At 45.2% G+C, this 144,179-nt stretch overlaps 1 long non-coding RNA gene across 2 annotated transcripts; it reads left to right on the top strand.

Annotated features, from left to right (window-relative positions):
- The first annotated feature begins 42,056 nt into the window (after positions 1-42,056).
- LOC136631456 (uncharacterized) lies at positions 42,057-123,365 on the top strand. Of its 2 annotated transcripts, XR_010793020.1 has the most exons (5): positions 42,057-42,155; positions 71,522-71,631; positions 113,577-113,643; positions 119,612-119,743; positions 123,271-123,365. It is a non-coding gene; the product is annotated as an uncharacterized lncRNA (long non-coding RNA). The 2 variants fall into 2 exon arrangements; XR_010793019.1 differs by lacking the exon at positions 123,271-123,365 and having other exon boundaries at positions 119,612-119,938.
- Positions 123,366-144,179: the final 20,814 nt, after the last annotated feature.

Below are 144,179 nucleotides of genomic sequence, written 5' to 3'. Positions count from 1 at the left end.
CCTCCAGCAAGAACCAAGTTAGAGCCTCACTGAGCCAAGTCTAGTCAAGCTGCACAGAGCATTTCAGGAGAAAAGTTTGTTGCTCTTTTGAGGGGTTACATCTCATTCCTGCGTTCTCTGCAGTTCAGCATCTCCTGCCTTCTTCTCCGTCTTTCAGAATTCGCTGGTAGAAAACTTTGTAATTATAAGAGAATAATTAGGTTAAAAAGAAGAAAACAGAAAACTGGTAATTATATTTGCAACGTGTGAAGTTTCTCCTGATCTCTCGTTATTTGTGATGCGCTGAACCATACATTCCTCTAAATTGCATCCGCTCGCAGCGGCTATCTTACGTAAGTTAATTGAAGTCACTTGTGTATTCTGAGATAATTAATGTCTAATTATAAACTTGATTATAAACAATGATGCTTTGATATCCATGACAGCCATTTTATACAGCGCAAAAGGATGGCCGCCATTTTATGGATGTCACTAATAATCTGCTTATCTTGTGACTGGGAATGAGGTTTGGCATTAGATACACCAATTAGGGGGCTAAAAGACCTCCCTGGCCTATTCACAGCAGGATCCTCTAATACAAGAGGAGTAAGGTCTCTTTCACACGGCTGTGTGCGTTTTCACGCTCAGCTGTTAGCGGCTAAAAAGCACATGAATGAAGAATAGCCGCGACGTAGCCCCAATCTTAATTAGCGTATCGGCGAAAAAATACGCCGCAGAGCAGAAATCCCTCAGTCGGCAGAAATCCTAGGAATGACTGCTAATGCTTAAATAGGGGCAGCTGACTTCCTGGTGTTGGACACAGCTAAACTCCCTCCCACTCCCTATGTTTTCAGCTCCCATAGAAGTCTATGGGAGCTGTCAGTGTATCTCAGCTAAAGACAGGGCAAGGCCTATCTTTTGATTTGTGTTCACATTAGTGTTCTGGGTTCCGTTTCCCCTTCCCGAAAAAGCAATCTACTGGCCAAAGCGATACATTTTATGATGTTTGGCTGTCCAGGATTTTACAATAGTGCAGCATGCAGAGATACTTAGTTCTGCGTTGTGATGGAATTAAGTGACCGGCTTTGAACAGAATCTCAGTCGCTGTTGTGCATAAAGCCTTGGAATACGAACATCCCTCCGTGATGACCAACTTGAGATGGTTTCTCCCTAAGAAGAAGAATATTTTTTGTCTTTGCGCAAAATAGAAGCAAACTGAACAAAATCAGGCCACCAAGTTGCAGCTCATGGAGCTATGATTCTTATTATATGTCCTTAGTACTTACAAAACATAATGGTATTCTGCTTGAAATAGATTTATATCCCTAAGGCCATGTGATAATGAGCTGAAAAGTGAATCAAGAGCTTGCATACTTGCTGACAGTTTCCAAATCCTGTGGTTGATATTGCACATCCTACGACAGTATGCATGGTTCTGCTGTCTGTGTCTCTTCCTAATAATGCTCAGCCCTGTAGTGCCTCCTAGTCATGTTTCAAAGTATAAAGGACCTTTTACTTGCTATGATTATCGTTTAAACAACTGCACAACTGAACGAATTGTGAATGGACAACATTTTGGAATAAAATAACTCATACCTAATAATCTGTATGTTCCGTCATTAGCTTATGTAAACTCAGTAGGGTAGCAGTTGGGCATGTGTTTGTGTGAATGTTATCTGGCCAGCAGAGCCCATTGTCTTTCTCCCTTGCATACACAATGAGTACCTTGTCCTCTCTTGGCATGAGTAAACACTGCACTCATTGTGTATGCAAAGCAAATAAAACCATTGTTAAGTCTCTGAAATGACTAAATGAACTGCATTTAAGTAGAATTAATTCTCAGTGGCTTCATGACTGTCCATGTATAATATGTAACGATCGCTCACTATTAGCCATTTGAACAAATTTTGAGCGATATTCATTGGGTGTAAAAGGGCCTTAAGACTCCGCTGCTATATTGTGTCAGGTGCCGCCATTTTTAGTGCCAATTGTTTTTCCTCCATTTTTTTTTTTGTTGAGTCTATGTCAATGTTAAGATGGGAGAGAGAAGGGCCCCAGAGACTGGGAAACTCGGGTGACGGGCAGCACTTAGATCAGCCAGGGGTGTACTATATGGCACCAAAAATCCTGGAGTTGTTGTCTTCTGTTTTTGAAAAGCCCATTTAATTCTGGTATGTGCTTCTTTGATGGATGGGTACTGACGTCATTACAGCTCTAACGTCACTGGATATACAGTGACGTTGGAGCAGGGATGTGTCACTATATAAACCAGGTAGATGAGTTTTACAGTTTTTCAGGGCAGATTGGTCCCAGGTGTGTTCCCCTCTGTTCTCATTCCCTGTCAGTTCCTACAGTCCTGGCTCTGCTGTGTGGACTCTTACCTCGACATGCCTTCCTGTCTCTCTCCATGTCTGGCTGCACCTCCATTGTGCAAAGTTTCGGCTCCTCCGAGAACAATTAATTTTCTCTTTCATTTGGATTTCTGCTACTCAGAAAAAAAAATATTTCATCTTATTCTGCACAATAGTCCCTACAGCCCCCAGCCAGACCCCCAATACACCTCCTGCACTACAGGGATGAATGCAGTAAAGTCCAAAAGTCCGTCAGCTGATGGTCCAGAAATCCTAATAATCCAAAATAGGACTAAAGTACCAGTGACACCAGTTATTAGTAGCTCATGCCAATCCCCAGTGACAAAATGCCCACAATTCTGAAACCTTCCATAGATTCATGGGGATAAAATCTGTAATTGGAGAGTTACTAGTGCCTGGGGCTACATAGGACTGCAGTTATGTCATACACAGAGGTGCTGCTAGCATTGTGGTGCGGACAGCTGCCCGGTCAGTGACTACTGCTCTTGTATTTGCCTCCTTGTTGTCGCCACACAGTGAAAATAGTGGTTCATTTAAATGTATGTAATGCTGCCAACCTCTAATCCTTCATTTCTATGCATGTGGTGTCACTGTGACTGAGGACCTTGTTGTCACAACTGTGCGGCTTATCACCTAAACCTGCTCAATAATATTTGTCAACAGTTTGTCTACAGTCCCCAGTGACACATTTAGGGGGATGGATTTAATCTGGATTTATATGGGGTGGGGGAATTAATTACAAATTACAATTTTTGAGCATTTAAACACTGTTTGTTCTTCTACTTTGTCTTTATTGATGTCTTGGATACTTGGGATGAGAAGTTGGTGAAGGGACTAGCAGTAAACAAGTTCATAAAGTGAACATCCAGCTTTTAGCATCAGGTCATTCTTAGGTCCAAAGTGCTGCACTGATCAATTCCATAAAATAGCTGTATAGCAGGTAGCGCTCCAAATCTAAAGGAAGATGGTCTTGCATGATAACAGTCTGCTGCCTGCAGTCACCACTAGGAGGAGCTTGCTGCATACTCTAGATACAATGAATTCTATAATAAGACAGTATGCCGGAAGCTCCTAAGCTCCCCCTAGCGGTGGCTGCACGTTACTGAACTTTGCTACGTAATATGTCTATGATATATTAAACTTATTTAGATGTTTAAAAAAACGTGTTCAAGGGTGGATATTGTTAGGCACTAGTGATGAGTGAATGTTTGAAATAATTAAGTGCGGCCAGTTCTACAGATTTTAGCAAAAAGTTTGATCTGGTCCAAACCAAAGTGAAACTTCACCAATATCCCTAAAACTAGAGTACAACACTAAGAACCATAAAAGTTCTCCCCCTTAGGACTTATTCACAGGAGCGTATATCAGCCGCTGTTTTCACGGCCGGCAGATATACGCTACCATCTAATGCATTGGATTCCAATGCATCAGATCACATAGGTGCGTAAAAGCACCCGATCGGCAAATATAGCGCCGGGTGCTTTTACACCGGGCAGGAAAGATAGTCCCAGAACTATCTTCTTGGCCGGAATACATAGGCTGCTGCATAGACGCCTATGACAGCGGCCGGAGAAGGGACGTGGGAGGGAGTTTAGCAGCAAAACTGCTAAACTCCCTGCGGCTTCTCTTATCCTCTCTCCTCCCCTCCAACTGTTTGCAATGGGAGGGTAGCGGGATGTGGGCAGATCTTATCGCACGTAAAAACGCCTATGGCCGTGTAAATAAGCTCTTAACCGCATTGTAGCCTTGCAGCACTAGAATTCTAAATTCTAGACAATCTCTGTTTCCTCCATAATTGTATGTTCCATATAAATAAAGGTGACTATCATGAGGAATAAACCCACACAAACACAAGGAGAACATACAAACTCCATGCAGATGTTGTTCTTGATCAGATTTAAACCTAGAACCCCAGGATTGCAAAGTAACAGTGCTAACCACTGAGCCACCAACTGATGCACATAGTCTGGGGCAGGGGTGTCTATAAGGGGGAGGAGCCTAAGGTGCGGAGAAAGTGTTAACGTTGTTTCCTAATATTTCAGATGTAAGAAGTGAACAGGATTTTTCATGCACTAAAATGTCACAAGGCAGAATGTTCTATAAAATATGTAGATTATCCTGTAAGAGCCCGCGGCCTGCGATATGTGTAATATCCTCCTAATGCCCATAATCACATAGGATACAGCGGATTATGGGAGGCTGATAACAGGTAACAAACTCACGGTGGCGGGGGAGAATCAGAAGCCGCTTGTCACCTCTAGAAACTTTCTCGTCATATTATTAAAATGTTTTTAATAGGGTTGCAACTGAATATGTATTGGAAGCCGCCACAGCCGCACTTAACACGCTTATCGGATGGGTCCTCGCTGCTTACAAGACTCATTTGTAAACATGATTTATTCAAATGCGTTTGGAGGTTGGAAGAAATGTGTTGTGAATCATTCACTGTGTGCTCAATGCTTCGGAGCAAGAGCTGCCCTCGGGGGAAGGATTTACTGCTGCACGCAAACCTAATGTCAATGCTGAGAGTGCTGGACACGTTTCATTTGCAACCTAGGTGTCATTAAGGGTCCCGGGGCCCATATTTACAAAGGAGGAAACCTCAGGTCTCAGCGCAGGAGCTATTGGATACTGGACTCCGGTAGTTGTAAATTGACAACTCCCAGCATGCTACAGCAGCTGCAGTGGTTGGAGACTACTGCTGGGATCCCTATGCCACAGAAAAGGCAATAAATGTCATGTGACAGCTCAAAGGTCCTATCAGAGATACCGCACCGAGGCCCACAGCTCTGTTAGGTTGTGTCACTGTTTTATTGCACAGCTTCCCTATTAAGCATCATTTATAGCTTACATATATATTCCTGAATAGCTATATACATCCTTTGTTTTTCTGTAACTACAGTACTTCAGATTTTATACTCCAGTCACATCCAAAGCTGCATTCACAATTCAGTTACTTAAAGGGGTCGTTCATTAAAATGATTGCTTATAGTTATAGGGAACTTGTCAACTTGAACATGCTGTCCAAACCTTCTGCATCATGCTATAGAGCAGGAGGAGCCGAGCTGATTCTATATAGTTTTATCTGGAAAGAGTCAGTATAACTAGTATTTTATGCATTTATATCTCTGCTCATTCTGAGCTGAACAGTCCAACAATAATCGTTCCTGTGCTTCTACACTGTAACGATCATCATTAGTGCGTGGAGGTGGAGCGGGCTGGGGAACATTAAGGCCCCCCTCCATTCACAGTAAACAGGTAGTCATTCATAGATGAGCGACTGCCTGTTTACATGGACCGATCATCGTTCAGTTTTACGTATGCAGAAACTGAATGATGGACGAGAAGCGAACAAATTCTCATTCCTCATTCAATGGTTCAGATTCCTGCTGGATGTGGAAATCTGAATGATTTATCGGCCCATGTAAAACGGCCCTTGCTTGTTTTCCATCCAGCCCAGACTGCCACGGCGCCTTCCAGTTACAACTTGTCTCTGATGAGTTTTCTGCACCAACATCTTTGACTCCAGCACATTCCTACAGTACCTGCTATACAAGCATAATTTTCCCATCCTACAGCCCCCTTCAATATTCCTATGCTACTGTTATCCCTAATATTGTCACCAATGATGCCATTGACCCCAGTAGTGTACCTGATGTGCTGCCTAGCGTACCGGAATACTACACTGCAGACAGGAATAGCATTGGCGCGCTGCCTAACCTCAATCCAGTACCTGAATAGTGCAGACAGTGTCCACAAAAATAGTGCTACATCCTCAGTGCCTGCTAAATAGTAACACATGTAGTGACGGGGATGTAAGTCGGGGATGTTGAGCTGATGAGGTCTTCTGCGGTGATTACGCAGCGGAGGCGATACGACCCCTGATGTCTGACCAGGTCCGCAGGCAGCAGGCGAACACGAGTCGGTCGCTCTGGTAAGGTTGCATTTGTGTTGGATAATTGGATAAATATTTTTCGTGCTGCTGTGCTGCGGACGCCACTGATTGAACCTGCGAATGAGGTAAAATGTCGACTGTTTGCTCAGCTACCTGATCCCGCAAGCTAGAGCAGCCAGAAAGCAACGTAAGGAAAGCTCCAGGACTTGTTAATGAGGGGAGAACATGTCAGCTCATACATCACCCCGGCCGATGGTGACGGGCTGAGACGTTACGCAATACTCTGCAGCATTCACACAGGATCGGTAGGTGATACCTGAGCCGCTCGCTGAACGCGCTGCAGTATTCTCCCGTGTGACCAGCCGCACCTCAACCTTTTGTTGTTGCAACGGGAAAAAAAGTAAATATAAACTCCGAAGTTCTAACACTTATGTTCTGCTGCTGCTCAGGTAGCTTTGTCTCACTAGCAGATAACTGATCCAAGAGGGCTCTCACCAGCTTTCCACAGACCCTGCATTGCTATAACAGTCGGTAGTAATATATATGATACTTTCTGGTCCCTTTTATCTACTGCTCTGCCTGTGTCAGTCATCACTGCAGGAATAGTATTATATTCATGACTCAAAAGCCATAGGATGAAAAGAGCTATGGTATTTTCTGCACCTCAGAGCACAGAAGAGGGTAAGATGACTCCATAATGTGTGAGCTCATGGGCTTGTGGCAAAATAGAACATGCTGCAGGTTTTTTGTGTGATCGCAAATCACGCAATTCCAACACGCTAATGTGATCGGAACTGCGTAAGCCAATGTAATTGATTGCCTGCCAGTTACAGCAAATCACACGGGCACAGAGAGCCTGCGTAATATGTGGTAAACATACGCCTGTGTGATTTTGGCCCTAATTATAATATATTCATATTAACATGTTGCTCTTCATCTGAGTCCTAATGATGAGATTAATGAATGGTGTATCTAATTTAAAGCAACAGAACATAATAGAATGAAATCTTACAATTGTTGTGGCCGGAGGTACAGCGATGCACGTTTCAGGATACAATGCAGCAGATGGAGTAACCAAAGTGCACAAGATTTATTTGTGAACACAAATCTAAAAGTGAACAAGGGAGTAAGAAATTAAACTTTCCTTTTCAACTCTCTAGACACGCTGTAATATTAAGTATAACATAACCTTCAAGACAATTCTAATAACACTCTTAATATATTGCTACTGTCTTACAGACCTACAGATTATGGAATGTAATATACAGTTTTCCTCTAAGGATTAACCTTCCTTCACCTCAAGGTCGTTTTCTATTTCCCCTTAGTATCTCAGTCTATAAATAAGGAATTCCAACACTGCTCAACATCTCTCATAGTTTTCAAAGTCGTCTCCTTAGTACAATCACTGTGTAAGGCTGCAGGCCTGCTGAGTAATTAGGATTGTCCCTATCGGTGTCCACACTTATTATCTGTACTGAGGTCGGCCTCACTTATGGTTTGCCATGCAGAAGTTGCAGCTTTTACCGACCTGTTTTTTTCCATAGCGTTGTCTGGGGTCAAGAGCACTACTCTTTGCTTCTCTCAGCCTCCTTCCCCTCGTGGATGAGCCGTCTTAGGTCCTGGGTCCTTGCGGCTCCTCTCACCCCTCCACCTCCTGACCTTGTGGATAGCAGTTCTCTTAGTCTTTCCTCTGGCACCAGCACAGCTTACTGTGCAGGTAAAAGTCCCCTTTTTATATCAGGGCATCATCCATGGCAATTGTGGCACAATTTTTGGCACATCTCTCTAGTCCATTTTTATAGCAGCATTAACCCCTTAGGCTTTATTCGCACGAGCGTCTTTATGTGGCTAATTTAGCCTTGATAAAAAAACACAACCAGCTGAAGCGTTGCTTATCAATGTGTTCATTCAGATGGCCGATTTTTAGCCGTGTAAAAATCGTTGCATTCGAAAAGCGACCAAATATGGTGGACGATTTTATATTCAGCTTGAAAAGATAGGTCTTGCCCTATTTTTCGGCCGATATACACTGGTGGCTCCCTTAGACTACTATGGGAGCTGCTAAAAAAGGGAGTGGGAGGGAGCTTAGCAGTGGCCAGTGCTGCTAAAACATGACAGGTGCCTGTATTCAAGCCTTAGAAATAATTGCAAGGATTTATGCTGATCAAAGGAATTCTGGGCTGCGGCGTATATATATGCCACACCCGGCCGTGTGAATGGATGAGAAAATGCTAATTTTTACGCAACTCGATTGCGGCTTTTTTCCGTTCTTGTGATTTTCAGCCGTGATGTGACCAGTGAAAAAAAGTGCATCACCTGTATGAAAGATGCCTTAGGGTGAGTTCCTTACATGATGTCATGAAGATGAACTGTCACTTTCTGGACTCACAGATCTTATTACATGTAGGAAACCCGTCCTGTCCCTGGCTCTATCAGTGATGTGGCAAGAAGAAGCAGCAGCAGAGGATTGTGTGGTTTAGGCTGGATGCACACGGGTGTATGCGTTTTTACGTTCGCCCGTCGGTGACGTAAAAATGCGTGAATGGGTGCACAAACCTAACGTTTGTGCGCCTGTTCAGATGGCCCTGGCCCAACGTATGTACGCCGAGGCCGCAATGTCGTTCGGCGGGGGGAGTTAGTTTAGCTCTGCTAAACTGTCTCCCCCTTCCCTCCCCCTCGCCGTCTCTCAGCAAGTGGAGGAGGCGGGGCGAGAGCTAGTGTGCTAAACTCCTGCCCCTCTCCGCCCCTTGTCACAGCCAGCAATGGGAGGGGCACAGCTTAGCCACGCCCCTCCCATTGCAAACAGCGGCAAGGGGCAAAGAGGAGCATGAAAGGGGGTGGGAGTTTAGCAGTCACGCTGCTAAACTCCCTCCCACCTCCCTTCTCCGGCAGCTATCATAGGCTCCTATAGGAATCTATGCAGCCGCCAGCGGTGTAAAAACGCCCTGACGCACTAACTTGGCCGGCCGGGCACTTTTATGCTGCGGAAATATGCCTATGTGCACTAATGAATTGCAAACCAATGCATCAGAGGAGCAGCATACATTGGCCGGCGTGAAAACCTGGCCGATATACGCCCCTGTGAATCCAGCCGTATATACAGAGCAGCTATTGTGGAATCGCGAAACAGATGCAGAATCTGAAGTTGAAGACAAATAGCGTCTTATATTATAAAGTTAAAACTGAATTCTAATAAATTAACCACCCCATTTATGTTCCTCTACTGAGGTCCACTTTATAGAGTATTTCACAATGTAAATCCATTGTTTAACTTCTCTAATATCTCGTCTTATACTCCAGTAACATCCAGAGCTGCAGTCACAATTCTGCTATTACATTATATTTTATCATATCCAGAGTTGTATTCATAATTCTGCTCTGGCGGAGCTGCATTTATCTCCTGTTCATTTACAGGGTGCAGGACCTCATCTCTCCTTATCACCCATTGTTGCTTGAATCCATGCACAGAGCTTGCTCTCCAGTGCTGCACGGTGGTAGATGTAGTGTTTTCATTAGTATTATCATTAATGCCATTTCCATGTAGGTCGCTGCAGCTCCAGCTGGGAGCCTCTTTCTTGCTATTCTGTGTATATAATGAATATTTTATCTCCATTGTGTACACAAATTAAAACAAATATTTGTCACATTGTATCAGTGAGCTTTCTCTGGGAGATCTAATGACCCTGAAGATAATTAATGTTCCTGTAAATAGCACGGGATGCCAGGGACATGGATCTATGCCAATCACTCACCTCTGTACATTCATCATAGCGCGCACAAGGCTGTGATTATAATAATAACTGTACGGATAGAAGAATAAAGCAGATCCAGCGCTGCCACCTGGACCACAGCAAATACAGATAAGACAGCGTAAAGCGGTCAATTTATGAAAACAATAATAACACCAGGGTCACAATTATAAACTGCAAACAGAACATGGGAGGGGACTAAAACTTTCGTCAATCTGCCGGCAAATCTGATGGCTAATGTGCTGGGGGCGGTGCAGAGCTAAGAACTATCCAGCGCTAAGTGGGTTAACTAAACCAATCAGCGTTATAACAATAATATTTATATAGCGCAAACATATTCCACAGTACTTAACATGTTGTACGTATGTATAAAGCGTTATATGGAATTTTAGGAAGCATTTATGACCTGTGAAGAAGAGCATGCATCTTCCATCTAAGGTGAAGTCACGCCTGTGATATGAATGACCAAAACCTGTGGTGTGGGGGTGGGCTTGAAAAGGTTCTGTCATTGCATCTCACACTATATTATATATGACTTCAAGAATGATGTTTGCCTTACACCAATAAAAGTTTTATTTACATCGATATACCTTTGAGCGCTGTGGATTTCTCTTATATGGATATCAATGTGGATGTGGAATCCTTCCAACAAGCACTATTTTGTAACTATAGTGCTGATCTTAGTGCTTCTTCTAATTATATGAATATATACTATACCCTAATGGACAATAAATCATATTCCTACGTAAAAGAAAATCTGCTATAAAATTACCAACTTCGTACACTAAACGAATATAACTACTCTAATACTGCCTCCTACGTACTAGAAGATAACTACTCTAATACTGCCTCCTAAATACAAGAATATATCTACTATAATACTGCTCCCTATGTACAAGAATATAACTACTATAATACTGTCCCCTGTGTACAAGAATATATCTACTATAATACTGCCTCCTATGTACAAGAATATAACTACTATAATACTGCTCCTATGTACAAGAAAACAACTACTATAATACTGCTCCCCTATGTACAAAAATTTAACTACTATAATAGTACAACCTATGTACAGGAATATAACTACTATAATACTGCTCCCCTATGTACAAGAATATAACTACTATAATACTGCCTCCTATGTACAAGAATATAACTACTATAATACAGCCCCCCTATGTACAAGAATATAACTACTATAATACTGCCCCTATGTACAAGAATATAACTACTATAATACTGCCCCCTGTACTAGAATATAACTACTATAATACTGCTCCTATGTACAAGAATACAACTACTATAATACTGCCCCCTATCTACAAGAATATAACTCGTATAATACTGTCTCCTATCTACAAGAATATAACTGTTATAATGCTAATCCTATTTACTAGAATATAACTACTATAATACTGCCCCCTATATACAAGAATATAAATACTATAATACTGCTCCCTATGTACAAGAATATAACTACTATAATACTAACCCTATGTACAGGAATATAACTACTATACTACAGCCCCATGTGTACAAGAATATAACTACTATAATACTGACCCCTATGTACAAGAATATAACTACTATAATACTGCCCCTATGTAAAAGAATATAATTACTATAATACTGCCCCATATGTACAAAAATATAACTATGATACTGCCTCCTATCTACAAGAATATAACTACTATAATACTGCCTCCTATGTACAAGAATATAACTACTATAATACTGACTCCTATGTAGAAGAATATAACTACTATAATACTGCCCCCTATGTACAAGAATATAACTACTATAATACTGCCTCCTATGTACAAGAATATAACTACTATAATACTGCCTCCTATGTACAAGAATATAACTACTATAATACTGCCCCCTATGTACAAGAATATAACTACTATAATACTGACTCCTATGTACAAGAATATAACTACTCTAATACTGCCCCCTATGTAAAAGAATAGAACTACTGTTAAACTGTCTGTATGTACAAGAATCTAACTTCTATAATACTGCTCCTAAGAATATAACTACTATAATACTGCCCCATATGTACAAAAATATAACTACTATAATACTGCCCTCTATGTACAAAAAGATAACTACTATAATACTGCTCCCTATGTACAAGAATATAACTACTATAATACTGCCTCCTATGTGCAAGAAGATAACTACTATAATACTGCTCCTATGTACAAGAATATAACTACTATAAAACTGCCCTCTATGTACAAGAAGATAACTACTATAATACTGCTCCCTATGTACAAGAATATACCTACTATAATACTGTCTCCTATGTACGATAATATTACTACTATAATACTGCTGCCTATTCTAGCGGTGCAGTGCACAGGGGGGCCTGTAGAGGGCCAGAGACAGGACTCCTGGTGCAAGGGTTAACCTAGGGGTGGAGCAGTAACCAGATAAAAGCCGGTTCCTGCCAAACAGAAGAGGGGGAGAGGACCAGCGCAGCATAGAAAGGTGCTGCAGGCTGGTGGCCTGAAAAGGCAAGAGTCCGACAGGGGACGCTCCTGGACTCCCACCCAAGTTGGGGTGCTTACTGACGTGATGTGCTGTGCTGTGACGTGCTGTGCTGTAAAATGAATGCTGGCAAGAACCAGACAAAGAGATACGCTATCCCTGAGCCGTGTTTACCCGTGTGGTGCGCCATTTCTGGTATGAGAGGTCAGCGATCCTGAAGCAAGAGTACCCCCCTTGCTACACTATGTACAAGAATATACCTACTATAATACTGTCTCCTATGTACAATACTATTACTACTATAAGGGCTCAGTCACACAGGTATTTTGACGTCCGATTATTTAGTCGTTATAAAAGATCGTACTATATAGAACTAATGATTTCTAATGGCAGCGGTCACATGTGCAGATTTTACATGTGCATAAAATTCGAATGAACAAAAGATAGAACATATGGGTGGCAATAGACTTGGTCACGTGTTTTTTTTAATGCACAGAGTGCAAACTTTTTTTTACGCGCGAATAAACATGCGTACAAATCGCCCATGTGACTGAGCCCTAATACTGTCCACTGTACAAGAATAAAACTACCAGAATACTGCTTATGTGTACAAGAATAGAACTACTATAATACTGCCACTATGTACAAGAATATAACTGCCATAATACTGCTTCCTGTGTACCAGAATATAACTACTCTAATACTGTCACCTATGTATAAGAATATAACTACTATAATACTGCCTCCAATGTACAAGGATATAACTGGTGTAATACTGCCAACCATGTACAAGAATATAACTACTATAATACTGCCCCTATGTACAAGAATATAACTACTATAATACTGCCTCCTATGTACAAAAATATAACTACTATAATACTGCCTCCTATGTACAAGAATATAACTACTATAATACTGCCCCCTATGTACAAGAATATAACTACTATAATACTGCCCCCTATGTACAAGAATATAACTACTATAATACTGCCCCCTATGTACAAGAATATAATTACTATAATACTGCCCCTGTGTACCAGAATATAACTACTCTAATACTGTCACCTATGTATAAGAATATAACTACTATAATACTGCCTCCAATGTACAAGCATATAACTGGTGTAATACTGCCAACCATGTACAAGAATATAACTACTATAATACTGCCCCTATGTACAAGAATATAACTACTATAATACTGCTCCTATGTACAAGAATATTACTACTATAATACTGCTCCCCTATGCACAAGAATATAACTACTATAATACTGCTGCTATGTACAAGAATATAACTACTATAATAGTGCCCCTATGTACATGAATATAACTACTATAGTACTGCCCCCTATGTACAAGAATATAACTACAATAATACTGCCTTTTATGTACTAGAATATAACTACTATAATTCTATGTCCTATTTACAAGCATATAAGTACTGTAATACCTCTCTCTATGCACAAGAATATAACTGCTATAATACTGTCCCCCTATGTACAAGAATATAACTACTATAATACTGCCCCCTATGTAGAACAGTATAACTACTATAATACTGCCTATGTACAAGAATTTAACTATTATAATACTGCCCCCTATGTACAAGAATATAACTACAATAATACTGCCTCCTATGTACAAGTATATAACCACTAAAACACTGCCCCCTCTGCACAAGAATATAACTACTATAATACTGTCCCCCTATGCACAAGAATATAACTACTATAATACTGTCCCCCTATGCACAAGAATATAACTACTATAATACTGCTCCCTATGTACAAGAATATAACTACTATAATACTGCCTCCTATGTACAAGTATATAACCACTAAAACACTGCCCCATCTGCACAAGAATATAACTACTATAATACTGCCTATGTACAAGAATATAACTACTATAATACTGCCCCCATGTACAAGAATATAACTACTATAATACTGCCCCCCTATGTACAAGAATATAACTACTATAATATTGCCCCCCTATGTATAAGAATATAACTACTATAATACTGCCCCCTATGTACAAGAATATAACTACTATAATACTGCTCCTATGTACAAGGATATAACTACTATAATACTGCCTCCTATAAACAAGAATATAACTACTATAATACTGCTCCTATGTTCAAGAATATAACTACTATAATACTGCCTCCTATGTACAAGAATATAACTACTATAATACTGCCCCTATGTACAAGAATATAACTACTATAATACTGCCCCTTATGTACAAGAAGATAACTACTATAATACTGCCTCCTGTGTACAAGAATATAACTACTATAATACTGCTGCCTATGTACAAGTATATAACTACTCTAGTACTGCCCCTTATGTACAAGAATATAACTACTATAATACTGCCTACTATGTACAAGAATATAACTACTATAATACTGCCCCCTATGCACAAGAATATAACTACTATAATACTGCCTCCTTGTATAGTAATATAATGATTGTAATACTGCCTTCTATGCATGATATACTACTGCCTTGGCTTTTTGACATTTATATCTCGCTGACTCTTCTGAGATGTACTGACTTATGATCTCTGTCTATAGCAATAGTGCTTGAAGTGCAACCATGCAGTTTATTTTGTGAGACCGTCATAGCCAAGAGTTAGAGGAAATAATATTGTTTTCATGCACGGTTAGCGTTCGCCATCCACCTGATGTTATATATGCAATCCAGAGGATATCATTAAATGTTGCTCGTACTCGCGTGGATTTCATGGCTGCCTACACCATGGCTAATTAGCAGCGACATCCTGCTGAGCCATCAATTGAAGCCAAATTAATACCTAATGAGTTTGTCCTGACATATGCAGAATGTGAGCTGAGCGCGCCCGCCTCATGACAGGAGCTCGCTGGCACTCAATATGTGATCAATAATTATAATTTATCTGATATGAGGCGTTGCGAGCTCCTGTATCGATCACTTGCTGCCAGCTTTGATCTCCCTTCAAAGACCTGGCAGCTGATAGATTGCCAGACACAAAGCCAAGAAATGAAGGAGTCAGGTGCAGAATCAGATATATAGCCCCCATGAAACGCGTTATCACGTCACATGAAATTCCGTATGGAGGAGTGTAAAGAGATAATTGCCTTGCGTTGAACATGTGAGAGGATATGTATTACTGTTAGTGGACTGCGGTGGTCCTGGAGATGCAAAAAGGACTGTTCATGCTGATCACTGTTATGTTTTGTTGCACTGGTTGCCACATTAAATGCTAACCATATTTATTTGCAGGCGCTTTGGTATTCAAAGAGTTAACTGCCGGTTATGTTATGATGCATATTATTTTTTGGGTCATGAGTGCAGATGCTGGAATGGGGTGTTGTATGGGCTTTCTAAAAGGCAGAGTCTGAGTCCCAATGTCCACGGGCAAATTTGAATTGCAGAATCTGGGGGAGGGGGGTTCATGCGTGCGGCCGAAAAAACAATGGGCGTCCGCGGCTGAATTAAAGCATGCAGATTTGTTTTGTGGACCTTCTGGTCCAGAAAACAAATTGCAGCATGCTCCATTTCAGTGCAGTTCCCGCATGGACAGCTTCCATTGAGTCCGATCCGCGGCCCGTCCGCAATTGAATTGCAGGAGATTTTAAAAGATATACTGTATATCTACTGCGTATCTGCACCGGCGGGTCGGCCGACACTTCCGCACACAGCCGCAGTGAAGACCCAGACAGGTAAGCAGTGTCTTCAGCTGTGGGCATGGTGGGATTCTGCGGCGGGCTCCCACATGCGGAATCCGACCCGCCCGTGGACATGAGGCCTTATTGTGAATGGTGATGCAGTAGTAGGGTGGGGTTAAACGTGTGTCAATGGTATCTGTCATGGCTATCTGTAAGAAGATTGACGATGATGCAATGCCTACAGTGTGAGTGGTTGTCTTATCGGTGTCCTGCACAGGTGTTATTTGCTCCTCCATTTGGTAGTCAGCTACCTGCATGGTGAGAGGAGGGTGCATCTATATGCACTCCTCACTCAGTAAGTAACGGCCATTTTCTGTGATTGTTTTTAATTTTTTTTTTTCCCCTTCTGTGATGCATTTATATTAGTGTAGGGACCCACTACAACGCAGCCCCACACATGCAGTGTGGCTTTAAGACTCCAGGGGGAGCCCAGGGTGGCAGTACCAATGTGGTTCACTGATGGAAATGCAGGGCAACCCGCCGAATTATCATGGCGTCATTAATATGTTGCTGGTCTGCATGGTGAACTACATATATCAGAATGGTCTGGCACCCTGTATCCACTATGTGTGGGAGTGTACACCAAGCATCCACCCCCCCTCATTATCAGGAGGCAGTGTGAGTGGGTGTCTCATCGGTGCCCTCACAGGTGTTATTGGCTCCTCCATTTGGTAGTCAGCTACCTGCATGGTAAGAGGAGGATGCATCTATATGCACTCCTCAGTCAGAAAGTAACGGCCGTTTTCTGTGAGTGTTTTTAATTTTTTATTTCCCCTTCTGTGATGCATTTCTGACACTGTGTTTACAAGTGCCTTTAAATGTGTTATATATTTGTATGGATGTCTAGACTTGAAGATGGCTGGTTTGATAGAGTACAGCAGTGATGGCGAACCGTTTAGAGACTGAGTGCCCAAATTGCAACCCAAAACCCACTGATTTATCACAAAATGCCAACACGTCAGGGGCGGGGCTTATCACAACGTATGATTTTTACATCTGTCGTTCTTAAAAGGACAAGGCTGTTTCAAAATAGACCGGGTGCAGATTTTGACTGCTTTTGGATGCGGAAATGCTGTGGAATTTGCCATGTAAATTTCCGCTGAGTACATTCTGCAGCATTTCCACCCTGTGTAAACATATCCCAGCAGTGATATTGCCCCCCCCCCCCCCCCACAGTGGCCTCAGCGGTAATAATGACCCCCCCCACAGCGGCTTCAGCGGTAATAATGACCCCCCCCCCCACAGCGGCTTCAGCGGTAATAATGACCCCCCCCACAGTGGTTTCAGCGGTAATAGTGACATCCCACAGTGGCCCCCCAGTGGTAATAGTGATATCCCACAGCGGCTCCCCAGTAGTAATAGAGACATCCCGCAGCGGCCCCCCAGTAGTAATAGGGACATCCCACAGTGGCTCCCCAGTAGTTATAGAGACATCCCACAGCGGCCCCCCAGTAGTAATAGTGCCCCCCTCCCTGAGACCCATATACTTACCCCCTCCTCCTCTGCCCGGCACTGCCAACTACACTGATCCCAGGTGTACACTGTGACATCAGTATGTGCTACTGGATGCCTCCTCCCCCTGCTCTCGCGGAACCAAGTAGGTGACGTCAGGGGAGTGGGAGGAGGATCCCGGCTGCACACCGATGTCACAGTGTGCGCCGGGATCAGCGCAGCTAGCAGCGCTGCTGAGTGAATGCTGGCAGGGGAGCCTCAGCTCCTGCCGGTATTCACTAACATGGTGAGCAGAAGACGGCGGCGAGTGCCAGCAGGGAGGGCTCTGCGTGCCGCCTCTGGCACGCGTGCCATAGGTTCGCCACCAGTGGAGTACAGTATAGAGAAGGACAGAACAGTTCAGTGACTCAGCTCCCTACAAAGCAGCCAATCAGCACTGAGCAGTGGGTGGGGCAGAATTTATAAAAGTTCTTTGAACCTTCTAGAAAGTTCAGAAGAAGAGAGTATAGTGTCAAGAGGTTATGATGGATCTTAGAGGACCATGCCTCACAACATGGTCATCCTTGGATCTAGTTCCTGCAGGAAAAATGGTGTATTGGAAAAGCTGCAGACTCCAGAGCATGGTGTGAAACCCACATCAGCAGTAGACAGCAGAAAAGACAGCACTTTCTTAAGCCACCATCCTCAGGATTGGACTCTGAAATTAGATTACAAAATTGTGTGCCTTCATCAATTAGTAGTTGAACAGTTGTGCACCTGGATCAACTGAAAGTGAGTTGCATTGTTATCCTCACCCTGACTCTCTGGATCCTTCTTTCTACAGGGATCTTGCTCTACACTGTGCCAGACCTTCTTCTATCAACTTCCCTCCTCATTTAATTGTGAGCATTGTGTGGGGAGTGACTTGCACTCTAAAGGCTACTGTGAACAAAAGCAGAGAGGTGTGAAAAAAGACACTCACCTCTCTGCTGTCCCCCTCTCTGCAATCTATGCGATCACTATAATGGCTGTAACTGTTGCGTGATCGCTCAACCTGGAGGTCAGTGTGGGATAAGTGTGCTGCAAACAGCAGAGGCCAGGAGCAGGAGGAGAGACAGAGGTGAGTATATATATGTTTATTTTAACGTGTGTGTAGCAGATATTGTTAAAAAGGGGCAATAAGGGCCATTATGATTACTAAAAGGGGGCCAGGAGGGGCATTGTTATTATTAAAAGGGGGCTAGGAGAGGACAACTATTACTAAACAGAGGCCGTGAGGGGACTTGGTATTGTTAAAAAGGGGCAATGAGGGGCATTAAGATTACTACAAGAGAACAGCAGAGGAATTACTATTACTAAATCGAGGCCATGAGGGGTATTATGACTAATGGGAGCTATGGAGGTCTTTATTACTGAATGGGGGCCACAAGGAACATTATTACTGTTTGGGGGTTCAGTAAAAGTGTCATACTGTGTGGGGAATACAGGGAGCATAAAAAGGAAATACTGTTATTATGTAGGACACATAGCAATATTACTGTCTGCTCCTCCAATCTGGAAATTGGAATAATCCCTGGATCAACAACCCCTCTGAGTCATCAGTGACTATATATAATATGTAATATTATACCCGAGAAAGGCATCCAGACCCCTCTTCAATTCTTTCAGTGAGTTCACCATCACCACACCCTCAGGCAGAGAGTTCCATAGTCTCACTTCTCTTACAATAAAGAACCCCTTCTATGTTGATGAAGAGATCTTCTAGATTCAGAGCACATGTATCAAATTCAAGGCCTGTGGGCCGAATGTGGCCCTCCTTTATGTGGCCTGCAAGATCTAGGTGCAGAAGAGCCTCTTCTAGATCAGAGGGTTCTGAGTTGTGCCAGGAAGACCCTCTAGCACATGATGGACTCATTTGCAGCCTGCTGCTGGGTACCATGAGCATGGTTGCCATCTTGGCCCTACACTGTGATGTCAGTTGCATGCAGACTAACTGCTGTAGCTGTTGCCACAGCCCACTGTGCCTTTGGCATGCATTTCCATATGTGGTTCCTCCACTGAGCCTGTCCTGCAGTCCATTGCTGCTTGCTGGGGATCAGACTGTGAAGTGACTTGTACATCCCAGTGGGTCCTCACTACCATCCTGCTGAGGATAATCTGTCCTAGCCTGCCTGTCTATATCCTGTGAGCCTGCTGCATGGATTAGAGGAGGTTCTGTAATACTACTGCTAATTCAGTAAAAAAGGGCTCTGCCCTAAGGAATTTTTGGGAACATTCACCAGGTTCTGCTGACACCCATATTTTTTCCTTTTCTCTGACTACCTGGCAGTGTATAGTTAAGTGGCTGTGTTGGGAGACTTGCATCCAAATTTTTCTGGACCTGAACTTTGTTCTGGTCTATCTGTTCTTCCTTCTTTTTAATATATCCTTTAAAATACAGTCTTACATTTACAAACAGCCATTTGAAGGCGACCATAATGCTAATGTGGCCCTTGATTAGAATGACGAAATATAGTACGCGGGTTCAACCTGACAGTTGGACACAGAAGCCCAGCAGCTCTCCCGATACACCATTGGCATTGTAGGAGCAACAGAGCGATCACTTATGTGATTTAGATAAGCCTACTTGGACATGGAGGTGTTAATGGAGCTCCTACACAGGGGTTTTCACAGCGGGTGAGTCCTCTGCTTTCTATCAGTGACCAGTTACTTACCCCCTTACACACATTTTCACCCAGACCAAGCATTCTCATTTTATATACCAAACTTTTATGCAGCACAGTATCAAACACTTTGGAAAACTCCAGATACACCAGATCCAATGACTCTCCCCGGTCAAGTCTAGAACGTACCTCCTCATAGAAGCTGATCAGATTGCTTTGACAGTTGCAACCCCTCATAAACCTATTCTGGTATGGAGTTATACAGCTACCATACTTTCATTGAGGTACTCCAGGATAGCATCTCTTACAAACCCATCTTTATTTTACTTACAATACAAGTTAGGCTTACCAGCATGTAGTTTCTAAGTTCACTTTTTGACCCCCTTTTGAAGATTGGTACCACACTGGCGATGCACCAATCCAGTGGAACTGACTCTATTACTGTCCTTAAATATAAAAAATAATGCTCTATCTATCACATTACTTAATTCCCTTACTTCCATGGATAGGAAGATTATGTACAGGTTTGAAAAACAAAGGCAGATTGCTTGAAAATTGCGGAATCAAAGATGCTTGTGTGTCAAATTCGGCAGAGACACGTTGTGACTGGGAGAAGTCATCATAGGAGTCTGGGCTGGGAAGAGAAGAAAAGGCAAAGTAAATGACCCAAGTCAGAAGAAAGATCACCTATGGTCACTAGTGGTAACTGTATTGTAATCACTTATACAGTCTGTAGCGCTGGTGTAGAACAAGTATGTACCACTATATGATAGATGAATCAGAGTAATATTGATCTTTGTATACTGTGTTTTTTTCAGTAACAGTGTTATGTTATTATGTGGTCACGCCCTGGGGATATAATTTGGCCCTATTTATATAGTGATATTATTGGTATTATTGGTTCAGTAACAATATGATGGTATTGCCATCACTATGTGGTGGTAATACATGATTATGGCAGAATTTATCTTATATAGTGCTGTTATTGCTAATGTTGGTCTATATATAGTGGCTTTTGTTCAGTGACAGTATGGAGGCACTTATATGGGCCATGATGTTTAATTTCACTTTCACAAAATAAAACAAGAAATGGTTTTATTTTTTTAACTGTGTGCGATTGGTGGCTTTTATAATGCGTTGGTATACTCAGCATAGTTGAGGGGGGTGGGGGCTTTTTCGATGTTTGCCCTATTGGCCAAATTCCCTGGTCCTAGGTCACTGATGTGGACTCTGAGCATAACAACTCATGGGCTCTGTCAAGGGCAGAGTCTATAATTTGGGCAGCTTCATACACTTCATGGTTGTTGTGATGTAGTGAAGAGAAAGTGCATCAGTGTCAGTGAGCTTAAGGCTACGTGCACACTTACGTTAAAACAATTGTCCATGTTACGGCCCCCAAAGACGGACGATTTTACATCCACGTGTAGTTCCGTGTAGCCTAAGTATTCAGTTTTGTCCAATTTTTTTTCTATCTCCATAGACTTGAATGGGCGAGTCTTGTCAGTAAAGCAGACCAGAATAGTGTACGTTGAGTTTTTCTTCATGCAGTCTGTGTGTGCGTGGAGAACGCTGTGGTGTGGTTTGCCACATTAAATAATACGGGTCCATAATATGCTGTCCCTGGGAAGTGGGTTTTTAAATCAAGCTGCACATGGACAAAATAGACGCTAGTGCGCTGAAGGCCTAAGATCACCTGGAGTCCAAGATTCATAGTGCGTTCCAGTGAGACTGGAGTTCAGTCCTGACCGCGTACAGCCAAACCAAAGACCCTGAGACCCTGTGGGTGTTGACCCACTGCTTTGTCCTCCTGGACTGTGTGCTGTGGCCTTGCGTGGAGCTGTGGTCAGGACAGAGCCTCCTTCAGAGACAGATTAGTTTTACCCCAAACTTTCTATAACTTTTCTTTCTTTCCCAGACGATTCTCCATAAACCAGAGATTCATCAGCGTTGTTATAACTCGGATAATGTTACTCCTCGACCTGCGCTGGGATTTATTATGTCATACAGGAAATGAGGATTTTCTGGAAATATCATTTAGGCAATTATTGGAATTGGAGTGATTATTATACTCTTGTTTGTAGATAAACTTGGCAAAAACTTCCAGATTTCGTTGGCTTTGAGATCGATATTGGAAGAGAATTGAAAGGGATTATGGCAAAGAGGAAGATCGTAATGCTATGTTACATATACAGGGTTAGTGAAATTAATACTTCCCTAAATCAGAGGCCTCTGGAGGGCGTTCTGATGCTCCAAATGAGACTAAATTCAGACAATGGCCACTTCAGACAATGCGCTCATTTAGTTAAAAAGTCAACAATAGGTGTTGCTGCAGTGGACCAGGTGTACTGGGACAGACCTGCACCGCTGTCAGATCCGAAGGACAGCATTCGTCACCATGTTGTAGCGATTAAAACTGCCTCACTGCTTTCACTGGTGGGAAACATGGTTTTGTATATGGAGAGCATTGTTGAAACCGAAGGGGGACTTATTGAACATTTGTAGCATGATTTGCATAGCTACAGCGCCACCTATTGGTGACATTTTTTACAATTTTTTTTTCACAAATGGCAAGCGCATTGTGTGAACAGGCTGTTGTCCAAATTCCATCTCATTTGGAACTCAATAATTCTGCAGCTGTTCCCCGGTGTATATAAGTAAGCTAGTATTATCCTGGTTAGGATGGTTTGACACCTGCATTTGGAGTCCTTTTAAACGTGATAAGTTTTTAACTGATTGTGGACTGATTACAAACTGAACCAGAACTGATGTATGCATGCAAATACCTTTTGGCAATAGAGTAAAGCCCCTTTTACATGCAACGATTATCGCTCAAAATTCATTCAAACGGCTGAAAATGAGTGATAATTGTTACATGTAAACGCGGGCAGTCGTGCATTATTCATTCAATTTTCGTTTTTTAGGCTGGTATAAAATGCATTGTTTGATTGCTGGAAATTTTTTCAGTTTGAATGCAGTTAGTTCAGTGTTTCCAACAGTGAATGATGGCTTTGTTTTGCTTTGCATACTAATGAGTGTAATGCTTACTCTGCCTGGAGGAAAATAATGGATCATGCCCGCCAGATGTTTGCTCCACTGGGCGAAGTGTTTATGCAATAACAATTGCCTAAACACACGCCCGGCTGAGCAAACAATTTGTGGAGGAAAACACAGGAGATGAAGGCCAACTACACACAACTGGGTCGAATTTCAGATGCAGGATCCCGCAGCAGAATCCAACCCTGTGCTCAGCCAGTGACCCCCGTACCTGTCCTCTTTTCCTCTTATCTGTGCTGCGTATGTTCCGGACATCTTACCGTCAGACATGTGCAGTATAGATTTTCCTACAGTATCGCTAGGCGATGATGCAGAATCCACGACCTGTCCGCAACATTAATTGCAGACAGGCCACAGGTCGGACGGTTTCCATTGACTTCAATGGAAGCCATCTGTGCAGACACCACACTAAAATAGAGCATGCTGCGATTTTTTTCCTCCGTAAACGGAAAATTGCAATTGATTTCCGCTCATGTGCAGGAAAAAGCGCTTTTCGATAGCATTCTATTGAAAGTTTTTGCTGTGGAAGCCAGAGGCGGACGCCCGCTCCGGATTCTGCAATGCAAATATGCCTGTGTGCAGCCGGCTTAAAGTCATTAAATGCACGTGTTATTTTATGCAAAAATATCAGCAGTTCATTCAGTCATTCTGCTGTTTAAGCGATTATCTTTGCATGTAAAAGGGCCTTAACTGATTATTGGATATGCAGGTCATTGCACACTCCATAAGTTTCACTCAGGATGGTCTGCCACAGCTCTTCCTCCAAACCAGCACAATGCATACAATACATAGTCCTGTCTTGTGGGTGGTGGCTGGGCTTCACCCCCCTCCTCTTCCCAGGGTTTTTCTTCTCTTCCCTCCCCCTCCCTCTGAGGTCACCTGTTGTTTAGCTTTGCAGTGTACTGATATAAAGGATCTATATCATGTCTGAGAGGTAGCCCCTCCCCTGTAATAGGACATTATTATAGTATATATTAGTGTTGTCTTCATGCCTTTGAGCATTGAACTAGTTTGAGTACATATATCCTTGTTCCCTCATTGTTGCTATCTGTGAGAATGAAGTAAAACTTGTTTTTTTCTCATGTTTTTTATGACTTTTATCAATTCCGACTTCGTAATGACTCAGAACCCAACATGTTGGATAACGAGTTGTCAAATTGAAGGAATTTATCTGGAACATTGAAGTTTGGGCTGCTTCCAGTTGTTTGGTTATGAATCAGCTTTTGGCCCGCACGCCATCGTGGTGAATGTTATGACCGTGTTATTTTGTGTTATTCCTGCCTTTCTACAATCACATCCCCTAAGCATCACCCCAGTTGTGCTCCAGATGTGAGGAACAATTCTGGGCCTGGAGCCAGGATAACAGCCGCCCGTGTCCTCTTTAGTGCCGGGGGACGGGCTTATGGCGTGAGAGTTGGACAGTAGTTCACTATCTGACTGCAGGACTCATTATTTAATTGGTAGACTTAATCATATCTTTCCCATGTAACAAAAAAATGTGTGGACAAAAAACGTTCCCTTCCCCTCAATACACAAAAATCATCAGTTGCTCAATATGTCATTTAGTTAGTTCTATCTGTTCCTGGTAAAGCTGGGTGACAATATGAGGGTGCATCACAAGGCAAGAAAATCATGCAAATTTTGTGCATTGTGAGAGGCAGAAAACTCGCACGAAAATACCACCATATTTTTTGCAATAGGTTTTTCTCTCACAGCGATGCTTTGAGATGGAAAAATCACAGCATGCTCTATTTTCATGTGATTGTCGCACAAGAATAGAACATGCATATGTGCGGTCTCCCGCACATTGCATGGCACACGGATGGAGTGTCCATGTGCTATATGATGCATATCGTGCCAAAGAAAGTCAGGCGCTACTCGTCCTTGCTCATGTGAATACATCCTTAGCACGATAACTGTTTTCACAGTATAAGTAATCCTACTTTCCTAGTCTCCTGAAAGCATATATGCATCCCTGTTGGCACTGGAGTCTGAAGGGGCATAAATGGTGATCTGCTCCCTTTCAGGAGGCCTCATCCAACTTTTCCAGTGGCACACATGGATTCGCCAAGCTTTTACCTCATCTGCAGTTTACTCAGGTTGAGGTAATGAGCATACTGTTACAGTCTTTCACAGAGAGCACAAACTTGATAGTTACATGTATGTAAGGTGTAGGTCGGCGCTGAGAAGACTGGAGGCAATCATGGCAGTTAAAGAGAAACTGTCAACAGGTTCATGCTGTCCGAACAGTGGGCAACAGGAACTTGGGATAGGTATATACATTACTTGTATGTATATTTTTATATTCTGAAATGCTACAAAGCTTGAAAGAGTTATGGGGGAGGGGCATCGCCAGCCACTTTCCATGAGGATCATGAAGACTGACAGCTTCCCTCCCTGTTTGTGTATAGGGTAAGACATCAATCTATGTGGGTGGGGAGGGACTGGTGAGGCCTCACCCCTGTGACTCCTAAAGCAGTTGTGAGCTGATTTTCCAAGTATCTTTCTCTAAAACGCTGCAGCATTTCAAAATAAAACATGTATGTTCTTGTCCCGTGTTCATGCTGTCCATTGTTTTTCTGAACATAGCTCCTCAGCCAATTGCTTCTCAGCACACAGCTTCTCTGCTCACAACTTCCTTGCACACAGCTTCTCCACACAGAGCTTCCCTGTGACATGACTTGCAGACTGCTGTACACCAACACAGCCCATCTAACATGAAGGAGCTGGAGCAGTTTTACTTGTAAGAACAGGCTAAAAGGACTTGCATCTGCAACTCCAACAAATGGTAGCTCCACAAAGTATTGACTTTCGGGGGTAAATACTTATGCACATTGATGTTCTCAGGTTTTTTTCCTTATTGTTTGCGTCACATTAAAAAATATTTTGCACCTCCAAAGTGGTCATCATGTAGTATAAATGAAGTGGTACAAACTTCATTTTCATCCATTTTAATTCCAGGTCATAATGCAACAAACAGGAAAAACACCAAGGGGGATGAATACTTTAGCTCCAGTGCTCTACGCTGCTTCTTTTCCCAGGCTCAACTCAGTGAGGATCCAGCCAGCCCGGGTTTAAGGAACGGTCTGAATCTGGCTAACCTCACTCAGGAGAGCTATGACCTGACTGTGTGCACCAGCAGAAAGATTCCAGCAGGGCAGTGTCTGAACAGTCAATGATCCATAAGTCGAGCATGATGGGATGATGCTGGGCGCTGCCTCACTGATGCCATATATGGGGGCATGGCAACAGACAAGGGAGGATCTGTGGCACCAGCCAGGAAATTCAGTAGACCGACTGGGACAATGGGATCTGGGACGGTTGGGTGTTTGTATCAGTGTGCCAACATTACACACAATATCGTGTCACAGAGCTTAGCAGTTATCGATAGTAATAGAATAGCCTCTATATATAATTTGTAATGTAGCTCCAGGGAGTGGTTGTCAACAGTAAAAAAGGACAGTTTCTATTACTCCACAGATAGTTGTAACTAGTAATAAGGCAGTCTCTATTCTTGGTACGTAGTGCAGCTCACAGTTGCATGGATTAATGGGCTCACTGGGTCACAGTCTCCAGTCACCAGATAAATGCAGGGTATCTGGTTTGGGCCTATCTACATCATAGTCCAGAAGTAGTCCATAAAACTTAGATATCCAAGGTTATCTCCACTCAGCTCTCTCCAACAGGCCGAGCCATTGACAGCAGTCCAAAGCAGGTCAATAGCGTAGACAGCAGGCTGAACCTGGCGTGCCAGTTCTCAGGATGCAGGCTCAGGTCCAAAGACGGATCCTCCTTGCTATTTAACTCACAGCGGGAGTGTCTTAGCTCAGTAGCAGTGCTTGGCAAACCGAAACAGTGGAATCCTGTTTTGGGTAGAACGCTACTAAAAGTTTCCCTTGGTTCTCTGAACACTGGTGTATAACACTGTCTAAGAGCCATAAAAGCCGTGCATAACTTTCAGAGGGCTTTTATGGATCTTAAACAGTTTTCTACACTAGTTTTAGGGGGTTTGGAGAACTTCCAGCTCGATTCGAACTAATTTGGACCAAACCAAACTTGTTGCAAAAGTTCAGTGAAATGGCCAAAACGAACTTTTCAAGAGTTCACTTATCACTACTCAATAGCATCCTGCTTTTGCAATAACTAACCACAAGGTGCTCTAAGCTTCTCTTAGTTATACTAGCAATCTGGCCCCTTCTAGAACACAACCTGAGCAACAGAAAGCTACAATGTCTGCACATGACCTCTGACCTCAGCCAACCTTTGTGCCCACTGTTACAGAGTATTATCACCTAAGAGGCACAATGTCCTCTTCATGTCACCCCTGTGCATGCAGGTCCTGTCACTGCGCCTGTAGAACGTTACGATGGTTGCCCAGGTGACTCCTGTAATTGGAGAGCGTGTCATGGGAAATGAATCATAGTTACAGTCTGCGTGTAACACATGAAGAGTGCCAGGAGAATGCAACGAGTGCAGGTAGAGTTACAGGATAATTGGAAGGGAATGCAGCGGTGACAACCAGCCGGCGCCGACTCTTTCCTCCAGGAAGGTTCTTCATGGAAACGTTCATCACTCAGCTCTGATAACATCTGACTCAACACCTGTTCCTGGAGATACACCTGACACTCTGCTGCCAGGGAGAAGCAGAGATCAGCAAGCAAACCTTCCCTCGTATACTCAGTGTGTCTTATAACTCCGCATGTGACTCCTTTTCTAAATTTTATACAGTGTTAATTCTTCATTATGTTCAATATGTTTGCTTGCAGTCATGACTGTGAACATTTATCATTTACAGCTATTTATGACCTGGACCTGTTCTCACAGGTGAGGCTTTGTTACAATGTACAGTATCAGTGCAGATAAAACGTGTCAGTGTTTCCAATTAATAGAGCAGTTTAAATCTCAAGGCCCAAGAGATCTGATTATTGCCTTATACAGGCAATGGAAGTAATTTTTTTCTGTTTTATTGAAAAAAAGAATTAACTAATTTAGAAATTAATGGCATCAACACATATAAAAGTTTGGACAGGGTTAGCAAAAGGCTGGAAAATCAAGTGGCACTAATACAAAAAAGCTGGAAGGTAAATTTCCTATTAATTCACATGCCTGTGTATAACAAGAGCGTGCTAGAGAGGCAGAGTCTCTCAGAAGCTAAGATGATCAAAAGGTCACAAACATGTGTAAAATTGCATTTAAAAATTGTGGAACAATTTCAGAAAAATGTACATTAAAGGGGTGGTCTCGCGAAACCAAGTGGGGTTATACACTTCCGTATGGCCATATTAATGCACTTTGTAATGTACATTGTGCATTAAATATGAGCCATACAGAAGTTATTCCACTTACCTGCTCCGTTGCTAGCGTCCCCGTCTCCATGGTTCCGTCTAAATTCGCTGGCAGCTTGCTTTTTTAGACGCGCTTGCGCAGTCCGGTCTTCTCTATTCAGCACGAGCCGCTTCAGTGTGCTCCCCGCTACAGCTCTTCTGCGCATGCGCAGACGAGCTGTCACTGCTCGGGAGCGCGCTGCAGCGGCCATTCTGCACCTTCCTCTGTTAGAGGAAGGTGCAGAAACTGGAGCTGCCCAGCGGAGAAGCCCAGCCCAGCAGCCCCGAGAAGCGTCCCAGGTAAGTGATGGGTCGGGGGGGAACTAGCGCTGCGCCGGGGGAACTAGCGCTGCGCCAGGGGGGGGGTCTGTCGCTGCGATGGGGGAACTAGCGCTAGGCCGGGGGGGCTGTCGCTGCGATGGGGGGGCTGCCGCTGCGCCGGGCTGCGCCGGGGGGGGGCTGTCGCTGTGCCGGGGGGGGGGCTGCCGCTGTGATGGGGGAACTAGCGCTAGGCCGGGGGGGCTGTCGCTAGGCCGGGGGGGGGGGTGCCGCTGCGATGGGGGGGGCTGTCGCTAGGCCGGGGGGGGCTGCCGCTGTGATGGGGGAACTAGCGCTAGGCCGGGGGGGCTGCCGCTAGGCCGGGGGGGCTGTCGCTAGGCCGGGGGGGGCTGTCGCTAGGCCGGGGGAACTAGCGCTGGGCTCCGGAACCTAGCGCTGGGCTCCGGGGCCTTCACCTGGGCTGAGGGTCTAGCGCTGGGGAGCCGGGGGCTAGCGCCTTACCTGCTGCCTGGCGGTGGGCGTCTGGTCGGCGGCTGCGGGGCGTCTGGTCGGCGGCTGCGATGCGTCCGGTTGCCATGGAGACACAGCTGGCGGCGTCTCGGGAGCGCGCACGTCGGGCTGCAGCGAGCGACGGGGAAAGAGCCGGCGGCCATCTTGAGAAAACTTTATAAGTTGCTGAAACGCTGGAACGGTAAGTACAAACCAGCTAGAAATGTCATTTACAGGGGGGCTTAGTAATGTGTACTTAATGGGGGGGACTGGGCAAAAAAAAAATTTAACTGCTTCCTCGAGACATCTCCTTTAATGTAAAATGGATAAGACTTTGAATATTCCACCACCTAGCATACATAATATCAACAAAAAATCCAGAGAATCTATAGAAATACATGTGCAGAAGGGTCAAGGCCAACGGTCAATATCGGACGCTCGAGATCTACGGAGCCTCAGGTGGCACTGCATTAACAACGGGCATGATTCTGTACTACAAACCCCTGCATGGACTCAGGAAAACTTCCAGAAATCATTGTCAAATTCAAGTTAAGGCTGGATTCACATGAACGTATATCGGCTCGGTTTTCACGTTGAGCCAATATACGTCATCCTCATCTGCAGGGGGGGGGGGGGTGGAAGAGCCAGGAGCAGGAACTGAGGTCCCGCCCCCTCTCTGCCTCCTCTCCGCCCCTCTGCGCTATTTGCAATGGGGAGAGGCGGGGCGGGCTAATTCTCGGAACTTAGCCCCGCCCTGCCTCCTTTCATTGCAAATAGTGCAGAGGGGCAGAGAGGGGGTGGGAGCTCAGTTCCTGCTCCTGGCTCTTCCATCCCCCCCCCCCCCCCTGCAGATGAGGACGACGTATATCGGCTCGGCGTGAAAACCGAGCCGATATACGTTCATGTGAATGCACCCTACAGCTGTATCATACAAATAAGAAGCCATATATGAACATAATACAGAAACGCTGGGGTCTTCTCTGGGCCAAAGGTCACTTAAAAAAGACTGAGGCAAAATAGAAAAAGTTTCAATGGTCAGATGGATAAAAATGTGAAATTCTTTTTGGAAAACATGGCTGCCTTGTCCTCTGGGCTCATGAGGAGAGGGATCATCCAGCTTGTTATCAGTGCACAGTTCAAAACCCTGCATCTTTGATGGTATGGAGTTGCCTTAGTGCCTATGACATGGGCAGCCTACACATCTTGAAAGGCACAATCAATACTGAGCAGTATATAGAGGATTTAGAATAACATATGCTCCCACCCAGAAAATGTCTCTTTCACAAAAAGCCTTGCATATTTCAGCAAGATAATGCCAAACCACATACTGCATCCATCACAATAGCATGGCTTCACAGAAGGAGAGTCTGGGGGCTGAACTGGTGTTCCTGCAGTCCAGGCCTGTCACCAACAGAAAACATTTGGTGCATCAGGAAAGAAAAAATCCGGAATGATGACCCAGGACTGATGAGCAGCTAGAAACCTACATCAGACAAGAATGGGGCAACATTCCTCTCCCAAAACTCCAGTAACTGGTCTCCTCACTTCCCAGATATCTACAGACTAATATAAAGAAGACTGTTGTAGGAAGAAGAGCTGCACAATGGTAGACATGGCCCTGGCCCAACTTTTTTGAGATGTGTTGCTGCCATCAATTTCTAAGTGAGTTAATTTAGAAAATGAAGTGTAAAAAGGTCTCACTGTCACCTCCTGATATGTGTGCTATGGTCTATTGGGAATAAAATATGGTATTATGAGATTACAAATCATGGCATTCTTTTTTAGATTCATTTACATTTTACACAGTGTCCATCTTTTTTGGAATTGGTGTTGTAAATGCTGCTTTCTCATATTGGATTTTTGGCATATAATCTGGGCTGTTCTTGGATTCACTCCTTTTGGTAAGAGGTAATCACATTTGTATCTGATGAGCTACAAGTATCAGTACCTCTTTCTCTAATTATGTGTTATTTGGCACAATTGTTACATTACTTCAGGGTTTTTTTGTTTTTTTTAAGAAAAGTGTTATTTGTGGAACAAACAAAAATAGCAACGATGGATGATCAGAGACCTCCTACAACTTCCAAATGGGAATATTTGGTTACAGTATGTTCACACATACTGGAAATTATGCAGATTTTCCACAGCAGAAAATCCGCAACAAAATCTGCATAATTTCTGCATCAACAACCTAAAAATCCTCCATTGGTGTGCTGCGGATGAACACCGAAGTCTACAACAAAATCTGCACCACATCAGCTATGTATGGATGCACCCTTAAGGCTGGGTTCCCATGGGACGGAAATCTCACGGAATGTTTGCAGCACACGGAAATTCTGAAAGATTTCCGCAGCAGAAAGGCTACTTCAAAACCTGCACCATTTCGCACGGGTTTGAAGTAGCTTTTTCTCCTGTAATCCGCTTCAGAAATCTCTCTCCATAGAGAGAAGAGAGCCTGCAGTGGAAACGGCAATACAATTGACATGTCACGGATTTGAATTCTGCGCCGCATGTCAGTTTCCATGTGGCTTGTCCGCAGTGCGTGAACGAGACTTTTGCAAATTTTGTCCACTTTGCTGCTTAGCCTCAGGTTTAAAAATTCAGGCGGAATTTCCGTGCGAAATTCTGCACTAAAATTCCGCCCCATGTGAACCCAGCCTAAAGATATTTTTCGGGACTAAGATTTTGATGACTTATCCTCAGGATAGATCATTAATATAAGATCAGTGGGAGTCTGCCACTCAAAAACCCTGCCAACCAGCGTTGTAGGAGGCGGCGACACTTAAGTGAGTGCTGCAGCTTCTTCTCAGGCCTGTAACACCATGTTCGTTGGTTACATGAACAGCTCAGTCCCATGCACTGCCACTATGACATGCCCGGCGCTGTGCCTGGTATGCAGTGGCTGTGTTGCTCACCAGAGCGCCACTACCATATCAAACAGCTGATCAGCAGGAGTCCCAAGAAGCAAATGCCCACCGATCTGAAACTGATAACCTATCCTAAAAAAAAACCTTTAGTAAAGAACTGCCATATGACCACATTGTGTACAAGGATGGGTGTGTGTGGAAAATTGGCCAAAATTTGTGGCACATTGTGTAATTCACCACTCATGTAATATACACCAATGTAGGGACTTAGGATTCTTCCTGGATTTGTACATACCTAAACATTCTCCCAACATGCTGGAGAACACACCTGTAGATCTGTAATATTTGGTATTTAATAAGATTCTGCTGTGTTATGCCGCTGTTGTACTTGCTCTCTTTTCTTCGGAAATAGATAATCTCTATTGGCTTCTATTGATGATGAATCATGTTCTTGAAGGCTTCCTGGATTTGATCTCTGCACATACTCAGTAGGGGTGCGGACTGATCTGGTCATACATGACTCTGGTTTCATCCCTCACAGAGGCCACATTTCTTATCATCCCTATTTTATTGACAGTTTCATGTTCTAAAATCCTCTGTACTTAATTTAGGATTAAAAAGAAAAATAAGTCTCTTAACTTCGTTTCAGCCCTGAAGAGGATGAAGCCGCCGCTAATCACTTTCATGTTTATTTCTTATCTCTTGTGTTTTATAGCATTTAAAGCTGCCATTTCTAGCTGTTTTGATTCAGCAAGCAGGCAGCTCTATACATCACACGGTGGTCTAGGTTGGTACTACAGGCTAAAGGGTACTTTACATTGGGCAAATTATTGCACGAATTGGAAACAGCAAATTTGGGCAATAATCGTCATATGTACATGTAGCTGCCAACAGGGCACTGAGCAAGAAATTGCTCATTTGTCCCAAAACTAAAGACCAAACGACTATTGGCCCATGTAAACAGAAGCCGCTCAATGTTTGTGTAAGCACAGGAGCAATAGTCAGGCGGCAGTCAATGAGACGGCTGGTGGGCACTTTTACTCTGGACACTCATCATATGTAAAGGGATCTTAAGTCCTATTGAAGTGAATGGGACTCAGCTTGCAGTGCCAACCCAAGCCACTGTGCAGTGTACGGAGCTGTCTGCTTCCTGCAGTAAATAGTGGGACAACCCCTTTAAGTCTACAGCTTCATGACAACTTTAGTCACTTTTGAGTCAGAGCCGTTTACACGTATTCCATGGGAGATCACCCATAATGCAGCTCTGACCTAGCTCTGATCATAGCTGTTGTAATGCAGATGTCAGCTGTTTTACACAACTGGCACCCGTGGGCTCTAGAGATCTGTACCTTTTTGGCGACCAATGACATATGTACATCATTGGTTGTTAAGGGGTTAAACATCTCAGTACTAAATTCATGTACATCTGTTAATCTTTCCTCAGGGCTGAGGTTCTCCAGGCCCTTATCAGTTTTGCTTGTCTTTGTACTTTCCCCACGTCTGGGCATACTTTCTATAAACTGTTGCCCAGAAGTGAGCTGCATATTTTAGATCAAGAAGCAGCAGATGTGAAAAGAGTGAAGACGGTGGGTAAATGGCACAGCAGTAAGGCAGAGGCAAAGATGGGCAGCAAAAACAAAATATGATATTACAGTACTCTGTTTCTTCATTCCACAGGAGGGCGCCTGTACTTAAAAGGTTACTGGCAACACTCCCAATAATCACAGGCCTTATGGCCACAGTGTAACAAGTCATGGCCTTGCAGCCTTATAAGGGTCAACTATATACAAGAATACCAGGGCAGTCTCTGAGTTGGTGCCTTGTGCCAAGGGGGACCATCCTGATACAGAGGTGATAGCTGTGTAGGCTTGGGGCTTCTCTGGCTTAAAGCATTATTATGGTGCATTTACATGGACTGTGGTAGGAGGGCTTATAAGCTATTGTTTCTCTGTTATCAGCCCGAAGGCTGAAGCATATTATTATATATTGTTCTGTTTATTACAATGTATCTACCAAATGAAATGTAGCTACTGTATAGTAACTTTAGCTTTATTAACTTCCCTTCCTCTTTGTATAAACGTACATGCAGTCTGCTGAGCTATGTATCTAATCCTCTCCTGTGTGATACTGGCTGCCGAGCAATAGCTGATATAAGCTGTGTAACTGGATTCTAAGAAGATTGTAGCTATAATCACTTTTGACCCCCCCCCCCCCTCTCTGTGTCTCAGTCCCACCTTTTGTTAGGAAACTGAAAGAAAATATAGTCCCTTCTTTGTTTGATGTACAAGATAACAATCAACCAATAGTGTTAACATCTAGTGAGCCAGCCGCCTTTGTATATAATTCTGTGTAAAGGCGCATTTAGACACAACAATTATCGCTCAAAATTTGCTCAAAATTCACTCAAAATCCGACCTTTGAGTGATAATTGTTGTGTCTAAATGTGCCCATCTTTCACTGTTTGGCCGAACGACGATTTTCAGGTCTGCTTGAAAATCGTTGTTCAGCAGAACAGCTGATAAGCAGGACCGCAGGCTGTGTTCTGCCTGGGGAGAACAAAACAGCTGTTAACATTGTTACAGCCCCCTGCCAGCAGAAGAGCTGATTAGCAGGACCACAGGCTGTGTCTGCTGTCCATGGTGCTGAATTCTCCACGGGGAGCCCGTGGCTGAACAATAAAGCTAATTACAGAGCTCAGACCTCCTGCTGAGTTCTGTAGAAGCTCCGAGATGCTCATTTGCATGCAAATAAAGCTAAAAAAAAAGTACTTATAGCAATTAGTGCCTATTAGTACTTTATGCACAATGATCACTGATCTTTTAATCTTTTGAAAGATATCTGTGTGTGTAAATGGGCCCTAACCCTTCTGTACGGGGTACAGAGATTTGGATGTCCAAATGTCCCTCTGTTCTGTGTTGACACAGTAATAAAGATTCACGTGCCCTGGGTGTCGCATTAGATGTCTCATTGTACATCTGACTAGAAAATCGTGCGGGTTTTGTGCACAAAACTCACATGAAAATACAGCCCATCATTTTCTTTCACAGGTATGCTGCGAAATAGAAATGTTGCAGCATGTCCCATTTTTATGCGAGTTTCACATGAGAATAGAACATGCGGATTTGTGGTCTCCTACATATTGTGCAGCACATGGATGCCGTGTCTGTGTGCTGTGCCATGTGAATCACGCTTGAGAATGTTAAGTGCGGCTCACTGTCTCCCATGTGAATGCACCCTCAGTCAATCAGGGCATCATCCATCCTGCAATTTTGTGTCTGAAGGGGGTTGGCACACTGGATGAAGCAACATTTCCTTTGATTCAACAGCACTAACCCTGTTGCTATCCTCCACCTGTTCTCCTGCATTCTTTTCAGGAAGCCTCAACGTCTTAACGGCACCCAGACATATAAAAAAAAATTAAATTTAGCCAGTACTTCCTACAAAAAGTTAAATGGTAGATGCATGTACACTATGGCTGCAAACCGTACACACAAAGTGATCCCATGTTCCCTGAATGTATTTCAAAGCTTAAGCCCAAAGAGAGATGAGTCAATCATCTTCAAGAGGCTGTCTTGTCACTGCAGATGGGTTCACATACTTTGAAAAAAATGCATGCTAACAACCTCACACTTTTATGTGTGCAGTAAATGTATAATTTATGCAATTTTTGGTCACATATTATGTTTGTCATGTGCTGTAGCTACTTGTGTTTGCTGGCACCTGAATCTGGTCGGTAACGTTCATTTGGACATGGTATGGAGGAGGACTACCTCTATTTACATACAGCATTTTCACTGTACTGCATTGTGGCCTGTGGCAGTCTGTAACTCACTTCTCTGATGCCCTGCAACATATACTATTCAAATCCCTAACCATGTCTAAGGGGGCTACCCTATTGGGATAGGTGAAAAAGCACAACTAATTGTTATAGCCTGGCAAGTTTATAAAGGTTAAAGTAAAACTTGATGCTACAGTGCCATCTAGTTGACAGTTTGTATAACACCACCTGTGGATTGTTTCACCCTGTACGATTTTCTAATTGGTGGTCTTCAGATCACCTGGCCATAAAGGGGAGGAATGGGACTTTTAAGCTTGCTCTGAGAGCAGTGGTCAAACAGTAATTTTGGAGTAGCTCAGAAGAAGTGAGTGCAGGTCCCCCAAGCCTGCCCTGCTCTTAGAAGGATATGGCTACCTGAGCTGAGAAGAAGCTGCTAAGGGCAGAAAAAAAGAGCCTAGAATAGCACAGTGCCAGCATTTTTGACAAGATGGTTTGTGCTGCCAGAGACAAAAGAAGCAAAATGCCATACATCACTCACAGGAACCTGCAAATGCAACAGTGGATGCCTTTGGTGGTTGTTAAGCAGCTGAGCTTAAACAAGTGTAAGCAGAGACCGATCCCTAAGACAGGAGTTCAGTGTGCTCACTTAGTAATAGCAAAGATGGAAATTTTAACTTCTCAGTGGTCAACCACCATTGTTCTGAGCTTAGAACTGTTGCTGCCTTCATCCACCCTGCTGTGTACTGAAGAGAGCTCCCCAAAAAGTGTGGGGCACCCAGACTATTGAGAAAGGCTGCATTATTAGGCTAAGTATTGAGCAGGCTTGGATTTGTTCACCCTGCTAATGATGACATAAAGGACTTATCAAACAGGGCTTAAACTATCCTGGTTAAACTATGCACTGTTAAGTCGTTCTAACTACTAGGTGAGGATTCTGTTTATGATAGACCATGAAATTCAATTACCCATTGTGAAATCATCCTGTTACTTGTTATTCTGTCAAATGCATTTGTTTCAAACCCATTTAGTATTAAATCAGCAACCGTTTTTATATGGCGCATGAAAAGATAGGTCTTGCCCTATCTTTTGCTGAGATATGCTGGAAGCTCCCATAGACATCAATGGAGCTGAAAAAAGGGAGGGGGAGAGAGTTACACTGGGCACAATGCTGGGAAAAGAAGATAGCTGCCCCTATTTGAGCATTAGTAGTTATTCCAATAATTTCTGCTGACCAAGGGAATTCCGTGCTACAGAACGCTAATTAAAATTGGGACTACATCGCAACTATTCTTCATTCATTCGATTTTTAACCGTGATCGTCCGAGCGTTAAAACACATACAGTCATGTGAAAGAGGCCTCAGTTTCACTTACTTGCCAGCTGTGGGGGTCACTATTACTACTGAAACCACTGTGGGGAACACTATTACTACTGGGGCCACTGTGCGGGTCACTATTACTACTGAAACCACTGTGGGGGTCACTATTACTATTAGGGCCACTGTGGAGGTCAATATTACTGCTAAGACCACTGTGGCGGTTACTGTAACTGCTCAGACCACTGTGGGAGTCACTATTACTGCTGAGACCACTGGGGGGAACACCATTACTACAGGCGCTGCTGTGGGGGTCACTATTACTACTCGGGCTACTGTGGGGGGTCACTATTACTGCTGAGGCTGCTGTGGGGGGTCACTGTTACTACTGAGGCCACTGTGAGGGACACTATTAATACTAAGGCCACTGTGGGGGTCACTATTATTACTAGCGACAATATACTGGACTCTATTTCTACTGAGGCCACTGCGGGGGGTGAGGGGGTGTCACTATTACTACTGGGGCCAGTATAGGGGACACTGTTACTACTGAGGCCACTGCTGGAGGGTCACTATTACAACTGGGGCCACTCTGAATGTGGCAGTGTACCTTAAGCTGACTTACTGTATGTTTACACGTAGCAGAAATGCTGCAGTATGTCCACAGTAGAAATTTCCGCTACAAATTCTGCAGCATTTCTGCATCCAAAAAACTACATCCTGTACCACTAGTGCAGATTTTGACTAAAAATCAGCCGCGTACCAGCAGCTAATTTCATACTATGTGGCGCTCCCCCTCACCTCCTGCCCCTGATCACACCCCTCTGTCCCTCTTTGACCCTAAGAAAATCCGGTCACCTTAGTCACTTGGGATATCTGCTGATCAGCTGATTGAAGTGACAGCACCGCAGGCATTTCAGTCCATACATTGTATAGCAGCTCAATCCCATTCACTTGAATGGAACTCCGGTGCCCTCTGGCCATGTCACCGATGAACATGATGACACAGCAGTGAAAACCAGGATGTTGGCCCCTCATAACTTTACCTACATGAGGTCTGTGATGAGAGAAGTAAAGTATTAACTAGGAGCAGCAGGGATGAGGTTAACTCTTTCTTTAATTATATCTTGAGTAACTACACCCATATTCTGCACGATTGCCAAATCCTCGGCGATTGCAGTTCTGCTGGGCTCGGACACAGCAACCTTTAGCAGTAAATGGTTATTTTTTACACAAGTGTTTTTAACTAAGATGATTAATAGTTTCCCATATGACAGGAATCATTGCATCCATCCGTCTCTCCGGATATATAATGAGAAACATTCCCCAGATAATGTGACATAAACATCTTGTTTCTAACGAGACGGGATCCGATAAGAAGGGAGACGAGCAGCAGTGATGTCATCAGGGGTAAGCACTGAACTCCACAGACTCATTTTACCATCACTGAGGCTGTGCTCACACGTCCGATAACAACCCAAAATCTATTTCTGCAACAGATCTGAAGCCGCTCCTCGGATTTCTGCTGCGTATGTCCTTCTGTATGTAGAGCAGATCCTCATAAGGATGAGCCCTATTTCCTTTAGGGCCCGTTCACACCTTGCTGATTTACTGCATGTCTTGTTGCAGATGTTGGTGCAGATCTGCAGCTGATTTCACCCTTCCGATTGAATTCAAATTGGATGGGTGAAATCCGCTTTAGATCTGCACCAAAATCCACAACAAAATCTGGTGTGTAGGCTTCCTTAACGGACCTAATTCTCTTCATTTTCGCCTAAAATCTGAAGCTTTCTACTTATTTCTGTGGTGGATTTTTTTCAGTACCAAAAATGCACCTGAAAAGTTTCTTTTCTTGTAATCAAGGTCGCAGAAACCCCTTCCATGTGCATGGGATGCAAATAATCACTGGATTTCATTTAGATTTTGGCGTAGAATCCGCGCCAAACTCTGTGAAATTTGACATGTGTGAACAAAGCCTCACTGACCCCTGTGGATATATTTGTATATTTGTGCTGCTGATGTATTTATCATACCTCCCAACTTTACAAGCATGAAAAAGGGACAATGATGGTCTTGTGCACAGCGCGACCTTGCGTTATTTTTTGAGCTGAGCCCCACCCCCTGACTACTTCCAGTTTTGTTCCTGACCACACCGAATTCGCCTCCCACTTTAAATAACATTTAAGTAAATTCCAACTGCACATCTTTAGTCTTAAAGGGGTGGTCTCGCGAAACCAAGTGGGGTTATACACTTCCGTATGGCCATATTAATGCACTTTGTAATGTACATCGTGCATTAAATATGAGCCATACAGAAGTTATTCCACTTACCTGCTCTGTTGCTAGCGTCCTCGTCTCCATGGTTCCGTCTAAATTCGCTGGCAGCTTGCTTTTTTAGACGTGCTTGCGCAGTCCGGTCTTCTCCTTTCAGCACGAGCCGCTTCAGTGTGCTCCCCGCTACAGCTCTTCTGCGCATGCGCAGATGAGCTGTCACTGCTCGGGAGCGCGCTGGAGCGGCCATTCTGTACCATCCTCTGTTAGAGGAAGGTGCAGAGCTGCCCAGCTGTCCGGAGAAGCCGCCCAGCTGTCCTACCGTCCAGCTGTCCTGCCGTCCAGGTAAGTGATGGGCCGGGGGGGCTGCCGCTGCGCTGGGGGGGGCTGTCGTCGCTGTCGCTGGGCCGGGGGGGGGGCTGCCGCTGCGATGGGGGGGCTGTCGCTAGGCCGGGGGAACTAGCGCTAGGCCGGGGGGGGCTGTCGCTGCGATGGGGGGGCTGTCGCTAGGCCGGGGGGGCTGCCGCTGCGATGGGGGGGCTGTCGCTGGGCCGGGGGGCTGCCGCTGCGATGAGGGGGTTGTCGCTAGGCCGGGGGAACTAGCGCTAGGCCGGGGGAACTAGCGCTAGGCCGGGGGGGGCTGTCGCTAGGCCGGGGGGGCTGTCGCTAGGCCGGGGGAACTAGCGCTGGGCTCCGGGGCCTTCACCTGGGCTCCGGAAACTAGCGCTGGGCTCCGGGGCCTTCACCTGGGCTGAGGGTCTAGCGCTGGGGAGCCGGGGGCTAGCGCCTGTTACCTGCTGCCTGGCGGTGGGTGACTGGTCGGCGGCTGCGGGGCGTCTGGTCGGCGGCTGCGGGGCGTCCGGTTGCCATGGAGATTACAAGCATTTGAATTCCCCGCCTCCAGAGATGACGTCATCAACAGAATCACGTGACTGGCGTCTCGGGAGCGCGCACGTCGGGCTGAAGCAAGGGCTGTACACTTTGGGAGAAGAACCGGCGGCCATCTTTGGAAAAGTTTTTAAAAGTTGCTGAAACGCTGGAACAGTGAGTAGAAACCGGCTTTAAAAGTCATTTAAACGGGTGCTTAGTTTTGTATGCTGAATAAGGGGGACTGGGCAAAAAAAAAAACTCACTGCTTCCTCGAGACATCTCCTTTAAGGCACATCTCTCTCCGCCCCTGACTACTATTTGCAATGAGAGGGGGCGGGACGGAGCAGAACTTAGCTCCACCCTGTACCACCCCTCCCATTGCAAACAGTGGCGAGGGGCAGAGAGGGGGCAGGAGCTCAGTGCACTTTCGCAGTTAAAAACGCATGAGAATTCGCAGTAATTGACAAAATCTACATCTGTGCTGCATCATGCAGACTATTTCGTCCCGTGTAAAAGGTCCCTGTATGTTCACACGGGGCGGAAATGCTGTCGATGTTTCACGCAGAATTTCCATAAGGAAACTTTGAAGCACTTACAGTACAAGCTATGTGGATAAGAATCTCGTCCACATGGTGGGAAGCATCCTGTGGGGAATCTGCAGCAGAATTGACATATGTCATGGGCTTTAAATTTGCAACACATCAATAGTTTGAAATATGTCTGTACAGGCTTCCAACCTCTGAGTGCAAGCATTCACTGACAGCAATCAGAGATCTTGAAAATGCTGAAAAATGAAACAAGCTAAGAAAAGTTTGCCGAACTTCTCATTTTACTATGATGAAACTTTATTGGACCCTGGACGTTTAACAATGATGGAGACTGTATGGCGGTATCTGTACTGAAGATACTGATGAACGAGATGGAGCTGCGGCTGGCCGCTGTCGCTGTTTTGGTGCATTACTAGTGCAACGGTCTCAATTTTCAAATGGTAAATGCCATCTCTGCAGATACTCTCAGAGAGTCAAGTACCCGGATCATATAACCCCAACGGCAGTTGTGACTTGGGTCAGATTCTTCCTGGATGAAAGCCACATGAACAATAAGCATCAGGAAGAGACAAGGCAGCCGCTGGGACCAATCCTTAATGAGGAACATTCCTGAGGACAGTAAACACCCCCGTCTTGGTTCAGCTACCTTGGGATTTCTAGCACTTCCAATTTCCTAGAGATCGAGGAAACAACCGAGGAAACATCTCTCCGCCTGATAAGAAAATCCATTTCTGGTGCACATTGTTGTCCTCGAAGATGGAGACGATGATAAAAGTAGATGACATCAGGATAATTGAGGAACGAGGCTCGTGAAACTTGTGCCTTGTGTTGTGAAGTAGATAGTCAGGGCTGGACAAGGGTCAAGTAAAAAGGGAATGTTTCCGGTTTGGAAAAAAATATGTAGTTTGTCAGGCTGCTTAATCCTTTTCTTGTTATTCTGCATCTGAAGTTCTGAAAACTTGGTAACAACAAATTTGGCTGCTATTACTGTTCCTACTGAGGTTGTCACCCAACGTTCCTAGAATCCTGAATGGTTGGTCAGTCCATTGGGTGAGTTTGAGTTATTTTCAATTATGTCAAAACTGCCAGGTTCCCGGTGACTATGAGCATTGGGTACCTTCTTTCATGGCATCAGTCGGGGTATTTTAGGGATATATGGTTTTTCTGCACTACATTATTATACTGTGTACAATCAGGTTCCTTAGATGTACTTCTCCAGAGATGCTCTGCACAGATACTATAGGGGGCAGCAGAGAGAATAGTAATATAAAAGCGCCTCGTGTGTGAAACCGTAAGAGGTGCATAGGATAAAGTAAATGAGCTCACCTGGAAATATGTACAAGGGAGCAGAAGAATCTGTATAATGCCCAGTGGCGGCACGTCCTTATCTTGCTTCTGAGAGATAGCGGTAGAGTGCCCAAGGAAACAAAGGACAGCGCGCCAAAGCCAGGAATCCGGAGTTTGAGAGAAATGCTACTTTATTCCAGACAGCTTCACAATACAGGCAACGTGTTGAAACTGGCGGTTTTATCAGGACAAACGCATTGTGTTGTGAAAAAAAGTAGCGATTCTCTTAAACTTTGAATTATTGGCTTTGGCGCGCTCTCCTGGGTTTCCTTGGGAACCTTCCCCAACGGTAGATGTTGGGCAAACGAAGAATTGGCCAGTTGGATTTCAACATGCCTTATTCTTCTGCTTTCAAGGGAGATAAGCCACTGCCAAGTCTGGATGTGACTGGAATAGAAGACATGATGAACTTTAGGATGTTGACTATATTCAAAGGTGGAGCTCTTACTAAGGAAGGACATTCTTTACCAGGGCTTTAAAGGGTGCAGACACTAGTTTTATAACTTGCTACCGACATTAAGCGGATCACGTAAGAGCAATAAAGAGCAGGATTCAGCCCCGGTCTCCATGTTTGTTCTCACAGCTGGAGTATTCGGGGCTTTAGAGACCTGCCAGACATATGTAGCTGCTAAGACATCATAACTGAGCACAGCTTCAGCCTTTATGGAAAAATGGATTTTTTATATTTTACTAGCATATCAAAGGCCATGAGAAGAAAAGGGGGAAGAAAGAGGTGTGAGGCGCTGCTGGCAGCGGAGCCTCGTCCATTCACAAACAGAATCAGTCTGGGATCAGTGCTGCTAATCTGCACAAAGGGAAAGAGATGACAACATTCGCCAAATGGACTGGCTTACAGTAATTAGTTTGGGTTTCCATGAAATGAAACACATGGGGACCGTGAATAAAGCATTATTTATGGCCCTCATTGATCTTCACTGTACGGCTGCGCCGCGTGGATGCCACCTGTCCGGATTTACACCACGCCATGTGACACTTAGCAGGTCCTCGGCCCAGACCGGTGATATATGGCAGCACTCAATATTCCGCTCTCATTTACCTGGATGGATATGGAATAGATGAGGTGCCGCTAGATCGGAATTTTTTTTTTACCCTAAAGCGAGAAGAGCATGAAAGCAGCATAATCCTCGCCCTCCGCGTCCACACCGATAGAATGACACCAGCTTTAATCTCTCTGAATGTGAATATTTTAGCCGGATGCTCTATGGAAAGTAATGGATTTCATTCATGATTGACCATGACCAGAATCTGAAATGAAAAATCTGCAAAACTGAATCCTTGTCAAGAGAGAAAACCAAGGGAGGACGCAATTTCTTCATCACCTGCCGCTGTTAAAGGGCCAGCACCCAATCCGAGGGACAGCTTCAATTGCAACTGCAACAGGACAGCTGCAGTCATGTGACTTACGTCCAACTTATTTTATGCCTACGCCATGACTCAATGCACGCTACCATAGTCACATGACAAAACATCTGTGTAGCACGGACCTAACAGCCATGAGATCATAGCTCAACCAAATGCAAGCGTTTAGAGTTGGGTGGACACACATTAAAGGGCCGGTGAGCACTCTTGTGGAAATAAATCTTAATCATGGTGTAATGAAAAGGTGTGCAACTTAGTAATTGAGTTTTCATTCCATTTTTTTAGATATCTGCTTGCTATCAGTGAATGAGAACATCATTGTTTACATCTAAATGCTGAAAACCAGTCCAGAACCAACACTTCTCACAGCTGAAGGATTGTTACAATTGTATCTGGTTCTCTATGAGCTAGGTTTTTGCAATTTAGGATAAATAGTGTTCGATGCGCGATGCATATTGATCATGGCATATAAGGGGTTAAGAGCGGGGATTGATGTTCTCATCGATCTCTGCTGTTGCATCGGGAGGCTGGCTATCAGTCACAGCCAGGCTCCCATTGTGGGAAGTGAGCCTGTGCCATACATGGGACGTAAGTGCCCCCTAGCCCAAACATAGACTTATGTCCTGTGGCATTAATGGGTTAAAGGGGTTGTCCAGTTGTAAACTACTTATGACCTATCCTTAGGATGTGCCATCAATAGTAGATCAGCGAAGGTCTGCCACCAGGGACCATTGCTGATCAGCTGTTTGCCAGGCCAGCAGGCTAATTGCACTGAACTGATTTCTGCAGGAAGCCGACAGCTCTGTTTAAATTGCAGTGACCAAGCTTGGTACTACAGGTGAAGTTTGCATTCACTTAAGTGCCTGCAATACAAAGCCTGGCATTGGCAGTGAGAATGAAGCTGCCTGCTTCCTGCAGAAACCAGCTCAGTGCATGAACGCACTGGCCTAGAAAGCAGCTGATTAGCAGGGATCCCTCATGGCAGACCCCCGCCAATCTACTATTGATGGCCTATCCTGCACACAGGCTATCAATTGTTTCCAACTGGACAACCGCTTTAACATGCTGGATATTTGGGTGTATGGAGAAGAGCAGATAAATCCGCCATCCATGCTGTGATTTATAGAATGTCTCCGGACAGATGGAATTTCATCTTCTTATTAGAAGCAGATCTCTCGTTTCATGTGGCCAAAGTACACAAATCACAATAATGGAACCAAACACTGCAAATAACAAGTTTATTAAAAGTAGTTCATCAAAATGTAAAAGCTGGAACCGCCCCACAGGGACCCCCTGACCCTCCCAATGTACAGCACATCCAGATCCCTGGGACCCCCACAGATCCCTTCCCCCCACCCTCTGTATATGCTGCAGACTTATGAGTGTATTACTGTGCACGGTTTAATTGAATTCTCCCAAGTGTAAAATCATGAGATTACACAAATCTCTGTAATACGGAGATTTCCTGCCCAGCCTTGTGAGCTGCTGAATACTGACAGAAAGTACTGGGAAGGAAGTTCTCATTTCTGAGTTCACCAAAAAGACGCTGGGAGAGACAAACTTAAACAGGGGCCAGGGGTTCAAATAAGTATCAACACAACTCCATTGTGAGCATCAGCTTCCAGACCCATTCATTATACAATTACCCAGTTGCTTTGTTTTATTCGTCTACTGCTAGGGGGTCTGCGGAAAACAAAAAAATGTAAATTTGGGGGGAGCTCCAGGTTCTAGCATGTCTGCTCCCTCTGTAAGGCAGCGTCACATGGAGTCGCAAAGTGTTTCAGAAAGAGAAAGGAAAGGGTTCCACAGTTGCTGAAAAAAGAGATGACCCCAGTGAGGTTGGAAGAGATAGCGCCAATCCTAAATAGGTGCCCTGATAGGGAAAAGGCCGAGCCGTTCCTTAAGGGCTTTTGAGATAGGTTTCGAATCCCACCCCTGAGCATATTGTTCCATTCTCGTTAAAGAATCTGCAGTTGGCACAGAAATGTCCGGCTGTAGTAACTGAAAAACTTGAAAATGGGGTTTGCTTTGGGACGCATGGCAGGGCCATTTAAGGAGCCTCCTTTGTGGGATTTTATAATGTCGCCACTGGGGGTTGTTCCAAAGGAAGAACCAAACAAATTTCAGTTGAAAGGGCCGTCGGTGAACGATGGTATAGATCCTGAGCTTTGTTCGGGGGTGAATACCTGATTTGGCGCTGCGGTTGGATGAATGAGAAAATGTGGAAAGGGAGGGTTGTTGGCGAAGCCTTATATTAAATCGGCTTTTGGCTTATTACCAGTAGCGCCTGAAAGTATTTGGTTCCTGGGTTGTTTTTAAAATGGACATTATTTTGCGGATAGATGTCTGCTCATGGGATGTTCAATCTGATGCACATACTTCAAAGCCTTTAGTTCCTTCTTGGAATGCGTAGTAAGGAATAGCGCTGGAATACAGTTGATTATTCACCATCTTGATGATTTTCTGTTTGTTGGGCCCAGGGGATCGGCAATATGCGTGACACTGCTTTGGATACCCGCCCAGCAATTTGGGGTGCCTTTGGCTACCGATAAGACGGTGGGACCCAGGACATGTTTGAGTTTCTTAGGAATTACCATTGACACGGAAACAATGGAATTTCGGTTGCCGGAGAATAAATTGCAGGAACTAAAGAAGAAGGTGGCCAGGGCATGGAGCATGTCTAAAATCACGTTGCGAGGTCTACAGTTATTACTAGGGAAGCTCAATTTTGCTGCCGATGGGGCGTATATTCTGCAGGAGGCTAGCGTCAGCTACGGGGGAGGTGCGTTCTCCTCATCATTTTAATTGGTTAGGAAAAAGCTACAAATGTGATTTGGGGGTCTGGTTAACATTTTTGGAAAGGTATAATGGGAAATCAGTGATGCTTGAGGGAGTATGCAAAAACGTGGAATGAAAATTGTTCACCCACACTGCTGGGAGCGTGGGTTTTGGGGCATATTTTCAGGGACAATGGTGCACGGGACAGTGGCAGGTGGAATGGAAGGAGTCAGGTTTGGTTCGAAACTTAGTACTACTGGAGTTATTTCCCATAGTTGGAGCAATTGCGCTGTGGGAAGCTTATTGTAGGAACAAAAAAGTAAGGTTTCACTGCGACAACATGGGTGTACTTCAAGTCATCAATTCTTTGATGGTGTCCTCTTCCCCAGTGGTGAATTTGCTGCGCCACTTGGTGTTGGAGGCGTTGTCATGGAACATGTGGGTTATAGCAGTGCATGTTCCAGGGGTTCAGAATTCAATTGCGGATGCTATCTCTCTATTTCAGTGGGAATGGTTCAGGATGTTGGCACTAGGAGCACAAGAAGAAGGGAAGATTTGCCCGCCTCGTCTTTGGAACATGGTAAGCCAGCAGTGGGCACCTGATCGAAGGATCACTGGCTCAGGGTACAAGGGCTGCGTACTCAGCAGCATGGCGTGACTGGAAGAATGTTTGTTTCGATGTGGCGCTATTAGATCAGAGAAGGATAGAGTATGGGCGTTATTAAGTTGGTTAGATGAAGATTTAGTGGGGGGGGGGAGCAGTTGCACAGGTAAACCATCTTATGGTAGGAGTGGCTTTTGGGTGTAAGTTCAGGGGTAAGGGGGATATTAGTAAGCATTTTTTAGTAAGACAAGCATTGAAGGGTTTCAGGAGGGGGAAAGGTTCAATATATTGGAGAGGTTAGGTGTGGCGTTGGAAACAATTTGAAAGAATTTTATTTAAAGCAGCTTTTCTCTAGCCTTTTTGGGGGACGAAGTATGGGTGGGCTGGTGTCGCCTAGCAAGAAGGTGGGAGGTAGATTTCAGGTGGAAGATGTCAGAATAATAGAGAAGTGGATAGAGATTTATACCCATCGTTCAAAAACGGAACAGGTGGGGAGAGGACAGAGGATACAGTTAGGGAGTATGCAGGGGGCATTGATGTGCCCGGTGGAAGCCTGGAAAATTTTTTGCAGGATTTCAGGGGTAAAAACAGGTTATTACAACATGTGGATCGGTAGTTTTTGTCAAAAATCCAGTTTATTGTGTTTTTTAAGAGAGCTTTGGAAAAAGTTGGTTTGGACAGTTCAGGTTTTGGAACGCACTCATTTAGGATAGGTGCAGCCACAGAGGCGTTAGGTCAAGGGAAGGAAGTAGAGGCGGTTAAGAGGATAGGTAGGTGGGAGACGGGACGTTATAAATCATATATCAGACCGCAATTACTTTAAAGGGGGTTCGGTTCTGAAGGGGGGAGTGATTTATTATATGTTTTGTTTTTGTCTACAAATCATCCACCTGCATTAGTTTGGATATTGGGGCACTCTTACGTGTAATGGGGAGGTTGAGGATTAGTAGGAGCGTCGTCTGGGATTCGGTGGATTGGAGTGAGGAGAATTTCATGGTGTAAAGTTTTGCAGGAGGTGCAGAGATTGGTGAGTCTGGACAGGGTATCGGATATTTTAGTGTTGCATATAGGCAGAAATGATTTAGGTAGGAGGCCGTTCAGGGACTTGTCCAGGGACAACAGATATGATTTTCTGAGATTATTGATATCATATGGAGGCCTGATCATCGTATGGTCAGAGATAGTTCCTCATAAAATGTGGCGGCATGCCAGATCTGTTAAGGGTTTGAATAAGGCTCGGATCAAATTGAACCAGGAGGTGTCTCGTTTTGTAGAGCGGAATGGAGGTATGTCAGTGTGGCATGTGGATTTGGAGTCTGGTGAGGGTAATTGTTGGAGATCAGATGGTGTTCATTTGAACGATATTGCTATGGACTTATGGCTGCTAGCGGTTCAAGGGGGAGTTGAGTGAGCCTTAGTGTTGTGGGGTGCAACGCATGCTTGAGGGGGTCAAGCAGTGCTGGCTGTGGTGGTAAAGGGGGGTCCTTAGAGTCAGCACAAAAGTGGGGTGAAGGGGAAGGCAGGGGCTAGATAGCTACCTTCCCCTCTTTGATTGATTATTGGTGCCTGTCGCCTCTTGGCTTTGACAGGGCAGAACCCCTGAAAAGAAGTTTGTCGTGGTTAGCCTGGGGATGGCTAGAGGGCCTCGGTGTCGGGAGGAAGGTGACTAGAAGCCAGGTAGTGAGTTTTGGGCCTTCCGAGTCGGTTTCCTTGCGACAGGAGACGTAATGTGGGAAATAAGGTCTCCTGAGTCGGTTAGTGTGAGGCGGGAGGCATTACAAATATTTTCCTGGTTGCTGAGGTGGCAGAATTGTTTGGGGCTCCAAGTATCTCCCTTTCTATTGGGGTTTTAGGAATCTTATGTTATGTAATGTTATATTGCATAATAAAATGGCTGCTGTGGCCAATTAATCCAAAGTAGAAGTTGTCAGAGGTTATTAGGTTGAGTTTAAAGGGGATTGAAGAAATGGGTGGGGAAGGCTGGAGTGGATGACTCTGTTATACCCGGGTCATGTGTTATATATCAAGTTAAGGCCTAATGTCCACAGGGAAATTTGGGCCCGTACGGATTTCCTGTGCAGAATCCTGCAGCTGGTCCCTCCCGGCCCGCAGGCATGAAGCCAAGAAATAGATTATACTTGCCTATCTGGACGCTGCGGGTCTCAACTCCGTCGCGGATGGATCTTGTTTTCTCTGCTGGGCGGATGTGCTTGGCATGCCAGCAGCGTGCTGCGTGCATGCGTTGTGCACACCCTTTTTTTAAAACTCCTGCAGCACAGTACAAAGACAGCTGCGGGTGTGCCGGGGGACCGGACGGCTTCCATTGGCTTCAATGGAAGCCGCGGAAGCCGTCCATGTGGGAAAATCGCACATGCTGCGATCCGCGTGCCAGGGAAAAATGACATCCGCAGGTATTTAATTACCTGCGTGTGTCCAATGATTCCCTATGGGCAGGGATCACGTGCGCGGGAAACCCGTGCGGATTTATTAATTCTATTTTGCTCGTGGACATTGGGCCTAAAAGGAACCTCTCTCCTCCGAACTAAATTATGATTCTGTTTTGCGGTAAGCACTGCGTTTTACTGTAGTTTTACTGTAGCATCGCTGTGGCCAACCCCGGCTTTCAGCATTCTTCATCATTGATGAGGAGCGCTAAACGCCCAAAAACAGAACAGACTCCGGTCGAAAATCAAGGCGCTGGAAAGCGCTGTGATAGAGCAGCTGTCTGATTGGTCCAATTAAAAACTATGGGAGCGTTACTGCGATTAGCACAGTGCTTAAAGCACCACGCTAATGGCGGTAAAAAGCGCCATCGTGAGGGAGTCCTAACTGTTTGCTGTACACACTTTAGTGCACTGTGACATTTACAGAGGTTTCTTCCTATCCCTGGCAGTAATTATGGGGGGTCAATCTCAGTGAACATCTGCTGATAAGAGACGGATTTTTCCCTTCTTTGTATATAACATTCTTCACTGTAGAGTTTCAAAAGTGTACAAATGTAACAAAGAAGAGAAAATAAACAGAATAATAAACCCAGAATGATCCTCAGGCACATCAGATGAGAGGACGCAAAGCTGTGGCTGCCAAGCATCAACCAGAGACTAAGTAAATCAGCGTCAGGAGCCTCACATCAATCCAACTCCTCAAACATCTCTGACTCCTTATTCTTTGTTAAATCATCACATAAATATCTGTTATCAGATCAGATCTGAAGGTCTTATTACCGCTGCTACAGTATAAACGTTTCTTAAACTTACATCAACTTAGGAGGAAGGATCTGATTTTTCTAGAAACAGCGCCCCTCCTGCTCATGGCGGTGTCTGATATTCACTATAATGTAACTGCCATAACAGACACAGAGCAGACCACTGGCTGATTTCTGTGGTCATTGATGCTGCAATGATGAAAACAACCTTCATCCCCAAGGCATTCTTAGGCTGCCTGTCCACAGGCGTTGTGATTTGCCACTGTCAGCCTATCTGACAGATAGGCTCACCACGGAGAATCGCGGCAATTTGCAGCATGCTGCGATTTGCTGTCCACGAGTGGAGAGTTGCTATGCTTCTACCCTCGTAGACAGGGGGGCTGCGCTATCCACAGCTATGCTATGGAAAGCATGCACTGTGTTCCCCGCAGCCGGATTATCGCCGTGGGGAACACAATGAAAACTCGCCCGTGGACAGGCAGCCTTACGCTACACATAATAGCTTTGCAGATAGTTGGAATGAATTGTATTTCTGCTCACCCCTGGAGTGGGGCGACTCTACACACCAATCTGTATTAATATTGTTTTCTGGAGCGAAGTCCTGGAAGAAAAATTGTGCCTAATGACCAGAAATGAGCAAATCTTTACAAACTCCAGTTGTACCCTCCAACATGACATCTCCAACTCATGGCTAATCCCTCTTTGCACCCGTCTTCCAATGAGACCCCTCGGCTGAGGTTTTACACTGCCAATACAGAGAAGTCCCAGGTAATGTGGGACTTCTGAAAATTGTGTTGTGAAACACAGCAACTCATACAAAGATACATGTATGACAGGAGGGACGACCAGAAGAGCAGTCACACTATGGTTATCTTTTTTTTTTGGGGGGGGGGGGATAACTGAAAAGACACAAATCTTTATTTTAAAGGCTGTCTGTGCCAGATGCTGGACTTAACTATCACATCTTACTCTGCTATGGGGCAATTCACTTATGGGTGTTTTTCCTCTTTCTGGTATAACACGACAAGAGAATATAATGATCTGAAAGTATTCACTCTCTCCTTACAATGTCGCTATGTTACACCAAACGAGTTTGCAGTCTTTGCGTCGTATAATAAGATGCTGGAGATGAGTGTAATATCATGGGATTTTATGTTATAGCTTGTCATATGATTTCATGTAACGTTATGTCTTTAATATTACACTGCCTTCAGGAAACAAATTGTAAGTCAAATTATAGTAATTTCTCAAGCATACCTGCACATTCAAATGGCTTTTCAGAATAAGCTACTGTGTGTACATGAGGAATATCATTATTTCTGACTATTATATGATTCATATTATGTATTTTCCCCAGTTTCTCGCTCTGTAGGCATATATCTAATTGTGAGTCTTCCCTGAGCTCATAGATGGAAGCTAACTGCTATGTTGGCACCATACATTGCACATGGAGAAAACCGAAGGTTCTACTCTCTAACTTTCCGCAGCACACACAGACATACTTAACTGCATTAGATAGGCCACTAGAGAAGAACTGAGCAGAGTAGATTTGATACCAGATCCACTAGAACCGAACAGCGATGAACATACTCCATTGACTATAATAAGGTTTGTTCAGTTTCCATCTACCCACTCAGCATTTTACTAATCACCTCTTATTTTGTCCTGTTTTCAAAAGCAATCAGTGATAGAGGCTCTGAATGCTGTGATGTAAACAAGCTGTAAATTACTTACTAATAGCTGCAGCAACATCTGTGTGAATCTTGTTATTTGTATAGCGCCAACTTATTCCGCAGCGCTTTCAGGTAATTTTTTTTTTTAAATTTATTACACCCCACCAAGCTGGGTACTCATTTTACTGACCTCGGAAGGATGGAAGGCTGAGTTGACCTTGAGCCAGCTACCTGAACCATGCAAAGATTGAACTTGCAACTTTCAAGTTGTGAGCGAGAGCTTACACTCTGCGCCACACGAGGCTCTGAATCTCTCAACTTCTGTCTTCCTCCTCCTCACCCTCTGCTTTCCATAGATTTCTATGGGCAGAATGAGAAAACAACCCCCTTCTCTTTCTGTATTCAGTCTCTATTACTAAAACAGGCAGTGGGGCCCTACTGTCCAGAACTTAAGAGTGTATTTTCAGCACAAAAATGTCATTTTAGGTTAATAGAGTAATTTGCTTTTCTGCTAGTTATCGCATTGGCTATCATATTAATGCAAGCTGTCTCATACTGCGGTGACCATTTAAATATTTTGACATGAACTAGAACCAAATTTTAGGCCTCTATAGAAAAAGAGAAGTTGCGTTTTAGAAGAAGCCATTGCACCAATGCTCCACCTTCTTCCATTGCTTCTTGATGTGGCCATTGGACTATGGCCCCTCCAAGCTTGTTATTGCTGCTCTAGCCCCCCCTCCAGGTAGTACTGTATTTTGCAGGCATCTCCAGTGTTTGAGTTAAGCAGGTTGCGCTCCTGTGGCTTGCTTGTGATCCTCGACGCTGGCACTGCTGGCTGTCTGCTCCTGGGGTGACGGTCTTCTCCTTGTGATTTATCAGACACTATGACTCTGCAAACAGCAACATATCACAAGGTATCTGTTGCTTCCGCAGGATCCTGCAGCCTCTTCCAGAGATATGAAACCAGGTTTGGTACCTGGGGAACATTTATTAAAGCTGAAAGGAAAATGGTGACAGGAAGATTGTCGCTGCATTCGGATCACAGCCGCGACCTATTTATATCATTAACCCCTTCCTGCTCATCGCTGATATTACAGGGAACAGATGAAAGGTTTCTTGTCATCTTCAAATAGAAGCTCCTTGCGCAGTCACATAACTTCAGAGACTTCTAAGCTTCTCGTTGCCGTTCCCAGGAGGAGTGCGATTACTATGCAGGCAGGGTGATGATTGAACGATAAAATGGAGGCGGCCAAGGGGAAAATGTATTCCCCTAAGTAACTGATTGTTACATAAAAATCTGTTATTTCTGGAAACTTTTACCTTTGTGGAAAAGAGCCTGTAAATTATGGAGACAGCGAGCACATCCAGAGAATGATCAGCGGAGGTTTATGTGTAGAGAATAATTGCTCTAGTTACATTGTAATTCTTTACATCTAATGACCAGCTCTAATTAACTGACCCTAATGATATCTATATACCATGTCGGTGAGAGATACCATATAAACATCATTTAGGAGAGATGAGCTGCACAGTGACAATCAATACTAATACTCTATATGGGGTGAGGGTCTATAGTCACTACTATTCTGTATTGTGCTGTGATATATAGTTACCAGTCCACTATATGAAGTTGTGTCCCACAGTTACCATAACTCTATATGGAGCTGAGGTTTATAGTTACCATCGCTGTTCCCTTTAAACTGCATAGTGTCGTGGCCACACAAGTTATAAACTCCCCCTTATCAGGGAAAGTCTACCCCCTGAGCTCTCCAATTAATGAAGCTCTACCTGATCATAGAGAGAATTATGAGACCGTCCCCTCTATCCCCCATCTCTATTATCAGTATAGTGACTGGAAGGTATATTATTCTGATGGGCATAGAAAAGAGCAGTCTGTGTGGAGGGGGTGAGCAGTCAGTGTTGAGAGGGGAGCAGTCTGTGGAGGCTAAAACAGTCTATGTAATGGGCGGGGCTTGGGGAGCAGTCTGCGTGAGAGAAATGGGGGACCATGGTAGCACTTGGTGAGAGAGAGGGAGCTATGAGGAGGGATCTGACTGAGAGAGGATGCATGTGCATTCTAGTCTCAGACTTTCTGCCACAAGGATAATGCTGGAGTCTGAAGGGGTGAGTAACACACTAGACACCAGGAATGCAACATAAACCCTTTTTTGCCCTAAATCACTATTGTTACAAACATTAAACCCTTCTTCTCTCTAGGCTACCAGGAGTGCAGACATTAAAGTGATATTCCAGAACTTTTACTATTGATGACCTATCAGCTGATTGGCAGGTATCCCCAGTGGTGCAGCTCAGCAGACTGGTTGTCATCATCGATGGTAAGGCCCAGAAGTGTAATACACGATTTCACCTCCATTGAAATCAATGCGAGCAATGTCTCCTTTTACATTTTTGGCTCTGACTGCAATGAAGAGCCATATGATAAGCTGATCAGCAGTGATTAAGAGCAGCATGCCCCTGCTGATCAACGATTGATGACCTATCCAGAGGATACGTCATCAATAATAAAAGTCCTAGAATAACCCTTTAATTCCTTCTCTGCCATAGACCGCAAAGTAGTTACTATAAACCCATTAACTACCCTGGCTGATTATGCAAATTATAGGGCACTGTAATACAATATTTATTTGTTGCTGGTTTGAAGCACCCAATTTAAAATGAAGAGGGCCAAGTCCCTAACTTTCCCACTGGCTAGCTAAAACGACTTATGGGGTGGTTGGTTACGATTATTCTACAGTATATGAGGCTAGGGTCTATAGTTACCATTGCTTTAAATGGGAAAGTCTCTGTAGTTACCATTGCTCTATATGAGGCTAGGGTATATAGTTACCCTTACTCTTGGGGCAAGTCTGAAGTTACCATAACTGTATATAGGTCTAGGGTTTATACTTAATTTTACTCTATATGGGGCTGTGGTCTATAGTTGCATTACTCTATATAGGGCTAGGGATTATGGTTAAGATTAGCACAAGGTGTTATCTGTGATGTTACATGCAGGTAACACCGACTACAATGTAACCACTATTATCTGTACACATGTTGTGATCATGGTGCACAGAATGACAGACTGAGCTCTGCTGGGTCTCTACGACTGATTTCTCTGGCTCATTGCCTGCATCCTGCCAGATCTCTCTCGTATATAGTTACCTCTTCTGGGAATACGTTGTGTTATGAGCAGTGGCACAGGATGACGATTGGTTCCTCTCCAGGAGGTTTATGCTGGAAGAAGAAGAATGTTCAGTGTTGATGAACTTGTGGATAGAGATTTTGTGTCCTCCGGACGTTCCTGATATTTACTCTCATCCATCGCCCTGCTCCAGTGCTATAAATGGCTTTCTATGGGGCCATGGTTTGTAGAGTATATGAGGATGTGCAGCGGCCGCCCCCATTCATCTTCTGCCTTCTTCTGTCTACTGACAAGTCTCTTATTGGTTTTCTCACCTTTTGGATATTTCGCTACGTTCTAAGAACTGAATTTTCCATGTCGGCATTGCTGTGCTGCTAACTGCAGGATAATAACAGGAGGACACCGTTGTATAAAACTATCCAAAGCTCAGGAATTTAATGATCTATTATAGTGAATTGGTGCATATCAGAGGTGGAACCCCTATCAATCCCTAGAGCAGATGATGAAGTGACGTGTTGTCACTTTCCTCTATAGTCTTAGGACCATAAAAAAGTAGCTGGATGCCCTCCCCTACCCATCAACATGTATAGTATTTCCAATCAGTAAGGAATAGGTGACTTTCATGGGAAAAAAAACCTTTAAAATATTGCTGGTCAGCTCCACCGTCTGGAGCCCCTGATGATCACCTAATTACCAGGCTGCTGTCACCATGTACATTGTATAGTGGCCTGGTATGGTATTGCAGGCAGAGCTCCATTTGTTTCAGTGAGAGCTGTATCATGCAGGGCCATTGCACAATGTTGGCACTATCAGTTACCTGATCCGTGCAAGGTGACAGTGGTTTGGTGAACAGCTTATCAGCCCGGGTGCCAGATGGCGGACCTCCACTTATCAACTATTGTTGTCATGTCCTATGGATAGGTCATCCATTTTTAGAGCTGGAAAACCCCTTTAACTTCGTAACACTTCATGATGTACAGTTACATCAAGGGGTTATGCGGTTTGTATGGTGGGGGATCAGTGGCCAATCCCACTCCATACAATCTTTTGCTGGCTGTTTATTACAGCTGACACTTGCCCGCAACAGTCAATACTGACAATGGCATTTAAATGCTCCAATTGGAGTTCGGGGATCCCAAACAGCACCCGCGATGAGATTGTAGGGTGCCGCTCAGTTTCCATGGCTCCTAGGGCTGCCATTGCAGATTGCCTATCAGATTGGCAAATAATGTAATATTATGGCATTGCATCACACTGCTGGAGCAAGGAAATCCCAAGTTCACATCCCCTATGGGGACTAAAAAAATGTAAAAATCAGCTTTAAAAAGTTGTATTAACTATAAAAAAAAATCTAAGACAATAAAAGTATAAAAAAAACCTGCCATATTTATAATAAAGAATCTAAATAATAAAAAAAAAACATATTCATAAAAATCCAGTCTATTAAAATAACACATGATTTATCCCGCACAGCGAATGCCGTTGGTAAATAAAATATACAACAACAGAATTGTGCTTTTTTTTGGTTCACTCCGTCTCCAAGAAAATGTTTTAATAAAAAGTGATCAAAAATAGTATCAGTAGAAATACAACGTGTCCAGGAAAAAATGCCCCCGCGCACAACTAGATTAATGGAAAAATTAAAAGTTATGGTGGTCAGAAGATGGCAGCAGAAAATAATTTTATTTTTTCAAAACATATTTTATTTTTTAAAAGTAGTACAGCAAAAAAAAGCAATATAAATTTGGTATTGTAGTAATCATACTGAATTATATTGTAAAAGTATTGAATTATATTTTATGCAGTGGTGTCAAATGCTGTGTCCATAGCAAGAAATACGTATTGCAGTTTTACTAACAGGGTCCCAGATGCTTAGCATGGAGCTTTGTCATAATCGCCCTTTTGTAATGTTTTACTAAGATAGAAGTATCACACATGCTGTGGGCTTTGAATTATTGACTGTGGTGGATGCCACATTACAAAACCTCTTACACTGTTAATAAAACGGAAGAGCTTGGAAACATTAATTGAGTGTTTCTTATATGAACTCTTCTCCAATGCATCATAATAATAATAATAATTAGGTATACTTGATTCATAAGGCTACGATACCCCTTGTGTATCACCTAAATTAAGTGATTATGTTAACATTTTTGCTGCAGTATGTACACTATAGAAAGAAGGCCCCCTAAAGATGGCGGAATTGTGCTTTTTTTTTTTCATTTCACTCCACTTGGAATTTAAAAAAAAATTTCAGTACATTATATGGTACATTAAATAATATAATTGAAAAATACAATTCATCCTGCAGCAAACAAGCCCTCAGACAGCTACATTGATGGATAAGTAAAAGAGTTATGATTTTTTTTTAAAGTGGGGAGGAAAAACTGAAAAAATGGTCTCTGTCTTCAATCTTTGTGTGAGGATGGCTTCAACACATACGTTTTTGGGGCAGTTTTTCGTGCAATTTTTTAAACAGAAGTCAGAATTGGATCCCACAGGGAGAAATAGAAGTCCTTCCCTTAGGCTTACTTCACATTGAAGACAGCCATATGGGCCGTGAATCCCACCCCATATTGCGTTCCCCACCATGTGAATTCCCCGAGGATGCGAGGCGGTTTCATGTCAAAACAGCTTTGCATCACTTTGGGGAAGAAGCAATCAGAGTTTCTCCCAGTGTTCTCAATGCATTGCAACGCCTAGCACACGGAATCTGGTCCACCCGTGTTAGCCTAGCCTCACACTTGCATATTTTGGTTAGTAGTTTGAATCAGTATTTGTAAGCCAATACATTTTCCATTAGGCGAGTTTCACCCCAGCACATTACAGGTGCATTTCTGCACCTGTATCACAGATGAGTGTCCAAGCTCATCTGTGGGTCTGACACAAACCCTTAGGGCTTCTCTAGATGAGCACCTGTGCACATATGCTCACCGTTACAGAGCATATTTGTGCATGAACCAGTCAAAAGTCTTTTTTTGACAGTTCCAACTTTGCACTATTGTGCTAGCAAAAAAAAAGCAGAAAGATAAGTCCTGCCTTATCTTTTTTTCGCACGTATAAAAACTACATGCGAGAAAGATTGGGCAAGGCCTATTTTTGTTCTCGCACGTAGGACTATCAGGCTAGTGAAAACGAAACCATTGAAATCAATGGCTTCACTTTATCACATTTTGCGGACTTGATTTTCACGCCTACAAAACATTACGAAAATGCACTTGTCTTCAGGAATCATGAGTGTCATAGATTCTTATTATGCGGTAAAAACTTTACTTGGTGGCTGTTTCAGTGTCACTTAAAGGGGTATTCCAAAGATTAGGTGACATTTCCAAAATTTCCCTAAAGTTTCCATTTATTGCCAAGGTACTACTCCAAGGTAGTTTTCTCAGAAACACTACCTGCACTACAAGCCACACTGGAAAGGCAGCAGGATCCTAGGGAGGTAAACAAGTGGCTCCTGAGTTGGTGTAGGAAAAAGGGATTTGGGTTCCTGAAGGACTGGGCTGACTTTGCTGTTGGCTAGAGGCTCTACTGTAAGGACGGGCTGCATCTCAATGGAGAGGGAGCAGCTGTGCTGGGGGAGAATATGGTTAGAAGATTGGAAGAGTGTTTAAACTAGGGACTGGGGGGAGGGCAAAAAGAGAAACATAGGGGTAGAAAGTGTAGATAGTGACCTGGGACCAAGTAAGGAGAATGGGGGTCAAGCAGGGAGTAGGGTTAGTACTGACAGAACAGCCAATAGTACCATTGGTAGCACAATGAATATAAAAACCATCAATAACCATATAAATTGTATGGCAACAAATGCAAGAAGTCTGATCGGTAAAGTGGATGAGCTTGAAGTGAGAATGATTGATGAAAATGATGATATAGTGGGAATAATGGAAACATGGCTTGATGAAAAGTGCGATTGGGCAGTGAATTTACAGGGTTACAATCTCTTCAGAAGAGACTGTGGGGAACAGAAAGGGGGAGGGGTATGTCTGTGCGTTAAACCCTACTTATTGCCGAGGCTACAAGAAGATGTAGGAGTAGGAGATGAGCACGTGTAATCTCTGTGGGTAGAAATAGAGGGAGCAAAGAAAACAAAATCCTGATAGTGGTTTTCTATAAGCCACCAAAATCAACAGAAGAAACTGAAATTTTACTATTAAGGCAAATAGAAGAGGTGTCAAACTGCAATGAAGTAATTATTATGGGGGACTTTAATTATCCGGGTATAACATGGGAAAACAAAACTTGCAAATCTCACAAGGGTGATAAGTTCTTGAGAACAATTAAAGACAACTACGTTACCCAACTTATGCAGGAGCTAACTAGAGGGAGAGCCACTCTGGACTTAGTACTACTTAAAAAACTGGACAGAATCATGGGGGTGCAGGTTGATGGACACTTGGGAAATAGTGACCACAATATAAGTAATTTTCAGCTGTCATTCAATAAGAAGCCTTATCAGGGAGCAACAAAAAACTAAACTTTAGTAAAACAAAATTTGATCAGCTGAGAACTACTATCAGTAACATTAATTGGGATGACATCCTTATAAAAACAGAACTGATGACAAATGGGAGAAGTTTAAAAACATCCTAATTACCTCATGTGAGCAGTTCATACCTTTTAAAAATAAAAGAACTACAAGTAGAAGGACACCAATGTGGCTCCACAAGACTGTAAGGGGGGCAATAAACGAAAAAAAGAAAGCGTTTCAACTATTAAAATAAGAAGGCAGCGAAGAAGCGCTAAAATCATACAGGGAAAAAAACTAAATATGTAAAGATAAGATCAAAACTGCTAAGGAGGAAGCAGGGAGACTGATCGCCAAAGAGAGTAAAAAGAATCCTAAACTGTTCTTCAATTATATTAACAGCAAAAGGATTTGCACCGAGAGCACTGGCCCTTTAACAAATAATGCAGGAGAAACCTTAGAAGACGATGGGGGGGGGGGGGGGCAAATCTATTAAATGGTCTCTTTTCAAATGTATCCACGAATTAAAAGAAATGTCATACTAGATGCAGGGGAATAAAATGAACCCCCCGCTAAATATTGCATGCCTAACTCAGAAGCAAGTGCAGAGCTGGTAAAAGAGAATTAAAATTAATAAATCGCGGGGCCCATATGGAATACATCCAATGGTTCTAAAGGAACTAAGAGACGTGATAGCTAGAGCGCTATTTCTTATATTTACGGACACTATTGAGACCGGGGTTGTACCATTGGATTGGCGCATTGCCAATGTGGTTCCAATATACAAAAAGGGGTCCAAAAGAGAGCCTGGTAACTACAGGCCAGTAAGTCCCACTTCAATAATTGGAAAAATATTCGAGGGTTTCTGAGAGACACCATCCTAGATTACCTCAAGGAAAACAATGAAATAACTCCTCATCAGCATGGGTTCATGAGGGGTCGATCACGTCAGACCTATATGATCACCTTCTACAATGAAGTAAGTTCTAGGCTGGACCTGGTAGAGTCTATTGATCTTGTATATCTGGATTTCTCTAAAGCATTTGACATCGTACCGCATAATAGGTTGATATATAAAATGAGACAGCTCGGTCTGGGCGAAAACGTGCTGTTTAAGTTGTGAGGGCGAATTTAGACAAGCGTGGTTTTGTCCCCTTAGGCCGCCTGCACACGGGCAGAAATCCCGCCGCGGGATTTCCGCCACTGAAAGTTTGCATAGGAGTGCATTACAATACGCACTCCTATGCAGACGGCCGCACGAAATCTCGCACGGCAAACAAACCGCGGCATGTCCTATTTTTGTGCGGGGCTCGCACTCACCCGGCCGCCGGCTCCGGTCTGCGCATGCGCCGGCTGCGCCGCAGCCGGCACATGAAAGAGCTGGGGCCGCCAGGCGCGGGAGAGTACGCGCTCGTCCCTGCAGGCTCTCGGGTCGGGTCCCGCGGCGAGAATTCTCGCTGCCGGATCCGACCCGCTCGTCTGCAGGCGGCCTTATATAGCCGTGATAATCACAGCCGTAAAACGGGACAAAACTGAATCAATAATCTATATGGGATTTCAGTGGTTTAGTTTTCAGCACCTCTTTTCCGGTCGGATTTGTAGGGTTGGGAAAAGATAGGACCTGCCATTTCTTTCCCACACGTAGTTAAACAACATGCGGGGAGGATCGGGGGGCTCCTATCTTCCCGCTGTCATTTTCAAACTCCTGCGCTCTGGCATGGAGTTTGAACTGCCAGTGAAGAGGAAGGGATTCCCCTTATTCAGACGCAACTATGCTCTGTGCCGCTGAGCGTAGTTGTGCTTACGGCGGTCTGAATAAGCTCTAAGGGCTTCTACCCACTAGCGTTTTTTTTTAACGGTGCGTTTATTTCAATGTGACTTTCTAATGTTAAAATCGCATTGCACAAAAATTGCTGTTTGTGCGATGTGATTTTTGTGCGATGTGATTTTAACATTAGAAAGTCACATTGAAATAAACGCACCGTTAAAAAAAAACGCTAGTGGGTTAAAGCCCTAAGAGTCAAAAAATTCAAACATAATATGAAGCACAAATGAGCCCCTATAAATGGCGTGCTATTAAACAGAGTGTTTCGTGAACATCAGACAGTGCCAGGACTGCGTTTGTGTGCTTTCCATGTTATTTGCGTCCAAATATTCAGACAGCATATGGGTATACCTGTGTGAATAAAGCATAGTAGTGCCATACAATGCCCAAACAATACAACCAGCATACAACATATGATACAATATCCAGTACCACTAACTGTGTTCAGCCCCTTGTCTGTGATGTTGTAGCATTGTGGGATTGTTCTCAGTAAGAGAAACCAAGCAATCTTTTAGATATGATAACTTTTAACGGCTAACAAAAATTGGCTTAAAATGTACCGCACTTTTTTCGTTGCAGCATTAGGGACTCGTAATACTGTAACTACTGCTCTGAATAATACTTTGGGTGTCGTAGACGTTCCTACAAGGTGCAGTTGCATTGGCGGCCATATTGCTTGTCCTGTAAGCAGATATAGTCATATATACTCAAAAACTCCTTTCTATACAAATTTTGTAACAATGTATCAGAAGAGGACGGTGCAACTTACTGCATGCTTTATATAATACTCTTGCTTGGAGAAATAAGGACATCTCAATTTCAATTGCCAGCTTGCTTCACAGTCTGCATTAAAAGTAGTGGAAGTAAATAAGAAAAGATACAGAAATTTTTTTTTCTTATTGAATCTTAATTTTAGGCAATACATTTGGATGTGTCATTAGCTGTAGACATATTTACTGAGCCCCCAGTGCTCCCCAGTATTTACTTGCTCTGGAGACTCAGGCCGCACGTTGCCAATCACTCCCCTTGGCTTCTCCTTAGATCATTCCTTTATCCAGGTCAAACATTACAACACCCCGGGGTGCGTTCCTGCTGTGGGAGGACAGGAGGGAGGCGGTGCGGCCCCCGAGCATCTGTTTTCCATCACATGGCTCTGTTAGTAAGCCTAAACAGCTGAGGGGCAGAAAATGATGGAAGTAAATAAGTGAGAACTGCAGGCAGATGCGGCAAAACATCGGTGACATAATTGTCAATGTAAACATCAACCAGTCCAAGCACACGTCACGGGAAGGAGGTTCACAGCGGCCCTACGCACAACGCTAGATTTAGTACCAAACGTGATGAACAATAGCACATTTCTTGCATTAATTTTCCATTCTACTGCCCAAACAGATGAAAACACGAATGGAGCCTGAAGGGTATGGTCCAACAGAACCCCATCTGCACAAGAAGGCACCCCCCTAAACTATCAGTGGACCAGATAAATTTAGACTTCACAGAGTCTTTGACTGACATCTAAATACTCGCTTAATGTTCCACGCACAATAAAAATGCCCACTTTTATGCTCCCACTCTGTATAATGCCCCCTTATGGCCCACCCTTAATAATACTCCCCCTTATGACCCCAGCAATACTTATACTTCCCCTCATTTCTAATAATGCTGCCCCTTATGCCCTGATCAGAAATATTGCTCCTCCTATTCCACCCATCAATAATAATGCAGCCACTTATGCCCCCAGCACTATTAAACACTATTAAAGGGGTATTCTGGGCTATTTGAACTAATGACCTATCCTTTGGATAAGTCATCAGTAGTTGATGGATGGGGGTCCGCCACTTGGGATGATCGCCTGGTTTGCTGTTACTGCAGCTAGCTGGACATCATCATCAGCAGTTACTGCAGAAAGTTGGAGCGCCGGCTTTATTCTCAATGATGAAATCAATGCTGATGACAATGTCCGGCCTGCTGCAATGACAGTGGGATAAATGTTAGTTGATGAATGGGGGCCCCGCGTGGTGGAGCCTCATCCATCAACTACTGTTGACTGACCTATCCAGAGGATTGGTCATCAGTTAAAATAGCTTGAAATACCCCTTCAATGCTCCCCTTCATATTTGTAATGGCCCCATCACTAATAAGGCTTTTGCCCCAACCAGCAATAATGTCTGCTTCACTACTAATAATGCTCCCCCTTATGCCCCCATTACTATTCAGGCTCCCCCTTACACCCCTATGAGCAAAAATGCCCTTTTTGGGGTTAAATAAAAACCAATATACAAAAACAATAATATACAAATGGTGCGCTGAACTTTATGAACGTGCGTATATAAGTACACCAAGAAAAGGAGCATATGGGATGCAGCAATATAGCAATGTTAAAAAAAATATAAGAAAAAGTATCAATAAAAGTAAAAAGCAACAATGTATCAATATAAAAAACACTCACCCAGCAGCAGGTGGAGAACAAGAGCAGAAGGCAATAACCAGCAGTACAGAAAAAGCACAAGCGTGAGCTGCACCCACTCCGGCCGGTAGTGTTTGCATGCACAGACACTGCGGGCGGGGGGTTGATGTCACCTAGCCTCACTACAGAACCTTAAAAAAGCCCCAAAACTCCAATGCGTTTTAAGACCTGGCCATAACCTAAGGAAGAGACCAGCGTTCAGGTCTCAATACGTGTTGGGCCTCAGGTCAAGTAAATAGAAGCCATCTGTGCTGCAGCCATTCTGCAATCATCATTGCGGAATGGCCGCAGGAACCGTGCCATCGCTATGGCAACGGCGCCATGTCCTCTCAACTGCACATGTGCCAGCCAGCACATTTGCAGCCATAGTGACAGCGCGGCATTCCCTGTACTGCGCTTGTGCTGCCCGTCACGTTGGCAGCACAGGAGAAGATGGAGAAGACGTCGGACAGGTAAGCAGGCCTGGCATAGGGTCGAACTCTGCTGCAAGAATCCCGTATGTGGGGTCCAACCCGCCCATGAGCAGGCGGTTACGCAGGGGTCAGTGGTTGGGCACTGAGTCGAACTCCGCATGTGGGGTCCGACACGCTGTGTGCAGGAAGCCTTAGTGGTTGAGTGAGTTGTACTTGGCAAATATCAGAACAATCCAAAATAAGGTCCACTTGTGTGTATTGAGGGAAAGCCAGGTGCCACACTGCAACTTTCATTGTGCAAGCCCCAAACTTGGAACATTGCTGCGAGAAACCAAGCAAGATTATGTATGTAAAAAAGAATGTGCTCATTCTCTAAGGCCTCCTGCCCACAGCCGGGTCAGATTCCGTCTGCGAAATATTGCAGCGGAATCAGACCAGGCGCCCCCCAGAGACCCTATACTCACCTCTCCGGATCCGCCACGTGTGTCTCATTCTGCGAGCCGGTGTGCATTCGCTGTGCAGTGACGCGGATTTCCGCGATACTTCTGCATAAGAAAAAAAAATACTTCTGCGGAAGTATCACAGGATGGACGGCTTCCATTGACTGCAATGGAAGCTGTCCGTGCGATTTTCCACACAGAATAGAACATGCTGCGATTCTCCCCTGCAAGCCGAAAATCACAGCTGATTTCCACTTGTGGGCAGGGGAGAATCATTTACCACAGCATGTCTATGGACAGACATTGCTGTGGAATTCGCAGCGGGTATCTGAACGTGAATTCCGCAGCAATAATCCATCCGTGGTCATTAGTTCTAAGGGTGGTTTCACATTTGTACCCGTAGTTCCGCTTTCCTGCTCCGTCCATAAAGCAGGAAAGGGTAATCCCCATTGTCAAACAGCTCCGTCTCAGGACAGAACCGAACAGCGCCAAACGAACCCTATTGACTATAACAGAGTCCATTTGGTTTCCACTCTGCTGCCCCACATTTAGACAAGCGTGCTGCATGCAGTGCTTTTTCTTCCGGTATTTTGAGCCAGATCTGCGGTAGAACCTCCAACCGGAGGCTCCAATGCAGATGTGAAAACACCCTAACAGAAAGCAGAGGTCTTGAAAATGATGAGGAACTGAATTACAAAGTGTATTAGAAAGTTGCAGTCTAATCTATAGAAGACTTGTCTAGCGGGCATATCTGCAGCACATCTCACATACATGTTGAGTCTCTGAATTAATGTAAAAGAGTATGGCCCGGGTCTGTTAGTTCTTAACAGGGGAGAAGCTGCAGCATTGATCCACAGTAAAAGAAGTGCCATGGGCATCCAGCTCAGTGTGGGCCAAACATCTGCTCTACTGATAGGGGTGTCAGCAGGCGGTTTTCTGTAGAGCTGTATAATACCTAATCCGATTGAAATCAGGATGAATAATTAAACAGTGTAAGTATCTACAATAAATGTATTCACATCAATGAAGAGCGGAGCCTCGTCACTACAACACTTTGTATCACATCTAGTTCTGTGGAAACTTTTGTTATGCAGAAGTGAAAAGATTCAGGCAGCCTGCTATAGAAATGGGATAATATAGATTATTTATGTCCTCAGGATGCCATGCTGTAGCACAGCTCGCAGTTAGGATAATGTAATTCTTCTGCGAGTGATGGAGAGGTCACACTTAATTCCCTTTTTAAATATTCTTCACATTAATTGTGTGATCCTTGCAGAGACAGCAAAAGAGCCAGAAAATAAAGTACCAGGTTCCAAATTCTTCTCACATGACCATCCACTTCTTCACCATACCGCTCCATTATACATCTGATGGAGCAAAACTGTGGTCACACACAATATAACAGTTTAAGAACTTACTGCCATGATGAAACAACACATATTGTATATATTGGGAGTTTAAACAGTTAATTATTTTATTACATTTCATGTTCCTTTAACAATGCGAAGAGGTTGCTTGCTTCTGTGGGAAATGGACCAGAAGTAGGCAGTTTGGTGAAGACAGCAGAGTTGGTGCAGGCCCAGAACTCAGCACAAGTCTGCAATATCTGTGCTATATTGCTGGACGAGTCTTGGGCATCCTAATACCGGCTGGTAGATCGGTACAGTATGCATTGGAGCAATCAGCCTTAACACACCTTCTTAAGCATGTTGTAAAGTTTTACATTGAAACAATCACAGAAAATGGCCATATACTTACTGACTAAGGAGGGCAGATAGCTGCATCCTCTCAGCATGCAAGTAGCAGACTACCAAATGAGGGAGCTAATTACACCTGTGAGGGACACCGATGAGACAGCCACTCACACAGCCTCTTAATATAGAGAGGGGTGGCTGCTTGGTGTATACTCCCACACAGAGTAGATACAGAGTGTCAGACTTTCTGATACATGTAGTTCACCATGCAGACCAGCAACCTATTAATGACACCATAATAATTCGGCAGGTTGACTTACACCTCAAAAAGTGAACCACATTGGTACTGCCACCCTGGGCTCCCCCTGGCGTTTTAAAGCCACTCTGCATGTGAATAATAGATAATAAATGCAAGGCATTAGTTGGATTTTGGCCAAGATACATCAGCTCACTAAAGTTTTACATTGCAGTTAAATAAAGTTCTGACAGCATGTGGAAGTGGAGTGTTGTGTCCCAATGTATGCCCATAGAGGGCCTTGTAGCAGAGCATTTATCTAGCAACAAGGACCCATGGTGTTTAGCCCTATAAAGTACCTGCATTAGAGATGTCCACACCAAGGTTGCAACAAGTAGCTGTTAAGAGGTTGGCCAAGGTGCTGATTAGTCCCTATAGGGCTATTCCTATCTTCAAGGAACCGTTGGTCCCTCAAAAAGAGGTTTCTTCATATACACCTATATGTTTCTCTTTTTCTCTTGACAAACTGTATGTACCTGAGAGTGAACATCCATACTTGCTTTAAACTTCACCTATTTCTAGACTTGTTGCTCAGTTTTCATGGTCCTCGATGAGAATTCACAAAATATGGTTATATGACAGTAAAAGTCATGTACCCCTATTTTGCTTTCTTATATAATACCAATCAATCTACACCCAAAAATATTTACTTGTAAATGAAGCCCACCGTTAAACTTCAACTGTGGACATAATTTATTTGTTACACTTCCATGGGTCTCACAGCCTCCTCTATGTTGTGGTTGAATTTTTGCACAATAATGAAGTGGATGTTTACAATAACTTGTTTTTATTAATTGTCAGGTTACAAATAATTAAAAAACATGTAGAAATAATCAACTTTTATCTATGTATTTTAATAACGTTACAAAATAAAGAGCACGACTCTCGGAAATCTAGAATCGGGAGGGGTCTGGTATGCTCCACGTCCACAGCTAAAGGCTAAGGTTCCCCCGTAAGGATATTTTTACACAAACTAAATTGTTGCACAGCATACAGCAGAATTTGCCACTGTGGAAATGGACGCCAGAATCTGCATCTCTGAATGTGAATTTTGATGTTGAACTGGCGACAGAATGAAGCCATTTGCAGTTCTGCATCTAAATCAGCCCAGTATAGATGTGGATTTTGGTGCAGAATTTCCAGCAGGATGGCAAATTCTGCTACATGTTGTAAAAGAAATCCTGTAGCCGTAGAGAAGAGATACAATTACAAGGCAGACACATTTCCTAATATTCTGAGCAGCAAATTTCATAAACTATCCAGCAGAGTAGAGAGTCAGTCCTGACAGTGACATCCTCCACCATGAAGAAGCTGATTCTACAGTATGTCTTTGTGATGTATGAACTGGCGGAGGCCGGCGCCGTGTGAGATGTATCAGATCATATCCTCAGACAGCTCCATACACATGGAAGGGGAAATCTTCCCACCATGAACCAGTTAGCAGGAGAGATGCTGTCAGAAGACGGAAGCTTCATCATCTTACAGATTTGGGTCTGTTCTTCCTTAAGGTTCCTGCCAACTCTACACTGAAGATGAGAAAGTGGAAACATCTGTGGTGTTATTGTATCCCACACACTTTGTAGCGACCTCGTGTCGCAGACTAATCCACTCCAAGGAAATATTAATCTCAAATCTGGGCTTTGTCCACACATTACTTAAGGGACGGTGATGAGGGTCATTTACAGTAATTGTGTCATATGACTTAATGGATGAGACTCAGCTGTATTGTTTACATGATGACTTTTGGTAATTACTTGACAAACCCCAAATAAACACATATCAGAAGTGACATAATGAGTTCCATACAGGAGGCCAAACTGCTACAGGGACCCTGTAGAAAGATCAGCCAGCTCCTCGTCTCCTTTTATAGCAGTTGCTATGACCTGTCCATGACTCTAATGCTTCACTGCACCATTAAAGAGGTTGTCTAGTTTATAAAACCCATTTTCATACTGTATATCCTATTAGGGTATTATGTGTTAATAGAGGGGGTCCATTCTTTAGGATCCTGATCTCTTGGCCAAACTGGAGAGAGGTCACAAAGAGTATCTCACACTCTGAAGGATATGTCCTGGATCACGCTAACAACACATTGAATAAATAGACACTGTGTAATACTTCATTTCCCCTGTGGTGGCGCTGCAGGGAAATTGAACACTTATTGTCAAGTTTCACAACAGTTTAGACCTGATTGTTGGGGGGTGCCAGCACAGGGAAACTTTGGGAACAACTTTTTGCTAAGGGATCTTTCTAACAAGTAGGGATTATTCAGAATGGAGAACGCCTTTAACAAACAAGGGAGTGGGGGAAAGGACCCAGGAGTCTTTAAAGGGTGCTGGGTGGAGGGGGGGGGGGGGGGGGGGACAGCAGAAGCAATTGTCCTAAATAGTTCATGGTGTAGGGATGTAATTTTCTCACCCAGGTTCCCAGGTAGGTTCATACAGAATTTTCTAAAGGTTCATGGAAAGTTGACATTTTTGTCCTGTTCATAATAACATTATCATTTCTGGTATTCAATGATAAATCACAAGATTGTAGTGCAATGACTCAAAGCCAACACAATGGCTGCAAGTGGGTGAGTAATACAGATGTCAACGCTTGTAGTGTGTGAGGCAGATAAGGAGGACCATCACTCAGCACTTGGGATTATCAGTCCCACAAACCTCTGCATGTGGAACATACTGTACCATCAGCTGCCCGTCAGCGGGGAGCTCCCATCACAGCAGGCACCTGAGGCCTTCCTCCAGGGTTCACATCACCTCAATAAAACCAATAGTGAACAAAAGGCCATCCCTGAAGAGATCACTTCCTCCGGCTTCCTTCTATTGTTTGTCAGGGGCTCAGCAGCAGACCATCACTGCGAACGTCTGGACGACAGTCACGCGGTTCCACCTCCTGTACACAAAGATCAACTTCTTGCTGGAAATTATGAGATCAATGTGCAGGTGAAAGTTCCCTCATAAAACCCATGACCATAGTGACCATACAGCCCATAGAACTCCATGTCCATCCTCATGCGGGGCTGGATGTTATGCCATCAGAAGCAACCTGCTAGGTCAAAAACCCTGTGCCGTCTGCGGTTGCAGCATGTTATAGAACGAGGAATGATGAGAATAATGAGCAGAGTAGTATATTTTTAATTCAAAAGGACTCTATGCAAAAATATGTGTTTTGCTGTCTGGATAGGACTTACCTGGAGACCTTCCTCACTCACCCGTAAATGATTGGCAGCCTTATCTGTTTCCATATTGATGCTGAGGGGAAAGTCAATCAGTTATTGGTGAACAGATCATGAACAAGTGAGACTTGGGGCTCAAAATACATCATTTACATAATTACATGTGTATTTGGGATCTCGAGAGGTAAAGCTACTTTCACACTGTGTTTGCAGTGCATGTTTTTTTGCGTCGGGAAAGCTCCTGTCAAGCATATAAGCGTATTGATACAGCCTATTCACCTGACAGAGGTCAAGAGAGTGTCCTTTAGATCTCATTCGGGCTGGTTTATACATCAGTCTACCTTCTTTTTGTTGTGTGGAATAGCACATTGGCAGATGCTGCTGAAAGCCTATGCAGTGGCATCTGTCAGAGGTATATACTTGGAAACCCTCCAAAAGTATTTTTCGAATTACATTCTTTGCAGAAAAAAAAAATGAAGCACCTAGAAGTTGTCATTTTGCTGCAAAACTTGGCATGCAGTTACACCTGAGGCCCTAAAACTGGTTCCACCCTTGGCCTATAAAAAGGCTTTCAGAGGCTCCTTGTTCCGCTTGTGTAAACCTTGTTGACCACTAGACACCTCAATGATGAAGAGATGAGATTTCACCCAGTTAACAGAGTTTGAGAGGGGCGCATTATTGGAATGTGAGAATTTGGATAGGCATTTCGATGAATTGCCGACACATAGGCCGTTCTGTCTAGACAGTTGGGAGGTGTCACGACCAGTGGATGCGCAAGGGCACGTGCACAAGGCAACCGGGCTTAGGACACCTTCGATAGACTACCAGAAGAGAGGAGCAGCTCTCACTGTTTCATTGTCTGCCATCCAGAGACAGGTGGCACCATCATTACAGGCCCCTGTAGCTATCAGAACCATTTCCAGGCGCTTGGCAGAAGGACATTTGCTCTAATTGCGCCCATTACGTGTACTGTCTCTGACATTCACCCACTGTCGCCTCCATTTGCCACCAACCAATTGGGCTGCACAGGATGGGGTGGCACCACAACTGCCCGATTGAGCTGCACGAAATTGAATGGCACTGCAACAGCCTGATTGAGCTGCACATGATAGAGCAGCATTGCAATTTCCTGATGAAGCCGCATAAGATGGACCAGCTTTACAACCGCCCCATCGAGTCATGCAGAATGGAGTAGCTCCATACATAGATTAGGTGGGAGCAATGGGAACAGCAAGAGGAAACTGTGCAAGGTACATCATTTGGGTGGCAGGTGTAGACAAGGGTCAGGCAATTTGCGAACACATGAAGGGAAGACAGACTGACATAACAGTGTGAAAGAATAAGTAAAAGCAGCTATTGAATAAAAGTAGTTACCAATGAAACCAGTTCCTGTCCCCATACAAGACCAAGTAACAGTAAGCACCCCTAGCAGAACTGTATCCGTAACTTTTGAGCTGCTGTAAGGTGCACCTGATTATGACATTTTTTGTTCTGTTTTCTGTTGTAGGGCTATGTCCTATACTCAGGGGGTCTTATAGTCCGACATGGCAAAGTGCAGTGTGAAGGCAGCCTAACAGGGATTCCGTCAGTGAAGAAGACAAATCCAGGACTGTGAATGTAAGCAGTAGATGAAGGGGATTTTATAATGAGAAATATGTTTTTTCTCTTTGTTGTATCTCTTCAATAAGTTGTAATATATGTGTTGTTTCTCCTTTCTTATATTAATCGGTTTTGCCCTGAAATATATTCTCAAATAATATTAAAAAGATTTGAAACCAAAAATGTATATATAATATACCCCACACAGTTCTGTCCTTCCACCTCTCACTATCTGTTAGACACGGGGTTACCACTCTGAGCGCCGGGGTCCGGTTGGTGCGAAGTGCTTGTTCTGACACTACGGGGGCCTGGGCTGGCGGCTCTGCCTGGGGTTACCCCACTCTGGTGGTCGATCACGGCCACCCGCTGGTCGGCCACACAGTCATGTGACTTCTCCCCGCCCCTCTGGACAGGGAGGTCTGCATATAAACCCTGCTGGCCCAGACTCTAGTTGCCAGTATTTGGTTTTGATTTGTTCTGCCTACACCCGCGTTACTGACTTCACTTAGTGCTTATGACCTCGGCTGTTCCTTTGACTCTGCTTTGCTCCCCTGTACGCCACATGTGCTTCACGGTTTTGACCCTGCCTGTTCCCCGACCACTCTCTTGTCTGCTCCGTTGTCGTTTCCTGTCAGCTACTCAGCACTCACCTGCCGGTCTCCCTGTCCCTTCTTCTTTGGGGTCCCTGTCATTAGAGCAGCGCAAGGACTGTCGCCCAGTTGTCGCCCTGGGGCTTAGCCCAGGGGGGCAAGTAGGTAGGGACACGGGAGAGGGCTGGCATAGGGATCCCCTGACCATCTGCCCCGCCAGTACCTAACACTATCCCATTATATATACATACTAGTCTAATCTGGTTTCATGCTATGGGGGATAACTGTCTTGTGTATTGGCTTCATTGACAGTTGCGGCGAAGTGACAGGCTTTATTCATATCTGCGTTATTTCCGTTGTAGTTTTCCATCATAGGAGCAGAATAACAAGAATAATGGAAGTGCCGGATCCCTGACAGGGCAGATACCAACTGTGCCCAACGAATCTCAATGACTAAAAAGGAGTCCATCAGGTTTCTGCTGCGGCGCCTGGCATCTCACCGGTCAAAATAACGCAGCATGCTGTACTTTTGTCTAGCGTTTATGATGAAATCTGCAAATGGAGCCCCCATTAGAGATGTCAGCATACATTGTGACCTCTGAGCCCCAGAATATACATTGTACATTGTCGGTCATAGCTAACTTGTTAGCTCCAAACATAATAAGTGATAATTACAGGTAGAGGCAGATATTGCGAATGTTTACTGGTAACGAGTGCGATCAAACGACGGAGGCTGAAGTAGAAGCTGATTAGGCAGCACAGACATGAAAGGGTTGAGCGTTCATTTATAGATTCATTAGGAAGGGAACCTGACAGAGCAGAAATCCCACCTCAAAGAGAAGAGCTGGGAATGAAAGAAGGAGATGGAATTTATCAAGAAGCAAAAATACCTCGAATTTTACTAAACTTTTTCACTTTGATTTTTAAATTGAATTTATTTCTGGACACACTAAAAAAATCCTCATCATTGTCCATGAGGATTAAACGACATCGCACGGACATAAGCCTGGATCATTAACTGCAGAAGATGATACTAAAGACCGTCTACATGCTGTGATTATCATCCAGCCATATTCTGATCCTTTAGGTCTCAGAAAGAAATCTATGGTTCCATACTGTACCGCCATGTGCTTACAGTTATACATGGCATCACAGTCATGCAGCATCACATGACATATCATGGAGGCACCCTATGGTGGGCATACAGAGGGATTAAAGGGTATTTTGGGGACTAAGGTATTGATGATCCATGCTCAGAATCATTAATAGCAGATTGGTAGGGGTCCGCCACTTGGGACTCCCAACAGGTCAGCTGATTGAAGAGGTCACGGCCCTCAGATGCACACCACAACCTTTTTTCAGGCCTGTTCCGTGATGTTCATTAGTGTCAGATGCCTGAAGAGCAGCTCAGTCTCATTCAAGTGAATGGGTTTGAGCTGCTATCCCAGGCACGGCCACTATGAAATGTATGGTGCTGTGCCTGGTATGTAGTGAAGTGGCCATGCGTAACTACCGCTTCAGGGAACTAAATGGCGGTGCTCTTGAGCAGCAGTCCCCCACTGATCTGATATTGATGACTTATTATGAAAGGTTACTCGTATCTTAGTCCCAGAAAAAACATTAAGGCCTCATGCCCATGGTCGTGGTGGACTCCACTAGCAGAATATCGCAGCCGAGTCCGTCACAGCGTACCCCAAGACCCGTCCCTCGAGCTTGTGCACATGTGCAGTACAGCGCGTGACGCGCCGACAGTGCAGGATAATGCAGCCGGCGGTGGGCGAGGATGCGTATTCACGAGATACTTCCGCTGTGCTATAACAGCATGACAACCGGTTTCCATTGACTACAATAGAAGCCAGCCGCGCGTATTCCCGTGGCAATTACAGCATGCCGCCGTTACTTTCACGCTGTGGAATTCCGCAGCGTGAACATTGAGCTATTAGGTTCAATAGAACCTAATAACTGCGGCATAACACCATGGATTTCCACTGCGTAAAATTTGGCAGAAATCTGGCCGTGGGCATTAGCCCTAAAAGGTCGCTAATATGGATCTATAGAGACCGTTTGTGTTGCTGCATTAACCCTTTCCAATACAATTTGTATCCTGGTTTTCCTAGGGGGCTTACTCTTTTTGTGCCGTTATAAAATGGCACTATATGCTGGCTAAAGCCAGTACTGCATGAGGTGACACGTTGGATAGGCTCCGACAGTAGAGAGGCTGGCAATACACAGTAAGAGAACCTCGACAGATGTCTTCCAACATCGGAGCTGTAGAGCCTTAAATCATAATGTCTTTAGACGTCAGACAGTGGATTGGAAAGGGTTAAGTCTGTCTAAGCAGCTAATACCTTGACGCCTGGAGACCAGAATGCCCCTCTACGTATACCCCACCCAATAAACATATACAAATATTTGCCACAACAGCCTTTCTTTAACAAAAAACATACATTATGAATTAACGAGGGGGGGAATCCTTGGAGTGACACAATCTGGTGCTCCCACAATCAAACCAAAGTACACGCTGCCCCACAGCCGTAGACAGGCTCAGGGGCAACGCAATGTGCCCCTAGGGGGCTACCACACTTGGGGCTTACAGCCGGCGGAGGGTCTACTGCCCCCCACTACCAGCCAAGTCCCTGCACCAGATCCTACACCGATTACAGAGGAGGGAGTCTACAGGTAGGACCATGCCCAACCGACTCCCCCCCTACACATTTTCCACCGCCTCCAAGGACCCCCCACCCGACACTGCTATGACAATTAAACTATCGACCTTCCTCACCCACCAACTAGCAAAACGGGCGGGCGGGACTCTCTGTAATCTCCTCTCAAGGTGACCACCCACGAAGCGCCCCCACTATATATAACCCCCCTCCCACTAAACTTTCCACCTATCCTGACCCTCACCTCAACCTTCTAGCACTTTCTATCTCCACCTATTCCCAACTTTAACCCTTTCCTGACTACCGGCTATCTGGTCCCCCTCGTCATGGCGGGCTTCCTCTTAAAGGGGCCACGACCCCTCCCGCTCCAGCCCGTGACTTGACGCCTGGAGACCAGAATGCCCCTCTACGTATACCCCACCCAATAAACACAGACACCTTTTTTCATTTGGATATTTTATTGGCCACAGCAGCCTTTCTTTAACAAAAAACATACATTATGAATTAACGAGGGGGGGAATCCTTGGAGTGACACAATCTGGTGCTCCCACAATCAAACCAAAGTACATGCTGCCCCACAGCCGTAGACAGGCTCAGGGGCAACGCAATGTGCCCCTAGGGGGCTACCACACTTGGGGCTTACAGCCGGCGGAGGGTCTACTGCCCCCCACTACCAGCCAAGTCCCTGCACCAGATCCTACACCGATTACAGAGGAGGGAGTCTACAGGTAGGACCATGCCCAACCGACTCCCCCCCTACACATTTTCCACCGCCTCCAAGGACCCCCCACCCGCCACAGCAAGCACGGCTTAAACCTTAGCCTGCGCCGCCCCCAACAACACCAGGGCCCTTTCAATTCCTGCTTGCACCCCCACAGCCCAAATGTCAACACCTACATCATTCAGATGTATACCATCATTCGCCCAATACTCTCCAACCCCCTTCTCTAACTCCCTGTGCCGCACGCAGATCCCCCCGTTCCGTGCTACAAATGCCGAAATGTGTCTATTGATTTTTACTCTAGCCCTATTGATGGCTATCAATGACCTGGCAAATCGCCACTGCTTCCGTGGGATGATCTCCGACAAAACGATGATCATGTTTGGGTAAAGTGTTCTCAGCCTTAGGAAATCGTATTGGATATCCCGCCTCAATTCCCGAGCAGGGCAACTTGCCAGGTCATTGCCCCCCACGTGTAAGACCAGTATGTCCGGGCACCTGTCTACGCGCCCAAACCTCTCCACCTCCTTTAAAATTTGGCACCATTTCATGCCCCGGATCCCCAACCACCGGAGCACCGCTACCTCCCTCCTAAATCCCAACTGCCTGCCATTAGGTCGGACCTTGGCACGCTCCGCTACCCAATACACATACGAGTGTCCAAGGATCCAAACCAGCGCCGGTACCTCCTTTCCTGTAAAAGGATAGAAATAAGAAATCATTTCCCCATAATAATCCCCCACCCCCACTTTTGTTATTTTCGATTCTATGAAATACACCACAATTTTTTTTTATTTTTTTTTATCACTCAACCAACTCTGGACGAACATAAGTCTGGAACCTTCTTGAATTCCATCTACCAATCCTCTTCACTACGTCAGGCCCCAATCCTCTGCCTGCCGCCTCCGTTGCAGCTCCAATCCTAAAGGAATGGGAAGAATACCTGCCTTCCAATCCCAACTGCAACATGCATTTTTTTAAAACGGCGTTAAATTGAAATTTAGACAGAAAGGACCCATCTGCATGAATAAACAGCGGGCCCGGTTTATCTGTCCTCACCCTTCTATACGACTGAAAACATTGTACGGGACATAACTTAGCCCCCGGAACCTGCCCCAAACGGACCCTTTTTCCTCTCCCCAACTGATCCGTCTTCGACCTCCTGAGCATAATTTCTAAAGAGCCCTCAGCCAAAGACACATCCGCAAAAAACAATCCTCCTCCTACCGCCTTGTTGGGTGACACCAATTCCCCCAACCTAAAAGCCCCATAAAAGGCTATTGAAAATGCGCTGCGAAACAACACCTCTTCGAAACTATCTCTACAAATATCCCCCAAAACCGCCCCCAAACTCTCCAAAATAGCAAAAGTGACTGGCCACCTTCTATCCTTCCCCGCCTGTCCTTTTCGAAAACCCCGCAGAGCTTGCTTCACCAAAAAACCCCTGCAACTTCAAACCAAAAACTAAACCCGCAATAAAACGGTTCACCCGCGACACAGACCAACCCAACTCCTTTGCATTCCCCCAAAAAGTCAACAAAACTTCCACATTACCACTCTCAGACTCTATTGCTCCCTGACCAATTACCCACTGCCGCCATTGTCCCCATGCCACCTCATACGCCTTCCACGTACCCTGTGCCAACGAACTCTCTATCAGACGTATCGCAGCACGTCTGGCACGCTCCATAATTCCGGGGGACAAGTCCGGCCCTCCACATCCGCCTCTGGTGCCAGTGCCCGAAACCGCTCCCACTGGAAATGAGAAAGCGCATCAGCTAATCCGTTATCCTCCCCGGGACATGCACAGCTACAATCCACGCATTCAACGACAAACAAGACAACACCAGATACCGCAGCAAATTCACCACCGGTGGTGATCGAGCTGTTACCCCATTAATCGCTTGTACGACTCCCATGTTGTCGCAATGGAAGCACACCTTTCTATTCCTGAACCTTTCTCCCCATACGGAAATTGCAACCACTATCGGGAACAACTCTAACAAGACTAAATTTTTTACTGCTCCGCACTGACGCCATTCCTCGGGCCAAGGAGCAGCGCACCATTGACCCTTAAAATAGGCTCCAAAACCTGTGGTCCCTGCCGCGTCTGTAAACAGGTCCCAATCAAAATTATCAACCTCCTGCTCTATAAACAAAGAGCGACCGTTGTACTGGTCCAAAAAGGAAACCCAAACTGCTAAATCTGCCCGGATCTCAGCGGTCACGCGTACGAAATGATGGCCCGCTTTAACCCCTGCAGTGGCACCCGCCATTTTCCGACAAAAAATCCGCCCCATAGGCATAATTCTGCAGGCAAAGTTCAACTTTCCCAACAGCGACTGTAAGTCGCGCCGGGTAATGTTTTTTGCCTGACTCGCCTTCCCCAAATCATAACGCAACCCGCGCAGCTTGTCCTCCGGCAAGCGACATTCCATTCTGACCGTATCTATAACAATCCCTAAGAAACTTAAACAGGTCACCGGAACTTCCGTTTTCTCCGATGCCAATGGCACACCAAACTTATTAGCTACCCATTGCACCGTGGACAACAGCAACATGCAAACTGTGGACCCCGCCGGACCCACGCACAAAAAATCGTCCAAATAGTGCAAAATCGATTGCACTCCGGACACGTCCTTAATCACCCATTCCAAAAAGGAACTAAACGCTTCAAAATAAGCGCATGAAATAGAACAGCCCATAGGCAAACATTGATCAACGAAATACTCCCCTTCCCAAATGCATCCCAACAAGTGAATGCTCTCCGGATGAACCGGCAGCAATCGGAACGCTGCTTCCACATCCGTCTTGGCTAACAATGCCCCCTGTCCACATCTCTGAACCCACCTAACAGCCGCGTCAAACGACGTGTAAACCACAGAACACAACTCTGGCGCAATTCCATCATTCACTGATTCCCCTTTCGGATACGAAAGATGGTGAATCAACATATATTTGCCCTGTTCCTTTTTAGGGACAACTCCCAACGGGGAAACGACTAAATTAGGAACAGGCGGAGTGGCAAAAGGCCCTGCCATGCGCCCCAGAGCCACCTCTTTAAACAACTTCTCCCTTACTACTGCCGGGAATTCCCTTGCTGAACGTAAATTTTTAACCGTAGGGGGAACCCGATGCTCTGGCTCCGGTATCCGAAAGCCTTCCAAAAACCCCCGCAACAACAAATGCCCCTTCTCTGTGTCGGGATATCTACTTAGAAAGGGGGCCATCTCGAGAACTTTCACCGGCGTCCTCCCTTTTTCCTTCAGTACCCCCAACCTTTCCCTTTCCACGGCGAAAACACTTTGACGCCCCATGTGAAGACCCGCTGCAAATGGAGCAATTGTGTTTAAAGCGACAACTCGCCCCAAACTTGCACTGGCCCTCGTTGTATTGCCAGCAAAACCCTGCTTTCCTCTGCCCCTGCGCCCCTGTGCTTCCTGCCGAACTCCCTCCGGTAGCTGAGCCGGATGATCCGGCGGCCCCGGGAAAGGACTGCCCGAAACGCGTAGCCGCCATAACTTTTAGCCATAACCCAATATCTTTATGATCCCAACAGATACTGGGACGCACTGCTTTCCGCTGACGAAACTGCTCGTCATACCTCAACCATGCCTGACCGCCATAAGTCCTGTACGCCTCCCCGATGGAGTCCAAATAACAAAAAAGCGCAGAACAATTCTCCGGCGCCTTCTCCCCAATCACCCCCGCTAATATTGCAAATGCCTGAAGCCAATTTGCAAATGTTTGCGGAATAAGCCGCCAGCGCTTCTTCTCCTCCTCCTCCTTCTTCGTCTCAGTCCGCTTCCCTTTCTCCAAATTAAACTTCTCAAGAGGCAACAAGGAAAAAATCTTCACATACTCGTCCTTCCAGATTTTTTCCCTTACCTCTTTTTTGAGATGCGCCCCCAACGGACCTTCAAAACAAACATACACCTCCCCCTTTGCCTTGTCGTCGAGCCGAATGGCCTCGCCATCCTTCTCCGTCTGGACCGCAACCGTAACACCTGTACTCCGCGCACTACCTGGAACCTCCACAACTCCAGAGCTACCCCCAACCGCTACCTCATTCCTAGCGTCCTGCGGTAGCCATGACGCAACCGGGGACGGGGCCCCCACCCCCGCCCCTAAGCCCCCTTCACACCGCTGTAACAATTGCCGAACATTACCCATAAGCTCCCTTAACTCACCCCCAAATACCCCCCTTAAAAGACTATCCTCCCCCATATTAACACTTGCTCCCCTTAACTGACCCACAAATGCATTATTAGACAAGCATGACAATGAGCATTGCTCACCTGGCTGCATGGAGGCTGTGTCCCCACCAGCCGGCCCTGCGAGGTCCTGGACATCCGCGTCGCTGCTGGTCCCATCCGAATCGTTCTGCTCCTGGCGACTTTCCTCCCGCTGTGGAACGATCACTACCGAACGAAGCCTGCCCGCGCTCGTCCCTGCGGGTTCCTGAACAAACTGTCGCCGACTTGTGCTAGACCCGGTCCGCCCCCTGGCCGGCACTTCACCAACAGGGGCCACCGTGCTGCTTCTCCTGTCTCTGCCGCTGCCTCCGGCTCTCACAGCCGTCCCTGCTGCCTGCGATCTGTTGCTGGATGCTCCCCCAGCCGGTACATCACCGGGGGAGACATCCGTCCTGGCATTCTCCTCCATGCTGCCCGACGCCACAGGCCCCGCCCCCCGGCAGGGTCAAGTGTTCCTGCTCGCCGTGCTCACTGGTGGCTGCATAGGACTCCTCCGCAGGCGCGCCTCCCGTCCCCGAGGCTTGGGGAGGGAAACGGAACTGCAAGGGTCCCCTGAGGGACTCCTGAGCCGCCGGCGAGCCCTGGGAGCGCTGTCCTCCGCTACAAGTCTCTGGGGCGGTCGTGCCCGACGAGCTCTCCGCTCCGGCTCACGTGGTCCCGAAGTCTCCTCTGCTTCAGCTGCCGCTGCCGCTCCGCTCCCCAGCGCTCCTGCCACTTGAGCCTGCAGCCAGTCAGGACCATAACGGCTTGCCGCTGCCCTGAGCTCCTCCAGCATCTTCTCCACGTTATCCATCTTTAAGGTCAGTTTTTCTTCTCTTCTGCTCACACGCTCTGTCCTCTCACTCTCTGTAATCTCCTCTCAAGGTGACCACCCACGAAGCGCCCCCACTATATATAACCCCCCTCCCACTAAACTTTCCACCTATCCTGACCCTCACCTCAACCTTCTAGCACTTTCTATCTCCACCTATTCCCAACTTTAACCCTTTCCTGACTACCGGCTATCTGGTCCCCCTTGTCATGCCGGGCTTCCTCTTAAAGGGGCCACGACCCCTCCCGCTCCAGCCCGTGACTTATATCATGTCTTATACTCCAGTCCTACCCAAAACTTTCTGCACAGTTTGAAAGGTATCCTGCACAAGACCGCAGACATAATTTAGAGATGCAAGAAAAAGTAAGTGAACCCTTTGGAACTAACTGGATTTCGACATTGATTAATGAAATATGGTCAGATTGTTCTCCAAGTCACAATTATAGTCAGATGCAATCCATCTAAATGAATAACACACAAACAGTTGTTTTTTATTGAGCACATTCAGTAAACATTCAAAGTGAGAAAAAGTAAGGTAACCCTCAAATTTAATAATCTGTAAATTCCTTTTAAAGCAGCAATCACCTCCACCAAACTTTCCTGTAGCTGCAGATGAAATTTGCACAATATTGACAGGGAATTTCGAACCATTCTTCCCTGCAAATGAGTATCACTATTTCTGGGATGCTTTGCATGCACAGCCCAGTTGTGTCACAGCTCTGAATGTGGCTGGAGTATAAAATATACTTTAACAGTATATCACAAGCAGATTGGTGAGTGCAGCTCTGGATGTGACTAGTGCATGTGATGATGTCACTCAGGAGGAGAAGTACAGCACAGTGTTTACACAGCCGCTCATCATTATAAGCAGATTTATTTTGTACAATGATGTTCAATGGTGGTGCTTTACACAGAAGTTTGTAATCTGGTTGCTGGCACGTTGCAGGCATGCTCATCATAGCGGTACAGATTAGAGAGGGGGTCTGTGTAGCACACTTCTCTCTTTCATGCCTGCGGATTCCTGCGGCTCGTCTAAGATGTGCTTCCAGTTCCCCTGATGTCCTTCACAGAGAGCTGCTTCCTTTATAATTATAAGATATACAAAGTGGCGGAGCTCATCAATCAAGGCTGCGCACTCGTCACAGCGCACGGAATCACGCGGCTGCGCCTGTCACTTCTAGCTTTACAGCTATTTGTAATTATATTCTCAGATGTTGGAGTAAATAGGAGAACATTCAGCTGAGAGATACATCTACCCGCATCAATCCCCCATAACAATTACCAGACGCTCCATTCGGGGCACTTTGGTGGAAACAGCAATAAAGGAAGCAGAGGAACAAAGTCATGGATGGACCTTGTACTCACCTGCAGTTATAGTGTCGGACTAGGGTGCCAAGGACCCACCTGAACAAGTCATTCTCGGGGTCCACTTTACAGCGGCATTAAAATATTACCTGACCCTCATTTGCAAATTCCTGTCTGCCACATTCTCTATATATTTTAATGGAAAGGTGTCTGTGTGCAGCTCTGTCTCAGGTGACCTATGTGCTACTTATGCAGGTGTAAGGGGCTGGTGGTCACCAGAGGATTCACCTGTTTCCCTGTTCAAATCTGCTGAGTTATACCATGTGTTATACTCCAGTCACATTCAGAGCTGCAGTCACAATTTCATTGGAGTCCTGTTAGTGTTAGCTTAAATTTTAGCAGTGGGGAACAGGGGGGAGCTCTCTCCCCCCCCCCCCCCCCCAATGCAACCCCCCCGCTCACCCCCGACGCCCCCCGAATCTTTTTGCCCGAGTAGTCGGTTACTCGGAAAAAGCGGTGCTCGAGTGCAAAAACACCCTAAACTAGTAAGTTCGCTCATCTCTAGTTCCTATAGTTAAAATGGAACAAATGCATCAGTCTTGCATCCAAATTGCATGGCATGGTGGTCCGATGTGATTATTTTCCACACTTCTATAGGAAATAATGAGTGCATCTTGAACATGAATCGGCCCAAATTGGACATGCTGCGATTTTTTGATCTTGGTTTACACTGGTCAACAGTGAAAATCTTTCCAACTTGAAAATAGGTATTCATCATTTCATCATGGAAGAAACAAAAATGACATTGAAAACTGAGTTAGCTCTTGGCTCTGAGGTGTAGCCCATTTAAGTTGAACTTTGTAAAGGTGATGAACCAGGGTGGAGAAGCTTTTTAGGACCTCAGAAGGCAATTTCCACAGCTCAGTGATGCTAAACTTAAAGAAGGCGTCTTCATTGGCCTGAAGATTCGTTATCTTCTTAAAGATAAAAACTTTGAGCAAGTTCTTCAGGGACAGGAGAAAGCAGCATGGGAGGCATCTAAAGCTGTTGTGCATGGCTTCCTGGGAGATTGAAGACTTCACAACTACGTTGAGATTGTGAATAAACGTCTAGAAAAATACCATGGATTAGGTTGCAACATGTCACTCAAAATCCATTTCCTACCTTCTCATCTGGACGTCTTTACCTGACAACTGCGGTGCCGTGGGAGACGAACATAGGGAGCGATTCCATCAGAATATATCGAAAATGGAATGAAGGTATTGGGGGAAAATGGAAGCTTCTCTGCTGGTGGACTACTGTTGGACAGTGACAAGAGACACCCCCAGAAAAGGAGTACAAGCAACTAGCAAAGAGAATCCGTTCATGTGATTAAGCCCTTTTATTTGAAGTTAGTGTATCTATGAAACCAGAGTTAGGCTTTATTCACATGAGCTTATATCGGCTGCTGTTTTCACGGTCTGCTGTAGTACACTACCATCTGATGCAATGGATTCCAATGCATCAGATCACATGGGCGATTTTCCGCCACATAAAAGCCGGCCGGCCAGGATAGCACATAGGAGCGGATTTTGGACGGGCGCTATTACAAGAGCCAAGAAAGATAGCCCTGGAACTATCTTCCTGGCTGGAATACGTCGGCCGCTGCATAGACTCCTATGGGAGCCAATGACAGCAGCCGGAGAAGGGAGGTGGGAGGGAGTTTAGCAGTGTGACTGATAAACTCCCTCCCCCTTCTCTCCTCCTCTTGCCGGCTGTCTGAAATGGAAGGGGGTGGGAGCTAGTTGCTAAGCTCCCATCCCATCCCGCCCCATAGAATCATAGAATTCTAGAATGGTAGAGTTGGAAAGGACCTCTAGGGTCATCGGGTCCAACCCCCTGCTCAGTGCACGATTCACTAAATCATCCCAGACAGATTTCTGTCCAGCCTCTATTTGAAGACTTTAATTGAAGGAGAACTCACCAAATCCACTTATTCATCACCCTCGCTATCTTATATCTAATTTGTGTCTCCTCCCTTTCAGTTTCATCCCATTGCTTTCCTTGTACAAATGAGAATAGGGCTGATCCTCCTGCACTGTGACGGCCCTTCAGATATTTGTAGACCGTTATTAAGTCTCCTCTCAGCCTTCTTTTCTGCAAGCTGAACATTGCCAGATCCTTTAACCGTTCTTCATAGGACATGATTTGCAGACTGCTCACCATCTTGGTAACTCTTCTCTGGTAACTCTTCATTGCTGGCTGCTGACAAGGGGCAAAGAGGGGGCGGGACCTAAGCACACTAGCTTCCACCCGTCCCGCCTCCTCCCCTTGCTGAGACTCGGCGAGAGGAAGCGGAGGGTGGAAGGGGAGAGGGGAAGGGGGAGACAGTTTAGCAGAGCTAAACTGTCTGCTCTCACCCGCCGGCATTGCGGCCTCGGTGTATAAGCGCCAGGCCAGGGCTGCCTGCCTGTTCACAGCGTTTTTACATTGCCGGTGGGCGAACGTAAAAACGCTGAAGCCCGTGTGAATAAGCCCTTAGGCCTACTAAGCAAAATATAATGTCACATTAATTTTCTTTGACCCAAAATTAGGATAGTTTAGTTATTTTGAGAAAAGAAAGATTGTCAAAGCGTATTTTTAGTATTTAGATTTGAGATTAGTATATCTTAAAACCAAAGCTAAAATACGTGTTTCTTGACCCTAAATTAGGGTAGTTTAACTATTTTAAGAAAGGAAAAAAAATTGCAATTTTTCTTGCCCAGTATTATCAGTTTGAGAGAAAAAAATCACTCGCGTATAAACATATTTAGTAGTTCCATCCATATCGCAATCAAACAGAATTGGTACGGGGAAATCGTTTGTGTAAATACACCCTAAGAATATTTAAGGCATTGCTAGTTCACAACAACGTTATTAGGAGTGTGCCTGCCAGTACAGCGCTGACTGGTTCTTTGTGGCTGTCTGGAGAATTGTGAATGCAGCTCTAGATGTGCCTAAAGCAGCGTTTCCCAACTCCAGTCTTCAAGGCACCCCAACAGGTCATGATTTCTGGATTTCCTCAGCATTGCACAGGGGATATAATTATTGTCAGTACCTCAGGTGTTCTCGCTATAGGATATCCTGTTGGACTGCCTTGAGGACTGGAGTTGGGAAACACTGGACTAGAGTATAATACATGATATAATTCAATACAGAAGAATTAAGTCCACATGTAATAATTCACAGAACAGCCTAATGTATTACAATGTACAGAACAGCAGCATGAGTTATAATGTACAAAGCGGTAAGGTGCGCTATAATGTACAGAGGAGTAACATGGAGTAAGTTGCTGCCCCCTGACAGGTGTGAAGACATTGGACAACTGTTGTGTCTGAAGCTCTGAGAAGCTGCAAATTATACTAACAAAGGCCAGAGCTCAGCTAATTGTCTGGAGATGATCTGAAGAGAGAGCAGAGACATCTCAATCCACACCCACAGATTACACATATCTGAGTGCAGGGTCAGTGATTGGCACTGTTCTCTACAGCATTTGGAGCCGGTGCCCAGGAATGATGGGAGTGGTACATTGTTTATCAGATTAAATTGTGAGCTTCAAACACAAGAGCCCACATTATATCCTTATTTCACCCAGTGAAGCACGTCCATCACTCATAACCTCAGGGGTCCTCGGATTTTACACGTAACGCATAGCATGCATGTGTTCTCTCTCTGCGCCAAGCTTCTTCTTGGTGTGATATTGGAGCTATCTCCTTCTATACCTTCCCTTCCCTTCTCATAGCATGCAGTCTCACACAGACACTGAGAGAGAGAGAAGCTGCAGCCGCATCCCCTTCCTCTCCCCCGCCCTGTCTTCTATGTACTGATTTACACTAGATGGCTTTCTTGGTGACATTCGCAGAGAGGCAACAGGTGCAGATTCCCAGCAGATGATAGACATCTTGTGTCTCAATTCTCCATCAGTTTGGTATAAGGCAGGTTTTTCCCATATTGCACTTAGTGTGTGTGATGTAACAGAGACCAGCATCACTTTATGAGCCTTGCAGAGCTTCCATGGATTATACTTGTCCAATAAACATGGATATTTATGCTCCGATGAGCAGTAAGTATTAGTGAGGACTCTATATACTTACACTCCATTGATTTACTACAAGGTGAAGTCTTTCCTTCCAGTGACCCCCCCACCCTTCCAGCTTCAGAACATTCCTTCCAATGTGTGATCTCAGGCCGCACTCCCGCAACATATTACTTGATGATATATGGCCTGGGCAATGAGCTTGAGCAGAACATTTCTGTACGGAGTCACGGCTGGATCCTTGAATCTTGGCCAGGGCATGTCAGGCAGGTGAGAAAGTTCAGGAAAAGCTGCCAGGATGTACAGTGCTAATCCCAAGAGAGTCCTAGCCCTATCATCCCAATAAATCACAACCAAATCCTCCTTGGATAAGACAACGGAGACTAAGATATGTCCTAAATAAGGGAAGCTGGGATTTCTAATAGGAAATTTGATGACTGGGGAACATTGGGGTTTTCACAGTTCAAATGTTTGCTCCAATGATAATGTCACCTCCTCACTGTCTTTGTTATGTAGCCTGCATGCCCACTAGAGTGTCAAAACACACCATAAACATGCATGTTAGCTTATATTAGAAAATACTGTGTTACTGTCCCATATCTCATTGGAAGGCAGGATTCTTGTGATCTAAACTGCGTGATTCTCATAATACATCGCAGAATTGTGTTTGCTTTTTTTCCTGCTGTATCACACTGTTAACTCATGTTCAGTCTGTGATCTATTAATATACTTAAGTGTCATTCACATGTGCTGCTGCTTAGCCCAATTCCTCCCATTCTGTATGTTGTATGATTCTTCCATTTTTCTTGCCCAGATGTAGGACTTAGCATTTCTCCCTGTTAAATACCATTCTCTTAGTTCAAGCTTGTCTTTTTTAATCCTCTCTCTCTTCTCTATTGTTAGCTATCCCTCCTAGATTTGTGTCAGTGGCAAATTTGATCAGTTTTCGCTCAATTCCCTCATATAGATCACTTCTAAAAATGTTGAACACTGAGCCCAGGAAAGAGCCTTGTGGTACCCCACTTGACATATTCTTCCAATTGCATGTGCAGCCACTTATAACCACGCTTTAAGTACAATCACTCAGCCAAGATACTTAAAGGAGATGTCTCGAGGAAGCAGTGAAATTTTTTTTTTGCCCAGTCCCCCTAATTAAACATACATTACTAATTACCCCTATAAATGACTTTCCTAGCTGGTTTCTACTTACCGTTCCAGCGTTTCAGCAACTTATAAAAATTTTCCCAAGATGGCCGCCAGCTCTTTTCGCATAGCTTGCTGTAGCCCGACGTGCGCGCTCCCGAGACGCTACCAGCTGTGTCTCCATGGCAACCAGACGCCCCGCAGCCGCCGACCGGACCCCTGGAGTGAACACGGCCGACCAGTCACCCACCGCCAGACAGAAGGTAACCGGCGCAGCCCCCCCCATCACAGCGGCAGCCCCCCCGGCCTAGCGACAGCCCCCCCCGGCCCAGCGACAGTTCCCCCGGTCTAGCGACAGCCCCCCCCCCGGCCTAGCGACAGCCCCCCCCGGCCTAGCGACAGTTCCCCCGGCCTAGCTACAGTTCCCCCGGCCTAGCGACAGCCCCCCCGGACTAGCGACAGCCCCCCCCCGGGCCCAGCGACAGCCCCCCCCCCCCGGCCCAGCGACAGCCCCCCCCGGCCCAGCGACAGTTCCCCCGGCCTAGCGACAGTTCCCCCGGCCTAGCGACAGTTCCCCCGGCCTAGCGACAGCCCCCCCCCGGGCCCAGCGACAGCCCCCCCCCCCGGCCCAGCGACAGCCCCCCCCGGCCCAGCGACAGTTCCCCCGGCCCAGCGACAGTTCCCCCGGCCTAGCGACAGTTCCCCCGGCCTAGCGACAGCCCCCCCCCGGCCCAGCGCTAGTTCCCCCGGCCTAGCGACAGCCCCCCCCCGGCCCGCGCTAGTTCCCCCGGCCTAGCGACAGCCCCCCCCGGCCCAGCGACAGTTCCCCCGGCCTAGCGACAGCCCCCCCGGCCCAGCGACAGCCCCCCCGGCCTAGCGACAGCCCCCCCCCCCCCCCGGCCCAGCGACAGTTCCCCCGGCCCATCACTTACCTGGACGGCTGGGCGGCTTCTCTGCTGGGCTGGGCTGGGCTTCTCGGCTGGGCGGCTCTGCACCTTCCTCTAACAGAGGATGGTACAGAATGGCCGCTCCAGCGCGCTCCCGAGCAGTGACAGCTCGTCTGCGCATGCGCAGAAGAGCTGTAGCGGGGAGCACACTGAAGCGGCTCGTGCTGAAAGGAGAAGACCGGACTGGCAAGCGCGTCTAAAAAAGCAAGCTGCCAGCGAATTTAGACGGAACCATGGAGACGAGGACGCTAGCAACAGAGCAGGTAAGTGAATAACTTCTGTATGGCTCATATTTAATGCACGATGTATATTACAAAGTGCATTAATATGGCCATACAGAAGTGTATAACCCCACTTGATTTCGCGAGACAACCCCTTTAAGCTTACAAGCCCATGACAAGGGTCCTCATTGTTTCGTGGGTCCCTATTTTAACAACATAACTTAAACCCAGGGAGTTCTGCCTGCAAGTGAAGATGTCCCCATGCTAGAACCTAGGATCCTGGCACGCCATAGATGGTAAATTGCATAAAAGCTGAACAGGACATAGCTCACACCAACAGATGAGAGAATTCCATGCAGAACCTCATGCAGGCAGCAACACCAAGCAAAACATGCATGACTCCAAACACCAGGGTCTTGAGAAGGAATGAGGAGAAAGATATATGGCCAGCACCCTCTAGGCAAAGGGTCTGGTATTTATGTGCAGCAGATTGGTGGTGATTGGCCAAATGGAGCAATACACATCCAGCCAGCTCAAACATCCTACACCTGTGGAAGTGTGCTTCTGGAAATCCATAGAATTACAGCTCCCAGGAGCACAACATGACAGTATGAGATACTTTGTCAAATGCTTTGCTGAAGTCAAGATATATTATATCTACTGCATTTTTCTGACCAACCCGGTCAGTGATTCTGTCATAGAAGGAAATTAGATTAGCCTGGCATGACTTGTTTGTTACAAACCTATGCTGGCTCTGGTTAATTACTCCATTCTCATCCAAGTTCTTACATACCTGCTGTTTAATAACTTGTTCAAAGCTCTTTCCCGGTATAGAAGTCAGGCTCACATGCCTGTAGTTTCCTGGGTCCAACTTCTTCCCTTTTTTGAAGATAGGGATGACATTTGCTCTTCTCCAATCTTCTGGTACTTCTCCTGTTCTCCAGGAATTTTCAATATTACAGCAATTGGTTCAACAATTACCTCTGTCATCTCCTTCAATACCATAGGATGTAATTCATCTGGACCTGGGGACTTGAAATCATTTAGGTTAGCTAAGTGTTCCCTCACCATCTCTTTGCTTAGAGATAGCCTGGATTCTTTTATTCCCCCAATAGCACATGGAAGATCAGCTGATGTTGCATTTACTTTCTGAAAGAAAACAGATGGAAAAAAAATCACAAAAAGCGACCATAAACTAATGCAAGAGGGCAGGCATATAAACCATGTACCCCCAACATGCAGACAGCCAGAATGCTAAATAGAGGAGCAGCTTACACATGTGCACATGTGCTGGGCACTGATGAGTCAGCCACTCACAAGCCCTCCTTATACTGAGGGGGGTGGCTGATTAGTGTTGATTCCTGCACAGAAAAGTAGATACCAGTTGTCAGGCCACGTGGTACATGTAGTGCACCATGCAGGCTTATAACCTATTAATTACGACATATTTAAATCCAGCAGGTTGTTCTGCACCACACAGGTGAACCACACCGGCCCTGGCAGCCTGGGCTCACTCAGCATTCAAAACAACACTGCATGTTATTGATAAATACTGAAGTACAAGGTATTAGTATATGGCCACTTTCTGTGACTTTTTTGTCTGTTTGAATATTCCCCTTCTGTGATTTTAACTAATGTTAGGATATGGACCCACAATATGCATGGAGCCTTGAAGTGGGTCGTGGGCTCACGCATTTTGGCCAAAATATCAGCTAAACAACACGGTTCAACTCTGTAGTCCAGTTTCATTGTTCATAACATGACTTCAAACAGAGGCGATGGTTGGTGGGTATCAAAGGCAGTACATGTAATAGGCACCGGTAGATCAAATTTCCTTCAGCCAAGTGCCTGGAAATGGTTCTGACTTATGTCAGTCTGTCTTCCCTTCATATGTTTGCAAATTGCCTGATCCTTGTCTACACCTGTCACCCAAATGCTGTACCTTGCACAGTTTCCTCTTGCTGTTCCCATTGCTTTCACCAAGACAGAACATATAATGGGCACTGTTAGATCAAATGTCCTACAGCCAAGTCCCTGGAAATGGTTCAGACAGACACAGTGGCCTGTGAAGATGGTTCCATCTGTCTTTGAATGGCAGACAATGAAACAGTTTGAACTGCTCATGCTTCTCAGATGATCCTCTCTGCTCGTGGTGCGTCAAGGGTGTCTTGAGCCCAGTCGCCTTGTATGTGTGCCCTTATACATTCACTGGTCTTATCACCTCCTAGCAGACTAGTCAGAACGGTCCCGGTGGCAGCAATTCGTTGATACGACCATCCAGCTTCTCACATCCCAATAAAGTGCACCTCTCAAACTCTGTTAACTGGGCGAAATCTCTTCTCTCAGTCGTAGAGGCGTCTAGTGGTCAACAAGATCTACACAAATGGAAAAAGAGGCCACAAGTGGTCATATATGCTTATTGTGAATGTCTAGCACACGATAAACAAGTATAAAAAGTACTACTGGGTGAAGACGAGGAACCTGCTCGTTGCGTGGAGAGCACCCTCAAGTAGCGTTCATAGCCGCATGTAATGATGCCCCTTCTCTTAAAGTGGCACTTAAATATGATATTCCCCATCCGTCTCTCGCATGCCACCCTGGAACAGAAGAGCACAGCAGATACAATGCAACCGGTCTTAACAACATATCATTGTGCAATTATCTTAGCTACTGTCAACAAGCAACACAGGAACATTAATATATACTTTGGACAATGCCAGCTGCACCAGTACAAGTATGAGCGGAGAGCTGTGCCCATCCCTTACAGATTGCTTTCTATACTTTTCGTTATCACAGTCTTGCTCTGTTTTTTATTATTTCCACTATTAGATAAACTCTGAGGAATGCTGCGTCTCTCGCAGTTTTCTGTTCTCTGTATTAATATTCTCATTCCTCATTGCTGTGTCAGGCTAGGAGGAGGGGGGGGGGGGTTGTCAGAAAGTTTGTTCACTCGAAATTGGGGAGTTACACAACGTCTGCTCGCTGTCGGGGTGAAAAATGGAATTTTGAAAACTTGTGGACTTGGCTTATAATCATGCCTTGCAGGGGCTGGATTTTCTTGCTTTCAGGCCTCAGCCCGTGCTCCAGGCTCCGCGATGAGATCACCCTGCGACATTCCTTTTGTTTAACATGATTGTATTTTTAAGGCTCCTAGAACGCTGTAAGGAGGTGCCAAGGTTAATGCGGGCAGTAAATGAAAGAGCCATCGGCTGGTATTTGATCTCTGACACCTCATTTTGGTAACAGCCGCTTGCTATGACTTCCAGCTTCCAGCAGATAAAATACAAAGCAGCTCATAAGTCCTCCTGCAGAACCAGCCAACCATAACAGCGCGTTCAGCGGGGGATATTCACATGACGGAGACTTATATTAAATTATTGCCCCTCCACTAATATCCGAGATTTATAGGTAATACTGGTAGTAGAGGGTTTAATAAGCGATCGGAGGAAGGGGGTGGTGCTGGGGAATAAGCGCAGCTCTTGCGGTCAGCTGTGGTGAAAGAGTTGCCAGTGCAGGCATTGAAAGCTGAATGTATAAAGAATAGGTGCCCTGTGTGGTCGCTGCCTCCGGTTCAATCGGATTGGAAACCCTGGATATTAATAGCTTGTTCTTCACAGTATTTCTGCTGAAAGCATTATATATGTTAGGACTTATTCACCTCAGTGTCCTTATTATGTGCACAAAATGCAGACCCAAAAAATAACGTATGGCACACGGACGCCGTCTGTGTGCTGGCCATATTTTACAGATCAGTTGTCATTGAATAGGCTTGTCCTGTCCAAGAAATCAGACCTTAAAGAGGTTGTCCCGCGCCGAAACGGGTTTTTTTTTTTTCAACCCCCCCCCCCCCCCCGTTCGGCGCGAGACAACCCCGATGCAGGGACTTAAAAAAAAAACAGCACAGCGCTTACCTGAATCCCCGCGCTCCGGTGACTTCTATACTTACCGGTTGAAGATGGCCGCCGGGGTCTGCTCCCTCCGTGGACCGCAGCTCTTCTGTGCGGTCCATTGCCGATTCCAGCCTCCTGATTGACTGGAATCGGCACGTGACGGGGCGGAGCTACACGGAGCTACACGGAGCCCCATAGAGAACAGCAGAAGACCCGGACTGCGCAAGCGCGTCTAATTTGGCCATTAGACGGCGAAAATTAGACGGCAACCATGGAGACGGGGACGCCAGCAACGGAACAGGTAAGTGAAAAACTTTTTATAACTTCTGTATGGCTCATAATTAATGCACAATGTACATTACAAAGTGCATTATTATGGCCATACAGAAGTGTATAGACCCACTTGCTGCCGCGGGACAACCCCTTTAATAAGACAAGCTGCAATATTTTTTGCTCGGACCATTGGTCCATATACAGAGGCTTAACTTGAAGCCTCTGGGCCTGAATGCAAAACCTGTAACAGGGCCCCCAACTATAATGCTTTACTCATAGTACTGGGCTCCCTAAATGGAGAAGAGAGGCCTTATGGGCCCCCTGAGGCTCCTGGGCCCGGGTGCAACCGCATCCCCTGCATCCACTATAGTAAAAACAAATGTAAAGTGCTCATTGACGACTATCAGTCTGTGTCTTGTCCATGGAACACACAGATAGCAGCCAGACAAGGAGTATGTTGTCTAAATTACCCCTTAAACAGGTACAAAAAAAAAATTAGTTGAGTTGCCCAAAAGGAACACTACTGCCCTCCCTATATACAGTGGATATAAAAAGTCTACACCCTGGTAAAATGCCAAGTTTTTGTCATGTTAAAAGATCCGACAAAGATGAATTACTTCAGAAGAATTACAAGAATATGGCAATTTAACAGGGGTGTGTAAACTTTTAATATCTGCTGTATCTGCAGAACGTCGCTCTGCTCCGTCGCGGAAATTCATATCTGGATTTGCCCATTGAAAAGGCCTAAATTCGCATGCAGATCTCTGGCCATACAAGTGGATAGCCATGACAGAAAGGTGCAGCTCAGCTGAATATTTTTGTCGTGGTTTTTGATGCAGATTGTAGCTGTGTAACTACCCCTCTTAAAGCTCTGCAGAGCATAATAATGCATTACAGCACGTCTTTTTCTGCTGGTGAGATGCTCTGCATGAGTTGGTCGGTGCGTCTGCAGTGCTGCGTCTGACATTGCTGTTTATTTTGGGAATGCTGAAGTCTTTAGGAGAATTAAGAAGATGAGAGTCTGCAGAGTGATTGCTGCGGTCATGTGCCCGCCGCCGCTACGGCGAACCTGGTGGCTGCGCTGTCCTCTCACACCCGCATTACAAAACTATTTATATGTAAATAAATTGCTTTCCTTCCTTAACTCCTACCCTGCCAGATCCTTGACCTGATAACTAGAAAAGACGGGGCCTCATAGCAAACCTCGGAATGGCCCCCCTCAAGAAAGAACATTTGAGGTCTGTGGTAATCCCTTCTCACCGCGGCCCTTTTTTGTTTTTTCTTTTCATTTTTCCTACCCCCTTTTTAAAAAACTCATAACTTTATGGGTTTAGCAGAGACATAGCCACATGGTTTTTGTGGGTAGTCTTGTATATAAGTGCTGCCGAATAAGTTGGTGCTATACAAATAAAGATTATTATTATATTTCCATTGTAACATTTGAAGGGGTTGTCCAGTTGTAAACTACTGTTGGCTTATTCTCAGGATAGGTCATCAACAGTACATTGGTGGGGGTCCACTGGCCAGGACCCCTACTAATCAGCTGTTCACCTGGTCATTGTTCTCAGGCCTTGCACTGATTTCTGCAGGAAGCAGGCAGCTCTGTTCCCACTGCAGTGGCAGGGTTAGTATACTACACAAAGCTCCCATTCATTACAATACCAAGACTCACCACTGCATTGGAATGGAGCTGTCTGCTTCCTGCAGAAATCATCTCAGGGCATGAATGCATACAGCTCATCGAGGGAGGTCCTGAGGATGGACCATTAATACTTTAACCCATTTAATGTAACATATAATGGGGAAAAAACACAATGTTGGCATTTTAGGAGGGGTTTGTTTTTACAATGTTCAGGGTGCAGTAAAAAAATAACATCTTATCTTTATTCCGTGGGTCAGTATAATTATGGTGCTACCAAATTTATATAGTTTTTTGTATGCTGAACTAATTTAAAAACATATATTTTTTCTAACTGCTTTCTATCACTGTTTTTGGCCCTATAAATTTGTGGAGTCATGAAAGTGAAGCCCTTCGGCTGAACAGTCATGGAGATTTTGGATGGATGGGGTGATGATGTATGACTATCTTGGGAGATCAATGAAGCAAGAATGGGCATTTTTAGGGTCCAGCCACTGTGACTCTTCAGTCGAGTGGTTCTACCTCCATGACAAGAAGAATGCAGCATGCGTGACGCAGTGAGGTCAATTCACATAGAACCAAAGTTTCAGCTAGACCGGCAAGTGTGCCCTTTAATGTTTGTTTGGTTTTTTTTCACTATACAAATTTTTGGTTAAAATAAACTTTTTATTATATTTATCAATGTCTATTACGCGGCAGCATACGCTGGTGTGAGAGTGCCCTTACTCTCTGACTTTGGCTCTCCCTCCTGCTCAGCTCTGCCCTCTTCTTCCGCTTGGCTCCCTGTAGCCTAGGCTTGATGAGTTGCCCAAGCGGTACAGTGTTGTATGCAGGACCCCCTGAAAGCACATGTAACAGGTGTGAGATATGAACCTGTAAAAAGAAAGGCTTCACACTAATTTATTAAATACACGAAACTGTACTGAACATTGAATAATAAAGTTATGTGGAGAATTCTTTGTACTCATAGAGTTATAAACCACCTGAACAGTTTTCTATTGCTGAAATGACCATAATTATAAAGAGATTTAATAATAATAATAATAATAAACTTTATTTGTATAGCGCCAACATATTCCGCAGCGCTTACATAGACAGGGGGGATACAGAAAGACAAAAGTACAAACATTACAGAACCACGGTTACATAGTAATCAATTGATGGAAACAATAGGGGTGCGGGTCCTGCTCCAACGAGCTTACATACTACAAGTAATGGGGTGATACAGAAGGTAAAGGGGCTGGGGATGTGCACTGTATGGCGAGGTGGAGAGTGAGGGGTGATATACACATAGACAATGGTCAGACATTTAGCCGTGTCACGGCAGAAACAGTATGACTGCAGGAGAGGTTTATGATGGCTAGCAGGGATTGCAGTCAGTAGGTCAGGGAGCATGTTATCAGGCGGAGTACAAAGGGGTTTGTTTAGGGAATTCGGTATGCCTCCCTGAAGAGGTGCGTTTTTAGAGCACGCCTGAAGTTCTGCGAGTCCTGGATTGCTCGGGTAGCCTTTGGTAGTGCGTTCCAGAGGACCGGTGCTGCTCTGGAGAAGTCTTGGAGGCGGGAATGAGAAGTTCGAATTAAAGGGGTGCTCAATCTGGTTTCGTTAGCAGAGCGGAGAGCCCGGGCTGGTTGATGGATTGAGATGAGGGAGGCGATGTAGGGGGGCGCTGCACTGTGGAGGGCTTTGTGGATGAAGGTGGCGAGTTTAAATTGAATTCTGTATTTAACGGGCAGCCAGTGCAGTGACCGGCACAGGGCAGAGGCGTCCGAGTAGCGGCTGGACAGGAAGATGAGCCTGGCTGCCGCATTCAGGATGGATTGGAGAGGGTAGAGTCTGGTGCAGGGGAGGCCAATCAGCAACGAGTTGCAATAATCGAGCCGGGAGTGGATGAGGGCAACAGTAAGCGTTTTTAGCGTGTCTACAGTGAGAAAAGAGCGGATTCTTGCGATGTTCTTGAGGTGCAGCTGACATGTTCGGGCCAGAGATTGGATGTAGGGGGTAAAAGAGAGATCAGAATCAAATATGACTCCAAGGCAGCGGGCATGTTGTCTAGGAGTTATGTTGGCGCCACACACTGAGATGGAGATGTCAGGAGGAGGTCGGTTAGTGGAGGGTGGAAATACCAGCAGGTCAGTTTTAGAGAGGTTTAGTTTTAGGTAGAGAGTGGACATGGTGTTAGAGACAGCGGACAGACAGTGATGTTTTGGAGTAAAGGTGCAGAGATGTCACGGGAAGAGGTGTATAGTTGGGTGTCATCAGCGTACAGGTGGTATTGGAGGCCAAATCTCCTGATGGTTTGTCCAATAGGGGCTGTGTAGATAGAGAAAAGAAGGGGGCCAAGGACAGAGCCCTGGGGGACCCCAACAGCAAGGGGAAGAGGAGGGGAAGTAGAGCCAGCAAAGGAGACACTGAAAGAGCGGTCAGATAGGTAGGAAGAGAACCAGGAGAGGGCAGTGTCCTTTAGGCCAATGGAGCGTAGCATACTGAGGAGGAGTTTGTGGTCAACAGTGTCAAATGCTGCGGAGAGGTCGAGGAGGATCAGTAGGGAGTAATCGCCCCTTGATTTGGCTGTCAGTAGGTCATTGGATACCCTTGTAAGGGCAGTTTCTGTTGAGTGTTGAGGTCGAAAGCCAGACTGTAGGGGGTCTAGGAGAGAGTGCTCTGATAGGTAGCTTACAAGGCGGGAGTAAACCAGTCGTTCTAGTAGTTTGGAGATGAAGGGGAGGTTTGAGATGGGTCGGTAGTTGGCAGCATCAGTCGCGTCCAGAGTCGGCTTCTTTAGCAGTGGGGATATGATGGCGTGTTTGAAAGAAGAGGGAAAGATGCCAGAGGTCAGAGAGAGGTTGAATATAGTGGTGAGATGGGAGATGATCACTGTGGAGAGGGAACGGAGGAGGTGTGAGGGGAGGGGGTCGCTAGCGCAGGTGGTGGGGCGAGCAGAGAAGAGCAATTTGGAGACTTCTTCCTCTGTCGCTAGTCTGAGTACAGACAGTGAGCAGGAGCTAGATGCAGTGCTGACAAGACTAGGGTCAGGGCTAGTCTGGGATTGGGAAGTTATTTCCTGACGGATGTCATCAATTTTCTTTTTGAAGTAAGCAGCCAGCTCTTCGGCACTGAGATCCGTCACCGGGGGCTGTGGTTTAGGGCTGAGAAGGGAGTGAAAAGTATCAAAGAGCCGTTTAGGGTTGTGGGATAGTGAGGAGACTAGAGAGGTGAAATAGACTTGTTTGGCGCGGTGGAGGGCGAGGTTGTAGGTTCTGAGCATGAATTTGTAGTGGAGGAAGTCTGCGGACGTTTGCGATTTCCTCCACAGCCGTTCAGCACTTCTAGAGCACCGCCAGATGAAGCGCGTTTGAGGCGTGAGCCAGGGTTGCCGTGGTCTACATCGGATGGCTCGGGTCCTGGGGGGCGCCGCTTCATCCAGGGCATGTTTGAGAGCGGTGTTGTAGTGAGCGGCAGCCAGGTTGGGGCAGGTGAGGAGAGAGATGGGGGACAGAGAGCACTGTAGGGATTCAGCAAAGTTCTGGGTGAGAATGGCCTTAAGGTTCCTGTAGGTACTGTAGGTAGGTGGGTCTGGAGAGATGTTAGGGAGCGTGACAGAGAAAGAGAGGAGGTTATGATCAGAGAGCGGGAGAGGGGAGTTAGTGAAGTTGGCAGCAGAGCAGAGCCGGAGGAAGACCAGATCCAGGGTGTTTCCATCCCTGTGAGTGGGAGAGGCTGTGAGTTGAGAGAGACCAAGGGAGGAGGTGAGTGAAAGAAGCTTAGAGGCAGATGGGGAGATAGGGTCATTTCACACAGTGCCTTAAGGCTGGGTTCACACGGGGCGGATTCCCGTCGGAAATCTCGCGGTTTGGCCACAGCAAAAACCGTGAGATTTCCGCCAGGAGAACCGCCGCGGAAAAACCAGCGGTGGCTTTGAAGCAGCCCAGCCGCTCACTCTTCCGCTGCGGCTGGCACTCCCATAGAGGAGAGCGCGGCCGCAGCGGAAAGAAAAAATAAATAGACATGCTGCATATTTGAAAGCCGCGGCTGCGGCCGCTGCAGCCGCGGCCGCTGCAGCCGCGGTTCCTGCAGCCGCGGTTCCTGCCTGACTTACCGCAGCGGATTGGCCGTCCCGTGTGGACGAGATTTCTGAGAAATCTGGTCCACATGGCTGGCTAATCCCGAGATTAGCGGCCGCAGGCGGATTTGCCGTGGCAAAATTCCACGCGGAATTTCCGCCCTGTGTGAACCCAGCCTTAAGTACTGCTGCCGGGCACTGGCCTAGCTGCAGCCCGAGGGAGAATTAGACAGAGGGCAGGAACCGTAGTGCCTCCAGGCCAGCAGCGTGTCACATGATCAGTGTGGTTTGGAGGCAGGACTACTTAGCTCTGGACCAATCACGGGGCTTTCTGACTTAGGCCGGCTGCACATGATCGGATTTGCATTGCAGATCCCGGGGGCAGGTGGTCCCTCTTGATTCCGCAGCAAATACCTTCCATAGCATGCTTTGCGCGAGTAAAAAAAAAAATCACAGCATGTTCTATTTTTAGGCGGATTCCGTGCGGACAACTTCCATTGACATTGCGAAAAGGTGGCGGATTCCGTGTTATTGCCTGGTGACGGCGTAGGAAAAAAAATTTTGAAAGAAAAATCTGTACTGCTCATGTCTGCTGGCCCCACTGAAAACAATGGGCGATATTGCCAAAAGAATGAACAAGCTGCGATTTGTTTTCTGCATCGTAATGCAGGAAAACATTGCAAATAGAAATGAACTTATTCTAAAGAATGGGTTTCATATTATGCAAGATCTGTGCGTCTCGCAATATACAAATCTTGCCCAATTTTATTGTGAAGGAGGCCTAACTGTGATGTAAACATGGAGACTATATTTGGGAGTAGCCATATGATCGCTGATACATCTCACCTATGACTTCTTCATAACGACCCCTCATCACTGCATTGGGGATCTCTGCTTACCGTCAACGAATGGCAACATTTTTGTTTACACCTAGAGGCTGAAATCCATCCTGACCCAAAACAGGATGGCACCCCTTATCATGTCACCGACACTGATGTATGAAAAGAGGGGAGAGAGATGCTGCTGCTGTGTGTAGCTCACAGGGGATTGTCTAAACTGATACATTGTAACATTCCCTGAGAAAATGAATTGTCGGTACAACATTTTTAGTATCTGCGGAGTACCAATGGTTCTCAGGTAGGTAATGGTGCATGCCTGTTATTGTAGTTTATATGGTGCCTGGACTACATTTATTTCTGTTCTCTTCATGGTGGACAGTTTTCGGATGAAGGTGTGGTCTAATAATTAGAAACACCACAAAAGTGTCCGTGTGAGTCTGTCTTAAAGGGACAGTACCAGAAATAGTAGTAGTGATGAATGCTTGATGATCCTTGCTCTGCACTGATGTCGGGTAAGTGCAGCTTTGGAAATGTTTGATATCTCAGTTACCTGAGCAACTAGAAGGAGCGGCTGCAGCCGTGTAATGCGCCACATGTCGATGGCAGCCACTTGTCAGGAATTATTTTTATCTTCACAGACACTGACAGTTCTCTGCCTCATCAAACTGTGAAGTTCTGTCTCTAATGTTTTATTTTTATGCTGCTTGGCAGATTTCTCCTCTTTTCCTCATTTTCCCCCTGTTCCTCCCATTGTGGCTGCTGCAAAATCAGAGCAAACAATTTCTGGTTGTGATCCCTCTAAGAAGTGAAAGTATTGGGTTGGCATAGGTGACAACTGGTCCTTGGCTGCCCGCAGTCTACCCGGCCGTGTAATAAATAAGGATTACAAGAAATCCGGTTCTGCGTTTTACTGCATAGAACCTTAGAAATCCTCTCGCTTTACTAGATGTCCTGTAGCAGCATCCCGTCTTGTACTCCAAAGCTGCACTCACAATTCTGCTGGTTTCCTGTTAGCTCTCAGGCTGCAGTGTCTGCTTTACTGCCCTCTGGTGGTTCAGTGTCTGTACAGGGTTTTCCTGCAGTGCATTATAGTAGATGCTGTGTGTATACCAAGCTCTATAGAGTAGTCCATTTCATCCAAGATGTAAGGCTGTCTACCAACACAGAGCTGATGCAGTTCAAGCGGAAGTCAGTAGAATCATGCATCAGCAGGAGGGCAGCGTACCTAACTTTTCAGACAAAGTCTGCTGATCTAATAGCCTGCATGTGCCTCATCAATCTTGTAATATACTTTCATTAACAATTGTTGTTGTTATACCACTGTAAATCAAGTATGAAGCACAGCCCCTCTGCAATCCACTGCTTGTTGTTAGACATTCAGCTTCTCTGGCATTTTTCTTTTAAGAGATGCACACCTCAATAAATTTGGTGCATCTTACGGTAGTCCATGCACCAGAAATCAAATCTATGCCAGATATTTGTGTCACTATTTACACAAGTTTCTGGAGCAAATTGTGGTAAATATTCCAGGCCATGCAAGGCCACGCTTCCTCATGTTATTCACAGACACCTTTTGCGTAAAAATCTAATGTACAACTTTTTAACACCGGGAAACTAGCGTAAGTGACTTGATAAATTAGGGCCCAAGTGTTTTAGACACTTATAAGCATTGTGCAATAAGGGGTGGAGATTACTGGAAAGGGTTGTGGTCTAACACAAAGGTGGTGTGTGCCAAATTGTGGTACAAATCTGTTATGTACATCTGAATAGATTTTGTAAAGTTGCAGAAACAACCCCATTCAGATGTATGGAGCAGATTTTTGCAGTTTAACCTGTGACACAGCCTTAGGCCATTTTCAGATTAGCATATTTTTACTCCATATTTGGTTCGTGTTTTGCAGGCCATAATATGGGCTAATGTAAATCTATGTATCTATTAAGATGCCTGTATTTTTCATGGCCATATTTTATAAATGCAGCATCCGCTACTTTTGTCCGTTTTTGCCTTCCACATCAAATACTGATGACATGCAGTATTATCTATAACACAAACATATTACGGATTTGTATTACGGATGTGTTACAATACACTCATGTGAAACTGGCCTTGAAGTGCTTTCCGGGACTAAAATAAAAGAATTCTGTGGGCAGGGATTGTCAGAAAATTAAAAAACAAGCCATACTCATATGTCAAATGCCCCACGGGTGCAGCGCAGAACCATAGTCTCTTTCAGTCCAGTCCTGGAAGAAGCAGTCCTGCGCCATTTATTGAACACATAACCGCTCAGCCAATCGCAGGCTTTAGCAGTCACATGCCGGTTATGGCAGTATCATTGCTGAAGCCTATGATTGGCCAAGTGGTCACATGCACGATGAATGGCATGTAACTGCTGCAGGTTCTTCTGAAATCACAGCAGTGGGTACGGGGGCTCCTGTGACAGACCTGGAGGGCCATTTGAGAGGTGAGTTTGGCTTTTTTTTAAATTTTCCACCATTTCCTGCCCATAGAACCTTTCTAAAGGCACCTTGCACACAGGACGAAATATTCCACAACAGCATTGTACGATAGGCCCTCCTGTGGAATATTCAGCCCCAAAATCCATACTGCTAATGTGCGGATTTTGGTGAAGAATTAAGTACAGTATCCTGCTGGCAATTCTGCATCAAAATCCGCAGTTAACAGTATGGATTTGGGTGTAGAATTCAGGGACGGCATATTGTACAAAGCTGATATGGAATATTTCGTCCCAGAGAGACACTTAAAGCCAGATGACTGAAGTGTAGATAAAATGCAGTCTATTTGCACCTGCAAAATTTCGAATGCAGCTCTGGATGTGGCTGGATAAAAGTGCTGCAGAATAAGTTGGCGCTATACAAATAAAGATTATTATTAGATGAGCTAACACAACATTATTATTCAGCATTCCCTTTACAAAATATTACATTACTGAGCACTGCATGTCCACTCCAGGATGCTTGAGCAACAAAGTAGGTCGTCATTTGATGAAGAAGCCCGATGCATTATGGGAAAGTACGCAGTGAGCCTGGCCTGGATCTCCCATCAGCGCAGGGTTACTGTTATATTTAGTCTGTACATATGGATCCATTCTATGCAGTAGTTTGGGGATTAATCTTCCTCATCAGGCAGCCTGGAGCTCTGTACATACCGCATAGCTGACCTCTGGGAGCAGTTTCCACATCCGGACAAACATCATGTTATGAAGGATGATTGTGAGGATGAAAGTATTTCATGTTATGAAGTGGAATGAAATGTTTCCTGGTGATAAAGGGATGACTCAGACCATACAATATGACAACAGAGAGCAAAACAAGCTCCTATTGTCTGCTATACCAGCCGGTCAGCATGATGGGAGTTGTTGTCCAATCTTTCCTGCTGGCAGCTGTGATAGGAGTCAAACTTGGATTACTTACTGCCACTTGATATAAAAAAACGTTACAAGCGAGGTCAAGATTCTAGGACTGATAATATAAATGGAATGGCATAAGCAGCTTGCGGTGTGACTAGAGCTTAGCTGTTATATTGGGAATACTACTGTACTTCCTTCATTTAGAGTGAAAAGAGAGAAAGAAAAAATATGTAATGTGCATGGCCTCCTGCAAGAACAGGCATTCTCCACTCTCAGGATTGGCTCTGCTCTAACCGTAGAAATAGCCCTGCTCTGTAAACAGTTGTCCATGGTTAGAAAGACATGGCTGCTTTCTTCCAAAGATAGTGCAACCCTTGCCCGTTGGGTTGTGTGTGGTATTGCAGATCTGCTCAATTGAAGTGAATGGGAGCTGAGCTGCAATACCAGATGCAATCCAAGTTTGGCTCTGTGTCTGGAAGAAAGCAGCCATGTTTTTCTAACCCTGGACAACCCCTTTAACCCCATGTAATATATCTTTCTTTATAGGACAGAACTGGTATGTGAGTTTAAGGAACTTCAGAGAGGTCACATGTTTTTTGCTGTAGACTAACAGGACCTGTGCTGCCATTGGTCAATTAATGAGCTAGATATAAAAGGCAGGTCCTGTTCCGAGGCTCTGGTTTGACTTATTAGTTTTTGCAGAGAGCAGAGAACCTTGTGAGGAGTGAGTTGCCCCAGTACTTCTTAAAAGCTAGGTTTTCCTATACCACAGAGAAAAAGTGTAGCTTGAATTCCTGGAGTGGCGCTACCCAGCTGCTGTAACGTGAGTGCCAAAGGGAGGTCTGCTGATCATCCAAGGAAACAGCTGCAACTTTTTGGTTGGTCAAAGAGGGACACTTATGTTTCATTGTGTGAAACATTCATTTTTCCATGCCTATCTATAAGGGCTTATGCCCACGACTGAGGCAGAGAGAGGAGGAGAGAAGGAGGAGGGAATTTAGCAGTCACACTGCTAAACTCTCTCCCACCTCCCTTCTCCAGCCGCTGTCATTGGCTCCCATAGGAGTCTATGGCAGCGGCCATAGTTCGGCCAAGAAGATAGTTCCAGGACTATCTTTTACGCCACGGGAATACGCCTGTGTGATGATGCTATGGAATCCAATGCATCAGATGGTAGCGTATATCGGCCGCCGTGAAAATGGCGGCCGATATACGCTTGTGTGAGTAAGCCCTTATAGTGTTAATTCAATGTTAGTAAACAGTTTGCATTGTATCCAATATTTCTATTGTAATACCATTCTTAATTGGACATTGAGTAAAGCATTGTGGGTTTGCTCCACCTGTAGGATTACCCAGCCCCACCTGTAGGATTACCCAGCCACACCTGTAGGATTACCCAGCCACACCTGTAGGATTACCCAGCTCCACCTGTAGGATTACCCAGCTCCACCTGTAGGATTACCCAGCTCCACCTGTAGGATTACCCAGCCCCACCTGTAGGATTATCCAGCCACACCTGTAGGATTACCCAGCCACACCTGTAGGATTACCCAGCTCCACCTGTAGGATTACCCAGCTCCACCTGTAGGATTACCCAGCTCCACCTGTAGGATTACCCAACCCCACCTGTAGGATTACCCAACCCCACCTGTAGGATTACCCAGCTCCACCCGTAAGATTACCCAGCTCCACCCGTAAGATTACGCAGCTCCACTTGTAAGATTACCCAGCTTCACTTGTAAGATTACCCAGCTCCACTTGTAAACCTTGTGGCCGGCACCTGGATTTGTCATATTAAACAGCATGACGAGTACAGGTGCCGGCCTCATTTAGTGGAGCCCTGCCTATGTTTAGCAGTATAGACACTCTGCCATGTAATAGCAGCCTAACCGCGCTCCAACTGCAGAAACTATTCTGCTCCACCTATAGGAATAACTCCCACCACCTGTAATATAAGGTATCCGTGCTCCACGTGTACTGATTTAGATACTATAGCATGTTGCAGTAGTACCATGTGAATGTAACTTAAGCACCTGTAGAGATAATCACTCTCCACATTTAGGAATAAATGTGCTCCACCTGTAGAATAAATTTGCTTCAACTGTAGAATGAATGTGCTTCACCTGCAGAATGAATGTGCTTCACCTGCAGAATGAATGTGCTCCACTTGTAGAATAAATGTGCTTCACCTGTAAAATGAATGTTCTTCACCAGTAGAATGAATGTGCTTCACCTGTAGAATGAATGTGCTTCACCTGTAGAATGAATGTGCTTCACCAGTAGAATGAATGTGCTTCACCTGTAGAATGAATGTGCTCCACCTGTAGAATGAATGTGCTTCACCTGTAGAATGAATGTGCTTCACCTGTAGAATGAATGTGCTCCACCTGTAGAATGAATGTGCTCCACCTGTAGAATGAATGTGCTTCACCTGTAGAATGAATGTTCTCTGCCTGTAGAATAATTGTGCTCCACCTGTAGAATATATGCGTTCCACCTATAGAATGAATGTGCTCCGCCTGTAGAATGGATGTGCTCCGCCTGTAGAATGGATGTGCTCCGCCTGTAGAATGGATGTGCTCCACCTGTAGAATATATGGGCTTCACATGTAGAATGAATGTGCTCCGCCTGTAGAATGAATGTGCTCCGCCTGTAGAATGGATGTGCTCCGCCTGTAGAATGGATGTGCTCCGCCTGTAGAATGGATGTGCTCCGCCTGTAGAATATATGGGCTCCACCTGTAGAATGAATGTGCTCCTCCTGTAGAATGAATGTGCTCCACCTGTAGAATGAATGTGCTCCACCTGTAGAATGAATGTGCTCCACCTGTAGAATCGGCTCCGCGTGAAAACCGAGCCGATTTACGTTCGTGTGAATGCAGCCTTAGTCAGACGAGCGTATATATACACGGCCGGACGATTTTAGCGACCATGTGAGGCATTGGTTTCCAATGCATTCGATCACATGGGCGAACATGGGGCGTGTAAAAAGGTCACACTGTAAAAAGTAGAACATACGAGACTGAAGTCCGCACCTGTTATTATACGCTGGGTAAAAAGATAGTTCTGGATCTATCTTTCGACCCAAATACATTGGCGGCGGGGGAAAAAAGGGAGGGGGCAGTTTAGCAGCGTCCAATGCAGGGAAGAGCTTATAGGTGCCTCTATTTAGGCATTTGAAGTCATTCCAAGGATCTATGGAATTTCTGGGCTGTGTCGTATTTTGTCGCTAAAACATCGCACACGGCCGTGTGAATGGATGGGAAAACGCTAATTAAGCTCAGGACTTGATCACGGAAAATCGTCCATTCATGCGAATTCTCGGTGTATCCGAACAAACGTAAAAATGCATACGCTGGTGTGAAGGAGCACTTAGGTTGCTATTACACACAGTGTTCCTCCCCTGTAAAATGCAGCAGAGAAATGCTGATTGCGATCGCCACCTGAACCCGTCACAGCGATTGAACTGACAAGTCCAGCTGCTGGCCGCAATCAGCGCGCCTCCGTCTGAGGGGGGAAACACTTGTGTAGTAGCAGCCTTAGGATCCTTGTACAGGGGAAGACCAATTGGTAAATTGATTGCTGAACAACGCAAGCAAGTCATTAATGTACACAAGGTATGCACTTATATGTTATAATAATAGTTTATTATAGCTGTGATCGCTCATCTTCTCTCCTCTCTTGCTGTTTCCATTACTAGGGCTACAGATGACTAGTTACATGCGAGGTTATACTGCAATTAAACAATAAAGTTAGGTTATCATAAAAGATGCTATCAACAACCAATGAGTGACTCACCGGCGATCGTTTGTTCACTTTTGCTCAAGCAGATTTTTCAGGCGATAATTGCAATCACTCTGTGTAAAAAGCTCCTAAAGTTTATGGACACCTTCCATGGCAAAGTTTTTTTACTTAAATGCACGTATTTTAGGCTAAAAATCATTTTCGCAATGCGGTTTTATTAAAATTTTGCAGCATTTGCAGTCAGAGGCTTTATTCACATGAGCGTATATCGGCCATGCTTTCAAGCCCCGAGCAGCCCATCTATTGCATTGGTTTCCCATGGCATGAAAATGCACCCGGCCAGCCAAGATAGCACATAAGAGTGCATTTCATCCGGGCGCTTTTACATTGGCCAGGAGAGATAGTTCAGGAACTATCTTCCCGGCTGGAATACGTCCGATCTCATAGACTCCTATGGGAGCCTATGGTAGCTGCCAGAGAAGGGAGGTGGGAGGGAATTTAGCAGTGTGTCTGCTAAACTTCCACCCCCTTCCCTCCTTCTCTCCGCCCCTTGCTGGTTGTTTGAAATGGGAGGGGGCGGTAGCTAGTTGCTAAGCAGCCGAAAGGGGGTGGGAGTTTTGCATTCTAGCTCCCGCCCCTACCCAACCACTTTCCTTGCCAAGCGCTGTTGAGTGGGCACAAAGGCGGAGGCAGTTTAGCAGAGTATTGTCTCACACCGCCTGTCGGCATTCCGGGCTTGGCATATGTGCGCCGGACCTGGGCTGTCTGAATGGGCGCACATTTGTGCACACATTCACGCGATTGTCAGTCGCGCTATGGCTGTGAGACAGCCGACAGAAAATCACTATGCGCGTGTGAATGAGCCCTAAAGGACCATTTACACAGGCCAGTGATCTTGAACGAGAGTTCATTAGGAAGCTCATTCATCCAATTATTGACCTATGCATTTATGCAACTGAAAATATAATTGCTCTTGGAAGAACATCACCCCATGTGAACAGGCAATATATTACCAAGACTGTACCTGAGACAAACTAATGTATTAAAGGGGTTTTCTCACTTTTTTCAATTGGTGACCTATCCTAAGGGCAGGTTATCAATAGATGAGCATCGGAGACCAACCGCTATATGAATGAATAGCTAAGAGCTATGTGTGATTGGCTGAGCGCTCAGCCAATAGCTAAGCAGTAGCTGCTATTGGCTGAGGCCTCAGCCAATCTGCGCAGCTCTTTCAGGAGGCAGGGATTTTTAAATCCCCGACTGCTGAAAGAGCTTCATAGCAGTGCCGGGGAGCCAGCAGGAGGACAGGGCTGAGTGCAGGAGAGGTGAGTATGATTTTTAAAATTTTTTTTCACATTTATTGATGATTATCAGGGAAGGGCTTATATTTCAAGCCCTTCTCCGATAATCATTCTGCGGGGCATGGCTGAAACCATTGATTTCAATGGGATCGGCAGCAGTGCCGATCCCATTGAAAGCAATAGAATAGAATGCCGCGGACTTCTGCCACAGCTGTGACAGCTGTGGCAGGAGTTTCCTTCATCCCCGCAGGGACTGAAGTCAGCAGCATTCTCCCTATGCTAGCCCCATTGAAAGCACTTGCGATATGCCGGTTCTATACCGGCCTCTTTCTTGCGCTGCGATGCGAGATTTTTCCCGTGCTCTCGCAGCGCAAGAAAGAAAATATCGCCAGTGGGTGGGAGCCCTAACTCACACATCATCTGTTTGTTTCCATAAGATTCTGATAAATAATTAGGTAAAATTATTAAATAGAAATAAATATGGAAATAAAAATAATATTCCCAACACTCGGACCTCCTTCCTGCCTCTGCCCAGTCCAGCAATTCATTAGCAGGATTTGTTTTAGTTCATATTGATCAATAACCATTGCTGAGATATTTGTCTGTAATTAACCAGATTTCTGTCATCAGTGTAATATGTCCTCCTTGGTGAAGAGAATGGAGGACCCGGCTCCAATTCCACCAATCCCATAGGACACCACATTTCTAGTGTAATTGATAAGTGGGGTCATAACCTCATCTATGGATTGTGCGGGGCAAAACTGGCATCAATCCAACATTGTAAATGATCCCAATGTGTGAAAACCCACCCTACAACATCCTGGCTGATTTAGATCCGAACTGAAGGATAATTCAGCTCTTAGGCCTCATGCCCACAGCTGGGTTGGATTGCGTTTGTGAAATATCACGGTGGAATCAGACCCGGTGCCCCCCAGTGACCCCATACTCGCCTGTCCATGTCTGCAGCAAGTGTCTCGCCCGGCGAGCTGGTGTGCGTATGAGGTGCAGGGCATGACGTGCCAGCACTGGGCTGTGACGCGGATTCCCTCGATACTTCTGCTGTGCCCATTGTGTGGAATATCGCCGAACAGACGGCTTCCATATCACTCAAAATTCGTTCAAACAATGGCTTTTGAGTGATGATCATTGCGTGTAAACTAGAGATGAGCGAGCACGCTCGGATAAGGCAGTTACTTGAGGCAAGCATCGCTCTTCTCGAGTAACTGCATTCTCGTCCGAGCAGGCTCGGGGGGGGGGAGATCCCCCTCCTCCCCACGCTCACACCCGCCGTCCCCCTGAGCCTGTTCGGACGAGAATGGAGTTACTCGAGAAGCGCGATGCTCACTCGAGTAACTGCCTTATCCGAGCGTGCGTGCTCATCTCTAGTGTAAACGCTTCTATCTTTCACTCTTCTGCTGAACGATGATTTTTAGGTGAGCATAAAATCCATAGTTCAGCTGGAGAGAGATAGCAGGGACCACATGCTGGGATTTGCAAACAGCTGCTGGAGGCTTATTTACATGCAAATGAAGCTTATAAAGTATTAATGAGCATCATTGCCTGTTTATATTTTAAGCAAAATTATCGCTAGAACTGTCAATCTTTCAATCGTTTGAAAGATTGTCTTTGCGTGTAAATAAGCCTTAAGACAGACCCCTCCTATAAATCATATTAGTAAGACTAATAATGCACTGTGGACTCTAATAACAATTTTAAACATTCACAATTTCAACAATTAGAAGTAAAAAATGCTTGTCCTGTCTTACCTCTCAATGTGCTCTCAGCCAACCAAACAGCTCAGAGCAGGCAGCTGGGTGTAAACGCCATAAGTGTGAGCACAGTTTCCTGGCCTTTTCCAGCACTGGATGTAAACCTGGGTAATTGTTTAGGATGCGCTGCACTACCAGGTTTATCACATGGACCAGGCAAAGTACATGTGTGAGATTGTATAGGCGAAGGGCTGCCAGACTAGACTAGACAGGGTCAGCCGTCAACAGCATTTCGGCCGAGTGGCTGTACCCTGATTGGCAGAGGAGTTTTAGAACAGCATTTTGCCGGTTGTCACATGAACCACAGTATGGAGGTCGGATGTTGAGAGATGGTATGAAGAGGTGGTGGAGGAGGGGGATTAATGAGGGGCCAGACAAAGATACATATCCCACAACTCTTGGGGGTACCATTAAACATGGACCACCACTTTCGGTTTCATGCCCCACCTGAAGGGCATTGTCCCAGTGTGCTGCTAGGGATATGTAATACCCCTGGCCAAGCGTCCATGGTCAGGTGCACACTGATAGCGTTCTTAAATGCCAGGGATACATTATCACTCACATGGCATTGCAGGGTAGGGACGGCTTTTTGGCAAAGAAATAGCAGCTGGGCATCTAATACTGTGGATTATTATGAAGCATCACGCTGCAGAAGGCATCTGTGTCCACTAGCCGGAAGGGCAGCATTTTCATTGTTTTTCTGCGACACCCTATTCACTGCCTATGTAGGAGTAGCGTGCTGTGCCACAACATTCACCTCTTCACCACCACCCTCATAAGCTGCTATCATGACTCTCCCTGTCTGTCCATGTTAGGTCAAGCAGCTCCTCATCTTTCACCTCCTTTTCCTCGCCCTTCGCCTCCTGAGTGAGCACTTGGAGCTGGCTTCTCAGTTTCCACATCCCCCTGAATATACATGTCCTGTGGAGGGCTGACCATGAGCACTGACCTACCCTGATCTTCCTCTTGGGAGGAAAAAATGGTTGGGCATCAGTGCATTCAATGTCTTGGTCCTCTCCTTTGGTCTTGGTTGTTTGGATTTCTAATTCCCAGTCATTGTTACAAGGCTTGTATAAAGAGTCTAACTTTGGCTTAAAGGAATGCTGCCTTCCAATACTGTGGAGGTATTATTCCATCTCCCTTATTTGCAGATTGTCCTGTTGAAATGCATGACCCTCAATGATCAAACAGCTCCCCAGACCGATCCATATCGACTATTTTGGAGGGTGCATGGTATTTGGCACAAGGTGAAGTAGAGGGGGAATTCTCATGGCCAACTAGTGCAGACTGACTGCTGTGTGCCTGTGACTGGGAGGAAGAGGAGGTGATGGTACTTGAGGCATGCTGTGTCATCCACAATGTTAAGAAATTTGTAGATGAATGTATCAGTTAATTGTTTTTCTATTAGACTGTAGGCTAGAAAGATATAGCAAGATACTAGTATAAGTAGTGAAAGGGTTAAACGAAACATTTTCTTTACCAGTGAATGGTATGGGATAAAGACAAAAAGAAGATAAGACTGTCTCCCTGATCCCCCCTTGCATACCTTCTCACTGAAATCATTACGGTTTCTTTGTATGTCACAGTTACACCTTAAAAGCCACAGCCCCTGAGAGACACGGTATATGAGAACAGAAGGCTACAGAGTTTAGCTTGTATCTTTGTGAGCTGTCCCAGTTTGGTGCAGTGTGATTGAATTCCCTCAAACCCCACTGCTATGTATGTAAGGTCTGCAAATAATTCGTAGTGGCCAGACTGATGACTTTGAATGACATCTGAGGCCACAAACAGAGAACTGCAATATTCCCCACGCAAAAGCATAGTTTGTCAGACTGCTTTGCTGCTATATACATTGACAGCAGCAGAAATATTCCCTCTCCCAATGTACAGACCATGTTTCGTAAAGGCATATAAATGTGATGCAGCTTCTTTCTCTGTTTCCTCCAGTAGAACCCTGTTTACGTTCTCTGCTGGTATACAAGCTTTTACACCCAACAGCAATATATCCTCTGTAGAATATCTGTCCCTATTAACAAAAGACCACATGTTATATAGGCATATAAACATGATGCAGCTTCTCTGTCCTGTGCTCAACTGTAAAATGTCCACACTGTACCTAGATGAGCATCAATAATTATAATCCACTTGCATAAAGTTCTTTATGTTTGGAGATGACCTGGTGTTCTTATAAGTAACTTCTACAGAAATCCCCCAATCCCCAGCCCTGAGTAACCACAGTGAAGACACCTGATTGCGCCTGCAGTGACAAAGTCTATGATCCGGGTCACACACGCCTCCCCCTCTCCATCACTAATGGCCAAGTTCTCCGCATGGACAAAATCTGAACATCGTTTATTAAGTGCAAACAGCTTCGACCTTTTCACTGAGATGATAAAGATTCATCAGAGGTCGTTAAGCAAAGTTTGTAAATGATAAGAAAAATAAAGAATGAAATGAGAACAAATGGCGACTGGTACGGGAGGCTGTAATCATATACGGATAATGATTCCACACAGGAGAAGAGCACTGCAGCAGAGAGCAAACACTCTGCCTTTTAGGATGGGCCACTAACACTGCTCATCTTCAGCTTCCTGATTCGTGAATGGAATGAAAGAACCACAGTGAAGACTGACACTAGCAGCGTATTAAAGATCAGTGAGTGAACAATGCTTCTTTTCTCCATAATGCATTTTAGATTTAGGATCTGTGCAAAGCTGGGAGATGATACTTATAGCCTTAAGGTGTATACTTATATATATATATATAAGGTACACTTCTATATTTAAGGTGCTGAGCTGGCAGTTTGGTCTCCAGAGCCTCGCTGTCTGCCAGACAACTTGTTATCGAACCTAACAATGGCAGTTGTGTGAGCGATCACTCAGGTGCGGTGTGATTTTCTGCAGATGTTCCGGACATGATACTTCTAGACTTGTTCTTGTGCGGTGACATTGACCCACTTTGTTACATTGTTGAAGGCGGCTGAGGTTGTGGGGCTGTTTGTTTAACAGATTTTATTCCAATCTTGTGGTTTTTCTACTTTGTATTAAGTATGAGGTAAGTGCACTCCGAAGATGGTGAAGGCCACGGCGAGTGTGGAGCTCCGCCAGAGGATGTGGTAGGAATCATTTACTGTAGAGCAAGGTCCAGAGACTTAACCTCCAGGGCATGAGCGCAGAAAGTCATCTGAACCCAGCAACCTGCACAGGAAGGAGATGCTAGAGGACACCACCTACCTGCGGAGGTACCGGAGAGCAGATGAGCCCCGGGGAGAAAATCCCTGGTAGCGTCCACAAGTCATCTGCTGTCAAGATGTGAATAATTCTATTCAATCATTCTGTTTATGGGAAAGCTGGGGGACGCTGATAAACATAAGATCCATAGGGACTGTCATCCAACTTTCCTGATGCCTGAATGGCTAACTTGTCTCATTAAGCTGCAATATGTCACCTGAGCATGAATACTATTCCAGCTTATGGACCTGATAAAGGAGTAAGTACAATCCAGAAACATAAAATACTTGAAAATTCCACAGCGACTTGATGATTGTGAAGTTTTGTCCACACATGACAGGAGAACGGCACACAACATTCTCATTGCCATATCTAAGATCACTCCAATGTACATAAAATGAAAAACTAAAGTAACTTTACAAACAGTCTTGATTTTAAAATGTTGTGCAACGATCTCCTTTTGTGCAAACAGCTCCAATGCAGAGCTACGTGGCTCCATGGCAACAGACTACAAACAAAGGCTGTGTAGTCAGCTCCTCCAGTCATGTGTTACATTTGTTAGGTTAGCAAGAAGCAGGTGACAGATGGAAGCGTGTAACACATGACTGCAGGTGGGGGCTTTAACTTGATTACAATGACAAGGGCAATGATTGCGTAACATTTCCCTGAGGCTAACTTCACACAGGTGACTGCCATATGGTGCGGTGAATCCCGCCCCCGTATTGCCCTCACCATCTATATGAAAGCCCCAAGGATACGAGGCATTTTCATGTGAAAACAGCCTTGCATCACATCGGGAATGCGGGGATCCTCTGGCGGCTGTCAAAGCCGTGGCAGAGGATCACGGAGTTCTCCCATTACTTTCAAAGGGGCCGGTGCTGCTGCCGCTGGCCCAGTGAAAACAATGCGAGATGACGCAGCCAGATATAACATGCCGCAATTTGTTTCACGCATAGCATAGCATTGAATGGGGTTCATATTTGTGCGAAATTCATCTCAAAAGGCACAAATCTCATGCGATTTTATCACCTGTATGAAGCCAGTTTTAGGCCTGATTCACACGAGCACATGCGTATTTGCGTGCACATGAGCATAGCCTTTTTACTAAATCAACAATGCTTTTTTCCTCCCTGCAGGGTTGTGGACGCTGGAACCTCTCCATTGAATGAATCTGACGCCGTGCCCCTAAGAGACTGTGACACGGTAAATAGAGATTCCCCACAATTCAGGTTAAGAATCAATGCTAGCACAGCTCATGACAAATGATCAGGAAATGGAGTTGGAAGTGAGATTTCATGCGTCTGAATATTTGGTGACAGCGAACCTGAGATTTCACAATGTAACGGGAGGAAGAACGCGGTGTCGTCCTGGGGGCCCTAAATTAAATCAAACCTGAAATAGGTTCATCTATTTCCTGATCTATCAAGCGGTAATAGAGATAGCCCTGGAACGGAATCAAATAAGCAACGATTAATTACATGTAATCTAAGACTTAATAAACTCATCACATCGTGGGAAGGTTAACATGGCAGAGAAGCAGGAGGAAACCACAGGGGCGGGGATAAGATTGCCGAAAATGAATATCAGTAAATGTTGTGTTTTTATATAATAGATCATTTCCCCTTAAATAAAAGTCAAGAAAACCCCCCTAAAATTATCAATTCAGCTTCCTTATAGTTATAGCTGCATCTAAGAAAACTGGGTGATCACCCTTGGGGGATTGTCAGGGTGGTGTCACATCTGTGCTCAGGATTCCCCTCTCCTGCTCTGATTGGGGAGCAAGAAAGGGGAATCCCTGTGGTGAACGGCTTCTTTTCAGGAAGGAACCGCACAGCACTGGATGGACCCATTAACTATAATGCGGTCCGTTCAGTTTCCGCTCAGGTGCCCAGCTTTTAGATGGAAGATAAAGTGCAGCATACAACGCTTTTTCTTCCGCTATTTTGACCTGGATCTGCATTGAAAGCTCCGACCGGAGGACCCAACACATATGTCAAACCAGCCTTACAGTGTTGTTTCTTCTCGGAGTGGAGAGCCACTATTCTTGCTTTTAACCCTTTTCCAATCTAATTTTCGATTCACGGTTTCCTAAAAGGCTTTCTCTTTTTGCTGTTATACAACGGTGCCATCTGCTGGCTAAAGCCAGTGTGTGTGCGCCAGAGAGGCTCCGACAGCAGAGTGGCTGGTAATAGACGGTAAGAATACCCTGTCGGACGTCTTCTGACATCAGAATGTAGGAAGACGTCAAACAGTGGATTGGATAGGGTTAAAATAACAGAACCCCAACAAGCCCCTATAGTAAACTGACTGGATCTTCTGGGCACTGCTGGGATCCACTGTATGACGGATCTGGCATACTATGAAAGGGATTCCGTGGCACAGTTGTGAAGATAGCCTTACTATGTTGCTCTTTCTATGACTTCACACTTTGTTATTATAATAGTATTTTGCTTTATTACTCTTTTACTGCTGCTATATCGCTATTTACATCTCATAATTGAATTCCCTGCGATTCGCTGTTAATGTATCACCCTGTGAATGTGACATTCATCTACTTTGTGCTGTCGTATTTCACATATCGAAGTTCAGCTCCATGTTCATTTTACTTGGCAAATGCAATTTAAACAGATTTTTTTTCATAAAGTTACAGCAATCATTTTTTATTTTCCCGGGAGCCGTCTTGGGGCTCATTCATCTCTTGTTTCCTCTGATTTGTCATTATGCGTCTGTCACTTCTAGAACATATGATCATAAAGGTAAAGCTCTGTGACCTCCACCTTATGTTCCCCCTCCCCAGAGCTGCCGTACCATGTGACCTGCGCCCCCTCATTCATTATGTAATCACTGCTCCCCGGTTCCTTCTGCATTCATTTAAGACGACGCTCAATATGATGCATTGCTGCAAGGGGACAACAACTCAAACTGACACCATTTACATGAGTGCTGGAGCCACGCTCGACATCACAATGCTGATTATACATGAACAGAGCTCCTCTCTGACAACTTGGACAAATGGTGCTCCATACTCTACCTTCTACCACTGCCAATGATATAAAGTGTGGCGACGTGGGACACAAGGACGCCAAAACACCCGTCCTTGTATTGTCATTAAACAGTATAATCAACACAATAAAAAGTTCATAAAAATAGTAATTTTATGACTACTTAGACCCATAAGAAATGGCTTCCAGAAATAGCGCCACTCCTATTCATGGATGCGTCTGGTTTTGCAGCTCAGGCTCATACACTTGAATAAGACACATGCACAAGAGGGCGCCGTTTCTGGAAAGCAGCACACAAGTTTAAGAATACAGTAGAAAGTACCTGTTACCATGCAGCGCCTGCCGGGGGCGCTCGTAGGTCTGGGTGGCGACATGCGTGTGTGTGCGCCTGTGAGTACAGCTCCATGCACAAGCCCCTGTTTATGGGATTCTGCTGGGAGGTGTCGCCTCCCTCTCTCCACCCCTGGGCGGAGGCTTCTGCTTATAAGGCTGGCAGTGAGGTTCATTCACTGCCAGTTATTGGTTTCTGTTCAGTGTGCTAGCATCCTGCCTCTGGCAGTCTCCTGTTTGTCAGCTTTTGCCATATCTACCAGGTTATCCATCTGCCTCGGTCTGCGTGTATTTCCTGTCGGTATTCTACCCTGTTCCATCTTGGTACGCCAGTCCCCCCTCTCGTTCCCTAGCGAGTGTAGGGACTGCCACCCCGTTGCCCGCCTGGGCCTAGCTAGGAGTGGAGGCAAGTAGGCAGGGACAGGGGTTGCGGGTAAGTTCTAAGGCAACCCAGGCTGTCGTATCATCGGGTAGGATACCGTAACAGTATCATATGATGCTAATTTACATTGCAAATGCATTGATTTTCATTTTTAGTACTGCTCTTGATCTAGATCATGTCTTCTACTCCAGTCGCACCGATGCTGCATTCAAAGGGGAGGGAGGGGGGGGGGGGGTACAATGTAGGAGCTCTGATGGCACAACCAGTTAGAGGTTTTACTATCTTTTAAAGTCATGGCATATTGCTAGGATATACCGTCACATTGTGATTAGGGTCACCAATCCTGAGAACGAGGGACTGTGGTGCTGCTGTAGGGCTGACTCCCCTACTTACTTTTCCCTGTGCAGTGACACTCCTGGCCACCAGGCTGTGCAGTGAATTGTAGTTGTCTCCATTCATTTGGTAAGGGTAACATCATGGTATCATAGTATGTAAGGCCGAAAAAAGACATATACCCATCCAGTTCAGCCTATTACCCCCCCCCCCCCCCCACAAAAAAAAAAAAAAATCCCTCCTGACTCCAATCTGGCAACTAGAATAATCTCTGGATCAACAACCCTTTTGACATTATTAATGATTGATTATTATCAAATTTGCCATCACCATGTTCTCAGGCAGAGAATTCCATAGTCTCACTGCTCTTACAGTAAAGAACCCCCTTCTATGTAAGTCTGGAAACCTTCTTTCCTAGTAGAGGATGCCCCCTTGTTACATTTACAGTCCTGGGTATAGATAGATGATGGGAGAGATCCCTGTATTGTCCTCCAATTTATCTATACATAGTTATTAGGTCGCCCCTCAGCCAGTTGAAAAACTCCATATAGCCATCCCTTTGGTCAGATTTGTACCTACAACTCCAGTACTGCAAGTCAGCAGCTAATGGCTGAGTAGCAATTCTTGAGAAAAATAAACACAGTGAGAACATACAACCTCCATGTAGATGTATGTCGTTAGATTTAAACCTAGAACCCTAAAGTTACAAGGCAACAGCCACTGAGCCATCAAGCTTTTTCCTCCAGCTGCTCCCTTACTTCAGAGCAGGAGAAAGCAAAGAATAAACTCAATGAAAACATAAAAAACTCCATACAGAAATTGTCCATGAACATAGAACCCTGGTGTTACAAAGCAACAGTGCTAACCACTAAGCCACCAAGCTTCTTCCTCCTCCTGCTTTGTTTCTCTCCAGAGGAAGAAGAGAAGGGAAAAATTGTCTTCTTCTCCTCCTTCCCCTTCACCTCCTACCAGAGGTGTAACTTGAATCTCCTGGGCCCCAATGCAAAACCTGTAACAGGGCCCCCAACTATAATGCTTTATTCATAGTACTGTGCTTCCTATATGGAGAAGAGAGGTCTTATGGCCCCCTAAGGCTCCTCGGCCCAGGTACAGCCGCATCCCCTCCATCCCTTATAGTTACGCCAGTGCCTCCTACTCATTCACTTTCTTCTTCTCAATCTCTTCTGGAAGAGATAGAGGAAGGAGAATAAGCAAGAAATATAGAAGTAAGTCATTACCACTGTTGCCTTACTGCACTGGAGTCCTTGCTTCAAATTTGACCAAAGGCAACATCTGCCTTGCAGTGCTGGATTTGTAGATTCAAATCTGACCAAGGAAAATGGTTACATGGAGTTTTTTAAATTTGATGTTGCCCTTAGGCTACCTTAAGCTACATGAGTTTCACACGTGGTAGAGGATCGGAAGTGTTTTCTATTGACTTCAATGGGAAACCTTGCATGCAAATCACACAGCATATGACTCTATTCAAAAGAATGGGGTTCATATCTGTGTCTTGCAGCGCACAAATCTCATGCGATTTCCTTGTGAAACCAGCCTTAATGAGATGTGAACCTAGGTCCCAGCGTTGCAAGGCAATGGTGCTAACCACTGAGCCACACTCATTGAAAAGGCACCACTACCAAATGCTGAAAGATGGATGTACATAAGTGGAAAGCTTACAGCTGTTTTTCACTTCTGATTTCCATTTTTAATAAAACTGGATTAGTCAAAAAAACCCTAGTGTGAATGTAGCCTTATAAGAGAAAATTGTGCCTGACATGTCTACATAGTGGCAGTTAACATGTTATGCCCTGTGAGCCATTTTGATAGATTTAGAGCATTTGTCATGACTTTCAGTCTCTTCTAAATTATTGCATCTTATGACACCGTTGATAAATCTCCCTGAATATGTCTTACGGTGCTGAGGACATAAGACGGGTGTGAGGGACCGGACGTGATCAGAACATTCTAGACAGTTCTACGGTTCACAGACTTCTCAATAAAGAAAAATATGAGCTCGGCACTTTATCTTTTTCTGTAAGTAATGTGACATTCCAGCGCTTTCTGTGGTTTGGCAACTTTCCCCCCCCCAGAAATAGGAACCTTCTGAGCCTGGAGCCGAGATGCTGCCAAGATCTTCTTGATGCTTGGAGTTGGCAGGAGACCAGATGGAGCTTCAAGTGTTTCCTGGTGTCTGACATTCGGGGGCTCCTGACAACATCAGGGTGATGGGTTATCAGATACATATTAGATAGGAGCAAAAGTGGAGGACCTGGGTGGCACTGCTCAAATGTTCTCCCCCAGCTGTGGCATGCACAATGAAGTTATTGAATGAGTGATATACTTACCTCCCCCACTTAAGAGGGTGTCTAAAAATGAATCATATTCGAGCATTATTACAACTATAGACATTACAATACATTTATTGTTTCTTCTGTCCCCCGACGTCTATTTGCTGATCTCAGTGTATTTAAAGACCCCACAATCTGCTCAGGTCACCTTCGTTGTGCTTACTGATTGGCATCACAACCCATTCCCTAACTGGTTTTGGGCGGTCAACCTAGGCCATTGTCCTCACCCCCCCATTTCCAACGATACTTGCTGAGGACAAGACCCCCACCTTTGATTCCTTTGTTGTCTTAGCCCACTAGGGAGCGTAAAAAGAACCCCTTCATTGCCTTAGAGCACCAATGAATTTATTATTAACCTTTTAACTACCATACACCAAAGATGCTGAACAAGGGGCCCTACTTTACTTGTTGCCCATTTTTGATAAAGTAAGCCTTGTTCCCATCTGCTTCATCTATCTCTAAATTCTGAGGTGCAAGTTACTGACTTCTGCCTCTCGTCTATGGCCGCCTCTGGGGTCACATCCTGTCTCCGGACCCTGGCTGAAGTATCTGCACTTTTCAGTTCTGTTTCTTTTCTCCTTGTTCTTAAGGATTGCTCTAAATGTAAAACATATCCCAGAGAGTGAAGGGAGCGGCTGTGACTTGTCCGCCTTGTTTTCCATAAAAGTAAAGGTTAGAAAACGTGACACGAGTTGGCAGAAAATGCAAATTTTAAACTTGATTTGACCTGAAAGAAAATGTTCCAATAATTTGCAAACATTTCATTTTACCAGAAAACAGATGCCAGAGTCCTGTCATTTCCTGCCCCGCTGCAGCCGGCCGCCCTTCATGCTGCCTCAGATTAGTGATGTCCACAGAGCAGTGATAAGTGCATCCAGCGTGCAACATCCTGCAACATGAAGGAGGTATGGCGGGAGAAGTGGCTGTAACCGGCTCCGAGAGCGCCACCTAGTCCTGATACTGGTAGTGCAGAGCCGAATTCCTAAATTTGTCTTTCACATTTCATGCTTTACAGGAATTGTGGGATAAAGTAAGAAATTAAAAGACCTCAATCCTCCTCCCATTCTTCACTCAGTGTCAAACTCACCATAAGGAGTAGTTCTGGCATGATTATATGTATATACATGTAGTACATGTGAATATATAAAACTGTGTAATATATGTTTTATATGAAAAATGTCATCTTTGCCTTCTTACACCAGGCTGTAGATCCTCTGGTCATCTGTCATCTTTTACCAAATCCCCTCAGTCCTCAAAAATTGATCAATACTAAGGGTATGTTTACATGGGACAACTGTCGGAAACCAAGCACCCGGGAATCATCCTGTGCTGTCACATGGGAGCGATGATCACCCACTGAATGAAGACAGAGCGCCTCTTCTTGCCGCCCGCCTCCGTTCGCAGTAAACATAGATGAGCGGCTGCCTGAATACATAGGCCGATAGTCGCTCAGGTTTTAAGGTCAGCTGTGTTAGGGTATTTTTACTCTGGCTGACAGTCAATTGTAATCGCTCATTTGAGTAATTACTTGGTTGACTATCGCCCAGTGTAAAAATACCCTAAGGGCTTAAACAGGCGAACGTGTTTGCATACGTTTTTGCATGTGTGAAACTCGCGCCCACAAAACGTAACAAAGCGAACACATTGATTGCACGTGAGAAAAGATAGGTCTTGGCCTATCTTTCTGCATTTTACTGGGAAGGCTGCCATAGAAGCTTATGGCAGGTCAAAAACATCAAGGGGAAGGGTGCGACCCTGAGGATAATGCAGCGAAAAGAAGACAGCTGGCCCTTTTAGGCTATAATAACCACTGTATTCCACGAAAATGGAGTAGCGCGCACGGGCTATGTCATCTTGAGTGCAAAACTTACATTACTGTGTGCTGGCACACGCGTATTAGCCTCAGTATTGCCATCTCAAAACCTTGCTCATGTGCAAATACGCGCCATTGTAGAAAGCAGATTTGCGCATATGTTTGTCTACCAAAGCTTTAACAATCGATAGTATACAGTGAGTAGAGAGATGGAGCTCCCAGTGTCTAGGTGGCTGCATTCTGTGAGAGGGGCCAGAGAGCGGCAGGTGGGGGGTATTCATCTTTGAATGACTGCCTGTTTGCAAAGCACAGGAGTGATAGTCGTTGGGCAGTTGCCGGTTGCATAAGTGCCCCACAGTCGCCTCATCTAAAACGACTCTTAAAACTAGAAAGTCTTTAAATGTACCAAACTTATAAGAGTTCATCCACACTGGCGTTAGGGTCAGTTAAGCATTTCCGTTTCTCTGTTACATTTGAGGAGCAGAGAAGTGGAAATAAAAACAAAATTAAGTATTTCTATTTTGTTCCCTATTGATTTCAATGGGTTTTCATTAAAAACGGCTAAACATTTCCATTTATTTCCCTTCCATTTCATTTCTGTTTTTCCATATGGAACAAATAGTGCAGTCAACTGCATTATTTGTTGCATTTGAAAAATGGAAATGGAACGGAATGGAGTTAAATAGAAATGAATCAATTTTTTAATGAAAACCCATTGAAATCAACGGGGGAGCAAAACAGAAACTTTTAATTCATTTTTTATTTCTGATCCTCTGCTCCTCAAACAGAACAGAGAAACGAAAATACTTAACTGAGCCTTCGCCAGTGTGGACGAATCCTCACAGTGGCTCTGCTGGATGATTAATCTGTTGAACTTTAAGGCTGTCTAGACTAACTTTATGCCATCTATTAGCTATGTTTACAACCAAAATTTCGTCATTTTTTTAACACACAGTGTTGCCTTTCAATTGTAAATCTGCTCCGATGTGTATATACAGAGACAGCAGTAGAAAAGGAGCCAGGTCATCCATTACAACCCCAATCCCCATTGCCTGTCCAACTAGGTCTCAATATATCCAAGACTGCAGTCTTCACTGGTTGGCCAGTTGGATTCATACACAACATATCATATCACGGACTACAGAAAGCAGTTCAAGATGTGAGGCAACCAATCAATGACCCCAACAACCACAGCGGACTAAGAACTTTGAATGAACATAGGGAGGAGAAGGAGTACAGAACGTGCAAAATTTCAAGGGTGTAAAAATCTTACCATAATCCTCAGAAAAGCCAAAAGACTCCCGAAGTCTCTCCGTAGCGCCAGAAATATGTCACCTTCCTTATATCGTCTCCTTCTCACCACCACTTATTAAACTCATTTTAGATGTACGTATATTGTGGGAAGGTACTGGCCGGTGCTGGGACCTCACTGGAATATTGTGCTGTTCCTTACCATTGTGGTCTTGGCTGCACGGGGCTCCTGCTGATTTTGACACATTCAGATTAATGATTCAACATCTGAAGCACAGGAGCAAAGTAATTATTCTACAGTAAATTATGGTCTATAGATTACGGCTGCGTTCATGAGTCAAGCCACGGAGTCACATGGAGGTATTGGAAGGACAAAGCGTCCTCTGGAGCAGAAGAAATAATAAGAATAATAATAGTGTTTTATTTTTCAAACTTTGCAAAAATACTTTAATTAGTACAATTTCAAAGTCTGTATACTTACCTTGTGACACTCAGTTGTATATATTTGTGTTCCCTTCTTTTATTTACCATTGCTTCTTCTTGCTCACTTCCACTTCTCTCGATTCACCCATGGATTTCTCTCTCGCGCATCTACTTCCCTTTATTCAGCCGATACTTCCTCTTCCTACCTCTATTTCACTCCAATCAGCTGTTACTTCCTCTTCCTCTCTTCTACTTTTCCCTGCTTATACACATTGCTTCCTTCCTCTCACATCTACTTGTTTCTGTTCACCTATTACTTCCTCTTCCTCATTTCCACTTCTCTCTATTCACCTGTTACATTCCCTTCCTTCCTCGGTCAACTCTTTCCTTCCGACACTTCATCTTTTTCTTCTCTACTCGACGGTCCTTCCTCTTCCTGTCCATTCCTTATTCTCTCCAATAGTCATCTGTACATTCCTTGTTCTCGCTGTTCTTACCTGCACAAGTGTAGCTTGACTTTCCCTTACCCAGGGCACTGATATTGTTTTTGCTTTAGTCCTGTATCTTAGCAAATTGGCAAAGTGGCCATTGGTGCTCACTTGGCACTCAGCAGTTGTGGCTCATGCCAAGCAGACCACCATTAACAATGCTTCTGTCTACCTGTGCCTTCTTCTCATGGACTCATCCTCTTCTTTGGTCACTTATAGAACTTCGTTGACTTTCCTCTCTTTGTCTCCAGAATTTTTACTACTTTTTAAAGAAAAATACCAAATAAGTAAAATTCACTCCCCCTATGCCAAATTTCTCAATGACTTCACCAACTGGAGGGAAAAGCTATGAATTCATTGAGAAAGTCACAAACGGTCAGCCATCTGTCTGCCTCATCCTGCCAGACAATCAAATTACCCCCCTTTACTAATATTAATGACTTGTCTGCTACTGTAGGTGTTGCTGCTGACACCATAAAATGTGACTTGGAGCGCAGCTGAGAATCATGGAAGGACATGGCTGCTATTCAATATTCACATTGACTGGATACCGCAACATTCATTTGACATTTTAGCCGCTCCATCTCCAGATACACTTCAGTGCTGCAAATCCAGACGTTTTTCTCAGCGTTTCCTGAAATGCAGCCTCCATCCTCCTGGCCCGAGTTCCTCCCTGGCCTGGGGACGTTCCAACTAGTCTAGATTTCTATCTCCCTCTGAAGACAAGTAACACAATCCCCTATCACAGAGAGCAGCTTCTCATTACAATGACTTCAGACATTTCTGCTTGTGTATAATCCACTTCCATGCTGCACTCAAAAGGTAATGATCCTCCCGGATGATGGAAAATCAGGAGTTATCGGGAGAGGAACCAGGAGAGGAATTAGCAGCTCATCCAGATGAGAGTTCTAGTCGGGGGCTCACGTGTCCATTGCTGTACAACAGAAAAACTTATTTACCATACAGATTCCCCCCATTGACATCCAGTATCTATACTTATATCCCTGATATGTATCTTAACTCACAGAGAATTTACTAGACTGGATACATTGTAATATTGACTACAGGATTTACTACACTGGATACATTGTATCAAACCCTCATCTATGAGAGGTATGAGGTCAGATTGGGTTTTCAGCCTCTGGATGTAAGTAATAAATGTTCCCATTCACTGATCTTGAAAACGGTGAAGAATTGAAACTAAGCCTATTAAAACAAATCTAGAACTGTAGAACACAAGATCTGTTGAGTATCTGACAAGCATCATTTTGCACTATGAATATGGCAGTCGGGATGGTTCTCTGTTTCTGCACTCCTCCTGTCTGCTATCTCTGATCAATACTAAACTCAGCAACAAGCAGCTTGTAGTAAATCCTCTCCAAGGTGCAAATATGAACTAATTCCAGGAGGCCATGCGGCACGGTGGAGCAGGCTGCAGGTGTGCTCAGTTCTGTCTGTTCCCCGATAAATTCTTTTTACCATCTGATAATATCATTTTTAGTCTCCGTGAACGCGGCTGAGCTCTTAAGCACTTTACAGCTATAAACTGCTGATAAATAGGTCAGCCGTGAGCCCACAATACGTCCAGCAATGGGGTCTGTGCTCAATGTTCTGCTGTTTCCAGATACATGAAAGCCGCCTTTGTGTAAGCCTCAGATTCTCGGCAAAAATCCCAAATGATTGAACAGCTGCTTCCATAGTTATACCTGTAGCCCCAGACGGTTCAGTCACTGCAGACGAACAATATTAATGACTTGTCTGTTGTTCCAAGTGACACAATGATCTGTGGCTATGAAGGCTGCGCCCCCTCCTTACTTAGTGCCAGCCTATAATGTGCCCCTTATAAGACTGGAATCGACAGAACTATGTGACAGAGTAAAATGTTATGTGTCGCCATCACATGATGAGGAGCTAATTGGGTCCAAATATAGGAAGCAACTGGAAATTCTCTGGACAAGAAGAAAGTGAAAATGACTATTGATGGTTATAAATCTGCACAAGGGAAAAGTCTGAATGTTAAATAACAAGTCAAACATTACAAAGATGAGAACTGTTCTCATCAAGTTTGGGGATTCCACCATTTATCCCCGTTAAGCAACCAGTGCCGTAGAAGGAGGTTTCCTTTTCTGCACACATCAGATGTTCAGCATTTTCCAACCTACAGACTAAGAGACAAGTGAATGTTTTATCAGCAGAATTGTGAATGCAGCTGTGGATGTGTCTCAACTTTAGACATGATGGACAGCGGAATTTTAAATGCTGCTCTGGATTTGTCTGAACTGTAAGACATGATGTGACAGTAGAATTGTAAATAGAGATGAGCGAACACCAAAATGTTCGGGTGTTCGTTATTCGGAACGAACTTCCCGTGATGCTCGAGGGTTCGTTTCGAACAACGAACCCCATTGAAGTCAATGGGCGACCAGAACATTTTTGTATTTCGCCGATACTCGCTAAGGTTTTCATGTGTGAAAATCTGGGCAATTCAGGAAAGTGATGGGAATGACACAGTGACGGATAGGGCAGGCGAGGGGCTACATGTTGGGCTGCATCCTAAGTTCACAGGTCCCACTATTAAGCCACAATAGCGGCAAGAGTGGGCCCCCCCCCTCCCAACAACTTTTACTTCTGAAAAGCGCTCATTAGCATGGCATACCTTTGCTAAGCACCACACTACCTCCAACAAAGCACAATCACTGCCTGCATGACACTCCACTGACACTTCTCCTGGGTTACATGCTGACCAACCGCCCCCCCTCCCCCCCACAGCGCACACCAAAGTGTCCCTGGGCAGCCTTCAGCTGCCCTCATGCCACACCACGCTCATGTCTATTTAGAATTGCGTCTGCCATGACGAGGGACCGCAGGCACACACTGCAGAGGTTGGCACGGCTAGGCAGCGACCCTCTTTAAAAGTGGCGGAGCGATAGCCCACAATGCTGTACAGAAGCAATGAGAAATAGAATCCTGTGCCACCGCCATCAGGAGCTGCACACGTGGGCATAGCAATGGGGAACCTATGTGCCACACACTATTCATTCTGTCAAGGTGTCTGCATGCCCCAGTCAGACCGGGCTTTTTAATTCATAGACACAGGCAGGTACAACTCCCTATTGTGAAGTCCCTGTCGACCCACAGCATGGGTGGCTCCCTGGAACCCACCGGTGGTACACAGAAATATCCCATTGCATTGCCCAACACAGCTGAGGTAGTAATGTCGTGCTTAATGCAGGTGGGCTTCGGCCCACACTGCATGCCCCAGTCTGACTGGGGTTCTTTATAAGTGTACAGATGTAGTAAAAACTCCGTGTGCACCTACAGCATGGGTGGGTGCCAGGAAGCCACCGGCGGTACATAGAAATATCCCATTGCATTGCCCAACACAGCTGAGGTAGTAATGTTGTGCTTAACCCTTTCCAATCCAATTTGTATATGGTTTTCCTAGGGGGCTTACTCTTTTTCTGCCGTTATACAACGGCGCTATATGCTGGCTAAAGCCAGTACTGCATGAGCTGACACGTAGGATAGGCTCCGACAGCAGAGAGGCTGGCAATAAACAGTAAGAGAACCCCGACGGACGTCTACCAACAACGGAGCTGTACAGCCTTAAACCCTAATGTCTTCACAGGTCACACAGTGGACTGGAAAGGGTTAATGCAGGTGGGTTTCGGCCCACACTGCATGCCCCAGTCAGACTGGGTTTCTTTATAAGTGGAAACAGATGCATTTATAATTCCCTGTGGACCCACTGCCTGGGTGGGTGCCAGGAAGCCACCGGCGGTACATAGAAATATCCCATTGCATTGCCCAACACAGCTGAGGTAGTAATGTTGTGCGTAATACAGGTGGGCTTCGGCCCACACTGCATGCCCCAGTCAGACTGGGGTTCTTTAGAAGTGTACAGATGTATTAAAAACTCCGTGTGCACCTACAGCATGGGTGGCTCCCTGGAACCCACCGGCGGTACACAAAAATATCCCATTGCATTGCCCAACACAGCTGAGGTTACGTCAGCTGTAATGCAGGTGGGCTAAAAATTAATTTGATTACACTGTAGGCGAGGGCCCACAAAAATTGCTGTATCAACAGTACTAATGTACATCCCAAAAATTGGCCATGGCCAGCCAAGAGGGCAGGTGAAACACATTAATCGCTTTGGTTAATGTGGCTTAAGTGGTAACTAGGCCTGGAGGCAGCCCAGTGTAACGAAAAATTGGTTCAAGTTAAAGTTCCAATGCTTTTAAGCGCATTGAAACTTTTAAAAATTGTTCTGAAAAATTATTTGACTGAGCCTTGTGGCCCTAAGAAAAATTGCCCGTTCAGCGTGATTACGTAAGGTTTCAGGAGGAGGAGCAGGAGGAGGAGGAGGAGGAATATTAGACACAGATTGATGAAGCAGAAATGTCCCCGTTTTGGATGGTGAGAGAGAACGTAGCTTCCATCCGCGGGTGCAGCCTACGTATTGCTTACGTATCGCTGCTGTCCGCTGGTGGAGAACAGAAGTCTGGGGAAATCCAGCCTTTGTTCATCTTGATGAGTGTTAGCCTGTCGGCACTGTCGGTTGACAAGCGGCTACGCTTATCTGTGATGATTCCCCCAGCCGCACTAAACACCCTTTCCGACAAGACGCTAGCCGCAGGACAAGCAAGCACCTCCAGGGCATACAGCGCGAGTTCAGGCCACGTGTCCAGCTTCGACACCCAGTAGTTGTAGGGGGCAGAGGCGTCACCAAGGATGGTCGTGCGATCCGCTACGTACTCCCTCACCATCCTTTTACAGTGCTCCCGCCGACTCAGCCGTGACTGGGGAGCGGTGACACAGTCTTGGTGGGGAGCCATAAAGCTGGCCAGGCCCTTAAAGACTGTTGCACTGCCTGGGATGTACATGCTGCTCGATCTACGCACATCCCCTGCTACCTTGCCCTCGGTACTGCGCCTTCTGCCACTAGCGCTGTCGGCTGGGAATTTTACCATCAGCTTGTCCACAAGGGTCCTGTGGTATAGCAACACTCTCGAACCCCTTTCCTCATCGGGAATCAGAGTGGGCAGGTTCTCCTTATACCGTGGATCGAGCAGTGTGTACACCCAGTAATCTGTCGTGGCCAGAATGCGTGCAACGCGAGGGTCACGAGAAAGGCATCCTAACATGAAGTCAGCCATGTGTGCCAGGGTACCAGTACGCAACACATGGCTGTCCTCACTAGGAAGATCACTTTCAGGATCCTCCTCCTCCTCCTCCTCCTCCTCAGGCCATACACGCTGAAAGGATGACAGGCAATCAGCCGGTGTACCGTCAGCAGCGGCCCAAGCTGTCTCTTCCCCCTCCTCCTCATCCTCCTCATGCTCCTCCTCCTCCTCCTGTACGCGCTGAGAAATAGACAGGAGGGTGCCCTGACTATCCAGCGGCATACTGTCTTCCCCCGCCCCCGTTTCCGAGCGCAAAGCAGCTGCCTTTATGGTTTGCAGGGAATTTCTCAAGATGCATAGCAGAGGAATGGTGACGCTAATGATTATAGCATCGCCGCTCACCACCTGGGTAGACTCCTCAAAATTACCAAGGACATGGCAGATGTCTGCCAACCAGGCCCACTCTTCTGAAAGGAATTGAGGAGGCTGACTCCCACTGCGCCGCCCATGTTGGAGTTGGTATTCGACTATAGCTCTCCGTTGTTCATAGAGCCTGGCCAACATGTGGAGCGTAGAGTTCCACCGTGTGGGCACGTCGCACAGCAGTCGGTGCACTGGCAGCTTAAAGTGATGTTGCAGGGTGCGCAGGGTGGCAGCGTCCGTGTGGGACTTGCGGAAATGTGCACAGAGCCGGCGCGCCTTTACGAGCAGGTCTGACAAGCGTGGGTAGCTTTTCAGAAAGCGCTGAACCACCAAATTAAAGACGTGGGCCAGGCATGGCACGTGCGTGAGGCTGCCGAGCTGCAGAGCCGCCACCAGGTTACGGCCGTTGTCACACACGACCATGCCCGGTTGGAGGCTCAGCGGCGCAAGCCAGCGGTCGGTCTGCTGTGTCAGACCCTGCAGCAGTTCGTGGGCCGTGTGCCTCTTATCGCCTAAGCTGAGTAGTTTCAGCACGGCCTGCTGACGCTTGCCCACCGCTGTGCTGCCACACCGCGTGACACCGACTGCTGGCGACATGCTGCTGCTAACACATCTTGATTGTGAGACAGAGGAGGAGGAGGAGGAGGAGGGTGCTTTAGTGGAGGAAGCATACACCTCCGCAGATACCAGCACCGAGCTGGGGCCCGCAATTCTGGGGGTGGGTAGGACGTGAGCGGTCCCAGGCTCTGACTCTGTCCCAGCCTCCACTAAATTCACCCAATGTGCCGTCAGGGAGATGTAGTGGCCCTGCCCGCCTGTGCTTGTCCACGTGTCCGTAGTTAAGTGGACCGTGGCAGTAACCGCGTTGGTGAGGGCGCGCACAATGTTGCGGGAGACGTGGTCGTGCAGGGCTGGGACGGCACATCGGGAAAAGTAGTGGCGACTGGGAACTGAGTAGCGCGGGGCCGCCGCCTCCATGATACTTTTGAAGGACTCCGTTTCCACAACCCTATACGGCAGCATCTCAAGGCTGATGAATTTTGCGATGCGGACGGTTAACGTTTGAGCGACGGCTGAACGGTGCGCTGAACTACACTGCTGGATGGGGCCGAGGACAGCGGAGATGAGGGTGTGGGTGCAGGCCATGAGGCGGTAGTGCCTGTGTCCTGAGAGGGGGGTTGCATCTCAGTGGCAGGTTGGGGCACAGGGGGAGAGGCAGGGGTGCAAACCGGAGGCGGTGAACGGCCTTTGTCCCACCTTGCGGGGTGCTTGGCCATCATATGTCTGCGCATGGTGGTGGTGGTGAGGCTGTTGGTGTTGGCTCCCCGGCTGAGCTTTGCGCGACAAAGGTTGCACACCACTGTTCGTCGGTCGTCAGGCGTCTCTGTGAAAAACTGCCAGACCTTAGAGCACCTCGGCCTCCGCAGGGTGGCATGGCGCGAGGGGGCGCTTTGGGAAACACTTGGTGGATTATTTGGTCTGGCCCTGCCTCTACCCCTGGCCACTGCACTGCCTCTTGCAACCTGCCCTGCTGATGCCCTTGACTCCCCCTCTGAAGACCTGTCCTCCTGAGTAAGCGTTGCACACCAGGTGGGGTCAGTCACCTCATCGTCCTGCTGCTCTTCCTCCGAATCCTCTGTGCGCTGCTCCCTGGGACTTACTGCCCTTACTACTACCTCACTGCAAGACAACTGTGTCTGATCGTCATCGTCCTCCTCACCCACAGAAAGTTGTTGAGACAGTTGGCGGAAGTCCCCAGCCTCTTCCCCCGGACCCCGGGAACTTTCGAATGGTTGGGCATCAGTGACGATAAACTCCTCTGGTGGGAGAGGAACCGCTGCTGCCCAATCTAAGCAGGGGCCCGAGAACAGTTCCTGGGAGTGCTCCCGCTCCTGAGCAGGTGTTATTGTAGTGGAGTGAGGAGGTTGGGAGGAAGGAGGAGCAGCAGACAGAGGATTCGGATTGGCAGCAGTGGACGGCGCAGAACTGCGGGTAGACGATAGGTTGCTCGAAGCACTTTCTGCCATCCAGGACAGGACCTGCTCACACTGCTCATTTTCTAATAACCGTCTCCCGCGTGGACCCATTAATTGGGCGATGAATGTGGGGACGCCAGAAACGTGCCTCTCTCCTAATCGCGCAGCAGTCGGCTGCGACACACCTGGATCAGGAGCTTGGCCTGTGCCCACACCCTGACTTGGCCCTCCGCGTCCTCGGCCGCGTCCACGTCCTCTAGGCCTACCCCTACCCCTCAGCATGCTGTATTACCAGTGATTTGATTTCACAGGCAGGAAATAAATTGGCGCAAGACTGCAGGCCAAATATAATTTTTGCCCTTTTTGGAAAACGAAAGGCCCCACTGCCTCTAGTGAATGAATTATCTAAGTTTAATAACTGTGCTGTGTCCCTGCTTATGTGTCACAGAACGTGAGGGTAGCAGAGTTATTATAACTCTGGCAGAGCAGGTATTTTTTTTCCCAATTAAGGAAAGCAAATGGCGAAGCCAGCAGTAAAGCGTAGCTGGGTGCGTATGATTTAGCACTGTTCTTCACGCAGCTCACACGTCTCCACCGCCCGTAAGGACGGACAGAGGCTGGACAAATAGATTTGTTTTCAGTTTTTTCCCACCAAAAGGCAGCACTGCGTATATTCTATGAATAATAACTGTGTTGTGGCCCTGCCTATACAATTCTTTCCCTGCAGTATCAATGGAGGGTGCAATGGTCTGCAGAGGCGATTTTGAGAAGCCCAAAAAAAATGCAGCACAGCTAACAGCAGCCTGGACAGTACTGCACACGGATAAATATGGCCCTAGAAAGGACCGTTGAGGTTCTTGAAGGCTACACTCACTCCTAACACTCTCCCTGCCTATGCAGCACTTCTGTCCCTAATGCCAGGTGCAACGGTCTGCAGAGGTGATTTTGAGAAAAAAAAAAATCCCACTGCTAACAGCAGCCAACACACAGCTATCAGTGGCCCTAATAAGGACCTTTGGGGGGTCTTGAAGCCTACACTAACTACCAATTCTTTCCCTACAGCAGCTCCGGTATAAACAGCACTGTCCCTCATCTAACTCACACCGCATCTGAGGCGAGCCGCGGGAGGGGCCGACTTTTATATTAGGCGAACACCTGATCTCGCCAGCCACTCACAGCAGGGGGGTGGTATAGGGCTTAAACGTTGCAGGGGGAAGTTGTAATGCCTTCCCTGTCTTTCAATTGGCCAGAAAAGCGCGCTAACGTCTCAGGGAAGGAAGTGAAAGTAACCAGAACACCGCATGGTGTTCGTTACGAATAACGAACATCCCGAACACCCTAATATTCGCACGAATATCAAGCTCGGACGAACGCGTTCGCTCATCTCTAATTGTAAATGCAGCTCTGGATGTGACTGAACTATAAGCTATGATAGCAAAATTGTAAATTAAACTTTGGATTGCACTGAACATTATACAGGGTGTAGTGAAAAAAACGGATCTAGTGCTATATCGCAATACTGGTGTCCTATATAGATATAACAATTAGTGTAGTTCAATAAGAAGGTAGGGATACGCTACACAATGGCATAGTGCATAGGCCCCTGGGGGCCCCGGAACATGGAAGTCAGTTTTGTGTTGTGAGCCCTGTAAGAGAGAGAGAGAGAGAGTTAAACCCAATTGCAAAGTTGACGATTAGCATGTGAGAAGCAGAAATCCACTTACCGTTTCTCTCTAAGTCCTGTAGGACCATTGCTATGACCAAAGTAAGAAAAGTATACTCGGAGTGGCCTCCTGCTACAGTGCCTGCACAGAGCCATCCCACATTTCTAGGGCTGGTGCTAACATTGCGGGCCTATGTTAGTGAATGGCGAAGCACCGAGTCAGTATAGATGCAATGCAAGTTACTATTAAGAGCACGACCCAATCAGAAGGTAATGCAAATTTTAGCGTGAACATGTGGGTTGGAATTTGGTGCGATCTCCTCATTGGACCTGTATTCATTCCAGGGACTTTCAACACGGATCGGTTTCTGAATCTCCTGCAGACAACAATGGATGACTTCCTGGATGATCTGCCTCAATCATTAAAGAAGTAGACCACTTTGAGTAAACTTTCTCTACTTCAGTCATAGTTGCAGTCCAACAGGAGACATGGAAAGAGGATTTCTGCATCTCACATGCTACTCTTCAAATTTGCAAGTGGGTTTTACTTTCTCTTACAAGGGCTGCAATACAAAATTGAAATCCATGTTCTGTGTACCATACCAACGTGTATCGCATCCAAGCCTTCCTATTCAACTACACTATTGTTATTTCTATATAGGACACCAGTATTGAGATACAACGCTGGGTCAGACTTTTTCACTACATCTTGTATACAGATTCATATAAGTGACTCCCATCTTTTTTCATTACTTGATATGGCCGTGAATGGAGTCCTTCCTGTTATCCGATATTATCTATACATCTCTGGTTGTATGACTGTACAGATGATACCCCATAGCAGGCCATATGGTCCACATAGCAGGAGATCCAGCATTAGATCATCTGCGTATGTCCTCAATTTACCGCTTGGTATTCCTTACTTCCTATCAGCACATTGACGCAGCGGCAGGCAGAAGCGGCTAATCAGAGCACACAAGTTCCTACATGTTTCCCGAGTACGGAGAATATGGCGTGATAATATTGCTTCATTGCCAAAGTCAAAGCAAATTGATTTCTGCATCTTTGTGAATTTCCTTTAACATTTTGCTCTTCGCACTTAACTCTTCATGGGCAGAATTAATTGTTCTTGCTGCTGTGGCCCTTCAGGGTTATGCAAATGATCCGATTAGAATGTTACACTGCATGTAATGTTCCTGCACACTCTTATTGATGCCTCTGACATCAGGTTATGTGGGTTCCCTTGGTGGCCCATTACACGCTCCATCCACAAACTGCAGGGGAGGGTGATTGAAGTTTAGGGGGTGCAGATCGCTGTAGAGTCCTAATCCAGAGGTGGTATCATTAAATGATTGCTCCATATAGTTACTTGTAAAATGTGTTGGATCGTCTCATCTATGCCTCACTCTTGGTGACAGTTGATTTGTGGTGATAAATAAATGATCAGGTGGTGTCTTCCGAATCGTCCATTATCACTGTCTTTGATCTACAAGTCTCTACATGATCTCCCTACATCAAGGTGTCATCCATTACTGTGTCTGCAAAGATTAACGTATTGGTGATGGTTTGATCGGCCCCATGACAGATGGTAAGAAGAGAGTGCAGCCAGCGGTGTACATATCACTGACTGATCCACAGTTAATAGTTCTTACAATATGGAGCTCTGAGCTGGATACATGATACATTGATGAATGGTCGGTGACTGCGTCCTCACCTCATCCCGAGATCTGACTGATAAACACTTGTCTGGTCTAAGATATAGAGCAGTCATCCATTATCTCCCATCACGATGTCAAATCACTGCTCTGCATACAGTAGTAGAAGAAGGTGTGTTGCTGCCTCTTTAAGAAAAGCTCCATCATTGTACAGGAAACGTCTACATATATCATCAACATTGAAAATCCTTATGACGGCTACATCGTGTTTTATACTCCAAATGAACACAGAGCTTCATTTACAATTATGGTGTGACATGTCTTAAACGCCCGTGACACTCAGAGCTGCAGTCACACTTCTGCTGGCTGTTGCTTGGAATCCATCCTCACTTACTGAGAGACAACCCTTAAAGGGGTTTTCCAGATTTTTTTTAGCATTTGCCAGGGGCAAGATAAGTGCATAGAAGGAAAAAAAACAGACTTGAATTTTAAATCTCCGACTACTCCATTGATGCCTCTCCAGTCTCTGTCTCTTTGGTCATGAAAGCTCCTGCAGCAGTCACATGCTGTTCATCATTCACATGACCGCTGCAGCCAAACACTAGGCTCATTGTCCTCATGTGACCGCTAAGGGCAGTAATTGGATGCAACGGTCATGTTATCGATGAATGGCCAGTAACTGCTGCAGGATCATCCAGGATCAGAGAAATGGTAGTACATTTAGATGGTGAGTACAGTTTCTTATTTCTTACATCTACTTGTTTGCCTTTTGGCACTTTTTAAAAAATGTCAAAAAACCTTTTGTTTCAATAACTTTTAGTGGATTTTTTTCACATTTTAAAACGGAGTACAGCAAACAATGAGTCACATGGATAAGTGGTTAAAACCTATTTGGTAGTATATGACTTTTTTATAACAGTATTGAACAATTAAATTGAAAATTATAAAAAAATTCTGGAGGATATAATAAAAAGGAATAGAACCGAAAGCATGTGGTTATAGGACTAATTACCAGGTTAATAAACAAAACATTTATTATTTCACACAATTACCATCTTGCCCTAACGATTTATCAGTCTAACTCAAGGGGAGAGTTATGATCAACCCGCTACACAATAATTGCTAGATGACCATACTTTTCATCTACAATGAAATTTAGAGGGTGAGAGCGAATTGCTTGCCAACATTTTCTCATATATATAAGTCTGATTTATTAAAGAGTCTCTTCTATATTGAGAGCATCAATGCTTTTCTAGTGTCTCGGTATTGTCAGATTAGACAAAGACAGTATTTTGAATCCCAATAGTTGAAACGTTGGTGGAATTGTATGAAATCCAATAGGTGGCGCTGCAGAGGTATTGTTCCATCTTGCTTATTTGAATATTTCCCAGAGGAGCATGCATGGCCTTATAAGTCTCCTCACACACCTTCTAGGTGCTCTCCTTAAGGAGAGATAATACCCTTCCCGACTCACAGAATATACAATAACATACTCCTATCACCCCGATTTCTCTTTAGCAGGTGGCTGAGGAATTTGGATACATTTCGGCAAAGCGGACTGGAGTATAATACCAGAGCAAAGTGATTTTTATTATCGTTTCTACATGGGAACTGCATTTGAGTGCTTTCTGTGTTATATTAAAGGTTTGTTTCTATTCGTTATCATTAAAGGGGTTGTCTCGCGCCGAAACGGTTTTTTTTTTTTTCCATAGGCCCCCCGTTCGGCGCAGGACAACCACAAGGGATGTGTTTAAAAAAAACCAAAACATATTACTTACCCGAATCCCCGCTCTGCGACGTCTTCCTTCTTCTTTCTTCTTCCTTCACCAAGATGGCCGCCGGGATCTTCACCCACGATGCACCGCGGGTCCTTTCCCATGGTGCACCGTGGGCTCTGTGCGTTCCATTGCCGATTCCAGCCTCCTGATTGGCTGGAATCGGCACACGTGACGGGGAGGAGCTACGCGATGACGCGTAGAAGGGGGCGGAGCCAGAACACCGCTCGTGCCTGGACCTAGGAGAAGGGGAGAAGAATGCACAGCGCAAGCGCGTCTAAAAAAGCAAGAAGACATCAGAATTAGACGGATCCATGGAGACGGGGACGCTAGCAATGGAGCAGGTAAGTGAATAACTTCTGTATGGCTCATATTTAATGCACGATGTATATTACAAAGTGCATTAATATGGCCATACAGAAGTGTATAACCCCACTTGCTGCCACGAGACAACCCCTTTAAATGATAGGGAAAGTTCCCTTTCCCATCCCTTCAAAGGGTATGTCTTTTGGAAGGTTGGTTTGTCATTCAGTAATATGTAGATAAGTTTTAGCTCTTTGGTTAGTTGGGTTCCCCTGAAGCAAATAGAGTTTATGGCTCTTTAGAAAGTGTTGGGTTTGTAGGTATTAATAATGATTTCCAGAGGTTAAATGATACTGAGAAACTAGTTGGTCAAATGATTTAGGTGACTCTCCTTGGCATAATTGCGACATAGTGGTGATACCTAATAAGATCCACTTGGAAATGTTCAGAGAGGGGATAATGTATTGAAGCAGTTCCAATGGGATATTTTCCATGTTAAAGAAATTTAAGTTAATGGAGAGAGATGAGTTAGTGTATGTAGTCACCACAAGCAGAGTATTAGCAAAGATTTAATTAAAACTGGGGCAGCCAGATGGTTTTCAATATGGACGCAGTATTTCTGGGACTCAAATCTCCACCATGAAGCTAGTTGGGAGACATGTGTAGCTAAGTAATAATCATAAATGTCTGAGAGGCACAGTTTTCCTACCCACCTATTGTTTGTAAGCATTTTGGTAGCTAGTCGTGGTTTTTGTTGTGCCTATATAAAATTTGATAAGATTCGGTTTATGGCAGTGAAAAAGCATTTTGGTAGGCCAATGGGGAGAGTAGGAAACAAACATAGTAATCTAGGTAGTGAAAGTACTTCCCAGTCATGATATTTAGATGTACAAAGGCTTATTCTTGTAGTTTGGGTTCATAAATACAATGATATAGATTTTTATGTAAAGTGGTTATTGTAGTACCCAAATATTGGATACCTTCATATTGCTAATCAAATGAGTACACACTGCTCTCCAGGACTTCACCAGAGCCGCCCCGACCCTATAGAATGCTCTACCCCAAGACATCTGGACAATCTCTAATGCACGGAATTTCAGAGGTGCCCTAAAGACACTCACATCTTCAAAGAAGCATACCAACTGTCCTGACCTAGTCCCCACCCTGAGATTACTCCAATCATGTACACTCCCTGCCCCATAACCCCCTGTACCACCTACCTTGCCCTGTCCTGACTGACCTCCTCATGCTCCAAAAACGCTGCAGAATAAGTTGGAGCTATACAAATAAAGATTATTATTTATTTTGAAGATAGTATAAAGTGTCACTTGACAGATTTAGCAGCAGATTTTCCTGTATTGATCTTATTGTAGGAGATGTTATTTTTTAAATGGACCCCTGCATTATGCCCTGTGAAAAAGAAAGCATGTGTTAGTTTTTAACAAGCACATTGCACTTACCTGCATCAGCGTTCTGCAGCTTCTTCATTTCTTCTTTTAAAGATGGCGCCGCTGGTCTTCTCCCACGGTGCACCGCGGGTCTCCCCATGGTGCACCGTGGAGTTTCTTCTTCTGTCTTCCGCGTTCCACTGCCGATACAGCCACCTCATTGGCTGATCGGCACCCTGTGACGGAGGCGGAGCTACGATGACGCGATGACCAGCTCTCCGGCACGAGCGGCCCCATTCACCAGGCAGAAGACCGCACAGCGCAAGCGCATCTAAAAATGCCAGAAGACAGCGAAATTAGATGGAGCCATGGAGACGTGGACGCTAGCAACGGGGCAGGTAAGTGAATAACTTCTGTATGGCTCATATTTAATGCACGATGTATATTACAAAGTGCATTAATATGGCCATACAGAAGTGTATAACCCCACCTGCTTTCGCGGGACAACCCCTTTAAGTAAAGACAGAAGTTGAAGGATCAGAATACAATGCAGATATAGCCTGAAAAAACAACCCTTCAAAGCCCTTTTTCTTCAAAATCGCAAATTCATATTCCCAATTTATATGATCAAGCGCTTTCGTGCATCTAAAGATAATAAAACTGCAGTAAATTTTGTAGACTCTATTTAATGCATAATGTTCAATACCCTTCTTGTGTTATCTGGGGTTTGACAACCTTTCATAAATCCCACCTGATCTTCTAAGATTGTAATTGGTAAAATAGTGGCCAATCAGATGCTTAGATTGTAGCATAAATTTTAATATCAGTGTTGAATAATGATATGTGAAAGTTTTTAGGAAGAGGGACTATTAGAGCTTGTTGATTGTCCTTTGGGAAAGAATCTTCTATAGCTACTCATTTGAGAGTTTTGCACATAAATAGGGACAATATTGTTCGGAATGTTTTATAATAGGCGTTTGTAAGACCGTCTGGTCCTGGCGATTTTCCCATTGGTGCAGAGTTTATATGGTCGATAACTTCTGTTATTGTAATTGGGCAACCAAGGGATTTTTCTGGGCAGCAGAGAGGGTTGGTAGATTAATCTTGTGCGGGAACGCCTGAACATGATGGGCTGCGCTTGGAAACGTCCAAGGATCGTCTCTTAAATTACATAATGCTGAGTAGTAATCGCGGAAACTATTTGCTATATCCGTTGGATTTGTTAATTTCCCTGCATTGTTTTGGGCTTGCTATATATGGGATTCGATGTTTAAGCTGTTGGGCTTTGTGGCGAGAGGCCAACAATTTTCCGGATTTATTGTCTTGTGAGTAGTATTGAGTTTTAATGCTTTGTAATTCCAAAGCAATAAATTACGGAGTGTCTGTCTAAGTTGAAATAAACGATCCGCCTGCTGTATTGATGGCGTTATTTTATTTTGTGATTCAAGGACTTTAATTTTATCAATTGTTTCTCCCAGAACCGTATTTCTCTCTTTTTAAACAATGTCCTAATTTTACGAACGAGCCCCTTATAAATGCTTTGTGTTCGTTCCATAAAATGTGTGGATTTATCTCCTGAGATGCATTAATATTGAAGTATTCTTTTAGGTCATTTTGAAGAACGTTCTTATGCTTTGTCTGAGATAATAGGAAATCATTACTACACCACAGATATGTTGCTGTTTGGTTATGTTGTTCCTCAACAGATTTTACGGCATGATCAAACCATGTAATAGCCTCAATCGTCGATTTTCGAGAAAGCAACAATAAAATCCTGTCAATTATAAAGATGTCAATCTGTAAGTAGCTATTGTGGACTTGTGAGTGAAAGGAATAATCTTTCTTAGAACTAGGCATAGCTCGCCAGGTATCAAAGAGCTCCTACCTCCACCATATGTCATCCAAGGACTGGATGTATCTGCGTAGAGTGGAAGGCATATCTATACTAACATCAGAGGCTGGGTTAAAATTTCCGTAAATAGGAAGATTGCCTTATTTAAGTTTTGAATTAACAGCTAATCTCTTTCCCCTCTGAGGCATCCTGGAGAGGACAGCAAAAGTTTGGACCCATTTGGTATGATATTTAGCTGCTGCAATGTTGCCCTTGGGCCCTGATGGTAAAGGAAATCTTCACTAAGCAGTCATGAAGTCCAGCAGCTAAGCCACAACCCCCATTAAAAAACACCTTTAACCACTTAACTGAGCTCCCATAGTGCACCGCAACTTCTCTATCATCATATCTCCTGCACACACTAAAATACAACCACTGAACCACTGGGGGCAACAGTGAGAGGTTAACAGTCTGCATCCTGAGAGTTAACAGGAAACCAGCAGAATTGCAAGTGCAACTGTGAATGTGACATGAGCACTTGTCAGGAATTAGAAACAATCACTCAATTAATTTGTAGAATTTATAGATGTAAAATACCAAATGAAATGTTGCATATGTTGTACAGATGTTCTGATGACTGATCCTGGCGCCTGGACAAATTTGTTATTACAATGAGCGATGCTCAAGTCATTAGAAACACTGAAAAGTGAGAGATCAGTGACCCAGATGTTCACTCAAGATCTCACGATGGCTAACTAAATATTGATAATGCACCAGTAGCAGCGGCATCATAAAGTACTCTCTCAGCCCCAATATTTGCTTATTTCTGGTTACACAAAGAATATCACTCACAAGTAAATCTTCAAATATCTTCCCACATTGTAAATTCTGCTTCTCCCCAGATCTGGAGGCTGTGTGCAGGAGTCTTCCCAGGACCGAACAAACGACATATTGCCTACACAAAAATCAATGTTGTCTCAGATTTATTGTCAGGAGTCTCGTAAGAAATGGAGAGCCTTGGGATCAGTCACAGCCACAGACACTGTAGGGATCACATGTCAGATTTCATCAGACGATGACTCCAAGTTGTGTGAAGGCTACAAGAGATTATGAAGGGAAATTTCCACTGCTTTTCTCATCATCATCATTACCACAATCATTATGGCCATCACCACTATCAGTACCATCATCATAACTACCATCATCATCACTATTACCACCTCAATTATCATCATCATCACCACCATCATTACCATTAGGACGAGGGGGCAGGAATAGATATCCCCCATCATGAGTCACCACCTTACATTGGTTCTTACTACTGTGTCACCATATCCTAGTATATGGGTACTTTCTCTGCTTGTGTTTTGGTACCTGTGCAGAGGTGGGACTTTGGGCAGGATCAGACCACCCATGAGGATGTGGGATGGATCCTACCTGGGTATAGCTCTTCATATAGCACATGCAGAGTTTTCAAGGAAGAAAGGTTTGTCCTTGTCATCTTTTTATCCATTTCCTTTCCCTTTCATTTTCATTTCTTGCTGCATTCTCCTTTTTCTTCTTCTATCTTCTTCTCTTCCGATTTCTATTTTTCCCCATCTTCATCATAATCATCTTTTAACTCCTTATTCCTCTCTTTTTTATCTCCTTGTTCTTCCTTTCCTGCTGTTTGTCTCCTTTTTCTTATCTTTCCCCATCATCACCTTCCTTATATTTCTTCCTTGTTTTCATTTCCCATTCCTCCTTGTTCTTCTCTTTCCTCTTCTTTTACTCCCTGTATCATCCTTTTTTCTATCATCCTTTGCTTCTGCTTTTCCCATCATCAGCTTACTTCTCCTCCTTTCTCTCTTTCTTCTTCTTCTTCTTCTCATTCTTCTACTTGTCTTTCATCTACTTCCCATTCTCCTACTTCTCCTTCTCATCCTCTTACTTCCTCATCACATTTTCTCATCCTCCTACTTCCTTTTCATCTTCTTTTCATCCTTCTACTTCTCCTTTGTCACTGTCTTCTATTTCTGAGGACTATAGCTGCTGCATTTCCTCTACATCTAAAACCATCCATGGTCCTTATATCACACTATAGTGCAGGGGTAAATTCTGAAGATACCTGGGGTACTGGAGGAGGGAGGGGGGGAGGACAGATACATTGGTGTATTGCAAATAATATCATTTATATTCACAGCTTAAGGAAGACAAGTCCAATTCTTAAATAAGCTCCACATCTCATGCAACCTCTTCCAACACTGTGTTTTCTATTTTTCACCTATTGGATTGCAATTTGGGACAAAACTGGATTAATTTTATCTTTGTCACTGGGTTGTACTATTGTTTCAGCTGTATCCCGCTGTGAATTCCTGATAACTGATTGCTGATCCTTCAGCATGCTGGAAGATCAGCGATCAGCGACGGCTTAACGAAAACTGCACAATGTCCGTGCAGTTAGACACAACGATTAATGCTCAAGAGACGGCTTTGAGCGTTTTTTTGACCGAAAATCGTTGTGTCTAAAAGAGCCTTAAGCGACTAAACTATCTCATAGCAAGTGTTCTTATCTGTATAAAGCATATATCTGGCTAGTCTAGCAATAGTTGAAGTTCTAAGTAATTGTGACAAATCTCCTAGCCCCATGCCCATAAAATAAAAAATGAAAAATAATAAATAAGGACCCAGTAGCATCTCCATCCTTGAAAGTAGACTGCAGAGCAATGACTATTTTATCCTTAGTGTACTGTACCCTTGAGATCAGTAATGAGTGGACTGTCTCTTTAATCCTCCATATGAAGCTGTAATAACAACTAACACTTGAGAAAATATAACATCTCTTTCTAACGATAAATTATTTCTTTCTTACAATTCTTCTTCCTAAAGCAATTGAAATGCTATAAACAACCATTCAACACAACAGTGCATTGTACATGTAATATGTTCGTCCTCATTGTTTATAATAAGAGTTTATATTGTTACATAGAAATGTCTGGAGACCATAGAGAATGTGCAAGACCCCTGCATGCCCGCTCCCGCACCCATCCCTAAATGTTTCATTTCTATTAAGTGTTATTATTCTTCAACAAAGAAAGTTCCATTATTGATCCCGACGAGGTTCAGGGACAAAAGCTTCAGATTCTTTTCTATAAGTATGCAGAAAATTAGGTGAAGAAGAACAAAAGTTTGGTGGCTGCGTCCAGAGTATGCTTGAGACCGCTGTGTTAGGGGCCGGGGCTCCATCTATTGACGGTTCTGTCCTGTGGGGCTCCACTTTTTCAAGAGAAGTTATGGATTAGAGAGCAAACAAAATCTACAACAAGCAGGAAGTGAGGAAGCCACCATATTGTCAGGAACTACCCAATAAGGACCTTATATACCCTATATCAGCTTTAGAGGGTCTATGAGAGGCTTAGGGTCTGACTGCTGTAGATATGTTGCTGCATGCGGAGGAGGACATCTGGTGACATCACAAACCGCAAAACGGAAAGAAAGGACTATTAATCCGTCTCATCCTGAACGTAGCGCAGCTTTTCATACCAAATCTTCACAAAATACTACAGCAGAAACACCCAGTGAGAAAACACACTAAGGGCTCGTTCACATAGGCGTATGCAGATTTTGGTCACGTAAGGCTGAATTCACATGAGCATTAATGTGTGTTAATGAGCGCATTTGTGACATGTTTTTATAGAATGGGCTTTGAATATTTGCGAGCTCTTTGGTGCATTTTACTGTATGTTCTGCGCCTGCAAGTCGTGCGCAATTGTGCACGCAAAAAACTTGCACCAATGCTCTCGGCCACTAAAATGGCCAATTAGTTTGATGAGTTCAAGATATGTTCTTGAAAAGAGAGCATATTTTTTTGCATGACTGAAATGTGTAGGTTAAGTACGCGCTTGTGAACAAACTCATTGAAATCAATGGGTTCTGTTTTCTGCCTATAGTGCACGCAAAATTTTCAAGCCCAAATGTACTCATGTGAATCCATCCTAAATACGTTCTGTATTTACGTGAACAAAAATAGAAATTAACTAGCTTTTTGGCCATTCCTGCAGGTTTGTGCACGTAAATACGCTGCATATTTACAAGTGCAAAAAAAAGGCAGAAGGGCCGATTGATTTGCTGTGCAAATACACAGTGAGGGCTTATTCACAGGAGCGTATATCAGACGCCGTTTTCATAGGTGGCCGATATACGCTGCCATCTGAGCTGTCTTCCCCCTTCTTTCCCCCTCACCGGATCTCTGCCTGTCTCCTCCCCTCTGACTGTTTGCAATGGGAGGGGGGAGCTGAGCTCTGCCCCCACCCTGCCCCCTCCCATTGCTGGCTGCGGGGACGGGGCAGGAGCTTAGCTACGCCCCTGCCCTGCCCCTCCCATTGCCTGAGGGGAGGAGAGAGGCAGGGAGTCGTGGAGGGGGAGGGAAGACAGCTCAGATGGTAGAGTATATCGGTCGGCCGTGAAAACGGCAGCCGATATACGCTCCTGTGAATAAGCCCTGAAAATGCAGGTTTCCTGCTTATTTGTACTGATCCTTTCATTTCAATGACCTATCTTGGTGCGTACAATGAACACACTTGAAAAAGGCCGTGCGGCCGAAACGCGTTGTGTATTGTTTACTATTTTATTAAACCGTGGAACTTGTTTATCACCGTTGGCTGACGCCATTTCTGATACGCCCATTGGGATTAGGAGGCGCCTACCCTAAAGGCGCCTCCTCGAAGTAAGTGACATAATCTTTAGTCCCTTCAGTACAGTTTACTTTCACTTATTCTATGGTGTGAGCGCTGAGGTTTTTTTCTTCTTTTATCCCATTTATCTTGGTGCGTAATACACACGAAGGGCTTGAGCAGACGAATGTGATACGCCATGTGCCTAACGCAGTGAATAGAACACATCAATTTCAGTGGGTTCATTCTCCCTTTTTTCGGGTGCAAAAAAATAGGACCTTCTCTATATTATGCATGTTTGCGCACCAAAGAGGTCTATGGGAGGGCGCAAACGCGCACATCTGCCTGCGCGGATATGAGCTAAACACAGCAAATACCCGCAATCACCAACACCACATTAGGCTAATTAGCCCTTTAAATCAGGGCGGGGTGATTCCCCTACACGTGAACAAGCAGTGCCTGAACAAATACGCTCCATATTTGCACAGGCATGAGTGCAAAATACACTCATTCACTGCACATTTTATAGGAGGGAGAGTATTACGTTGCACACTTGTCTGTTGTAACCCTAAGG

This window comes from Eleutherodactylus coqui, chromosome 6 (genome assembly GCF_035609145.1).
Source record: "Eleutherodactylus coqui strain aEleCoq1 chromosome 6, aEleCoq1.hap1, whole genome shotgun sequence".
In the NCBI taxonomy this organism is placed as follows: domain Eukaryota; kingdom Metazoa; phylum Chordata; class Amphibia; order Anura; family Eleutherodactylidae; genus Eleutherodactylus; species Eleutherodactylus coqui.
This window is presented reverse-complemented; position numbering and strand designations above follow the sequence as displayed.